General features: G+C 41.9%; 2 protein-coding genes across 10 annotated transcripts; both read right to left on the bottom strand.

The window, feature by feature from the left end:
- Positions 1 to 30,916: 30,916 nt before the first annotated feature.
- LOC118398957 (relaxin-3 receptor 1-like) lies at positions 30,917 to 32,152 on the bottom strand. Its single transcript, XM_035794726.1, has one exon. It carries the CDS (start codon positions 32,150 to 32,152, stop codon positions 30,917 to 30,919), a length of 1,236 nt encoding a protein of 411 aa, XP_035650619.1.
- Positions 32,153 to 43,597: 11,445 nt separating this feature from the next.
- Positions 43,598 to 139,444, bottom strand: LOC118399441 (ras/Rap GTPase-activating protein SynGAP-like). 9 transcript variants are annotated; one of them, XM_052472112.1, is made up of 23 exons: positions 139,047 to 139,443; positions 138,713 to 138,781; positions 122,462 to 122,595; positions 115,798 to 115,915; positions 71,849 to 71,943; positions 70,777 to 70,898; positions 70,104 to 70,257; positions 69,820 to 69,918; positions 69,452 to 69,691; positions 69,007 to 69,342; positions 68,711 to 68,855; positions 68,309 to 68,453; positions 67,911 to 68,147; positions 66,945 to 67,146; positions 64,530 to 64,720; positions 63,795 to 63,999; positions 62,429 to 63,046; positions 61,285 to 61,809; positions 60,418 to 60,585; positions 56,241 to 56,452; positions 55,939 to 56,011; positions 49,403 to 49,720; positions 43,598 to 48,578 (listed from the first exon to the last, which is right to left on the bottom strand). In XM_052472112.1, the coding sequence occupies exons 3-22, from the start codon at positions 122,501 to 122,503 to the stop codon at positions 49,412 to 49,414; spliced, it is 4,236 nt and encodes a 1,411-aa protein (XP_052328072.1). In that variant the 5' UTR covers positions 122,504 to 122,595; positions 138,713 to 138,781; positions 139,047 to 139,443; the 3' UTR covers positions 43,598 to 48,578; positions 49,403 to 49,411. The 9 variants fall into 9 exon arrangements, with proteins under 9 accessions (XP_052328072.1, XP_052328071.1, XP_052328069.1 ...); XM_052472111.1 differs by lacking the exon at positions 138,713 to 138,781 and having other exon boundaries at positions 63,795 to 63,924; positions 139,047 to 139,444; XM_052472109.1 differs by lacking the exon at positions 138,713 to 138,781.
- Positions 139,445 to 144,179: the final 4,735 nt, after the last annotated feature.

The following is a 144,179-nucleotide window of genomic DNA, read 5'->3' as shown; positions in this document are numbered from 1 at the left end:
AGCCAGAGCCCGGACTTGAACCCGATTAAGCGTCGCTGGAGAGACCTGAACATAGCTGTGCAGCGAAGCTCCTCATCCAACCTAACAGAGCTAGAGAAGAATGGGAGAAACTCCCTAAATGCAGATGTGCCAAGCTTGTAGCGTCATACCCAAGAAGACTCGAGACTGTAATCGCTGCCAAAGATGCATCAACAAAGTACTGAGTAAAGGGTCTGAACACTTATGTAAATGTGATATTTCAGTTTGTTATTTCTTATAAATTATCAAACATTTCTAAAACCAGTTTTTGCTTTGTCATTATGGGTGTGTAGATTGATGAGGGAATTTTAAAAATATATATATTTTAGAAAAAGGCTGTAACATAACAAAAGGTGGAAAAGGTCAAGGGGTCTGAATGCTTTTCGAATGCACTGCATAAGCCTAATGCTGAGACAATAAGAAGACACAGTGGCAGAATAAATTCAACCACACCTTAATTTCATCACAAAACCGGAGTGCAACCTCTTTCAGTCGACAAGGCCACTCTATAATGTGCAGTTTTATCACTAAACACAATGCCACAGATGTTTCAAGTTTTGAGGAAGCATGAAATTGGCATGCTGACTGCAGGAATGTCCTCCAGTCCTGTTGCCAAATAATTGATTGTTAATTTCTCCACCATAAGCCGCCTCCAACGTTGTTTTAGAGAATTTGGCACTACCTCCAACCGGCCTCACAACTGCAGACCACGTGTACGCACACCACCCCAGGACCTCCACATCTGGCCTCTTCACCTGCAGGATTGTCTGAGACTAGCCATCCGGACAGCTGATGAAACTGTGGGTTTGCACAACCAAATAATTTCTGCACAAACTTTCAGAAACAGTCTCAGGGAAGCTCATCTGCATGTTCATTGTCCTCACCAGTTTGGCATCATAACCGACTTCAGTGGGCAAATGCTCACCTTCGATGGCCACTGGAATGCTGCAGAAGTGTACTCTTCCCAGATGAATCCAGGCAGATGACAGACAGCGTGTGTGGTAGGGTTTCCCAAACTCGGTCCTCGGGACCACAGGTGGTGCACAGTTTGGTTTTTGCCCTACAAAGATGATTCAAATAATAAACTAATCATCAATATTTGATCATTTGGATCAGCTGTGTAGAGTTAGGGCAAAAACCAAAACGTGCACCCCCTTGGGGTCCAGACAACCGAGTTTGGGAACTGCTGGTGTATGGCGTCATGTGGGAGAGCGGTGTGCTGACGTCAACGTTGTGAGCAGAGTGATGGTGGGGTTATGGTATGGGCATGCATAAGCTACAGACAACGAACACAATTGCATTTTATCGATGGCAATTTGAATGCACAGAGATACTGTAACGAGATCCTGAGGCCCATTGTTGTGCCATTTATCCGCCGCCAACCCCTCATGTTTCAGCATGATAATGCACAGCCCCATGTCGCAAAGAGAGGAGGATGGCATTGGCATTCAACTAGTCTACAAATAGTCAGTCAACATTTTTGTTTTACTTGTGCACGCACAAACACACACAGACAGAGATCAATACCATGGCAACATTGATTGGACTAAATTGTTTTTGTTATCTTTAGGTTTGTTTCCAGTGTATTAAACTATGCATATAAAGTCTTGTTGATTTTATGATGTTTAAATGTTTAAGTTGAAATGGTGCTGGAATAGCAGAAGTAGAGCCATATCTCTACTGATAGAGCCCTATCTGTGCATGTGCCTGGGGTAGTACCAGCTTGTGTATATTCGGTTCTCAGTAACAATGCGCTGACTGAAATCTCTCCAGACAGTCATAGCCTATGTAATCATATACACTGCTCAAAAAGGGAACACTAAAATAACACATCCTAGATCTGAATGAATGAAATATTATTTTAAAATACTTTTTTCTTTACATAGTTGCTCAAAAGAATAAAGGAAACACTTAAACAACACAATGTAACTCCAAGTCAATCACACTTCTGTGAAATCAAACTGTCCACTTAGGAGGCAACACTGATTGACAATAAATTTCACATGCTTTCACGTGCAAATGGAATAGACGACAGGTGGAAATTATAGGCAATTATCAAGACACCCCCAATAAAGGAGTGGTTCTGCAGGTGGTGACCACAGACCACTTCTCAGTTCCTATGCTTCCTGGCTGATGTTTTGGTCACTTTTGAATGCTGGCGGTGCTTTCACTCTAGTGGTAGCATGAGATGGAGTCTACAACCCACACAAGTGGCTCAGGTAGTGCAGCTCATCCAGGATGGCCCATCAATGCAAGAAAGTTTGCTGTATCTGTCAGCGTAGTGTCCAGAGCATGGAGGCTCTACCAGGAGACAGGCCAGTACATCAGGAGACGTGGAGGAGGCCATAGGAGGGCAACAACCCAGCAGCAGGACGGCTACCTCTGCCTTTGTGCAAGGCGGAGCAGGAGGAGCACTGCCAGAGCCCTGCAAAATGACCTCCAGCAGGCCACAAATGTGCATGTGTCTGCTCAAACGGTCAGAAACAGACTCCATGAGGGTGGTATGAGGGCCCGACGTCCACAGGTGGGGGTTGTGCTTACAGCCCAACACCGTGCAGAACGTTTGGCATTTGCCAGAGAACACCAAGACTGGCAAATTCGCCACTGGCGCCCTGTGCTCTTCACAGATGAAAGCAGGTTCACACTGAGCACATATGACAGATGTGACAGAGTCTGGAGACGCCGTGGAGAATGTTCTGCTGCCTGCAACATCCTCCAGCATGACCGGTTTGGCGGTGGGTCAGTCATGGTGTGGGGTGGCATTTCTTTGGGGGGCCGCACAGCCCTCCATGTGCTTGCCAGAGGTAGCCTGACTGCCATTAGGTACCGAGATGAGATCCTCAGACCCCTTGTGAGACCATATGCTGGTGCGGTTGGCCCTGGGTTCCTCCTAATGAAAGACAATGCTAGACCTCATGTGGCTGGAGTGTGTCAGCAGTTCCTGCAAGAGGAAGGCATTGATGCTATGGATTGGCCCGCCCGTTCCCCAGACCTGAATCCAATTGAGCACATCTGGGACATCATGTCTCGCTCCATCCACCAACAGACTGTCCAGGAGTTGGCGGATGCTTTAGTCCAGGTCTGGGAGGAGATCCCGCAGGAGACCATCCGCCACCTCATCAGGAGCATGCCCAGGCATTGTAGGGAGGTCATACAGGCACGTGGAGGCCACACACTACTGAGCCTCATTTTGACTTGTTTCAAGGACACTACATCAAAGTTGGATCAGCCTGTAGTGTGGTTTTTCACTTTAATTTTGAGTGTGACTCCAAATACAGACCTTCATGGGTTGATAAGTTTGATTCTATTGATAATTTTTGTGTGATTTTGTTGTCAGCACATTCAACTATGTAAAGAAAAAACAATTTAATAAGAATATTTAATTCAGATCTAGGATGTGTTATTTTAGTGTTCCCTTTATTTTTTTGAGAAGTGTATATTTCTTTTTTCGGAAAAAATTATCAGAATATTAACCATGTGTGTTCGCTTGCTTTGTACTGTTCTGTGGTTTCGAACCAATGATTCTTCTGAGAAACAAAGAACTTTGCGTCCTGCAGGCACAGGCATCGATCAGCTGGCAAGACATTCAATAACGCCATCTTCACAGACGAATCAACCCTGGACCCTTGAGAAATTTGCTCAAAATTGCTTCAGAAAAAAGGAAGAAGATCATGAAGATTAACGAAAGCATAAAGATGTTTATGAAGAAATACTGTTTTGTGTTAGAAATGTAACACTTTAGAGTACCTAAAACTTGTTACGGCTTGACCTGCCACTAGCGGGATACCTCGACAACATCCGGTGAAATTGCAGAGCGCGAAATTCAAACTACAGAATTATAAATATTTAACATTCATGAAAATACAAATATAATTCATCAAAATAAAGCTTAATGTCTTTTTAATCCAACTGCTGTGTCAGATTTCAAAAAGGCTCTACGACGAAAGCACACCATGCGATTATCTGAGGACAGCGCCCTGCATACAAAAACACGGAAAACATTTTTCAACTAGGCAGGTGCGACATGAAAGTCAGAAATAGCGATATAATAAATGCCTTACCTTTGAAAATCTTCTTCTGTTGGCACTCCCAGTTACATCACAAATGGTCCTTTTGTTCAACAAAGTCCTTCTTTATATCCATAAAAAGTCAGGTTAGCTGTTCCGCTTCAGTCAATAATCCACCGGTTTCCTTCCTTTGTAATGCATACAAAATGAATCTCAAACGTTACCAATAAACTTATCCAATTAAGTCAAACAACATTTTTAATCAAACCTTAGGTACCCTAATACGTAAATAAATTATAACATTTAAGACGGAGAATAGTATGTTCATTACCGGAGATAAATAACAAAGAACACACTTTCATCCACGCGCATGGAAACACTACAGCCATAATGGGAGCCACTTTGAAAAACTACAACTTCTAGCTCATTTTTCCAAAAACCAGCCTGAAACTCTTTCTAAAGACTGTTGACATCTAGTGGAAGCCCTAGGAATTGCAATCTGGGAGGACTTTGCCTCATAATAAACATGAAAGCCATTGGAAACAGTGGTAGGCTGAAATTAATTTTGGGGGGTTGGTTTGTCCTTGGGGTTTTGCCTGCCATATCAGTTCTGTTATACTCACAGACATTATTGTATTAACAGTTTTAGAAACTTTAGAGTGTTTCTATCCAAATCTACCAATTATATGCATATCCTAGCTTCTGGGCCTGAGTAACAGGCAGTTTACTTTGGGCACGCTTTTCATCCGGACGTCAAAATACAGCCCCCTAGCCCTTAACCTCTAGCGTTGCGCAATCCCGTATCCGGGAGCGTAATTAAAGCCTCAAACTCATTACCATAACGCAACGTTAACTATTCATGAAAATCACAAATGAAATTAAATAAATATATTGGCTCACAAGCTTAGCCTTTTGTTAATTAACAACACTGTCATCTCGGATTTTCAAAATATGCTTTTCAACCATAGCTACACAATCATTTGTGTAAGAGTATTGATAGCTAGCATAGCATTAAGTCTAGCATTCAGCAGGCAACATTTTCACAAAAACAAGAAAAGCATTCAAATAAAATCATTAACCTTTGAAGAACTTCAGTTGTTTTCAATGAGGAGACTCTCAGTTAGATAGCAAATATTACGTTTTTCCAAAAAGATTACTTGTGTAGGAGAAATCGATCCGTTTTGTTCACGTTTGGCTAAGAAAAAAATCAGAAAATGCAGTCTCTACAACGCCGAACTTTTTACCAAATTAACTCCATAATATCGACAGAAACATGGCAAACGTTGTTTAGAATCAATCCTCAACGAGTTTTTGACATATCTATTCGATGATAAATCATTCGTGGCAGCTGTGTTTCTCCTCGAAGCAAACGAAAAATACACGCAGCTGGAGATTACGCAATAATTGCAACGGAGGACACCAAGCGGCCACCTGGTAGATGTAGTCTCTTAAGGTCAATCTTCCAATGATTTGCCTACAAATACGTCACAATGCTGTCGACACCTTGGGGAAACGACAGAAAGTCTAAGCTCATTCGTGACCCATACACAGCCATATAAGGAGACATTGGAACACAGCGCATTCAAAATCTGGGACACTTCCTGTATGAAATTTCATCTCGGTTTCGCCTGTAGCATTAGTTCTGTGGCACTCACAGACAATATCTTTGCAGTTTTGGAGATGTCAGAGTGTTTTCTTTCCAAAGTTGTGAATTATATGTATATTAGAGCATATTTTCGTGACAAAATATCTTGTTTAAAACGGGAACGTTTTTTATCCATAAATTAAAAGAGCGCCCCCTATATCCAAGAAGTTAAGCATCAGCTACATTGCAAATTGAGGGATTTTCACAACAGTAGCCGGGCTATAAAAAGTCTATTGTCCTACTAATAGGAATCATTTGCATGATGGGCTACATTCTTTATTGTAACCACAATGTAACACATAATTTGTATCTACCTTTCCAATTACTTTTAGAGTTTGGGAATTACAAATGTGCACTTTATTTTTACTTACATTGTTTTAGTTTGAACATGAAAACTTTTTTTCTTTAAATGATTGTTATATGTAGGATGCTAAATTTTTGATCAGTTGCAATTGTAAGTAGGCCTAATAATAACAATCTACTTCTATTAGGTTGTTAAGCCTCATAGCCTACCTCAGCCAGTAAGTTATTTTATATAGGTCTAGGCTCGGAAGAAATAGACTCCAATTAAGCCCTCTTGTTGTTTGTGAAGTCAATTTCAAAATTCAAAAGGCACTCGCACATCTGAGCTATCTATTTTGCAGGTGCATTGCAACAGCTGGATAAGATGAGGAAAAAGAAGAAGGAACCCGCACACTGCTCTTGATCGTATCACTGATCTTTAACAATAAGCTTTATGTATCTGCCTCACTGCCTTCGTCAGAGCTTTAGTGAGTTTTTGAAATTAGCACCCTTATGTAAACCTAGCCACACCCACATCCTTTCCATGCATCGAAAGGGTTTGGAGGCGAAGGAAAAACACATGTGCTACCAAATATAACAATATGTATTTCATAAATATTAAAATAAAGTGTGTACATAAAACGTATTAAACACGCATGTAAAACCACAATGAGGACATCGACCTACCAAGCAAGTTTTCATAAATCATTGGGTACAGTGTAAGAAAAACGTCAGAGTAATCTGAAATAGGGGCATAATTCATGTTCAAATTTACAACACAACATACATAGGCATTTCATCATTAAGAACTTTAGGAAATCATGTCTGGAGGATGAAAATCCAAAAACATATTTTACTTAAGAGTTTAACTTTCTCTATGCCACAAAATCTGAAGGTAGAAATGTTATGTTTTAGTCAGTAAAATGTACTGCAACTGGATGATCCCTGTCGTTTCTCCTAATTTACTTTTTATGTTCACTGCTTCTCTGTTTGAGAGAACGAGAGGTTTTACCTACATAGCACAGCCCACATGGACATTTAATAATGTAGATAACATGGGTGGTGGAGCATGTAATAATATCAGTTATTTGGAACCGTTTTCCTGTATGTGGGTGGCAGAAATATTCACACACATCATATTGTTGCACAGTGCGCAACCTCTGCACTTATAGCTACCATTTGGAGAGGGCGTAAAAGAGCCATTTGTTCACAGTCGATGCCATGCTGGTCTTCGGGCTAGAATGTTGAGGGTTCGAAACCTGCTCCCTGCTTGGTATAATGAATGAGTATGATACACCTGGTATTGGATATGGCTGGAAAAAAACATGCTAAATATTGATTTTCGTAAATTAACTTTATGACAAAAAAACTTTATGCACAATCGTTTGTCTCTACATTAACTAACATATTCCTCTCAATTGTATGTGTTAAGCCTGACTCGTTTTGACGTTATAACTACATACATTTGCTTCCCCGTAATGTTTTGTCAGCCATCTTTGCTGAAGTCACCAGGGACGGGTGGCCCTCGTTAAATTTGTCGTTGGATCCACTCGATATGATTGGTAAAAAAAAAAACTTAGGACCCAGATGGACAATGAGTGCTCTAACTCCCCCTTGTGGGGGTCTGGAGCAATGAAGCCGTGACGCTGGGTACCTCTAAGTCCCGCAGTGTAAGCTCGCAACTTTTAAAGGAGGAACCATCTGGTGGAATTTTCCGGGACAGCAGAAAAAAAATCTACAAAAAAATACATATATCTCGGAAACTGAGTGTCCTGGAAACATTATTTTTTGACTTCCCAGAAGACCAGGCCTTGGGGGGCAACCTGAGGCCGTTGGCCTATTTAAATAGCACCCACGGACGTCTAGTAAGCAACCGTCCATTTGCCCTATGAAAATCCTCATCAATCATAAGGGAGCTGCACATGGGTCCCTTGTGTAAGGCAATTCTATACCAGACAAAAACGTATCAATATCTATGGGGCTTGCTGAACAGGAGGATGTACAGTACCAGTCAAAAGTTTGTACACACCTACTCATTCAAGGGTTTTCCTTTATTTAGACTATTTTTCTACATTGTAGAATAATAGTGAAGACATCAAAACTATTTAATAGCACATATGGAATCACGTAGTAACCAAAAAGTGTTAAACAAATCAAAATATATTTTATATTTCAGATTCTTCAAAGTAGCCACCCTTTGCCTTGACGACAGCTTTGCACACTCTTGACATTCAATGACGGGTAGGCTGTCATTGGAAATAATAATTTGTTCTTAACTGATTTGCCTAGTTAAATAAAGGTTATGTAAAAAAACTAATGAAAACATTTTTCTCTCAACCAGCTTCACTTGGAATGCTTTTCCAACAGTCTTGAAGGACTTCCCACATATTCTGAGCACTTGTTGGCTGCTTTTCCTTCACTCTGTGGCCCAAGTCCAACTCATCCCAAACGATCTCACTTGGGTTGTGGTCGGGTAATTGTGGAGGCCAGGTCATCTGATGCAGCACTCCATCACTCTCCTTCTTGGTCAAATAGTCCTTACACAGCCTGGAGGTGTGTTGGGTCATTGTCCTGTTGAAAAACAAATCATAGTCCCACTAAGATGGGAATGGCGCAAACCAGATGGGATAGCATATCGGTGCAGAATGCTGTGGTAGCCATGGTGGTTAAGTGTGCCTTGAACTCCCATACAATCACACCTCCTCCTCCTCCTCCATGCTTCACGGTGGGAACCACACATCATCCTTTCACCTACTCTGCGTCGCACAAAGACACGGCGGTTGGAACCAAAAATCTCCTATTTGGACTCATCAGACCAAAGGACACATTTCCACCGGTCTAATGTCAATTTCTCGTGGTCAATTTCTCGTTTCTGTTTGCCCAAGCAAGTCTCTTATTCTTATTGGTGTCCTTTAGTAGTGTTCTTTGCAGCAATTCAACCATGAAGGCCTGATTCACACAGTCTCCTCTGAACAGTTGATGTTGAAATGTGTCTGTTAATTTTGCTCTAATGTATTTATTTGGGCTGCAATTTCTGAGACTGGTAACTCTAATGAGCTTATCCTCTGCAGCAGAGGTAACTCTTCCTTTCCTGTGGAGGTCTTCATGAGAGCTAGTTTCATCATAGTGCTTGATGGTTTTTGCAGCTGCACTTGAAGAAACTTTCAAAGTTCTTGACATTTTCCGGATTGGGATGAAGGACTGTCATTTCTCTTTGCCTATTTGAGCTGTTCTTGCCTTAATATGGACTTGGTTTATTACCAAATAAGGCTATCTTCTGAATACCAACCCTACCTTGTCAGAACACAACTGATTGGCTCAAATGTATTAAGAAGGAAAGAAATTCCACAAATGAACTTTTAACAAGGCACACCTGTACTGATTAATAAAAAAACATTGTTTAGGGATAAAAAATGTTTTTTAATTAAATGTATTAATTATATTATGAATAGAAACGGACGAGTTATGTCACATGCAGCTATCGAAAATATAAGGGAATATCTGCTCAATCCAAACTTAGAACCAACTGATTGCAGCGTTACCACAAAAATGGAGGAGGCAAGTGGAAAAGGGAGAAGATAGGAAACTTGTTTGCCTGCCATATATTAAGGATGAAAATTGGGTGAAAGGAACTTGCATAAATAGACAAAAATGTAAACAAGGCACACCTGTTAATGATATGCATTCCATGTGACTACTTCATGAAGCTGGTGGAGAGAATGCCAAGAGTGTGCAACGCAAAAGGTGGCTACTTTGAAGAATCTCAAATTTTAAATATATTTTGATTTGTTTAACGCTTTTATGGTTACAACATGATTCCATATGTGTTATTTCATAGTTTTGATGTCTTCACTATTATTCTACAATGTAGAAAATAGTAAAAAATAAAGAAAAACATTTGAGTAGGTGTGCCCAAACATTTGACTGGTACTAAACTCAACAAAAAAGAGACGTCCTCTCACTGTCAACTGCGTTTATTTTCCTCAAACTTAACGTGTGTAAATATTTGTATGAACAGAAGATTCAACAACTGAGACATAAACTGAACAAGTTCCACAGACATGTGACTAACAGCCTACCGTCTGTGAGCTGTTAGTGCTTAAACGTCGGTTCCACAGGTGCATGTTCAATAATTATGGGAAATAGTGTTTAAAACCTTTACAATGAAGATCTGTGTAGTTATTTAGATTAACAAAGTATGTTGGAAAGACAGCGTCCTGAAAAAAGGACATTTCGTTTTTTGCTGTGTCTATATATAAAACTTTCTAACTTTGAAACACACTGTTTATCTCTTTGGATGAGGTCACCATCTTATTGCCCTTCTTAATTGTTGGGATTAGTAGCCTGTCTTCCTAGTAGCCTGCCTGTCTTTCCACCTCTCTTATTAAAAGCCTAAACAGTGCATATTCTGCCATTTTGTTATACATTTCATGTAACTGAAATTTCAGTTTGCAGGCAGTTTGAAATGTGCTGTCTTTGAAATATCTTGCCATATCACTTTCCAAGACACATTTTGGTTTCTAATCTTTTTTGCTACTTCAACCCCTTCCCTCTTTTTGGATGCATGTGCTATAATTTTCCCTCTAAGTCTAATATATGCTTTAGAGTTTTCCCAAACTGTGGAAATCTTTTCAGTTGAGCCTGTTGATCTCAAGAAAAGGATCTAGGTATCATGACACAAGGCAAAACCCAGATGCAGACACAGGAGGCAGATGGTTGGAGTTCAAGATGTTTAATCAATCCAAAGGGAGTAGGCAAGAGAACGGTCGTGGACAGGCAAAAGGTCAAAACCAGGTCAGAGTTCAGGAGGTACCGAAGGGCAGGCCGGCAGAATGGTCAGGTAGGCGGGCTTGGAGTCCAGAAAACAAGCAAGATTCAGAACCGGGAGGACTAGCAAAAGCAGGAAACCGGGGAAACCGCTGGTAGGCTTGGACACACAAGACAAACTGGCACAGAGAGACAGGAAACACAGGGATAAATACACTGGGGAAAACAAGCGACACCTGGGGGGGGGTGGAGACAATAACGAGGAGAGGTGAAACATCAGGGTGTGACACTAAGATCATCTGCTAGTGATTAGCTATATATCTCATATATATCAAGAATACATCTATTATGGAGTCTTATGACAGTGGGAGAAAAAATGAGATTCTCTATCATTAGGATGGACTAATCTCCATATGTCTGAACGGCCCATATCTTCTGCTAGCATATGTATTTCAAGTCTGTCCTTTGGCATGGAGTTACCTGTAAATGTACTTATTTCAATCATATTGTCCATCACTTGGTTAAAGTCTCCAGCAAGGACGATCTGCCCCTCCATATTTCCCAGTATAACGTTGACCTCTTGAAAAAAATCAAGGTCCTCCTTGTTGGGAGCCTATATGTTGCATAACACTACCTTAATCCCATTTTTAAGAAAATGTAGATAATCCTGCCAAACTCATCAGAGTGTTGCTTCAACATTACAGAATTAAGCATTTTGCTTATCAGAATATTCACCCTATTTTGTTTGGCATTAAATGAAGTACGATAAACTTCTGCAAATTTCAGTGCCTCTGTATCTGTTAAATGTGATTCCGGTATGAACACAATATATATATATTTTTTTTTTTAATTGAACCTTTATTTAACAATATCCTCCTGTTTTGATTTTAAATATGCCAAAATCTTTTTCCTCTTCACTTGGTTACATGTTCCAAGAGATTATGTTTACATAACCATTAGCCATATTTGCTCTGAGTAGTTATAGCCTGTGAGCGTGAAGTGTCCCATTTAACACGTGACAACTCCAATGAACATCATTAAATAAAATGTCACAATATATGCTCCTGCTGTATAATAAAACAGAGTAAATAATTGTAGAAAACCAATCACAAAACAAAGCAACTAGGAACGTAACGTTGCTTCGCGATGAATCAATCATCACAGAACTGTCTTTGATGCTGCAGAAGATGACCTGCCGTCTCAATTTAACATTCCTTATGGTACGTGAGGCACTTGAAATGCTAAATTAGCAGCACTCCCCAGAGTCCTGCAAACACATTGGCTACCGTAATTTCTATTGTAAACGGCATACAATTCAACTTGTATTTTACCTTGTCCTGTCTTCTTTATATAGGCTAAACACCTTGCTCTCGCAAGAATCTCTCTGCCTCCACGTTGTCCTTGAAAATACTTTTCTTTCCCTTCCATGTAAAGAGAAGGGATGCTGGGAATGCCAGTCTGTGCTTGACGTTCATCTCGTGTAGTCGTTTCTTCACCTTTGTAAACTTCTTCCTCTTCATTCCTTTTATTTATTTTTAATTTTTTAATTTTACCTTTATTTAACCAGGCAAGTCAGTTAAGAACATATTCTTATTTTCAATGACGGCCTGGGAACAGTGGGTTAACTGCCTGTTCAGGGGCAGAATGACAGATTTGTACCTTGTCAGCTCAGGGGTTTGAACTCACAACCTTCCAGTTACTAGTCCAACGCTCTAACCACTAGGCTACGCTGCCGGGTCCAGGAAAAACAACAGCTGGCGGTCTTCCCACTGAACTCCACCCTTTTCTTTTGCCACTTTACATACCTTGTACCAGGCTGTAGATCGTAGGAAGCGGATGAGAACCGTTCTCGGGGCCCATTCTTTGTCAGGTATGTCTAAGCTGCGATGGTTTCATGTGCTTGTCGTCAAATCCGAATCCTTCTGGGATGATTTTCTGCAGACAAGAGATTAGTCTACCGCCAGCACTCTGCTCTTTCAGATGAACCAATCTAACCGTATTTCTCTTACGTCTGTTCCCAAGTTCTTCGACACGATTCCACAATATGTCCAGATTTTTCTTGTGATTCTCATCACCCTTTTCCAGATGGGAGACTGTATTCTGCACTGTCGAAATCCATCGCTCAGCTCCTTCCATATTTTCTTGTATCGCATCAGCTTTTTCATTTAGCTTGGTAGTTGTTGTTGATTTCATCATGGAGACATCGGATGCAACACCCAATAAAGTTGTATCCATCTTTCCCATTGGCTCAAATAGATCCTTCAGATTTACAGATTTCTATGGGCTTATGTGTTTATCCATGTCTTGGTGGAGGGATTCAGGAGGACTTGCTGTTTGTTTGGTAGTTGATGTGGCCTTCTGTGAATACCATGTGTTAGATTTGAAGATGTTTTTAGTGTGTGTCGACATTCCAATAACGCACTTTAGAGAGATGTTTCAAATGGTAAATTATCTTTATATTAAACTGTACTTCAAGTCAATATATTAAGACAAAAATGAAAGTGTATGCTGTTGAATTTCAATATTTTCATGCGGGTATCAGGGGATCTCTAAAGTGCTGCCATCTTTTTCAGCTGCCATTTTTTTTTTACCCCTTTTTCTCCCCAATTGGTAGTTACAGTCTTCTCCCATTGCTGCACCTCCTGTATGGACTTGGGAGAAGCAAAGGTTGAGAGCCATGTGTCCTCCGAAACACAACCCTGCCAAGCCACACTGCTTGCTTAACCCAGACGTCTACCGCACTAACGTATCGGAGGAAACACTGTACAACTGGTGACCGTGTCAGCGTATGTGCACCTGGCCCACCACAGCGCGATGGGACAGGGATATCCCTAATCTGGACGATGCTGGGCCAATTGTGCGTCACCTAATGGGTCTCACAGCCTGGGATCAAACCTGGATCTAATGTGAATCCTCAAGCACTGCAGTGCCTTATACCGCTGCACCATTCGGGAGGCCCCACTTAACCCTAACCCTAACCATTAGTCTAGTTAACGTGAGACAGTGTTAGCCAACGTTAGCCAGCTAAATAATGTTAGCTAACGTTAGCAACAACAAATTGGAATTCGTAACATGTAATACGTTTGCAAATTCGGAATATATTGTACATTTTTCAAATTCCTAACATATTGTACAATTTGAAAATTCGTAACATACCATACAAATTGTAAGTCGTACGAAATGGATGATGGATATCCACAAATGAATACATACCATACGAATTGTAACGTATCATACTAAACGGGGTGTTTATGATTTACGTACAGAATAATATGAAATGTTCTGAGACCCGGTTGGAACAATTGACATTGTGTTATACAGAAGGTAAAATGTTTGCAAAGATAATTTCCAGGCATCATGAAAACCAATGACAGATTATATATGCTTGTACATTCTACCTATTGATTACATACATTACTTACATACATAAACTCAGCAAAAAAAGAAACTTCTCTTTTTCAGGACCCTGTCTTTCAAAGATCATTTGTATTATAAAGGGTTTAAACACTGTTTCCCATGCTTGTTCAGTGAACCATAAATAATTAATGAACATGCACCTGTGGAATGGTCGTTAAGACACTAACAGCTTACAGACGATAGGCAATTAAGGTCACAGTCATGAAAACTTAGGACACTAAAGAGGCCTTTCTACTGACTCTGAAAACACCAAAATAAAGATGCCCAGGGTCCCTGCTCATCTGCGTGAACGTGCCTTAGGCATGCTGCAAGGAGACATGAGGACTGCAGATGTGGCCAGGGCAATAAATTGCAATGTCTGTACTGTGAGACGCCCAAGACAGGGCTACAGGGAAACAGGAAGGACAGCTGATCGTCTTCGCAGTGGCAGACCATGTGTAACAACACCTGCACAAGATCGGTATATCTGAACATCACACCTGCGGGACAGGTACAGGATGGCAACAACAACATCTCGAGTGACACCAGGAACGAACAATCCCTCCATCAGTGCTCAGGCTGTCCACAATAGGTTGAAAGAGGCTGGACTGAGTGCTTGTAGGCCTGTTGTAAGGCAGGTCCTCACCAGACATCACCAGGAACAACATTGCCTATAGGCACAAACCCACTGTCGCTGGACCAGACAGGACTGGCAAAAAGTGCTCTTCATTGACAAGTCGCGGTTTTGTCTCACCACGGGTGAAGGTCGGATACGCGTTCATTGTTGAAGCAGCAGGATCGATTTACAGGTGGAGTGTCCGTCATGGTCTGGGGCGGTGTGTCACAGCATCATCGGACTGAGCTTGTTGTCAATGCAGGTAATCTTAACACTGTGCGATACAGGGAAGACATCCTCCTCTCTCATGTGGTACCCTTCCTGCAGGCTCATCCTGACATGACCCACCAGCATGACAATGCCACCAGCCATACTGCTCGTTATGTGCATGATTTCCTGCAAGACAGGAATGTCAGTGTTCTGCCATGGCCAATGAAGAGCCCGGATCTCAATCCGTTTGAGCACGTCTGGGACCTGCTGGATCGGAGGGTGAGGACTAGGGCCATTCCCCCCAGAAATGTCCGGGATCTTGCAGGTGCCTTGGTGGAAGAGTGGGGTAACATCTCACATCAAGAACTGGCAAATCTGGTGTAGTCCATGAGGAGGAGATGCACTGCAGTACTTAATGCAGCTGGTGGCCACACCAGATACTGACTGTTACTTTTGATTTTGATCCCCCCTTTGTTCAGGGACACATTATTGCATTTCTGTTAGTCACATGTCAGTGGAACTTGTTCAATTTATGTCTCAGTTGTTGAATCTTGTTATGTTCACACACATATTTACACATGTTAAGTTTGCTGAAAATAAACGTAGTTGACAGTGATAGAACGTTTCTTTTTGTTCTGAGTTTATATATTTTATATCATCCATTGTGGGTGTGTGAATTTGTGTGATTTCCCACGTGTCTGTTTGAGAACATATGTACAGCAACTTCTTTCCATTGTTGGTGTAAATTGCATTTTTTTCTAAATCAGCTTTATAGTTCAAATACAATTTGACAAATCATTCACATTTGCACTGTTATATCTATCATATATAAAGCACGTGGAGGATACACAGAGAGCTTTCTGTGAGTATGAGGGGTTCAAATCCACTGTTACATTGTTGCTTGCCTGTAAGCGTTTATTGTCAGTAAACATTGAAGCCTATGTCTGACAGGAACAGGTCCGGCAGGACCTTGATAAGAATTATGAAGAAACACGTTGAAACTGTCATAAATCCAGATTGATAAGGAGTTCATTTGACAAGGACAAGGAGAGATGGCAACCTGTTTGTGTCAATTACTAGAACAGACAAGGGACTTTTTCTTGCAACCTAGCAACCAGATTCTTGTCAATGTCACATAAATCTCCTTCAGCAAAAGAGGTTCTTCAAAAAATGGCTTCTACATAGCACCTTAATGTTGCTACTTAGACACCTCTTATAAAGGTAGAATAATTTGTGGATGATACTATATTGAACCATTAAAAGAAATCCTCCAAAGGGTCCTCTACAGGGACAAACAAATATCCCTTCTTAGCACTACATTGTGTTGGTTTTGTAAGTATGGTCCCTTCTCCTGCATGGGATCGAATCCTAGCCTCACTGGCCATTTCAACTCTGTATTCTCTCTTTTTATTATGGCCAAACACAACCAGATACGTAACATAAGTGAAGTGCACCTGTACTGCCAGTTCATTTCAAGCATTTCACTTGTCCTTCTGAAGCCTTCTAATTGAGTGTCACATGCTGTTGATTGCTGCTTCAGTTGACTGCTTCTAGTGTAGCGTGCTGAAAGCAATGCAGTGCAGTTTAACAGTAAAGAAAAAAGAAAATGACCGCATTGAAAAATTGGCAAAATTGTCCACGTTAGAAACTTTCTCAGGGATGCTAGTGGTTCTCTGTGGGAACCACGAGCCCCCGAAAAGTATAAAATGGCCTTATCTCACAGTATGTGTTCAAAGCAGAGCTCTAATTACCATTTTATGCCACTGAGTTTCACCCTTCTCCCTTCCAGGTCTCGTGTTGGCAGGAAATGGACAAATAAATTAGATTACGGGTTGGGTTGATTAACCCTAGCGTCTAAGGGCCCGTGGCTGGGTTCCTACTAAGCTAAAATATGGAATTGTTTTAGGATGATCATATTTGAGCTATTTGAGTTAGAATTTTAAGATCCCTATAGGTATTAAACAAATAAAATAAACAAACATTTAATTTGGCCTTACTGCTATCAGCCCATTGATAAAGCATTGAATAACATATTCCTACATGGTAAAACAGATAGTAAAAAATAATATATGTTTTGGAGTGTCTGTCCTATATCTGAGAGATACTGTATTAGAAATCTCCGGAAGCTATATAATTATTTGGTGACCCATATTTTACCCTTTTTTATAGGCACTAAAGTACTTCTATACCTCCTTTTTTTCTTTTTGAAACTGGTACTGGTTTACCTTCAGATGAGTCTTGTGAGGCTTGTTGGCGTTGTAGAGCAAAAAATCAAGCATGTACCGTATGTATCGTAATTCAACGGCTCAGACACAAGGCGTATGTGGCAGGGTCTACAGGCAATTACGGACTACAAAAAGAAAACCAGCCACGTCACGGACACCGACGTCTTTCTTCCAGACAAACTAAAACAACTTTGAGGATAATACAGAGCCACTGACTCGGCCCGCTACCAAGGACTGTGCCCCCCTCTTTCTCCGTGGCCAACGTGAGTAAGACATTTAAATGTGTTAACCCTCGCAAGGCTGCCGGCCCAGAAGGCATCCCTAGCCGTGTCCTCAGACCATGCGCAGACCATCTGGCTGGTGTGTTTATGGACATATTCAATCTCTCCCTATCCCAGTATGCTGTCCCCACATGCTTCAAGATGACCACCATTGTTCCTGTACCCAAGAAGGCAAAGTGCTTTGAGAGGCTAGTTAAGGATCGTATCAACTCTACGGTTACCTGACAACTGAGACCCACTTCAATTTGCATTCCGCCCCAATAGATCCACAGACGATGCAATCGCCATCGCACTGCACAATCCCATCTGGACAAGAGGAATACCGATGTAAGAATGCTGTTCATTGACTATAGCTCAGCCTTCAACACCATAGTACCCTCCAAGCTCATCATTAAGCTCAGGGACCCTGGGTCTGAACACCACTCTGTTCAACTGGGTCCTAGACTTCCTGACGGACCGACCCCCAGGTGGTGAAGGTAGGAAACAACACCTACACTTTGCTGATCCTCAAAGCAGGGGCCTCAAAAGGGTGTCTGCTCAGCCCCCTCCTGTACACCCTGTTCACCCATGACTGCATGGCCAAGCAAGCCTCCAACTCAATCATCAAGTGTGCAGACGACACAACAGTAGTAGGCCTGACTACCAGCAATAATGAGACAGCTTTCTGGGAGGAGGTGAGGGCCCTGGTGGTGTGGTGCCAGGAAAAGACGTCAACAAAACAAAGGAGCTAATCATGGACTTCAGGAAACCGCAAAAGAAGCACAACCCTATCCACATCGACGGGACCGCAGTAGAGAAGGTGAAATGCTTCACGATCCTCACAGTACACATCACTGACAATCTGAAATGATCCACCCACACAGACAGTGTGGTGAAGAAGGCGCAACATTTCATATTTTTTATTTAACCTTTATTTAACTAGGCAAGCCAGTTAAGAACAAATTATTATTTACAATGACAGCCTACCCGAAGGCAGAAAGCCTCCTGCGGGGACAGGGGCTGGGATTAAACATTTAAAATAAAATAAAAATATAGGACAAAACACACTTCACAACAAGAGAGACACCATAACACAACATAACGAGAGACCTAAGACAACAACATAGCATGGCAGCAACACATGACAATACAGCATGGTAGCATTACAACATGACAACAACATGGTATCAACACGACTTGGCATCAGTACAACATGGTAGCAGCACAAAACATGGTCCAAACATTACTGGGCACAGACAACAGCACAAAGGGCAAGAAGGTAGAGACAACAATACATCACGCGAAGCAGCCACAACTGTCAGTAAGAGTGTCCATGATTGAGTCTTAGAATGAAGAGATGGAGATAAAACTGTCCAGTTTCAGTTTTTGCAACTACTTCCATTCGCTAGCTGCAGCGAACTGAAAAGAGGAGCGACCCAGGGATATGTGTGCTTTGGAGACCTTTATCAGAATGTGACTGGCAGAACAGGTGTTGTATGTGGAGGATGAGGGCTGCAGTAGGTATCTCAGATAGGTGGGAGTGAGGCCTAAGATCGTTTCATAAATAAGCATCAACCAGTGGGTCTTGCGATGTGTAAACAGAGATAACCAATTCACAGAGGAGTATATAGTGCAGTGATGTGTCCTATAAGGAGCATTGGTGGCAAATCTGATGGTTGAATGGTAAAGTACATCGAGCCACTCGAGAGCACCCTTACCTGCCAATCTATAAATTACGTCTCCGTAATCTAGCATGGGTAGGATGGTCATCTGAATCAGGGTTAGTTTGGCAGCTGTGGTGAAAGAGGAGTGATTACGGTAGAGGAAACCAAGTCTACATTTAACCTTAGCCTGCAGCTTTGATTTGTGCTGAGAGAAGGACAGTGTACCGTCTAACCATACTCCCAAGTACTTGTATGAGGTGACTACCTCAAGCTCTAAACCCTCAGAGGTAGTAATCACACCGGTGGGGAGAGGGCATTCTTCTTACCAAAACACATGACCTTTGTTTTGGAGGTGTTCAAAACAAGGTTAAGGGCAGAGAGAACTTATTGGACACTAAGAAAGCTTTGTTATAGAGTGTTTAACACAAAATCCTGGGAGGGGCCAGCTGAGTATAAAACGGTATAATCTGCAACTTGAGGAGGGCATATGAGGTATGCGGTCAGCTGTAGGGCTGGCTCAGGGAAGAGGACGCCCCTGCCTTGCATAGTCCTGTAGGAAATCTTAATTGGGCATGGGACACAAGCTAAGGCTTGATCACCCTTTAGCTGGCCACCTTTGATGAGGGTGTTTAGTGATTAAAGGCCCAAACACCCACTACTGAGGATGTGTCCCAAAATTGACATCTTAATCCAGTCTAAGAAATAAACCTCCCATGCCACTCTGTCAACATCACGGCAAATCTCATGTGAGTGCATACCATCTATTGGCACAATTGACAGTTTTTAACATATCGTCCCGTGTTTTATGATTCTGCATATAAATGGATGAGAGAGCTTCCTACTGCTTGAGCTATGTTGTTGATGTAAATTGAGAAGAGTGTGGGGCCTAGGATCGAGCATTGAGGTACTCCCTTGGTACTCCCTTGACAGGCAGTGGCTGAGACAGCATATTTTCTGACTTTATACACTACACTCTTTGAGAAAGGTAGTTAGCAAACCAGGCCAAAGACCCCTCAGAGACACTAATACTCCTTAGCCGGCCCACAAGAATGGAATGGTCTACCGTATTAAAAGCTTTGGCCAAGACAATAACAATAGCTGCACAACATAGCTTAAAATCAAGGGCAATTGGCATAATTTAGCACCTTTAAGGTTGCAGTGACACATCCATAATCTGAGCTGAAACCGGATTGCATACCCGAGGGAATACTATAGACATCAAGAAAGTCAGTCAGTTGATTATTGTGGGTTGGCGCCCCCCCTTGTGTTGGCGCCCCCCTTGGGTTGTGCCGTGGCGGAGATCTTTGTGGGCTATACTCGGCCTTGTCTCAGGATTGTAAGTTGGTGGTTGAAGATATCCCTCTAGTGGTGTGGGGGCTGTGCTTTGGCAAAGTGGGTGGGGTTATATCCTTCCTGTTTGGCCCTGTCCGGGGGTGTCATCGGATGGGGCCACAGTGTCTCCTGACACCTCATGTCTCAGCCTCCCGTATTTATGCTGCAGTAGTTTATGTGTCGGGGTCTAGGGTCAGTTGTTATATCTGGAGTACTTCTCCTGTCCTATCCGGTGGCCTGTGTGAATTTAAGTATGCTCTCTCTAATTCTCTCTTTCTTTCTCTCTCTCAGAGGACCTGAGCCCTAGGACCATGCCTCAGGACTACCTGACATGATGACTCCTTGCTGTCCCCAGTCCACCTGGCCGTGCTGCTGCTCCAATTTCAACTGTTCTGCCTTATTATTATTCGACCATGCTGGTCATTTATGAATATTTGAACATCTTGGCCATGTTCTGTTATAATCTCCACCCGGTACAGCCAGAAGAGGACTGGCCACCCCACATAGCCTGGTTCCTCTCTAGGTTTCTTCCTAGGTTTTGGCCTTTCTCGGGAGTTTTTCCTAGCCACCGTGCTTCTACACCTGCATTGCTTGCTGTTTGGGGTTTTAGGCTGGGTTTCTGTACAGCACTTTGAGATATCAGCTGATGTACGAAGGGCTATATAAATAAATTTGATTTGGTCAAGTTTTTCCAACACTTTTGATAAACAGGGCAAAATAGAAATGAGCCTTTAACAGTTAGGATCAGCTTTAATCTCCCCTTTTAAATAAAGAATGCACCATGGCTGCCTTCAAAGCAATGGAAACCTCCCAAGAGAGGAGAGACAGGTTAAAAAAGTCAGAGATGGGCTTGGCGATGGTATGGACAGCAATCTTAAAGAAGAAAGTGTCTAATTTATAAAACAGACTTACGATCAATTTTGAACTTAAGTATGACTTCCGCAGAAAACCTCATATAAGTAGTTATTCATAAAACCTTACTTTGACTTGGAAATGAGCTTATCTCTACGCAAAGTCTAGACTTGACGTAAGTGATTTCCTGCTGGTTATGTAGGGGTTTTGCCCGTTTGGGACCCATACGCGTCCACCCTGTGGTGAACATTACATTAGCTTTAGGAACAAGTTGTTAGTAATTATCCATTAAAGGTGTGAGGAATGAATTGCCACACTCAAGGTGTTTTGAATTAAAAACAGGATGCGATGTTCTATAAATAGTGTGTCAAATTAGAAAAAGTAGCCATGGCTGTTCCTGAGTTATTGGAAGACATTGAAAACCATGCTTTTAGAAGGGAGAGAGTTTTCAGAGACCAGAATTACTTTTTTTGCGCATGATGATCCATGGCTTTTAAGTCGCTATGGTCTCACAAGAAGTGGTCTGTCAGATTTTTGCACGGATTTAGCCCCTAATCTGAAAAGGAAGACATGCTGTATTCATGCCATACCTGTATCTGTCCAAGTGCTGTCCACTCTGGGATTCCTCACTACTGGTACATTCCAGAGGGAAATTTACAGAGGCCAGATAATGAAGGAAGGCTTGCTCATTAAAGTTTTTTAGCAAGTGTCTATGACAAGTCAGGAAAGGTTGTTTCACTGAGCAGCCATTACGAACACAGGCTGTAAAACAGTGATTTTAATTTTTTTCATCTTTATTTAACTAGGCAAGTCAGTTAAGAACAAATTCTTATTTTCAATGACGGCCTAGGAACAGTGGGTTAACTGCCTTGTTCAGGGGCAGATTGATTTTTACCCTGTCAGCTTGGTGATTCAAAACAGTGATCACTAAGGTCATTACAGAAAACACCCGACTGATTCCTATCAGGATTATTTGTGAGGATAACATCAAGGAAAGTAGCCTTTTCTGGCTGTTTGGAGTCATACCTTGTGGGATTGGTTATAATCTGAGAAAGATTTAGGGAGTCCCATTGCTTTAGGACTTGGTCAGATGGTTTAAGCATGTCCCAGTTTAGGTCACCTTGCAGGACAAATTCAGACTTAGTATAAGGAGCCAGGAGAGAGTTAGGTTATTTAGGGTACAGTCCGGTGCTTATGGTGGCCGATAACACCCAGCAACAGTCAACAAAGAGTTATTGGAAAGTTTGATGCGTAAAACCAGGGCATCAAATTGTTTGGGGACAGACTTGGTGGAGACAACCGAGCACTGAAGGTGATCCTTGGTAAAGATTGCCACTCCCCCACCTTTGGAAGATCTGTCTTGCCGAAAAAGGTTATAAACCAGAAAGGTAAACAATTAATCTTCTCCTTTCCTCCTTCTGATGACCAGGTGGTGAATCGCATCTCTGCATGTCTGGCAGACATATCAGTGTGGATGACGGATCACCACCTCAAGCTGAACCTCGGCAAGACGGAGCTGCTCTTCCTCCCGGGGAAGGACTGCCCGTTCCATGATCTCGCCATCACGGTTGACAACTCCATTGTGTCCTCCTCCCAGAGCGCTAAGAACCTTGGCGTGATCCTGGACAACACCCTGTCGTTCTCAACTAACATCAAGGCGGTAGCCCGTTCCTGTAGGTTCATGCTCTACAACATCCGCAGAGTACGACCCTGCCTCACACAGGAAGCGGCGCAGGTCCTAATCCAGGCACTTGTCATCTCCCGTCTGGATTACTGCAACTCGCTGTTGGCTGGGCTCCCTGCCTGTGCCATTAAACCCCTACAACTCATCCAGAACGCCGCAGCCCGTCTGGTGTTCAACCTTCCCAAGTTCTCTCACGTCACCCCGCTCCTCCGCTCTCTCCACTGGCTTCCAGTTGAAGCTCGCATCCGCTACAAGACCATGATGCTTGCCTACGGAGCTGTGAGGGGAACGGCACCTCAGTACCTCCAGGCTCTGATCAGTCCCTACACCCAAACAAGGGCACTGCGTTCATCCACCTCTGGCCTGCTCGCCTCCCTACCACTGAGGAAGTACAGTTCCCGCTCAGCCCAGTCAAAACTGTTCGCTGCTCTGGCTCCCCAATGGTGGAACACACTCCCTCACGACGCCAGGACAGCGGAGTCAATCACCACCTTCCGGAGACACCTGAAACCCCACCTCTTTAAGGAATACCTAGGATAGGATAAAGTAATCCCCCCCCCCCTTAAAAGATTTAGATGCACTATTGTAAAGTGGCTGTTCCACTGGATGTCATAAGGTGAATGCACCAATTTGTAAGTCGCTCTGGATAAGAGCGTCTGCTAAATGACTTAAATGTAATGTAAATGTAAACATCAGTGTTCCAAACACTCTTTCTTAACCACATCTCAGTAATGACCAACACATCTGGATTGGAATTGTTAACCCACACTTTCAATTTATAAATTTTAGGTATTAAGCTCTAGTGTTAATGTATAGAACACCTAGGTTTTTACGAGAGCAGAAATCAGTGAAGCAGATAACAGAGCACAAATCAGAATTGGGGCTAGCAACAGTAGATATGCCATGATGTACATGCACATCTCCAGATATAATCAGCAGTAATAACATCAGGGCACGGCAGAGGACAGGGAGAGCTCTGCAGTGTTAATTTATAACAGTTGCATGTGCATTAGATGGCAACAAGATCATATTGTACATCAATTTCTGTATGTATTGTTGTGAATTGTTAGATACTAATGCACTGTTGGGGCTAGGAACCCAAGCATTTCACTACACCCACAAATAAATATGTGTATGTGACCAATACAATTTGATTGATTTGAATGAAGGGAGTTATTGAGGAGAGAAGCATACTCCTCTGTTTGCCTATTAACGAATTGATACTCTCCTACGTATCAAATCAAATTGTATTTGTCACATGCGCCAGGTGTGGACCTGAAATGATTACTTACAAATCCATAACCAACAAAACAGTTCTAGAATGTCACTTATCGGTTTCCGGGTCACGGAGGACAGAGGAGTCAAGGAGAGGACAGACTTTATTCCCAATTGAGTATCTCCCTTAGGATTAAGTCACTTGTGCTGCTCGCACATTGAAATCCACAGGTTTTAATTAAAGGTTTGTTCACATTGGCAGTTTGAAGTGACTCAAATCACCTTCATAGGTGGTTTAAAGTCAGATACAAATCTAATTCCCGGCCATGCGGCACAATCAAATCTGATATATTTGCTATATCTGATATATTTGGAATATATTGTTGCTTGCTAGCTACTCTGTTGACAGTTTGACAAGAACATGTGGTAGCTTGTTAATTTTTTTATAAACAAATGAGTGAATGTGCTAGAAAGCTAATCAGCTACCTAGCTTGCTAGGTGACTTTAAGTGAGGTGAGGTGAGGCTTTAAAAGTGTTCTTACACTATGATTTTGAACATTCAAAGCAACTGGGAAACATCAATGACAGTCATTGTTTCTACCTTAGCTTGCTACATAACTTCTGAGTGATAGAAGCATGAGCACCACCACCAATAAACCTACCCCACAGCACACACACACGTAGTTCCTATGACAACTAGCATAGCATGTCAGCAAATGACGGCTGTCTGACCACACACAAATCCAATTTGGTCACTTGTAACTTGCTGTTTGGACAGTCAGTATTCCAAAACGGATTGATTTGAGCGTTAAGGTCTGCGGTATGAACAATGCTTAAGTGTTATGCTGGTGATGGACTGAGCGATCAGCCAACGAAAATCAAGTGGGGGTCTTCCCGTGACTGCCATACTGGGCATGTTATCTTATGTCCTGGGAATGTTCTTGGTTTGTTGGGAAGACACTTGTCTTCAACTGTAGGCATGATGTGAATATCGACAAGATGTCGTTTTTGGGCTGCCTAAATATTTTTTTTGCAGAAACCTTAAGTTTCACATCAGTAAAATCAGTGCGAACTTTAAATAAAAGTTCCAATCCAAATAATAGAATATCATGTTTAATGACAGAAAACAACTTTACAGATGAAAGACTACCTTGAGAAAGCACACACAGTACGTTCAATAAACAAATATGCAAAATGTAACAATCTTTATCAGATGTAACAATAGCATTTCATCCAAAAACTGACAACCATCATCAATTATGCTTTATTTAAGTTATAATGCTCGCGAAGCTGGGATTTGGAGGATATATTCGCCTGGGTGGTCGTCGAGGGCATGCAAAGCGTGCCAATATATCCTCCAAACATCGACTTTGAGGGCATTATTGCTTTTATTCAACAGGATACCAACATATTCAAATAATGATTAACATATTTGATGAATTTATTCATACTATTTCATCCTTCAGCAAGATGTAGTCCCGACAGATATATAGGGCTGCTAGCCAAGCTGGCTGGTCGTCTGTTCTATGGGTGTGGTTGCCAGAAACGCGACACATTCGTTCAGTCTTTTTGTTCTGTATATACGGACACGACCCAGTCGTTCGTTCTAAACGTACCATTGCCATACTGTCTGGCAATGTTCTTATGCCTTGCTTGCTAGCTAGCCAACTGCGGCTAATTTACAGTCACGTCCAACAGTGCAGCCAGAATAACAACAGAGTAGCTGTATTTGCATTTGTTTAAGCTGTTTTGTAGTGACATTTATTTGGTACGTCCATAACAATGAACTAATCATGCGCAATTCCACCTGGCATGAAATATGTGCTCTCTCGTCAAGATACTGTTGTTCGAGAGCTAGCCAACAACACAGCTAACACTAACACAGTTTAAAACTGGAAAGACTGCAAAATAGCTACAGTTAATTTTGTTTTACCTGTTTTCTATTGATAGTTCTTTGTATATATCCATAAAAATTATGCATATTCATGATTTCAACTGGCTGAGAAAAGTTGCCTGCCTGTCTGTCTCATCCCGACACATTCATTACTATGGGACAGCTGGAGATATTGAATATTGAAACAATTTTGCAAATGTCGGAACAGACAGACAGCAAGGTTATTACAATTTAGTTTAAAACTAAATGTTAGTTTAAAAGAAATGTGAGATAATGTCTAAATGCTATCCCCACTATGCTTTTTATAGTGGGGATAAAGTTTATACATTGACTGGCTGGGCTGATGAGACAGTGGATTGCGCAGTCAGGTGGAAAAGAGTAAATAGGCATTTTAACGTCATAGATTTAGCTGGTGCTAACTTGTGGAATAGTTTTAACCAGTTTTAACCAATCAGAATTCAGGATAAGACCTACCCGTTGTATAATTATTAATAACTACTTGAAATGTGAGAAATGTGAGATGTCCCAATACAATGACATTAAACTTGCTAAAGCAAAACAATCATTTGAAGCTCACTGGTCACACACTGGTTGAATCAATGTTGTTTCCACGTAATTTCAATGATATTACATTGAACCAACGTGGAATAGACATTGATTGACGTCTGCACCCGGTGGGTTGCATAGCCTTCACAACCAAAACATAAGTTACATTTCTTCTATTAGGAATAGCAAACTGACAACACAGGCATTTGTACAACATAATTATATATTGCATCTGTAACTTGGAGACATGCCACTGGTTAATTCAGCTCATCTGAAGTGGTTCATTGAGTACATTCTGTTGTACAACTGGTTCCCAACAGTTTAATCTGTAAATTATATCTCAATCATCTTTGAGTATATTTGAAATATGTCACTAAAAACAATTTCTTGCCAACAATGTTTGTCCCCGTTATTTAGTTTTACCTCTTGTGGAGACCACCAGATGCAGGATAATTTTAATACACTTGTCCATGATGAGGACATACACATTAGGATGATTAGAAATAATGCTAGAGGGCAATGCCAAGGTAACGGAATTACGCTTTAAAATATATTCCAAACAAAAACCATTGATTTTAAAGTTGAACAAACCATAAAACTCGATGCAGAAGGTCTCCTTTGAACAATTTAAACAGAGCATTTCACGAAAACACATTTACATGTACTTATGCGACCACGTTTTCCAGAAACTTTGTTAAATATCTGCACCAAATTAAGAGTCAAAAATGCGGATTAGGCCCTAATCTATCTCTTATTTTAACTCATGAAACATGGGACCAACACATGCATCTCCACATGTTGCATTTATATTTTTGTTCAGTATATAAATGCATAATTATGGAGATGAATATCATTCTCTTCATGATGATGTATCCTGAATAGGTACACAAAGGTAGAAATATGCATATTCTTATTTAGCATATTTGGGTATTGTTCTACACACTGGCTATTATTGTAATGAGCTCCGCCCCCAAACAAGACCACATTTGGTTTGTCCGGACCAGACCAAATCGGAAACAATCAAAGAAGTCTTTGTTTCACAAATTTGGGCATCACAGTACAGCACAGTAGAGCATAGTAGAGTACAGTACAATACAGTACATTATACTGTACTCTACTCTGGTGTGCTGTACTGTACTGCAGTAAACTCTACTCTAATTTTATTTACTGTACTGGGCTCTACTATGCTCTACTGTACTGCACTCTGATGTCCAAACTTGTGAAACATAGATGATTGGTTAAGGTTTGGTCCGGCCAGGGCGGACTGATCAAATTTCAACTCGCTTTCAACATCCATGGACATCCGGTGTCGGTCGGTGCTCATTGGGTGAGGATGCTTCTTACAGTAAGTGGAAAGAGGATAGGTGGTAGGTGTCATGGTAGGTGTCAATAAGAGCTGAGAGTATCAAGGCACAAGGCGAGACCCAGATGCAGACACAGGAGGCAGATGTTTGGAGTCTTACAATGTTTATTAATCCAAAGGGGTAGGCAAGAGAATGGTCGTGGACAGGAAAAAAGGTCAAAACCAGATCAGAGTCCAATAGGTACCAAAGAGCAGGCAGAATCAAGGTCAGGGCAGGCAGGATGAACAGGCAGGCAGGAAAGTAGTCCAGAGTCAAGCAGGGGTCAGAACCGGGAGGACTATAAAAAGAGAATAGAAAAGGAGTACGGAGAAAAACACGCTGGTTGACTTGACTAAACATACAAGACGATCTGGCACAGAGACAGGAACCACAGGGATAAATACACTGGGGAAAATATTGCGACATCTGGAGGGGGTGGAGACAATCACAGGAACAGTTGAAACAGATCAGGACATGACAGGGAGAGGTGACATTAAGTGTAGAAAGAGATAGAGAAAGTGGAAGAGAGATAGAGAGGGAGGGGTTGCCCAGACCGTTTTCACAGTCTTGCATTTACCATCAGACAACAGAAAGAGAAAAAACAGTTATGAGCTGAACATAAAATTATGCCAGTGGAAGGGTGGACAGTAGCAGGTGACCCAACTGTGGTTTGTGAGTTCTATGATTTCCCATTGTAGGCAATTCAATTGCAGTAATTCCATTACTGATTTTTCTGTAATTCTGTTACTGATTTGGTGACTGAACTACGAATTTGAATCACTTAATAATTCATAAACAAACTTGATATCAGTAAAAACAGTATAACAAATTGGTAGGTTTACCTTTACTTATTACCTCTGTGAACTTTCATTATCCTCACGAGGGAGAGAAATTACAAAATATCTTAAAGAGATGTGGGATTTTGGTAAAGGAATTACAGGGCCCAAGGCAATGTTTCTTAAACTTACAGAAGGTAAATAATTTCTCCAAAACAAAATATAAGTGTTAATATTAGTTGGCAGGGGTTTTGACTTCAACATTGTGTTTCTTGTCCCACTTTTCTTGTAAATGTAGTCTATGGCCCTTTTCCCATATTTTTAACCCCAAAAAGTATTTGCTTATTCCTAAGGAGCAATCAACTGTTGACTCAAAATGCCAGTCATATAGATCTAGCAAAGAAGTCTTAAAAATGCAACAAAAAAATGGTACCCCAACAATATCAATATACAGCATTAAAGGAAGTGGCCCACACTGGGTTTTAACTGCCAACCCCTCGTGTGTCTGACCATGCTCCTCTAACAGGACAAATAGCTTGCACCTCTTGAGCTGAGAGACATGGGTCATTTGCAATAAATATTATACAAAAAATTGTATGAGGACACCTGCTCATCGAACATCTCATTCCAAAATCATGGGAATTAATATGAAGTTGGTGCCCACTTTGCTGGTATGAAAGCCTCCACTCTTCTAGGAAGGCTTTCCACAAGATGTTGGAACATTGCTGAGGGGACTTGTTTCCATTCAGTCACAAGAGTATTAGTGAGGTCGAGCACTGACGTTGGGCGATTAGGCCCGGCTCATAGTCAGTGTTCCAATTCATCCCAAAGATCCTCGATGGGTTTGAGGTCAGGGCTCTGTGCAAGCCAGTCAAGTTCTTCCACATCAATTTCAACAAACCACTACTGTATGGACCTCACTTTGTGCACAGGGGCTTTGTCATAATGGAACAGGAAAGGGCCTTCCCCCGAACTGGTGCCACAAAGTTATCAGTGTATGCTGTAGTGTTAAGATTTCCCTTCACTGGAAGTAAGGGGCCTAGCCCGAATCATGAAAAACAGCACGAGACTATTATTCCTCCTCCACCAAACTTTACAGTTGGCACTAAGCATTCGGTCAGGTAGCGTTCTCCCGGCATCCACCAAACCCAGATTCGTCGGTCGGATTGCCAGATGGTCAAGGTTGATCCATAGCTAGTGAACGCATTTAAACTGCTCCAGAGTCGAATGGTGCGGACGCTTGGCATTGCGCATGGTGATCTTAGGCTTTGGTGCGGCTGCTCGGCCATGGAAACCCATTTCATGAAGCTCATGGCGAACAGTTATTGTACTGATGTTGCTTCCAGAGGCAGTTTGGAACTCTGTAGTGAGTGTTGCAACCGAGGTCAGACAATTTGTACACGCTATGCACCTCAGCACTCGGCTGTCCCATTCTGTGAGCTTGTGTGGCCAAGCACTTTGCGGCTGAGCCGGTGTTGCTCCTAGACGTTTCCACTTCACAATAATATCACTTACAGTTGACCAGGGCAGCTCTAGCAGGGCAGAAATTTGACGAACTGACTTGTTGGAAAGGTGGCATCCTATGAACAGTGCCACGTTAAAAGTCACTGAGCTCTTCAGTAAGGCCATTCCACAGCCAATGTTTGTCTATGGAGATTGCATGGCTGGGTGCTCGATTTTTATACAGCTGTCCTTAACAGGTGGGGCTGAAATAGCCGAATCCATTCATTTGAAGGGGTGTCCACATACTTTTATATAAATAGTGTCGTTTCTGTTTTTCTGGGGCTGAATACCTAAAGATTTTGTCTCAATAATTCATTTTACACTCCATCTCAAAATAAGATGCAATAACATGTTGTTAACTTGTTTCCTAATTTGATTTGAAATTTGATTTGCTTTCCCTTGCAATAATTAAGTTTAATTTAATAAATGATCCCACAAACTATAGAAAACAACACAATGCATAATTTGAATGGCAATAAGAAGGAATGTCCTGATGATGTTCACAAAACTTCACACCCTTGTCGTGTTCATGCAAAAGGCAACAAGGCATTTGTCTCATAATATAGATACAACTTTGTTTTTGGTAAAGGAAAAAAAGCTTTGTCATACCCATGCGAAAACACCAACACAATTGAATTGAAGCTTTAATTAATCTATGTCTGAGGTTCAGCGATATCCTCCTCAGGTGAGGTCATTGAGCGGACAGAGGCCCTTGGGACTGGGACCCAGCGATAGACTGGTAGAGGGTAGTGCTGACCTCTTGGTGTAAGACTGGGCCGTGTGGCTTTCCATATTGTTGAGCGGGATGCCCAGCTGTCCATCGCGGTTCTGGCCCTCATTGGAGTTGACTGCCGAGAGGCAGGCTTTGGAAGCGATTGCGAGACTTGACTTCAAGACCAGGGTGCGCAGGGCCTTGCGGTACTCCCTGCGAATGAGGCAGTAGATGACAGGGTTGAGACAGCAACTGGTGAAGGCCAGACAGTTGGCCAAGGGGAAGAGGTAGGTCTGGACAAAGTAGTAGGAGGGACTGATTTCTGTTAGATCTAGTTGGATCAGCGCACTCCAGAGAGTTAGCACGTTATACGGGAACCAGCAGGTGCAGAAGGAGAGCACCACAACTGCCACGGACTTGGAGACATGAGCCTGTCGCTGTGGGTTGACACCGTTCAGCTTGTGCCGGCAGAGGAAGCGCAGCAGGAGCAGGTAGGAGAGGATCATGATGAAGTAGGGCAACAGGAAGCCAAACAGAAGCCTCAGGAGTTGGTTGACAGCCAGCCAATTCGTACCTTTAGGGAAGCGGAGCAGACATGCAGTGTCATTGGCCATGCCTACTCTGTTGAGATCAGCGAACACGGCACGCGGTGCAGCAGCCACCAGTGCCCCGGCCCATATAAGTGCGGTAGTTACCCGGGAATCACAAAGCTTGTGACCGAGTGGTGCAGCGGGCTTGAGTGCAGTAGCCACTGAACAGTAGCGGGTCAAGCTCATGGCCATCAGGAAGAAGCAACTGGCATAGACGTTGAGGCCCGTCAGGAGGGACACGGCCTTGCACATGGCCAAACCAAAAGGCCAGTTGTAGTCCAGGGTGATGTCTACTGCCCAGAATGGCAGCGCCACGGAGAGTAGCAAGTCAGCCAGGGCCAGGTTGAACACAAAGAAGTTGATGGCACTCTTGACGATGGTCCGGGTGGAGCAGAGAAGGTACAGCACGAGAAGATTGCCCAGCAGTCCGCCGGTGGCCACGGCACAGTACACCACGGAGATGATGGCGCGCAGCCAGTGGGAGCCATCGCCAGGGAAGTCCAGATTGTATACCATGCTGGTGTTATGGAAGGTCAGGTGGGAATGGTTGCAGGAGGGGTCCTTGTGCAGGATCTGGTACAACATCTCAAGTCTCTGGAAGTCAGCCTCAGACATTTTGGATGTGGCCAGGAGAAAACCCACCCAAAAGAGCAGTTGAGAGAATTCTGAATTATGGCTGTGTAGAAGAAGCTGTCAAGAAGAAGCTTTTACAATGGTAAAAGACAGGTCATTCCTGGTTGGTCCGATGACAAGTTAATGTACATTTATTGATTGTCCTCCATTTCCTGCAAGAAAAGGAGATATGCATATTATTTGTCATGCCTAAAGCGACATTGCTCATCTGATTAAATGAAATGGTGTCACATATCAAAGCCATACTTGTTTGATCATTTCGGGGGATGTATTGTTATGAAAACATCCATCATAAGATTAATTTCAAAATGTATTTGAAAAACAACAAAATGGCAGCCTCACCACTGGGTTTGCCATAAATCTGAGGGATGGGGCTTGAGAAATATAACCACTCTCATATCAGTATTATCTGCGTGTGGCAAGAAGCAAGGACAATATTTAAGCTATACATGGTTATTAACAAACTATGAATTAAAACAACCTTATATTTTAGGTTATGATGGGTTATAGTTGAACTAAGCTCTTAAGGTATTTATAATTGGTATTCTTCAAAATTCTAAAAGTATTCAGACCCCTTGACTTTTCCCACATTTTACTACATTAGACTTATTCTAAAATGGATTAAATACATGTTTATCCTCATTAATCTACACACAGTACCCCATAATGACAAAGCAAAAACAGTTTTTTAAAAATGGTTTTCAAATTCAGAAATATCTCATTTACATAAGTATTCACACCCGAGTCAATACTTTGTTGAAGCACCTTTGACAGTGATTACAGCTGTGAGGTCCCATGTAGGTCAGTTGGTAGAGCATGGTGCTTGCAACACCAGGGTTGTGGGTTTGATTCACATGTGGGACCAGTCTGAAAATGTAAGCACTCACTAGTGTAAGTCACTCTGGATAAGAGTGTCTGCTAAAATGTAAATTAATATTTTTGGGTAAGTCTCTAAGAGCTTTCCACACCGAGATTGTGCAACATTTTCCCATAACTCCACAAGCTCTGTCAGATTGGTTGTTGATCATTGCTAGACAACCATTTCCAGGTCTTGCCATAGATTTCAAGTATATTTAAATCAAAACTGTAACTCGGCCACTCAGGTACATTTATTGTCTTCTTGGTAAGCAACTCCAGTGTAGATGTTTGCACTCACTGTATATAGACTTTTTGTTTTCTTTTGTACTACTGTATTATTGACTGTATGTTTTGTTTATTCCATGTGTAACTCTGTGTTGTTGTATGTGTCGCATTGCTCCGCTTTGTCTTGGCCAGGTCGCAGTTGCAAATGAGAACTTGTTCTCAACTAGCCTACCTGGTTAAATAAAGGTGAAATAAAAATAAAATAAAATCTGGCCTTGTGATTTAGGTTATTGCCATGCTGAAAGGTGAATTCATCTCCCAGTCCTTAATGATTACAAGCATACCGATAACTTGATGCAGCCACCCCTATGCTTGCAAATATGGAAACTGGTAATGTGTTGTATTGGATTCCCCCCAAACATAACACTTTGTAATAATGTTAGCACTGTTATTGCATGCAAAGTGAGTCCATGTGACTTCATGTGACTTGTTAAGCACATTTTTACTCCTGAACATATTTAGGCTTGCCATAACAAAGGGGTTGAATACATTGACTCAATATATGTGAGCTTTCATTTGTAAATTTAAAAAAATAGACCATTCCACTTTGACATTATGGGATATTGTTGGCCAGTGATAAAAACATCTACATTTAATACATTTTTAATTCAGGCTGTAACACAACAAAATGTGGAAAAAGTCAAGGGGTGTGAATACTTTCTGAAGACACTGTACTGATTTTGGAGGTTTACTACCATTGTCACACAGCGTTGCCATATGGTCTCATTGTAATTTTTTTCTCATTTTATTATGAAATTGATTTATGAAAACTTGCTTAAAATGAAGACTAACCATTCTTAACTAACCCTTGTAACGATTGCCACTCTTTCATTTAAGGAGAAATGTACACGTTTTAATCATAATCATGTATGGTATAGGAAGGAGTAGCAACGAAGTGATAGTATGGGCCATATGGAAACATCATGCAGTAAGGGAGTTTATTAACTAATTACACAATGTACATTGTAGATACAAATTCATGTTTTTAAACACCATCCATTATAACATAATGGCAAGTTGGCAAGTTGACAATTGGGTAACGTTATAATTTAATATTGAAAATGATACGCAATCATTCAAAATTAACTATGCTTATCTAGCCTATAATATTCAATTTTTATAGTTTGCATCAATGGACAGAAATAAGTACGCGGAGGCTGAAACATTGCAAACTTAGTATAGCCTACTTGCTCTGTAGGCGAAATACAATTAATTACATTTCAGCAAACAGAAAAGATCTAAGAACATTAGGCTATGCATGTTTTAGATGGATAAAATACATCTTATTTATTCAGATATTCTTTCAAATCATATCATATTCTCCGAAGTGTTATCAACAAAATATAATTGGGAAAACATATGTTTTATTGTCACATAAGTGCAGTGAAATGTGTTGTTTTACAGGTTCAGCCATAGTAGCACAGCGCCCATTGAGCAAATGAGTGTTAAGTGCCTTGCTTAAGCGCACATCGCCTCGGGAATAACGAGGCGTTATTCCTTGTTCCTGGGCCAACCGCATAACCGCTAGGCTACCTGCCGCCTGCTTTAGTTATTCAAACGAGACAGCTAATATTAGAAAAGATGCTTTATGGTCAAGCAATTTAACAAAATCAAGTAGCCTTGGTGATTCCGGAGACACGTATCCCTTTTCAGAATTGAAACAGACAAGTGCGCTTGTCATAAACATGAATTCGATCTATGTGCAATGGAAAGTTATCCAACTAACAATGACAGGAAATACATATCGGACGTGAATGTAAAAGTCTGCCTAACATTACAGATGAGCTCTCACCTGACTTGAATGGACGGTAATCAGTTCAGTGGGCTTCAGTTGCTCCGATGCCAATGTTCCACAGGTCCGCTTTTGGAGGTCCGCACCATCCGAAAAGACCACCTGCCTCCGCAGCGTTTGAATGTAGCAGTGGAACAGTTATGAACAGATGAACATAATGCAGACTGGACTGCAACCTTGCATCTGTCCCTCCCCGTTGGAGTTCCTAAATTCACACTGTCCCGCTGGTACGAAACACTTCGGAACAGTTCACTGGTGGGGACGCTCGTTTTGTAAACTACAAATAACCTGTGTGAATGACGTTTGAGAAGTGAATGCATTACTCATCGAAAGGGTTATATAACCCGATCCAATTAGCCTGGAATCCACTAACGTTGCGCGTTTAATATAGCAACTACACGTATTAAAAAATGGACTGGAATTAAGGCGACAAATTGTCGTTCTTAAATTGAACCAAGAGCCAAATAAAATGAAAACATACCCCCTGTTGCCCTTATCAAAAGTTCCACGATATCAACGAAGTCATAGCTTTACACAGTTCAAATGAACGGGGTATGCTTGGGAAAGTGAAAGGTGTGATGGCATAGTGGCCTAGAGAATATTAAACGAAAAAATGGTTCTGCCAGAACATGTAGCCAGAATTGCCTCCAACAATATCGGATTTACACTAAATAAGTGGTCTACCTTTTAATTCATGCATGTTGCCCAGTTGCAGTGAAAAACAATTTTTCAAATCAAGGCGAGGTCTACAGTGAGCTACAAAAGTATTTGGACAGTGACATATGTTGTTGTTTTCTCTGTTCTCTACCATTTAAAAAAATGATCTCCTCTAGACATAGGATCATCATTATTCACGATTCATTCAGGATTATCCTTAATCATGGTAGCATCCACATTAATTTAGACGTGTTTAGAAACATATTCTATTCTTATTTACGACAAAAGTGTCTAAAATGACACAATACATTATTTACCATTAATTTCTAATGGACACAAAATAATCTGAAATGCAACCAAAACAAACACAAATGCATCTAACAAATTGTGTTGTAATTTCTCAACAGTTCACCCGATATGGATGAAAATACCCTAAAATTAAAGCAAACAGTCTGCACTTTAACCTCATAGTCATTGTGTCATTTAAAATCCAAAGTATTGGACTACAGAGCCAAAATGACAAGAAAAATATCTATGTTCCAATACTTTTTGAGCTATGTCTGAAGGAGATTAGCATATTATTTGCTTTAAATATTATACATATAGCCTACAAACTAACTGCCTGTTTTATTCTACATTTCATATAGGCCTACACATTTGAGAAATAATCAAGCCATAGCCCACTGGGTAGGGAAGTCAATTCAACTTCTTTTCCAAGTTGATTCAACATCATTGATGTGACATGGAAACAACATTGATTCAACCATTCGTTGTATGCCCAGTGGGGAGGTTAAATTAGGCTATGTAGGCTACTCATAAAGCTATGTGTACTTAGATATCGATATTGATCAAGGTATATGACACGTTATAAATAGGCACTAGGTTATCTGTTTTCATCTATTTTTTTCAAATTGGTAATGACTTCTCTAAATTAGATTTTTCAAGAATGGGCTCTTTATTGCAGAGTCCACTGTTGATATTGGAAAGGTCATCAGCAATGAATGAGTTGATTAGATTAGCTGTGGAAAAGGCAGGGTGATACAGAGGGACTAACACAGATTATCTTATCTCTCTGCATTAAAGGCCCAGTGCCCATGTTTTATATATATTTCCACACATCGAGTTTGTAATAATATTGTGAAAATGATTATAATGCCCTCCTAGTGTAAGAGCTGTTTGGGAGGGAGTTTTGGCCTTCTGTGGTGACGTCAACATGCTTTAAATTTGTTAATAGACCAATAAGAAAAAGAGTTCCAAATCTCTTTGCCAATAAAAGAAAATCTTCATTTTCCCCCTCCCCACCCAAACCACTTCCAGACAGTCCTACAGTAGCAAAATTATTGTTTGAGAAATTGCTCTTTGCTAAGCAGCTATTTCAGTTTATTTTGTAATGTTTTAATTTAAAACAATACAATTTAGGGAATGAAATGTTATCCAGAAATGATTTGATAATGAGATAAAAACAGCTGCATTGGACCTTTAAGCCATCTCTCCCTGTCTTTAAGTAGCAGAACAAAACAAACATTTTCTCTGCATGTTTACCAGTCGATTAGGCCTACCGATGAACACGTTACGTGTGTTGACCCTACAGACTTGACCAGAGATCAGATTCCTGTCATGTAGAAGAAACAGTCACCATCTTCCTTTGAATGTAGGCATAGCCTTCATATCCATACAATAAAGTATTTAAAATACAGTAGCTGTGCGTATGTAAAATCAACGGGGAAGCCAATACACTGCTAAAGCTAACTCTCTCTCCTCTGCTCTCATCCTTCTAGACCTATCGGCTGCCTTCGATACTGTGAACCATCAGATCCTCCTCTCCACCCTCTCCGAGTTGGGCATCTCCGGTGCGGCCCACGCTTGGATTGCGTCCTACCTGACAGGTCGCTCCTACCAGGTGGCGTGGCGAGAATCTGTCTCCTCACCACGCGCTCTCACCACTGGTGTCCCCCAGGGCTCTGTTCTAGGCCCTCTCCTATTCTCGCTATACACCAAGTCACTTGGCTCTGTCATAACCTCACATGGTCTCTCCTATCATTGCTATGCAGACGACACACAATTAATCTTCTCCTTTCCCCCTTCTGATGACCAGGTGGCGAATCGCATCTCTGCATGTCTGGCAGACATATCAGTGTGGATGACGGATCACCACCTCAAGCTGAACCTCGGCAAGACGGAGCTGCTCTTCCTTCCGGGGAAGGACTGCCCGTTCCATGATCTCGCCATCACGGTTGACAACTCCATTGTGTCCTCCTCCCAGAGCGCTAAGAACCTTGGCGTGATCCTGGACAACACCCTGTCGTTCTCAACTAACATCAAGGCGGTGTCCCGTTCCTGTAGGTTCATGCTCTACAACATCCGCAGAGTACGACCCTGCCTCACACAGGAAGCGGCGCAGGTCCCAATCCAGGCACTTGTCATCTCCCGTCTTGATTACTGCAACTCGCTGTTGGCTGGGCTCCCTGCCTGTGCCATTAAACCCCTACAACTCATCCAGAACGCCGCAGCCCGTCTGGTGTTCAACCTTCCCAAGTTCTCTCACGTCACCCCGCTCCGCCGCTCTCTCCACTGGCTTCCAGTTGAAGCTCGCATCCGCTACAAGACCATGGTGCTTGCCTACGGAGCTGTGAGGGGAACGGCACCTCAGTACCTCCAGGCTCTGATCAGGCCCTACACCCAAACAAGGGCACTGCGTTCATCCACCTCTGGCCTGCTCGCCTCCCTACCACTGAGGAAGTACAGTTCCCGCTCAGCCCAGTCAAAACTGTTCGCTGCTCTGGCCCCCAATGGTGGAACAAACGTCCCTCACGACGCCAGGACAGCAGAGTCAATCACCACCTTCCGGAGACACCTGAAACCCCACCTCTTTAAGGAATACCTAGGATAGGATAAAGTAATCCTTCTCACCCCCCCCCTGCTTAAAAGATTTAGATGCACTATTGTAAAGTGGCTGTTCCACTGGATGTCATAAGGTGAATGCACCAATTTGTTAGTCGCTCTTGAGAAGAGCGTCTGCTAAATTACTTAAATGTAAATGTAAATACAGAACAAATGCCATATTACAACCTATGTGTTGTGATAATTGTGTTGCTTGCTCTTTAACCTGTTAGTTCATATGCCTTGGCCGATTTTGCAGGTTTTCCTACTTACAAAGCATGTAGAGGTCTGTAGTTTTTATCATAGGTACACTTCAACTGTGAGAGACGGAATCTAAAGTAAAAATCTAGAAAATCACATTGTATGATTTTTAACTAATTAATTTGCATTTTATTTCATGACATAAGTATTTGATCACCTACCAACCAGTAAGAACTCATTTTACTGAGGAGTGGTTTCCATCTGGCCACTCTACCATAAAGGCCTGATTGGCGGAGTGGGCAGAGATTGTGGTCCTTCTGGAAGTTTCTCCCATCTCCACATAGAAACTCTTGAGCTCTGTCAAATTGACCATTGGGTTCTTGGTCACCTCCCTGACCAAGGCCCTTCTCCCCCGATGGCTCAGTTTGGCTGGGCGGCCAGCTTGATGGAGGCCACTGTGTTCTTGGGGACTTTCAATGCTGCAGACATGTTTTGGTACCCTTCCCTATGTCTGTGTCTCTACACAAACCTGTCTCAGACTTCTAAGGACAATTCCTTCAACCTCATGGCTTGTTTTTTTTGCTCTGACATGCACTAACCGTGGGACCTTATATAGACAGGTGTGTTCCTTTCCAAATCATGTCCAATCAATTGAATTTACCACAGGTGGACTCCACTCAAGTTGTAGAAACATCTTAAGGATGATCAATGGAAACAGGATACAACTCAATTTGGAGTCTCAGAGCAAAGGGTCTGAATACATATGTAAATAAGGTTATTTCTGTTTTTATTCGTAATATATTTTCAAAAATGTCTAATAACTTGTTTTCACTTTGTCATTATGGGGTATTGTGTGTAGAGTGATGAGGAAAAACATGTATTTTATCAAACATTTATCAAATGTATGAATTTATGACTGGGTCAGAATTGCAGTTATAATCATTGGCCAGTACTGAGAATTAGGTAAAATCCCTATTTCCATGCATGGAAATAGGGATTTATGCCATACTCTTTCTGACCAGACTGCATCAGATAGATTTGCTTCACATGCTGAGACAGAGGGCCACTGTTTAGGTCGCTCAGATGCTTTCTCCAGTGAGATACAGTCAGCCTCTTGCGAATTGTAGGAAATGTATGAAACACAGAGAGACGAAAGATTCATTATTTTGTATGTTTTTTTAGGGGTGGTGGGGGTACATTTTTGACGGGAAGTTTGGCTTCCCTTGGCATCCATGAGATGATTGTGGACTACAGGAAAAGGAGGACTGAGCACCCCCTAATTTTCATCAAATGGGCTGTAGTGGAGCAGGTTGAGAGCTTCAAGTTCGTTGGTGTCCACATCACCAACAAACTATCATGGTCCAAACACACCAAGACAGTCGTGAAGAGGGCACGACAAAGCCTATTCCCCCTCAGATCCTCAAGAAATGTATACAGCTGCACCATCGAGAGCAACCTGACTGTTTGCATCACTGCCTGGTATGGGAACTGCTCGGCCTATGACCGCAAGGCACTACAGAGGGTAGTGCTTACGGCCAATACATAACTGGGACCAAGCTTCCTGCCATCCAGGATCTCTATAGCAGGCAGTGTCAGAGGAAGGCCCTAAACATTGTCAAAGACTCCAGCCACCCTAGTCATAGACTGTTCTCTCGTCTACAGCACGGCAAGTGGTACTGGAGCGCCAAGTCTAAGTTCAAAAGGCTTCTTCTTTATTAGCCTACAATAGCCTACAATCTCTGTGGGATGAAGACGCACTATATTATCCAAGGTGGACCACCAGTACTTCCCACTAAGACAGCGCACTGTCCAACCGATGCCCGGATGACCAGAGGAGGGTGACGTGTGGGCCCAATAGATCAAATGGTCGCGGACAGCAAACGTAACGTATAGACACCCAGCTGGGGGGAGTGGGCTCTGTACGTAACGCCCTCTCAATGTCCGAGTTCAGCTCCCACACTACCGGTGCCACCAGGCAGAGGCCGGGAGAATGGGAGTGGGATCCATGGACTGGTCCTCTCTGTCATACATCCGGGACAGTGCGGCTGCCTTCGCGTTCTGGGAACCTGGTCTGTAGGACAGGGTGAAAACAAAACGGGTAAAGAACATGGCCCACCTTGCCTGGCGAGGGTTCAGTCTCCTTGCCGCCTGGATGTACTCCAGATTGCAGTGGTCCGTCCAGATGAGAAAAGGGTGTTTAGCCCCCTCAAGCCAATGTCTCCACGCCTTCAAAGCCTTGACGACAGCCAACAGCTCCTGGTCCCCCATGTCATAGTTTCGCTCCCCCGGGCTGAGCTTCTTCGAAAAGAAGGCACAGGGCCGGAGCTTTGGTGGCGTACCCGACCACTGAGAGAGCATGGCTCCTATTCCAGCCTCGGACGCGTCTACCTCCACTATGAACGCCAAAGACGGATCCGGATGAGCCAGCATGAGAGCCGAGGTAAATAGAGCCCTCAGCTGACCAAAAGCCCTGTCCGACTCAGCCGACCACTGCAAACGCATCTGTCCCCCCTTCAACATTGAGGTAATGGGAGCCGCTACCTGACCAAAGCCCCAGATAAACCTCCGGTAGTAGTTGGCCAACCCTAGAAACCACTGCACCTCCTTTACCGTGGTGGGAGTCGGCCAATTACGTACGACTTATGTGGTGACTCTCCATCTACACCCCTGAAGTGGAAATGCGGTACCCTAGGAAGGAGACAGACTGTTGGAAGAACAGGCATTTCTCAGCCTTGGCGTACAGGTCATGCTCCAACAGTCGACCAAGCACCAAGCGCATCAGGGACACATGCTCGGCGCGTGTAGCGGAGTATATCAGAATATCATCGATATACACCACTACACCCTGCCCCCGCAGGTCTCTGAAGATCTCATCTACAAATGATTGGAATGGAGCATTCATGAATGGAGCATTCATCAACCCATATGGCATGACAAGGTACTCATAATGACCTGAGGTGGTGCTAAATGCAGTCTTCCACTCATCACCCTTCCGAATACGCACCAGATTGTACGCACTCCTGAGATCCAATTTTGTGAAGAAGGGTGCCCCCTGCATTGACTCAACCGTATTTAGAGGTAGCGGGTAACTATATTTCACTGTGATTTTATTTTTATTTATTTAGCCAGCATGTTGTCCAGCCTGATGGACATGTCCAGGCCAGCTCCCGACGGACGTCCTCGCGTAGACTACAACGGTAATGGTCGATCAGGGCCCTGTCACACCATCCAGCAACGGCAGTCAGGGTCCTAAACTCCAGAGCAAACTCCCGTGCACTCCTCGTCTCCTGCCTCAGATGATAGAGGCGCTCACCCGCCGCTCTGCCTTCGGGTGGATGGTCGAATACTGTCCTGAAATGGCGGGTGAACTCCTCAAAATGGTCCAACGCTGTATCCTCCTTTCTACACAGTGCTGGCCCACTCCAGGGCTTTCCCGGTGAGGCATGAGACGAGGGCGCAACTCTTCTCACGGTCCGATGGTACTGGGGAGACCGTGGCCAGATACTAGTTCAGTTTAACAAGAAAACCCTGGCAGCCGGCAGTATCTCCGTTGTATCCCGTGGGTAGGGATAAATGGATCTTATTAGGTTCAGGAGGGGGAAAAGCGTTCGAGGGAGATCCCGGTTGTGGTGGTGGAGGCGCTGGAGAAGCTCTCGGTCTCTCCCAGTGGTCCATATTATGGACAATGTGATCCATGGCGGTGCTCAGACAGTCAATCTCTTCTGCTTGTTCCTGGACGCATTCCTCCATCTCCATGAGCGAAGTGTCTTCTCCTGCTGACTTCATATTTTTGGTCAGAGATTCTGTCAGAGTCGTGTGTATAGGTAGCAGGGAAGTCAGGTGCAGGACAGTCAAACGGAGTGTAAATGGAGTCTTTTAATATAAGTCCACTTAACATGCTCCAAACACTAAATACATAAACGAACATGGGTATGACGACCCGTCGCGCACATAGACAACAAAAACAACACAAAAACAACACAACCTCTGACAAAGACATTGTTAAATACACAACAGGTAATGAATGGGATTGAAAACAGGTGTGTGGGAAGACAAGACAAAACCAATGTAAAATGAAAAATGCATCAATGATGGCGAGAAGGCCGGTGACATCGACCACCGAGCACCGCCCGAACAAGGAGAGGCAACGACTTCGGTAGAAGTCGTGACAACAATAGCTGAAATATCAGTTAAACAATTTTCATTGCTTACAATGTGCAAAAAAAAAGGTAGTTAGTGTGCTTGTGTCAGCTTGTGTCAATTATTCCCCATTAATTTACTATACCCAGGATTCTCTTCCAGACCTATTTTAAAGGGATAGTTCACGCTAATTATAAATGTACATATGTTTCCCATAGAGATAGAAGACTCATCTTTGTATCTGTGCCATTATGGCATCTCTGACAGGCAGTGCCATTGAGGCTATCTCCATTTTAAAGTAGTGAATTTTCTTATTTAGTGTTTGAATAAAACGTAAAGCTAATATTGGTGATTTATGAACAGTCCAGAACAAATCTTATTATTCATTTGTTATGGTCACGAGATGGCGGTAATATAGCTTAAAGCCATTTACAAATTATAATCAACCCAATTTGAAGACAATTCCCTGATTGTTGGCTGATCACTCCCAACCAATAGGAATCCCCACCCTGTTGAATAATTTGAAATAGCGGAAGCCCTCAATGGCAAAAGCAAAAGACTATAGTTAGATTAGATACAGCAACGTAATTGACAGAACACACAATGCAATGTGGGAGGATAGGGATATATCTATTTATTCATTTGTTTGCTTTATTTAAATCTCCAGAAATATAAACTTCACCCTTATTCACATAAAAGCAATTTCTGTTGAATAATTAAGTAAATATCAATAAAATCATTGTAATAGCAATAATAATTACAATAATCATCATACTAATTACAATAACCATTACCATCATGAGACTAACATTCATATGAAATCTCCATAACATTTCGTTAAATATGTTTTTCATTGATCTACAGTATACACACAAAATAATGTCTGCATACAAATGTCTGTGACATTCCCTAATGTCCATTCAAAGTTTGACAATAGGAGGGGGTGGGGTGTTCAGGGGTTATGGCTTGTCAAGGGGCATGGCTAACTTTAAGGGAAGGCCCCATCATAAGGGTAGCATCAAAGGGAAGGCTAAGAGAAAAGGCATTATATCACGTCACTCAATGTTATGAATAAATAGGTAGTTTCAATATGATCGATTAAGGGTTCAGTTGATTTGTATGACAATCTACTCGTGTCTAGGAGTATTATGCATGAAATGTTATAGCAAAGCAGCTGAGAATGATTTACATTTGAAACTTGAAAAAAATGCCTATATTGGCTAAATCAATATATGGCAATTAATTCCTTGTGGCTACAGCAAACATTTCTATGCTATTCACTTGTATTTTGGCCACTCGGTTATTGACGTGAGAAGATGTTGATCTGAGGCTTTTGTAGATGAAAAGAGAAATGGGGTTGTGGCATTGTTTTTTTTTTTTTTTTTAAATCTGATATTTGAACAGAGGCACAGTATATCATTTAAATATAGTGCACATGTATCTATGAAAAGCATGATCTTAAGTCTATCTAAATCCTTAACTATCTCAAACACTACAAAATCAACGTACCATAAGGTCTACTCATAAAACCAACAAAGATCTGTATGTAAATATATGTACCTTAATAGAACTATGAGAAAATAAAATATTAAAAAGAAAAGTGATTAAATGAATTAAATAGTTTCAAGCAGGAATTTGTAATATCCACTGCCCCAATTTATATACAGAAATTACCAACACACAAAATAATGTCAAAGTTCCATAGTTTGACTTGAAGGGAAAGATAAATCTACAGAAATCTCTGTGGGATTCATTTTGTTAGAGTTGGTATGTGAGTCTGTGTGAAAGGGTGTTCTTTTGTGTGTGTGAGGATTGAAATAGTTATTTTTGCGTATGCGTGTGCAGAACAGGGTGGTGTGTATATGCATGGGTGGAACACAAAATATTGATGTTTTGCTTTTCTTCGAGTGGGGGGAACCAAGAGAGGACAATACACAACTTAAATGAGAAGACATGGGATCTGCTCCTGTGTGTAGCCATGCTTGTGTACCCCCTCTCGTCCCTGCCATTGTGAGGTGTATTTTTATAGATTGTTTTGTCTTAGGGAACAATTCTTCACACACACTGCATATTCACACATACTGTACAAGCCAACCATATACACTGAGTGTACAAAACATTAAGGACACCTGGTCTTTCCATGACATAGACTGACCAGGTAAATCCAGGTTAAGGCTTTGATCCCATATTGATGTCACTTGTTAAATCCACTTCAATCAGGATAGATGACGGGGAGGAGACATGTTAAATAAGGACTTTTAAGCCTTGAGACAATTGAGACATGGATTGTGTATGTGTGCCATTCAGAGGGTGACCAAATATTTGAACACCTTTGAATGGGAAATGGTAGTAGATGCCAGGTACACTGATTGGTGTCAAAAACTGCAAAGCTGCTGGGTTTTTCATGCTCAACAGTTTCCTGTGTGTATCAAGAATGGTCCACCACCCAAAGGACATCCAGCCAATTTGACACAACTGTGGGAAGCATTTGAGTCAACATGGGGCAGCATCACTGTGCCCCGATGTATTGATGCTGTTCTGTTGGCAAAAAGCAGAGGGGCAACTCAATATCAGGAAGGTGTTCCTAATTTTTGATATACTCAGTGTACATGGAACCTTTTTCTTGTATATTCAACTATATATACACACACACACAGTACCAGTCAAAGTTTGGACACACCTACTCAATCTTTATTTTTACTATTTTCTACATTGTAGAATAATAGGGAAAACATCAAAACTATGAAATAACGCATATGGAATCATGTTGTAACCAGAAAAGTCAAGCAAATCAAAATATATTTTAGAATTGAGATTCTTCAAAGTAGCCACCCTTTGCCTTGTGACAAGGTAGGGTGGTATACAGAAGATAGCCCTATTTGGTATAAGACCAAGTCCATATTATGGCAAGAACAGCTCAAATAAGCAAAGATAAGTGACAGTCCATCATTACTTTAAGACATGTTCTACCAAGTGCAGTCACAAAAACCATCAAGCGCTATGATGAAACTGGCTCTCATGAAGATCGCCACAGGAAAGGAAGACCCAGAGATACTTCTGCTGCAGAGGATAAGCTCATTAGACTTACCAGAAATTGCAGCCCAAAAAAATGCCTCAGAGTTCAAGTAACAGACACATCAACATCAACTGTCCAGAGGAGACTGCGTGAATCTGGCCTCCATTGTCGAATTGTTGCAAAGAAACCACTACAAAAGGACACCAATAAGATGAAGAGACTTGCTTGGGCCAAGAAACACGAACAATGGACATTAGACCGGTGGAAATCTGCCCTTTGGTCTGATTAGTTCAAATTTGAGATCTTAGGTTCCAACTGCTGTGTCTTTGTGAGACGCAGAGTAGTTGAATGGATGATCTCTGCATGTGTGGTTCCCACTGAGAAGCATGGAGGAGGAGGAGGGGTAATGGTGTTGGGGTGCTTTGCTGGTGACACTGTCAGTGATTTATTTACAATTCAAGGCACACTTAACTACCATGGCTACCACAGCATTGTGCAGCGATACGCCATCCCACACGGTTTGCGCTTAGTGGAACTATCACTTGTTTTTCAACAGGACAATGACCCAGCACATCTCCAGGCTGTGTAAGGGTTATGTGACCAAGAAGGAGAGTGATGGAATGCTGCATCAGATGACCTGGCCTCCACAATCCCCTGACCTCAACCCAATTAAGATGGTTTGGGATGAGTTGGACTGCAGAGAGAAGAAAAAGCAGCCAACAAGTGCTCAGCATATGTGGGAACTCCTTCAAGACTGTTGGAAAAGCATTGCGGGTGAAGCTGGTTGAGAGAATGCCAAGAGTGCTCAAAGCTGTCATCAAGGAAAATGGTGTCTACTTTGAAGAATCTCAAATATACAATATATTTAGATTTGTTTAACACATTTTTGGTTATATCATGATCCCATATGTGTTATTTCATAGTTCTGATGTCTTCACTATTATTCTACAATGTATACATTTGTAAAAAATAAAGAAAAGACTTGAATGAGTAGGTGTGTCCGAACTTTTGACTGGTACTACATATATATATATATGCAAGGAACAGATACACCCATTCAATAATTGAGACATTAAGTAATTCCATCTGATGATTGTTCTGCCACACCCCTATGTGATGATAAGGGGAGGTGAGTACGACCTGAAGGTTGGAGTCCAGGCATCTGCACGAGTCCAAGGTGAAAGAGTGGCGTCAATTCAACTGGAACAGGTCACTCATGACAATTGCGGCATCCCTGATCCCCAGCCAAACACGAGCTCTGTAGCTGAGCACCACTTGAGGAAGTGTCCTTCCTCTGCTATCGAGTGCAGATTGATACTATGGTCACAAGAGGGCAGTGTGTCCCAGACTTTGATGGAGGCAGAGCAGGTCAAATCCACCTCTTTTCCATCTCAAAGAGAACCCATACATACAAAAGCGAAGTGGTCCAGAGGAATTGTCCACAATGTAAAGAAACCTTACTGGGATATCAATTTAAAGAAACAAACACCACACATGTCCAGGTGAGTAATTCATATCATTAAAACACATATGTAGGAAATGTAAAACAATGTCCATATGTCCCAGCTCCTTAGGTTTAAATTGTATCCAGATGACATAGATAATCGAAACCTTTTGTCCTTCTGTTGTGAAACATAGGGCTGTGCATATTTAGTTTGTTTACTCTCGGGTGGAGATAGAGAAGAGCAGTACAAGGGAAAAGGATGAAACAATTTGGCCAGAGAGATAGATATGTTTACGGCATTACAGAGATATATAGTCTGAGAACAGGGGCAGTATTGGCATTAGGCTTTCATTTCATTCACCGTCTGTAATATTAAGTATTAATCTACTCAGTTTAATACTAAGCACATTAAAAAAACATACATTGGAGCCATAGTGTTTGACAGCATAACTGGACACGTTACCCAGTAAAAGTATCCGATTGCTGCCATTGTTTTCAATAAAACATGGGCGTAGGCAGCATGTTTCTCCGACAGGCTCCCGGGTGCTGGTTCTGTTTTCAAGAATTCTACCCTCTGGCCGCGGGTTACGCGTTCAGCATAACAGTTAAAAAACCTACTGCTTTCGCGAAGGCCTCTGTGTAGTAGGTTTGTCACAGGGGAATTAATAAAGTGATGTGAATATTTGAGGTAGGGGGAGGAATCTTGGGATACCCCAAAGTCTCTTTCTCTCTCTTTCTCAGTATTGTGCTTTGTCATACCTATTTAATCAGAAACAACAGGTTCAATATTGCCATGTTTCATCACTCGTGAATGGGTCACTGCAACAAGCAGACAATGTAAACATCACCACTCATATTGAGCTGATTGTCACCAGGGTCAAAACATACAGTGGTATTGCAGAGAGAGGGAGAGAAAGAGCAAATGCAAGAAGGAGTGTGTTTGTGTGTGTGTGGCATGTGAAGACCCCCCTTGAATTATCCAAAAGTTCAGCTTATTGTGGGAAGTCAACAGATCTGGAGCAGCCATGTACTGCAGACCTCTTCTATGTTTTGCCAGCCAATAGAATTATGCCGGTACCCATATCACCTCTGCCAGTCAGGTTCCAGGGTGTCCTCCGTAAAACGGTTGGATTGGCTGCAGGAAGGGAGGGAGGGAAAGAAGAAGATGGTGAAAGGGCAATGGGTGAAATAACAATACGAATCTTTGAGTTATTCTAGACTGCAATACAGTTAAACATTTAGCAACCACTGCAATAGAACTATATGGTAAAACAAAATACCCTCTCCACCTGTCTCTCTCTCCACCACACACACACACACACACACACACACACACACACACACACACACACACACACACACACACACACACACACACACACACACACACACACACACACACACACACACACACACACACACACACACACACACACACACACACACACACACACACACACACACACAACATGAAACCCCGAGTAGGGAAATAAAAAATGAGGCAAATAAAGAGGTATAAAAAGCCTTCCCAATCCACACGTTATTAACTATGATTTACTAATTGTCAACCTGAAAACTGATAGAAGCCCATTTGACCATTGAATTAAAAACGACATAACCACCATCATTGGATCAGCCGTCAAACATCAGAGCATGGCTCCTTTAGTCTTTAAAACTAACATGTAATTGTATTATTATTCCTTTATTCAACAAGGTTTGTTAACTGAGAACCAATTCTCATTATTTCAAAGCCCATGTAGCGACTGATGCTGGAAATTAGCGCAAACTAAAGCAAGACGGTGCAATGCATCTGCCATCTGGTAAATCAATGTGTCAATGTCATTAAATCTGTCCCTATCAAGTAAATCTACTATTATTTGAAAAAAAGGGCAAAAGGAGAAACATAGCCAAGAGGATGTTCTGGGAGTGAAAGCTCGTCTCTCCACTTTCAGTAATCACATTTCGTTATTAGACTGCTCTCCCCCCGGTTAAACTCGGATTTGATGCTGCTGTTGCCGAGGTCCATGATGCCGTGCTCCTGGCTGGCGTAACCATGGTAGTAGTCGAGGGGTAGGCTCGGTTGCCATGGAGTTCCCCATTGTGGCTGACGTGTAGGCGGGGAGGTGGGAGGGGAGGGAGGGCTCCTTTCCAAGGGGAGTTGGCACAGGAGACACCTGAAAAGGAGACCCCGGGCCTGGCAGTGGCGGTGGCTGTCCCCCCCCCACCTCCGGGGAGACCATGGGGGTCTGCCGAACCCAGAGAGGAAGAGTCCTCTTCCTATCGATAGCAGGATAGAGGGGGGGTGGGAGAAAAGGCGGAATGGTGGGTGGGAAGGAGTCAGAAGAGAACGCATGGGGAGAGAACATCACACAGGAGGAGATAGAGGAAGGGGATGGGGGGAGTTTTGCAGAGAGGGAGAGAAGAAAAATGGGTTATAAAGTAGAGGAATGATAAATTCCTACAGAGATGAATGAAAAGAAAGAAAGAAGAGAAAGAAAGACCCCACAAGAAAGGGGGGTGGGGGGGGGGGGCACGGGGTCGGTCTAGGGTTCATTAGAAACCCAACTGAAGAAGACAGACTGATATACCTAAGAAAAGCTATTTTTCATTTTGCGTTGCAAAACATTTTTTGTTGTTGTATGCCTTAATAAACACAAACCAGGTGTAGTCCAACCATTTGTCTGAGGCAATACAGCTTCAGCTGGCAGTAGAAACCTTTCCCTTCATGTAATGGGATTGATAAAAAGTCAGTGTTTGTCATTAAAATTTGAGAAAATGTAGTTGTCAATGGGCTTCATATCAGTGACACCCTAACAGTGTTGGCTGCCTTAATTCACTGCAGACTGTGGCCTTATACACTCAATGAAGAAGTAAAGCTAGATATGGCCTGGTTGAGTGGGTAATGCTCTCGCCTTTGGATCCTGGTTCGATCATGAGCCCGACACATTTGTACTCCATTTATGCTGTCTCTCTGCTTCTGCTCCTATCCTTTCTCAAATAATAAAAGAAAAGTCTCATGTTTAACCTCTGTTCGGATCATCAAAAACTCATGCTCCTGATCAATCAAAACCACTGTTTCAGGCATCTGGCAGATGCCACAAACTCATCCTCAACACAGAGATGCATGGAAAACTAGCATTAGACATCCACTCTAAGACTTACAAAAATAAATAGCCTTTAATGTTTGTTTTATTAATAATTTCAGTACACAAACATAATTTCCTGTAAAGACGTATCAGTACACAAAGATGCTAATGTATCCACCCCACCACCCCAAAGGAACTGATGAACATAAACACAGAGGCAACCCAGTTTGAATAAAACAACAACCAAAATCACAGGTACCACGGTATGTGAGATCATGCTACATGAAAACATAAATTCACATTACCCACAACCCTCTAGCAAGAAGAAACCACTCTTTGCAACCATTAAGAAAGCGAAGAATCTAGTGAAGTTCCCTCTCAAAGAAAAGGGTTGTTTGAGTACAAAAAGTGCTACATCCACCTCTGGCCTGCTCGCCTCCCTACCACTGAGGAAGTACAGTTCCCGCTCAGCCCAGTCAAAACTGTTCGCTGCTCTGGCCCCCCAATGGTGGAACAAACTCCCTCACGACGCCAGGACAGCGGAGTCAATCACCACCTTCCGGAGACGCCTGAAACCCCACCTCTTTAAGGAATACCTAGGATAGGATAAGTAATCCTTCCCACCCCCCTTTAAGATTTAGATGCACTATTGTAAAGTGACTGTTCTACTGGATGTCATAAGGTGAATGCACTAATTTGTAAGTCGCTCTGGATAAGAGCGTCTGCTAAATGACTTAAATGTAAAAATGTAAATGTATAGAACCAATGCTGTTTGAAGCTTTAATATAGCAGATATTGTGAGTTTTATCAATGTCATTGTTTGCATCATTTCTAAATCCACTTATTTAAATGTTTTCTTTATTTCCTCAACCCTGTTTACTATCAGTGCAATCCCCAGCTTCTTTCTGATTCACACATTGAGCCTCTTGCTTTTGAGAAATTAAAACAATGTTTGAATATTTCAAATGATTAAATATAAGTTAATACAGTTGTACCATGTTAAGCTACTTAATTAAGGCATTTTGTTTTCAGAAATACAGGGGGTAAACTGTTTGTGCTTACATCTGTAATGAGGGAATTTTGCAAAACAAATTGGTCAGTGATTGGATCACCTTCAACCAATCAAATGTTGTCCAGTTGATAAAACTCCATTCTCTAGGACTCAGTAGAATATATTGCAATGCATAGCAACACCCCAAATATTTACTACACCATTCAACCTTCTACCAAGATGGTGTAGCAGTCACACGTCTTTGTCCTGTCTTGTCTTGTCCCGTCTCGTGTATATATTGTTTTCTTCGTATATCTTTTTAATCTCAATTTCAACATACTCTCCTACAATCCGCCTCACCCAATGTGGTATGGATCTACTATTTTTTATACTTTAGAACCGGAACCCCCATGAGGAGCTAGCCAGCTAACTAGCTACTAGCTAGTAGTCAGTTAGCCACTGCTAGCGGTCATCACCGTTAACTAGGACATCAGCCAGCCTCAACCCGGTCAATTCCTGACTGTCTGCGCAGCGTGATATCAACCAAGAGCATATCGGACTGCTTTTTCTCTACCACATCTCTGGATTCCTACCTTAAGCTCTGAACCTTTTCCTAACGCAAGCTCTGCACACCGGATCATCGCAGCTAGTTAGCTGCTATCCGAGTGGCAACTCCTGGCTAACGTCTCTGTCCCGAAGCAAGCAGCAGTTAGCCTGGAGTTAGCCTCGAGCTAGGCCCATCTCCCGGCTAGCCAAATAGATCCATCAGACAATTCCTGAGCTTCAATACCTATTTTGCCAATTGGCCTGGACCCTTTGCTGCCGACACGGAGCCCCGCCAATCCATCACGACTGGTTTGCCAACATAGCCGTTCGAGGGGGTTTCAACAGGCTCTCCAGTTGCGACGTCCCCCTGAGGCCCATCTGCTAGCCCCTGCCTGCTAGCTGTCTGAATCGCCGTGTCTCCAGCTCGCCCAGCTACTCACTGGACCCTATGATCATGCGGCTACACATGCTTTGTCTATTGCTGTTTTGGTTAGTGACTATTGTCTTATTTCACTGTAGAGCCTCCAGCCCTGCTCAATATAACTTAGCTAGCCCTTTTCTTCCACCCCCCACTCATGCTGTGACTTCACCAGGCTTAGATGGTGCCTCTAGAGACAAAACCTCTCTCATCGTCACTCAACGCCTAGGCTTACCTCCACTGTACTCACATCCTACCAAACCATTGTCTGTACATTATGCCTTGAATCTATTCTTTCGCGCCCAGAAATCTGCTCCTTTTACTCTGTTCCAAATGCACTAGACGACCAGTTCTTATAGCCTTTAGCAATACTTTTATCCTGTTCCTCCCTAACCATAACATTTTACGAAAAGATAGAACTGCCAAAAGGGGCGGAGTTGCAAACTACTGCAGAGTTCTGTCTTACTATCTAGGTCGGTGCCCAAACAATTCGAGCTTCTACTTTTAAAAATCCACCTTTCCAGAAACAAGTCTCCAACCGTTGCCACTTGCTATAGACTACCCTCAGCCCCCAGCTGTGCCCTGGACACGATATGTGAATTGATCGCCCCCCATCCATCTTCAGAGTTCGTACTGTTAGGTGACCTGCACTGGGACATGCTTAACACCCCGGCCTTCCAGCAATCGAAGCTAAATGCCCTCAATCTCACACAAATTATAAAGGAACCTACAGATACAACTCTAAATCCGTACCCAATGGCACCCTCTTAGATATCCTCCTGACCAACTTTCCCTCTAAATACACCTCTGCTGTCTTCAACCAGGATCTCAGCGATTACTGCCTTATTGCCTGCGTACGCAATGGGTCCACGGTCAAATGACCACCCCTCGTCACTGTCAAACGCTCCCTAAAACACTTCAGTGAGCAGGCCTGCCTCACCTGGTTCACCAACTACTTCTTAGATAGAGTCCATGCTCTTCAACCGATTGCTGCCCGCACCCTCCCGCCCGACTAGCATCACTACTCTGGACGGTTCTGACTTAGAATATGTGGACAACTACAAATACCTAGGTGGCTGGTTAGACTGTAAACTCTCCTTCCAGACTCACATCAAGCATCTCCAATCCTAAATGAAATTTAAAATCGGCTTCCTATTTCGCAACAAAGCCTCCTTCACTCATGCTGCCAAACATACCCTTGTAAAACTGACTATCCTACCCATCCTTGACTTTGGCTTTGTCATTTACAAAATAGCCTCCAACACTACTCAGAAAACTGGATGTAGTCCATCACAGTGCCATCCATTTTGTCACCAAATCCCCATATACTACCCACCACTGAGACCTGTAGGCTCTCGTTGGCTGGTGCTCACTACATATTCGTTGCCAAACCCACTGGCTCCAGGTCAAGTCTAAGTCTCTGCTAGGTAAAGCCCAGCCTTATCTCAGCTCACTGGTCATCATAGCAACACCCGTAGCACGTGCTCCAGCAGGTGTATTTCACTGGTCATCCCCAAAGCCAACACTTCCTTTGGCCGCCTTTTCTTCCAGTTTTCTGCTTCTAATGACTGGAACAAATTGCAAAAATCACTGAAGCTGGAGTCTTATATCTCCCTCTCTAACTTTAAGCATCAGCTGTCAGAGCAGCTTACCGATCACTGTACCCGTACATAGAACATCATATCATTACTTACCCTCTTGCTCTTTTTCACCCCAGTATCTCTACTTGCACATCATCATTTGCACATCTATCACTCCAGTGTTAATGCTAAATTCTAATTATTTCACCTCTATGGCCTATTTTTGCCTACCTCCCTATTCTTCTACATTTGCACAGACTGTACATAGATTTTTCTATTGTGTTATTGACTGTACGTTTGTTTATGTGTTACTCTGTGTTGTTGTTTTTGTCGCACTGCTTTGCTTTATCTTGGCCAGGTCGCAGTTGTAAATGAGAACTTGTTCTCAACTGGCCTACCTGGTGAAATGAAGGTGAAATAAAAAATAAATACATCCGGTCTACTCCATCATACAGTAGATGCCATTCACACCTACTTTGAGTTAGACATGCCTCAATATGAAACTTTTGTCTTTTGTCAGTGGTGGTAAAAATGTAAGAATGTAGGGACATTGTGCCTAGACAGACATTCAACAACTTACGTACGACGGAACAGACATGGTGCACATATATATATATATTTATATATAGTATGTTGTCAAGTAAACTAATTCATCAATGTAAAGTGAACACCATTGTAGATGTTTCGGCATGGGTTTTTTCAAGGGAAACTGATGTTGAGAAACTGGATTGGGTCCATGAGTTATCAAGGCCCTTTATGGGGTAAAGGACACGACCATTCAAAAGTTTGGGTTTACTTAGAAAGGCAGAGTTGCAAAGAAAAATACATATCTCAGACTGGCCAATAAAAATAAAAGATTAAGATGGCCAAAAGAACAAAGACACAGACATAGGAACCCTGCCTAGAAGACCAGCATCCCGGAGCTGCCTCTTCACGACAACTGGTGTTTTTGTGGGTACTATTTAATGAAGCTGCCAGTTGAGGACTTGTGAGGCGTCTGTTTCTCAAACTAGACACTCTAATGTACTCGTCCTCTTGCTCAGTTGCACACCGGGGCCTCCCACTCCTCTTTCTATTCTGGTTAGAGCCAGTTTGCTCTGTTCTGTGAAGGAAGTAGTACACAGCATTGTACAAGATCTTCAGTTTCTTTCCAATTTCTCACATGGAATAGCCTTCATTTCCCAGAACAAGAATAGACTGATGAGTTTCAGAAGAAAGTCCTTTGTTTCTGGCCATTTTGAGCCTGTAATCAAACACACAAATACTGATGCTCCAGATACTCAAAAAGTCTAAAGAAGGACCGTTTTATTTCTTCTTTAATAAGAACAACAGTTTTCAGCTGTGCTAACATAATTGCAAAAGAGTTTTCTAACGACCAATTAGCCTTTTTAAAATGATACGTGGATTAGCCAACACAACGTGCCATTGGAACATAGAAGTGATGGTTGCTGATAATGGGCTTCTGTACACCTATGAAGATATTCCATTTAAAAAATCTGCCGTTTCCAGCTACAATAGTAATTTACAACACTAACAATGTCTACGCTGTATTTCTGATCAATTTGATGTTATTTGAATAGACAAAAAAGTTGCCTTTCTTTCAAAAACAAGGACATTAACTTTTGAATGGTAGTGTATGTTACAGTCTTTTTTTGCCACAGTTACGGCATATCTGGGTAACCCAGTCATATCTGGGTAAGCATGTTGCAGAGTGGCAGGTTTCCAAATGCATTCCACTAGCTACATGTTGCCACTACTAATGTAAAAATGGCATGTATGACAGACCAGTGAATCCATAATAAACCATGTCGACGTACACGCCATAGACTCAGAGACTAGAAGACACTCTCAGCCATACAGACAAACGGACAGACCTGCTCTCTGAACATTCTGGGCTTGATTTCAGGAATGGCACTCACTCTCAACTCATCCTCCACAGCCATGAGCCTGGAAAAGAAGGAGACAATGTTTATTTTAGAGAAAGCTACAGAGCCATGATTCCTTTTATTTCTACTATTTTGGCTCCCAACATTAGCCTTTCCGTTTTTTGAAACAGATATGATGTTCAGGGAATTGAAATTATCTCTAAAGTAAATGCATTCAAAGTAAATGCTATCTAGGCAAGTGAGCAACCAGACATGAACCTTCTTTCTTGTCTTGTTTTGGTCGAGCTCACCTGTTGATAATGCCTTTGATTTGACTGTCCTTCTCCAGCTGCTGCTGCCTCAGCATGCGCTCGCTGTCGTCCAGCCGGCTCTGGTACTGTGATAGGATCTTGCTGGTCTGCTGCTCCTGTGAAAGCATCCTGCGCTCATACTCCTCCAGCTTCCGATGGGACATTATCAGACGCTCCTTCAGGGAATGGATCTCCTCCTCGTATTCCTTTACCTGGCAGAGAGACGACAGGAGAGGGAGATCAATGCTCTGGAATTCTGAATGCATTAGCATATACAGTTGAAGTCGAAAGTTTACATACACTTAGGTTGGAGTCATTAAAACTAGTTTTCAAATGTCTTGTTAACAAACTATAGTTTTGGCAAGTCGGTTAGGACAACTACTTTGTGCAAGTAATTTTTCCAACAATTGTTAACAGACAGAATATTTCAGTTATAATTCACTGTATCACAATTCCAATGGGTCAGAAGTATACATACACTAAGTTGACTGTGCCTTTAAACAGCTTGGAAAATTCCAGAAAAAGATGTCATGGCTTTAGAAGCTTCTGATCGGATAATTGACATAATTTGAGTCAATTGGAGGTATACATGTGGATGTATATTAAGGCCTACCTTCAAACTCAGTGCCTCGTTACTTACAGTGCCTTGCGAAAGTATTCAGCCCCCTTGAACTTTGCGACCTTTTGCCACATTTCAGGCTTCAAACATAAAGATATAAAACTGTATTTTTTTGTGAAGAATAAACAACAAGTGGGACACAATCATGAAGTGGAACAACATTTATTGGATATTTCAAACTTTTTTAACAAATCGAAAGCTGAAAAATTGGGCGTGCAAAATTATTCAGCCCCCTTAAGTTAATACTTTGTAGCTCCACCTTTTGCTGCGATTACAGCTGTAAGTCGCTTGGGGTATGTCTCTATCAGTTTTGCACATCGAGAGACTGACATTTTTTCCCATTCCTCCTTGCAAAACAGCTCGAGCTCAGTGAGGTTGGATGGAGAGCATTTGTGAACAGCAGTTTTCAGTTCTTTCCACAGATTCTCAATTGGATTCAGGTCTGGACTTTGACTTGGCCATTCTAACACCTGGATATGTTTATTTTTGAACCATTCCATTGTAGATTTTGCTTTATGTTTTGGATCATTGTCTTGTTGGAAGACAAATCTCCGTCCCAGTCTCAGGTCTTTTGCAGACTCCATCAGGTTTTCTTCCAGAATGGTCCTGTATTTGGCTCCATCCATCTTCTCATCAATTTTAACCATCTTATCTGTCCCTGCTGAAGAAAAGCAGGCCCAAAACATGATGCTGCCACTACCATGTTTGACAGTGGGGATGGTGTCTTCAGGGTGATGAGCTGTGTTGCTTTTACGCCAAACATAACGTTTTGCATTGTTGCCAAAAAGTTCAATTTTGGTTTCATCTGACCAGAGCACCTTCTTCTACATGTTTGGTGTGTCTCCCAGGTGGCTTGTGGCAAACTTTAAACAACACTTTTTATGGATATCTTTAAGAAATGGCTTTCTTCTTGCCACTCTTCCATAAAGGCCAGATTTGTGCAATATACGACTGATTGTTGTCCTATGGACAGAGTCTCCCACCTCAGCTGTAGATCTCTGCAGTTCATCCAGAGTGATCATGGGCCTCTTGGCTGCATCTCTGATCAGTCTTCTCCTTGTATGAGCTGAAAGTTTAGAGGGACGACCAGGTCTTGGTAGATTTGCAGTGGTCTGATACTCCTTCCATTTCAATAGTATCGCTTGCACAGTGCTCCTTGGGATGTTTAAAGCTTGGGAAATCTTTTTGTATCCAAATCCGGCTTTAAACTTCTTCACAACAGTATCTCGGACCTGCCTGGTGTGTTCCTTGTTCTTCATGATGCTCTCTGCGCTTTTAACGGACCTCTGAGACTATCACAGTGCAGGTGCATTTATACGGAGACTTGATTACATACAGGTGGATTGTATTTATCATCATTAGTCATTTAGGTCAACATTGGATCATTCAGAGATCCTCACTGAACTTCTGGAGAGAGTTTGCTGCACTGCAAGTAAAGGGGCTGAATAATTTTGCACACCCAATTTTTCAGTTTTTGATTTGTTAAAAAAGTTTGAAATATGCAATAAATGTTGTTCCACTTCATGATTGTGTCCCACTTGTTGTTGATTCTTCACAAAAAAATACAGTTTTATATCTTTATGTTTGAAGCCTGAAATGTGGCAAAAGGTCGCAAAGTTCAAGGGGGCCGAATACCTACGCAAGACACTGTAACATCATCGGAAAATCAAAAGAAATCAGCCAAGATCTCAGAAAATAAATTGTAGACCTCCACAAGTCTGGTTCATCCTTGGGAGCAATTTCTAAACGCCTGAAGGTACCACGTTCATCTGTACAAACAATAGTGCGCAAGTATAAACACCATTGGACCACGCAGCCGTCATACCGCTCAGGAAGGAGACCCATTCTGTCTCCTAGAGATGAACGTACTTTGGTGAGAAAAGTACAAATCAATCCCAGAACACCCCAAAGGACCTTGTGAAGATGCTGGAGGAAACAGGTACAAAAGTATATATATCCACAGTAAAACAAGTCCTATATCGACATAACCTGAAAGGACACTCAGCATGGAAGAAGCCACTGCTCAAAAACAGCCATAAAAAAGCCAGACTATGGTTTGCAACTGCACATGGGGACAAAGATCATACTTTTTGGAGAAATGTCCTCTGGTCTTATGAAACAAAAATAGACCTGTTTGGCCATAATGACCATCGTTATGTTTTGAGGAAAAAGGGGGAGGCTTGCACGCCGAAGAACACCGTCCCAACCATGAAGCACGGGGGTGGTAGCATCATGTTGTGGGGGTGCTTTGCTGCAGGAGGGACTGGTACACTTCACAAAATAGATGGCATCATGAGGAAAGAAAATGATATGGTTATATTGAAGCAACATCTCCAGACATCAGTCAGGTAAAGCTTGGTCGCAAATGGATCTTCCAAATGGACAATGATCCCAAGCATACTTCCAAAGTTGTGGCAAAATGGCTTAAGGACAACAAAGTCAAAGTATTGGAGTGGCCATCACAAAGCCCTGACCTCAATCCTATAGAAAATGTGTGGGTAGAAGGGGGCCTACAAACCTGACTCAGTTACACCAGCTCTGTCAGAAGCAATGGGCTAAAATTCACCCAACCTACTGTGAGAAGCTTGTGGAAGGCTACCCGAAACATTTGACCAAAGTTAAACAATTTAAAAGCAATGTTACCAAATACTAATTTGAGTGTATGTAAACTTCTGACCCACTGGGAATGTGATGAAAGAAATAAAATCTGAAATAAATCATTCTCACTACTATTATTCTGACATTTCACATTCTTAAAATAAAGTGGTGATCCTAACTGACCTAAGACAGGGAATTTTTACTTGGATTAAATGTCAGGAATTGTGACAAACGGAGTTTAAATGTATTTGGCTAAGGTGTATGTAAACTTCCGACTTCAACTGTATTAGGCATACCCGGCCCCAGGATAAAGTGACTAAGGGTGTAGTTGAAATCGGGGGGAATTATATTGAATTCTGCTTATATCACACTGTACCACAATAACCATTAAGCGCTGGTGTTTCAACGATGATGGTGATATTTACAAATTCACTGAGTTAACAAAACATTAAGAACACCTTCCTGATATTGAGTTGAACCCCCCTTTTTCCCTCAGAAAATCCTCAATTAGTCACGTCAACCCACCACTCAATCATTTGAACTTTTTTATATTTTTATTTAAGGCGATAAAACTAAAGCTAGCCCCGTCGTGGAGACGGGTATGGTATTAGGGCTGACCCCAATGTTTCAGAGCTTCTACACTACACTTTATTCCACACCTGTAGCACTTTATTGCCGACTTTTTCTCAGTGTGAAAAACATGCATGAAAAAATGTATGTACCATCTGGTAGGTGAGGAATTCAATTAATTAAAGCATTCCTTTCTTCAAGGAACAGTCTAGCAATATTCTCAGGTCCCAATCCTGGTGCATCAAACTATGACATAGAGTGAAGGTTTTCATGCTGGAGGTCAAATGTTACAATACAACAAAATGGAAATCAGATAAAGACATTCCCTTATAATCTAGAAACTTCTTTAATTTACCAGAGAGGCTGTCATCACCACCAAAATAGACTCACCCTATCCATGCGTGACTCATCCATGCTCTTGGAGTACTCCTTCAGCTTGAGGTCCTCAAGGTTCGATGAGCTACGCAATATTTCGATGTCGGCAGAGAGGTGTGGCATGTTGGACACCCAAGCCACAGTGCGCTCGTTGGGGGTCAGGGTGGAGGGGGACTGAGAACCCTGAAAGCAAAGAGGCAAGATGATACAGGAAGAGGCTCAGAAATCACATGATCATGCTATCAAGATTATTAAGACTAAAAGGTTAAAAGGTACTCCTATCTCAGAAAGTATTTAGGAAAGCTTGTGATGTTGTCTAAACTGTTAAGACAGATTACTTAAATGACTAGCTAAACCAGCAACACCTTTCTGTGCTTTTTGGTTGGCTATCCATCTTCTACATGTATCTCTATGGACTTACAAGTACTTGGATTTTTACAATATGCCCGTAATGTTCAAACAATAGCCTTCAATACATCATTGATTTTCTTTGATCTTACATCTACATTACATAATTTTTACATTATGGGAAACAAATATAGATTTGTTTAAAATCGAACAGAAATTACATGTTATCAACACTGAAGTTGTGACACAGGCTAAGCTATCTCAGTAATCCATCCCTCCTAAATCAGCGGAGACTCTGAGAATCGCAGAAGTGTGATTAATATTGGCACCGGTTATTAACAGGTTTGATTGTACATGTAGCCGAGGTGGTTTGTGACAAGTAACCTTGCCTGAGAACTCTAGACTCGTTTTAGCTCCCAGAGCTAATGCCAAGGCTTTAGCTCAGTGGACTAACACGATCTCAAGTCTCCTGGATTTCTCCAGCTGGATACCCAGGCATTCCAACACAGAGCCCATGGCGTTCCATTAATAGACCTGTTTATTGACTGTCGGCTTGAGCAGGTGCTGCTGTGGAGGATGCTGCTGCTGCTGGGACTGCGGCTGGGGCTGCTTGGTGTTCTTAGTTGGGGTGTCTGTGGTCTGAGGCTGCTTTGTGCTCTTAGTCGGGGTGTCTGTGGTCTCCCCGTTCCCCCCCTGTGGCACCCCCTGGCCATCCCTGGCAGAGCTCGACTGGTGCGGGAGACCAGGAGCTGGGCTGTCAGACTGTTTGCCGGACAACTGCTGCTGTTGTTGCTGTTGCGAGGGCTGCCTGCCGCCAAAGCTGGAGTCGGGCGACTGGAGAAGGAGGTTCCTGCTCTGGGGGCGGGCCTTGGGAGGGGTGGAGGTGGCCCCGGGGCTGATAGACAGCTGGGATTTGAGGCGCTGTGGGGGAGGCGGTGCTACGGAGCCATGACGGACAGGGTACACGGTGGAGGGAGGAGTGGCCAAGGAGGTGGGAGTGCCCGTGCCTGTGGCCGTCTGAGGGGTCATGCCCATAAGAATCTGCTGCTGAAGATTCTCCTGAGAGAGAGAGGGTGGGTGGGAAAAGGAAGAGAGGGAGAAAGAGGGAGGGGGGGCAGGAAATATTTAGAAAAAGAAGATACATTATTTGAGATCAAATACTATAGGAGAGGGAGAGAGAGGGAGAGAGTGTAAGAGGAAAGACAAGAAAGGAGATGAAGAATGGTTGTGAAGTCAATTTAATTGGACAACTCCTTTTAATTGGACAATCCCTTTTAATTGGACAATCCCTGTCTAACTTGTTTTCAAGCATCTACAGTAGTCATACAAACAATAGGCAGATACTGTACATTTCACTATCAATGCTTCTAAAAAGTGACTGCTGGGTGAATTCATCTTGTCAATTTATTTTGAAATTATATGAAATATCTATTTAAATCTATGATGGGGTTTATCAATGCAACAGATGCCTTGCCCATTCACCCTCAACAGTCTGCAACAGCCTGATTGCTAAATGTAATGTCTACAGGTGTTACATGCACTGTGTGGTGTATGTTTAGTATGAAGGAATGTAACATGCACTTAGGCTCTGCCAATGTCATCTTAAATGCTGCTACCGGAATGAATAAAGTTGAATTTAATTGAAATTGATTTCGTGATATTTTCCTGGAATACCAACCTGTACTTGCAGCGAAAGCTGGCGCCGGGCGTATTCAGCGTTCTGGTTTTGCCGCGTGTAGTCGTCACTGTAGCTGTGCGAGTGGACAACACTGGGCTGCACCAGACTGCTCTGTGGCCGCAGGGCTGAAAGGTCCTCGCTACGCGAGAAGCCGCCGTGGCCAAATGCCCGCACGTAGCCCTGTTGGTGGTGGGCATTGTCAAGCTCTGGGGCCAACAAGAGTGGAGGGGGAGGTGGCTGGGCCTGAGGACGACTGTGGGGCTGACCCCGAGGGCTGTCGGCAGCCAGATGGAAGAGGGGATTCTGGAAGGAGAGGGGGAAGTGCATGGCGGCTGCCGCATGTTGCTGCTGCTGGGAGAGAGAGTCAGTGGGACCCCCCATGTGGTGAAGGGGTCCCCCCATCTGGCTTAGCCTCAAGCCGGAGCTCCCAGTGCCACCGGCGGACATATGGCCTCCCATGCGAAGCGGGCCGCCCAGGTTCCCGAAACTGTGGCCCAAGCCTGCTATAGAGGCCTGGGAGGAGTTGAGCATATCGCCCACTGAATGGAGGTTGGAGATGCTATTCATGCGTGAGTCCTGCAGGTCCATCATGGACACGCTTTTGTTAACACTGAGGACCTAGGAGAGAGACAGATCATAACCTGTCAACTGGAATAACCTATTACAATGTCACTTATAACAATGTTCACTACTTAGTTATTCAGGAAATTCATAACTACATTTTGAGGTATACTACAAGTTGTAATATACACTGAGTATACCAAACATTAGGAACATCTTCCTAATTTTGAGTTGCACCCTCCCCGGTATTGGGTTCTGAAGAGCTTCAATCCGTCGGGGTATGGACTTCCACAGGGTAAGCCTTCCACAGGGATGCCGGCCCATGTTGACTCCAATGCTTCCCACAGTTGTGTCAAGTTGGCTGGATGTCTTTTGGGTGGTCGACCATTCTTGACACACACGGAAAACTGTTCAGCATAAAAAGCCAAGCAGCATTGCAGTTCTTGACACAAAACGATGCACCTGGCACCTATTACCATACCCTGTTCAAAGGCACTTGCATTTTTTGCCTTGCTCATTCACCCTCTGAATGGCAGACATACACAATCCACATCTCAATTGTCTCAAGGCTTAAAGATCCTTCTTTAACCTGTCGCCTCCTCTTCATCTACACTGATTGAAGTAGATTTAACAAGTGACATCAATAAGGTGTCTTTCACATGGATTCACCTGGTCAGTTTATGTCATGGAAAGAGCAGGTGTTCTTAATGTTTTGTATACACAGTGTATGTGTCCAACTCAAAGTTTTTGTTGGTCAATTTACTGATGTCTGCTAGTGGCGATAAATCGATGCATCAAAGTTTACCTTTGGGTCTGGGTCAGTGATATCAGAACTGCTGGTGCAGTATGCAGGGCTGGACCGAGCCAAGGGGGGACGGGTCACGTAGAAAACATCCTTTGAGCCGTGGGGGTCTCGTTCTGCAAAGCTTCCCATGCTTACATGAGACGAGAGGACACCACCCCCAGATAATCCCGCGGTTGGGGAGGGGAGACGGGAGATGTCTATTGAGCTGGAGATGATCATCATCATTATCTATCATCACTGCCATTGTCAGGGTCTGTATTTTAAAGCTATACTACTGTATATATTGTAGGGGACCCTCAAGGCTCACACCTCACCCCTCTTTGCATCGACATTATTTGTTTACAAAGACTACAAACGACAACCAAAAGCATCAACAATGAAATTGTACCACCCTAGCTGTTGGATTATATTAAAGGTGAAACAAGGCATTTATAACTTATGCTCTTCAATAATCAATGTATATATATATATTTTTAACCTTTATTTAACTAGGCAAGTCAGTTAAGAACAAATTCTTATTTTCAATGACGGCCTAGGAACAGTGGGTTAACTGCCTGTTCAGGTGTAGAACGACATATTTGTACCTTGTCAGCTCGGGGGTTTGAACTTGCAACCTTCCAGTTACTAGTCCAACACTCTAACCACTAGGCTACCCTGCCGCCCCAATCAATTGAAATGACTATTGAACCTGAAGAAATCTTACACAGATGGTGTGTTTAAGCCCCGAGCAGTTACCTGTTCAGGTCCCGCATCATGAGGCTCTGGAAATCGGATGATACCAGGCGATTGAAGGAGGGCCGTGTGATGAGCCTGTCCTGCTGCCTGTCTGGCTGGTGGCTGGCCTGCCGGTGGAGCTGGGGGTTCCTCAAAGCTACACTGATGTCATTCAGCAGACGTGGCAAGGGACCAAGCTTCAGAATAGCGTCCTGGGAGACAAAGCGTAAATGAAAAGATGTGACTGTTTATCCCAAATTCTGTCGTTTCTCCCAAAGAGTGCACTCATTCACTTCCATTAATGGATTCAAAAGGAAAATACTGTTATAAGAAATGTGTTGGAACCTCTATTTAGCGCAGGGCTGTTCATTTCCGGTCCTGGAGTGCCAAAACACTTCTGGTTTTCATTCTTTCCTTCTAACCAGGGACTGATTCAGACCTGGGATACGAGATGAGTGAAATGAACTACCAGTTAAAAACAGAAACGAGAAGTGTTTTGGCCCTTCAAAACCGGACTTGAACAGCTTTGATCACGCCCATGCCTCAGTGCTTATAAATGAGTGGGGAGGAGTGCATAAGTGTACACTTCTGGAGAAAGGACATGGAATTGGGATACAGGGATCATGGAGAGAATTTGGCTACATCTCAATAGTCTAGAATGGCTTCTTTTCCTCTCATTCATCGACACTGAGGTGAAGGAGTTGAGCAGGTGAAAGCAGATGTCAACCATATTGTTATCACCTGTTTTGTGTTCTCAGAACAGTGCACATGGAGGAAGGGAGACGAAGAGAGGAAGCCACTGTAGTCTATTGAGATGCAGCCACGGGCTCAATTAAAACAAACATGTTCAGTCGCTCACTCCACTCATTGATTACATGGGGAAACCCTAGAGTTGGAGGTGTCCAATATTTCAGTTGCGGTGTAGATTTTGCAGATGTTGTGTCATTTTACCCTATTGTTATGAATTTTGATCTCAGACAATAAAAAGTGATTTTCCCTTCCCCCTCGTTCACTCCCATTTCAGTTTCACTTAAGTGATATTTGCCAGTCCTCCAAAGCATTTGCATGCTCCCTTATAAAATGGATTTTGTCATTTTAAAGTGAACAGAGTGGAGGGAGCCAAAATAGAAATGGAATTCAGCCAAGTGAACAGCGGGAGTGGAGGGAGTGAAAATACAAATGGATTTTAGCCAAGAGGTGGTGAGAGAAGAGGTGTAAAGGGGTGGGGGAGAATAACTAGTAGCAGGAGTTATACCAGCAGAATAAAAGTGTGTTACAGCTGTATTACAGTCACTTTAGATGTATTGTTACACTTCAAAGACACAAATGCAAACATAGCAAATAGAAAAAGTTACTTTTGTACGATAAAAGGCATGTCTAATGCCTTGCTGCCTCACTAACACGCTCCGCCTCATGCGGACAGTGTTGCGGGCAGCATTGACAACAGCAGGAGTGTAATCAGTCGTGGCTCAAGCCGTGAAGAAAAAGGTGGCAGGTGTAGCATTGCTGTTACCTTGCTCAGCTGGAAATGGCAAAATATTCAGCAACTCTTGGAGGACAATGGAATTTGTCCTCACAAACACGTATTATCCAAACGAATGCATTTAGGATGGGATATCTCAAGGAAGCGTACAGTATACGCAAAAACATGTTGGTTTTAATAAGAAATAAGTCTTTTTAACTTCCTTTGTCCTCCAAGATTTGCTTTTCGGTTAATGAAAAGTGAGGGAGCGACAGTATTTTCTTCATGGGTGATGACTAACCTTACCTGAGACCTAAAGATTGTGACCAGGCTTTAGATTCTGCGGGTTTACGCATGTGTGTGGTGTTCAGACGACCAGGGTTTGAACCTAGACGGACACACTCCTCATAATCTCGTTCCCAGAGAATTCCGCCCAAATGCCTGAAGAGTCTGGTGGACCAACATGTACGCTCTCGTTGGCTGGCCCTCGCTTCATACTCGTCGCCAAACCCACTGGCTCCATGTCATCTACAAGACCCTGCTAGGTAAAGTCCCCCCTTATCTCAGCTCGCTGGTCACCATAGCATCTCCCACCTGTAGCACGCGCTCCAGCAGGTATATCTCTCTAGTCACCCCCAAAACCAATTCTTTCTTTGGCCGCCTCTCCTTCCAGTTCTCTGCTGCCAATGACTGGAACGAACTACAAAAATCTCTGAAACTGGAAACACTTATCTCCCTCACTAGCTTTAAGCACCAACTGTCAGAGCAGCTCACAGATTACTGCACCTGTAGCCCACCTATAATTTAGCCCAAACAACTACCTCTTTCCCAACTGTATTTAATTAGTTAATGTATTTTGCTCCTTTGCACCCCATTACCTCTCCAGGCTGTTGTGCATATAAGCCTGGGACATCAACGATTCAAAGTTGGCCTTTTTGGGAGTGACCATAGAATTCTATGGGATTCCCCATTACCTTGCTCAGTTGGGCCATGACTTCCCACAGCAGGCTGTGGAGCACTGACAGCTCCCTGCCCAGGTCGATGTAGCCCTCAAAGCCCCCGGCATTGCTCCCAGTGTCCATGTTGGAGATCTCGTACAGGAACTGCTGCATGGAGCCCCACTCCATCTCCAAAAACTCGTTCATGAAACACATGTGGTCCTCTTTGCCACTAAACCTGAGGGCAGAAGAGACAGCAGCGTGGGGGGAGCATAGAGAGAGTGGGGGGAAAGAGAGAAAGAAGTTCCCACAGACAGTGAAAGATTGAGGGAGAAAGGGACAAGATACATAGTATGGCGAAGTACAGAGAAATAGTGATAAGGGCGTACGGAGAGAAAACAAGAGAGGGGAGACAGACAGTGTGAGAATGCAAAGAATGAAAGAGCAGGTGAGGAAGATGGAAGGATACAGTATGAACAACAGGTGATGGTGAGGGGGAGAATTGAATTATTCGTACTGTAACCTTGTCTGCAATGTGCCAAGAACATCGCTAAAAGAAATAGTATCTGTGCACACAGACTTCTCCACCCTCTGAACATTTGTGCCATTGAAACCTGTTACGGTCATCATGTTTGTGGACAATCATGTTGGATGAATTCTTCATTCACTGTCACCAAAGGACAAGCTTATTTCAGAATAGTTTACTTCATGCTGACTGATATAATGTATTATGATACAGTTATAACGCATAGTAAGACTTAAGCAAGTCTTAAGCATGTATGACTCAATCGCAATGTCGTGGAAATAATTAATGGATTGGTTCCTGGAAGAGGAACTGGCTGAGGACATAGATCATGACTTAACAAGGCTTGGTTGGTAGTGGACATACTGGATCATTTTGGGAAAGGCAGGTTAATTGTTAGAGGACAGGTGAGGGGAGGCTAAATGTGAGGGAAGGCTAAAAAAAGGGAAGGCTACATAGGAGAGAAGGTGGTGACTGACTTGGAGAAGCTGGCCAGGTTCTGCACCACCTTGGCGATGAGGGTGAGTGTGCGGGAGGTCCGCTCTCCGGGGTACTCCTGGGTGAGGTTGAAGAGAGAGGGCGACATGATGGCGGGACACAGGAAGCGTAGGAAGAGGGAGGAGCTGATGAGGCGGTCTGCGATGTCCTCCCTTCCCCGCTCGGCACACCGGACCCTCCAGGAGGCAAATACGTCCTTCAGCTCCCGTGGAAACACACTAGAATAGAAGGGTAGGACAGAAGGATAGAATAGTACTTTATTTTTCATTGCAAACTTTTTTTTTGGGGGGGGGGGGACAAACAGCCCATCATACTAGAAAGGACACTGTGTTACTGACACATTTGTACAATGGCGTAGTCATGTGGAAGAAATTCTGACCAATGAGAGTTGACAATCTTGCAGAGTGCCAGCTCGCAGCACATGCGAAGATTGGCTTGGTGGTCAGCCAGGACAGACGGTGGAGTACGCATGGGATCCACTTCACAATTCTCCTCTGACTCGTATAAAGCTCGAATGAACTCCCCTGTCAACGAGACAACCGTCCATTAATCCTCATCAGTATCTTCTTCTTCATCATCATCACCATCATAGTCTTCTCATCAACATCATTGTCACTCATCATTTCAAATACTTTAGCAAAGCTCGCTCAGTGGGCAGTCCAGGCAGGCTAAAGCAAACGCTAAAAGTATTTGATTGATTTCAAATAGCATTTGAACCCAGGTCTGGATTTGGTCATTTTACACTGGTATTGGTATAAAATAAAATAATTTGCAGTTTTACCTATGGCATCCTTGAGGTACCGGTGCCCAATCAATTTGAGGTACTCCTCTATGGCTTTAGTAGCAAGGGTGTTCTCTCGAAAGATCAGATGCTCTCGTTCCATGAATCTATCCACCTCGCACATCGCCATGTCTGACAGGAAGTCCTGAAAAAAGAACATGCTCACACAAACACATTGTACAACAGACACAGGGGCCAGGAAAGATGCTAAAGGCCTCATTTACAATAACCTCAGAAAGAGGTTACTCTCTAACAGGAGTGCTTGGCCACCTCTGCTTTAGTGCCTTCCTTCCTACCTTCGCCTTGCCCGTGCTCTGGAGAATGTGCACCAGCGCGAACGCCACCTCCTCTTTGCTTTTGACACTGAGCAGAGGCTCCAGCACGGCACACAGCGTACGGTAGTTATTGGTGATGTACTCAGCGAACTCCTTGTACAGCTCCATGGGCAGGATACTCATGGTCTGGTAGCGGGACTTGAGGCGGATTGAGGCATTGATGACCTTGCCACCGCCTACACCGCCACCCTTAGCCAAAGCACTGGGCTGGATCACCGGATACCACTGCTCCACAAACTGCCTGCCTGTGATGCTCGATATGGGGATAGTGACCAGGCCGAGGTATGTGCTCTTCTCCTAGGTTAGAGAACAGAACGGAGAATAGAATAGAAGTAAATATTTGAGTAACTCTGCAAACACAAAAGATACACAAGGAGAAATACAACCGCCATAGACAGACACACACCTTGCGTCTCTTTTTGTCTGTCTCCTTGTAAAGGTGCAGGCGTAGGCTACGAATGGCAGGCAAGTTGTTGAACTCAAAGTGCTCGCCCCAGAAGACAGTGTCCGTGCGGGGCTTGCTGGTGGTGCGAGCGTACAGCATGTCATCCAGACACAGCTCACAATAGTACCGCTTCTTAGGAGGAAGGTCCCTGGCCTCAATGATCCACAGCTTAAGCACATTGTCCACCCTTCGACTATTGTCCTAAAATGGGAGCATTGGAGAGAGAGGGGTGAAGACTGCTGAAACTAATGGAGATGAAAGGCATTTTGATAAAAGGCATTTTGAGTGTGGACTGCAAGCAGGGTTCTTGTTCCTCTCTATTTTTTCACCTTGTTGGGCTTGACAGCTCTCTGTAGATTCTCAATCCATTTGTCTCTCTCTGCAGCCGAGCGGCAGGCAAAGCATTTTGTCCCTGAAATGGTGGTCACCTACAGTCAAACAGACACAGAAGTGAATTCATCAATGATATCGTTTGTTGCTTGTTAGTGTGTAACAGTTGATCCACTACTATCACCATGACACATCAACTTGGAAGACCGAGCTGTAATAACTGTTTTAGATTTAATATTAGGAGAGATACTATACACTATTCTTCTCTCAGAAGGGCACTCACCTCAAAGCAATACTCCTGGCCCAATATGCTGGAGTGGACAGGTTTGATGACAGCATCTTCATCCAGCGTGAGGTCCAGAGCCTCCGCTGCACTGCTAGGGGAGAGCAGGGACTCATGAGAGTGGGACTCCTTGAAGCTCTGCATTAGACGAGTCCTTGAGAGAGAGAGACAGACAGACAGACAGACAGACAGACAGACAGACAGACAGACAGACAGACAGACAGACAGACAGACAGACAGACAGACAGACAGACAGACAGACAGACAGACAGACAGACAGACAGACAGACAGACAGACAGACAGACAGACAGAGAGAGAGAGAGAGAGAGAGAGAGAGAGAGAGAGAGAGAGAGAGAGAGAGAGAGAGAGAGAGAGAGAGAGAGAGAGAGAGAGAGAGAGAGAGAGAGAGAGAGAGGTTAATTGAGACACACTGTGGTCCCATTACAATGTTAAGGGAAAAAGTGCATTGAAACAAACACTACTAAACATAAAATCTGGTACCAGGTAGGGTTAAAAATTGTGTTAAATTCTTGCAATAAGTACCCAAAAGTAACCACTGTTAACATAAACTGTACATATTGGAAAACACCAGGTAAATACACAAAAAAAGGAGTGTAAAATAAATATTTATAGAGTGTCACACATCCAATCGTTTGGGAAAGCGCTACCTACCTCTCCTGATCAGCACTACGGAAACGGGGTAGAATCATGTGGCGGAAGCTGCTGGTTCGATCCAGCTTGGGCTGGCTCTTTGCCCTTTTGATGGAGCCCTTCAACTTTCGACTGAGGAAGCTCTGTTGGGGACAAGAGTGGAGACCATTACACAGGTGGAGATGTCCATTTCATTTTTAAAAAATTGTCATTTAGCAGAAGCTCTTGTAATTCGCTCCAGACCGACTTACAATCACTGCATTAAACCCTTCTTTCAAAATAGGCGCTATCTGCGAAATCAGTGTTAGCATGAATCCATGTTATTTGTGGTGGTGATGGTTGTGGTACTGATGGAGGTTGAGGAGAGGAACCCACTTTGGAAGTGTTTGTGTTTTGCTTCCTTCAGATGACCACTGGAGGAGCCTATTGGGCTACAGATGAAGCAACAATGGCTAATTCAATATTGTTCTTTCAGTGGGCTATGCGAATTCAGCCACTAAGATGGATGGTGTAAGCCTATTTGAAGACTTGAAAACTCAACTGGCATGAGTATTCTTTTGGGGTTGAACTGGTGAAATGTACAGGTGTATCCCATACTGCTATAATGTACTTTTAATTTGGAATCGGTAAATTAGTAGCATTACAGTTAGCCTACTATCTACTACTAGCCTCCTGAGTGGCGCAGCAGTCTAAGGCACTGCATTGCAAGGCTAGAGGCGTCACTACAGACCCTGGTTTGTTCCCAGGCTGTGTCACAACCCGCAGTGATCGGGAGTCCCATAGGGCGGTGCACAATTGGCACAGCATGATCCGGGTTAGGGGTGTGTTTGGCCTGGGAGGGTAGATCGTCATTGTAAATAAGAATTTGTTCTTAAACTGACTTGCCTAGTTAAATAAAGGTTCAATAAAAAATGAAAGAATGACTATTATCAATTCTGCTCTGAATAAAAGAGAACCGGGTAATGAGGGAGAATAATGATAGAGAGCAGGAAGTGAAGCTAATAGTGGGTAGCACTTTACTGTATGCCCTAGAATAAGTGGAAATGACACTATAATAATGGAAAGAGGTAATATAGCATTTTCGAGTACTTACTTGTTGTCTGAAGGGTTGTTGGGGGGCAGTGGGAGGGATTTCCATGCTTGGCTGTCTCGCAGTGGCAATGCTCTTCCTGCGAGCGCGAGTGTGCTCTGTGAGAGAGAGAGAGAGAGTAAATCTCAGTAAGACAAAAATAATGGTGTTCCAAAAAAGGTCCAGTTGCCAGGACCACGAATACAAATTCCATCTAGACACCGTTGCCCTAGAGCACACAAAAAAACGATACATACCTCGGCCTAAACATCAGCGCCACAGGTAACTTCCACAAAGATGTGAACGATCTGAGAGACAAGGCAAGAAGGGCCTTCTATGCCATCAAAAGGAACATACCGTTTAAGTCAGAAGTTTACATACACATACATTTAAATACATTTCAACTCAGTTTTTCACAATTCCTGATATTTAATCATAGTAAAAATTATAGTCTGAGGTCAGTTAGGATCACAATTTTATTTGAAGAATGTGAAATACCAGAATAATAGCAGAGAATGATTTATTTCAGCTTTATTTCTTTCATCACATTCCCAGTGGGTCAGAAGTTTACATACACTCAATTAGTATTTGGTAGCATTGCCTTTACATTGTTTAACTTGGGTCAAACGTTTCCAGTAGCCTTTCACAACCTTCCCACAATAAGCTGGGTGAATTCTGGCCCATTCCTCCTGACAGAGCTGGTGTAACTGAGTCAGGTTTGGAGGCCTCCTTGCTCGCATACACTTGTTCAGTTCTGCCCACTAATTTTTAATTGGATTGCGGTCAGGGCTTTGTGATGGCCACTCCAATACCTTGACTTTGTTGTCCTTAAGCCATTTTGCCACAACTTTGGAAGTATGCTTGGGGTCATCGTCCATTTGGAAGACCCATTTGCGACCAAGCTTTAACGTTTTGGGTAGCTTTCCACAAGCTTCCCACAATAAGGGGTGAATTTTGGCCCATTCCTCCTGACAGAGCTGGTGTAACTGAGTCAGGTTTGTAGACCTCCTTGCTTGCACATACTTTTCTATAGGATTGAGGTCAGGGCTTTGTGATGGCCACTTTGGGTGATTGTCCATTTGGTAGACAGATTTGCGACCAAGTTTTAACTTCCTGACTGATGTCTTGAGATGCTGCTTCAATATATCCACATAATTTTACTTCCTCAAAATGCCAGCTATTTTGTGAAGTGCACCAGTCCCTCCTGCAGGAAAGCACCCGCACAACATGATGCTGCCACCATGGTTGGGATAGTGGTCTTCAGCTTGCAAGCCTCCCACTTTTTCCTCAAAACATAACGATGCTCATTATGGCCAAACAGTTCTATTTTTGTTTCATAAGACCAGAGGACATTTCTCCAAAAAGTACGATCTTTGTCCCCATGTGCAGTTGCAAACTGTAGTCTGGCTTTTTTATGGCTGTTTTGGAGCAGTGGCTTCCTCCTTGCTGAGCGGCCTTTCAGGTTATGTCGATATAGGACTCGTTTTACTGTGGATATAAATATTTTTGTACCCGTTTCCTCCAGCATCTCCACAAGGTCCTTTGGGGTGTTCTGGGATTGATTTGCACTTTTCGCACCAAAGTACGTTCATCTCTAGGAGACAGAATGCATCTCCTTCCTGAGCGGTATGACGGCTGCGTGGTCCCTTGGTGTTTATACTTGTGTACTATTGTTTGTACAGATGAACGTGGTACCTTCAAGTGTGTGGAAATTACTCCCAAGGATGAACCAGACTTGTGGAGGTCTATAATTTATTTTCTGAGATCTTGGCTGATTTCTTTTGATTTTCCATTGATGTCAAGCAAAGAGGAGTTTGAAGGTAGGCCTTGAAATACATCTACAGGTATACTTTCACTTGACTCAAATAATGTAAGTTAGCCTACCAGAAGCTTCTAAAGCCCTGACATCATTTTCTGGAATTTTCCCAGCTGTTTAAAGGCACAGTCAACTTAGTGTATGTAAACTTCTGACCCATTGGAATTGTGATACAGTGAGTTATAAGTGAAATAATTTGTCTGTAAACCATTTTTGGAAAAATGACTTGTGTCATGCACAAAGTTGATGTCCGAACCGACTTGCCAAAACTATAGTTTGTTAACAAGAAATTTGTGGAGTGGCTGAAAAACAAGTTTTAATGACTCTAACCTAAGTGTATGTAAACTTCCGACTTCAACTGTATGTAAAATTCGACATACCAATTAGGATCTGGCTTAAAATATTTGAATCAGTTATAGAACCCATTGCCCTTTATGGTTGTGAGTTCTGAGAAAGCCCAAATTGAGACTGCATGCAGAATTCTGCAAAAATATCCTCCATGTACAACGTAAAACACCAAATAATGCATGCAGAGCAGAATTAGGCCGATACCACTAATGATCAACATCCAGAAAAGAGACGTTAAGTTCTACAACCACCTAAAAGGAAGCGATTCCAAAAGCCATCAACAACAGAGAAATGAACCTGGAGAAGGGCCCCCTAAGCAAGCTGGTCCTGGGGCTCTGTTCACAAACACAAACACACCCTACAGAGCCACATGACAGTAACACAGTTAGACCCAACCAAATCACGAGAAAACAAAAAGATAATTACTTGAGACGTTGGAAAGAATTTACAAAAACAACAGAGCAAACTAGAATGCTATTTGGCCCTAAAGAAAGAGTACATGGTGGCAGAATACCTGACCATTGTGACTGACCCAAAATTAAGGAAATCTTTGATGACCATGTACAGACTCAGCAAGCAAAGACTTGCTATTGAGAAAGGCCGCCGAAGGCAGACCTGGCTCTCAAGAGAAGACAGACTATGTGCACACTGCCCACAAAATGAGGTGGAAACTGAGCTGCACTTCCTAACCTCCTGACAAATGTATGAACATGGAAAAGGGGCAATCTGTCACGTTCTGACCTTTATTTTCTGTGTTTTTGTATTTAGTTAGTATGGTCAGGGCGTGAGTTGGGTGGGCAGTCTATGTTTGTTTGTCTAGGTTTTGGGAATTTCTATGTTTCGGCCTAGTATGGTTCTCAATCAGAGACAGGTGTCATTAGTTGTCTCTGATTGAGAATCATACTTAGGTGGCCTGGGTTTCACTGTGTGTTTGTGGGTGATTGTTCCTGTCTCTGTGTGTGCACCAGATAGGACTGTTTTGAGTTTCACATTTCTTGTTTTGTTAGTTTGTTCATGTGTACCTTATAGCATTAAAAAGTACCATGGAAAATTACCACGCCGCGTATTGGTCCTCCGATCCGTTTCGCCTCTCCTCTTCGGAAGAAGAGGAGGAAACTCATTACAGAATCACCCACCAAAATCGGACCAAGCGGCGTGGTAAAGGACAGCGACGACAGCAGCAGCAGCATCAACAACAGAGGCCACCATCACAGGACTCCTGGACATGGGAGCAGATACTGAACGGAGAGGGACCCTGGGCACGGGCTGGGGAAAATCGCAGCCCCAAAGCAGAGCTGGAGGCAGCGAAAGCTGAGCGGCGGCAATATGAGGAGCCAGCACGGCAGTGCGACAGGTACGAGAGGCAGCCCCAAATTTTTTTGGGGGGGGGGCACACGAGGTGTGGTACTAAGCCAGGTAGCAGACCTGAGCTCACTCCTCGTGCTTATGATAAGCAGCGCATTACTGGTCAGGCACCGTGTTATGCGGTTGAGCGCACGGTGTCGCCAGTGCGTGTCCATAGCCCGGTGCGCTATAGGGCAGCCCCCCGAGAGTGCCATGCGAGTGTGGGCATTGAGCCAGGGCGTATGGTGCCTGCTCAGCGGGTCTGGTCGCCGGTACGCAGTCTTGGTCCAGGTTATCCTGCGCCGGCTCTGCGTGCTGTGTCTCCGGGCGCTGGGAGGGTGCAGTGCGTCCTCTGCCTGCGCTCCGCTCGTACCGGGCAACTGTGGGAGTGGAGCCTAGGGGAGAGGTGCGTGTAGTAAGCACTAGATCTCCCGTGCTTACCCACAGCCCGGTTCAACCTGTGCCTGCACTCTGGAGGGTCCGGGCTCGAGTAGTTGTCCAGCCTGGGGAAGTGGTGCCAAGGTTGCGCACCAGAGCTCCAGTGCTCCCCCACAGCCCGGTCTTTCAGGCTCCTCCTAACACCAAGCCTCCTGAAAGTCTCCCCAGCCTGGTAGTTCCTGTGGCAGCCCCACGCACCAGGCTGTCTCTCAGTCTCCTCCCTGCAGGTGCTCCCGCCTGTCCGGCGCCGCTGCCGGAGCCTCCCGCCTGTCCGGCGCCGCTGCCGGAGCCTCCCGCCTGTCCGGCGCCGCTGCCGGAGCCTCCCGCCTGTCCGGCGCCGCTGCCGGAGCCTCCCGCCTGTCCGGCGCCGCTGCCGGAGCGTCCCGCCTGTCCGGCGCCGCTGCCGGAGCCCCTCAGCCCAGAGGCGCCAGAGCCCCTCAGCCCAGAGGCGCCAGAGCCCCTCAGCCCAGAGGCGCCAGAGCCCCTCAGCCCAGAGGCGCCAGAGCCCCTCAGCCCAGAGGCGCCAGAGCCCCTCAGCCCAGAGGCGCCAGAGCCCCTGCCCCTCTGTCCAGAGCTTCTGCCCCTCTGTCCCGAGCTGCCCCTCTGTGAAGTGGGGTCATTGAGAGGGGTTGCCATGGTGAGAAAGCCACGGAGGCGGAAAATGAGGCGGACTAAAACAATGGTGAAGTGGGGTCCGCGTCCCGCGCCAGAACCGCCACCGCGGACAGACGCCCACCCAGACCCTCCCCTATAGGTCAAGGTTTTGCGGCCGGAGTCCGCACCTTTGGGGGGGGGTACTGTCACGTTCTGACCTTTATTTTCTGTGTTTTTGTATTTAGTTAGTATGGTCAGGGCGTGAGTTGGGTGGGCAGTCTATGTTTGTTTGTCTAGGTTTTGGGAATTTCTATGTTTTCGGCCTAGTATGGTTCTCAATCAGAGACAGGTGTCATTAGTTGTCTCTGATTGAGAATCATACTTAGGTGGCCTGGGTTTCACTGTGTGTTTGTGGGTGATTGTTCCTGTCTCTGTGTGTGCACCAGATAGGACTGTTTTGAGTTTCACATTTCTTGTTTTGTTAGTTTGTTCATGTGTACCTTATAGCATTAAAAAGTACCATGGAAAATTACCACGCCGCGTATTGGTCCTCTGATCCGTTTCGCCTCTCCTCTTCGGAAGAAGAGGAGGAAACTCATTACACAATCAGTGAAGAACAAACACCATTGTAAATACAACCTATATTTATGTTTATTTATTTTCCCTTTTGTACTTTAACTATTTGCACACAATTACAACACTGTATATAGATGTAATATGACATTTGAAATATCGGTATTCTTTTGGAATGTGTAACGAGTGTAACGTTTACTGTTAATTTGTTATTGTTTATTTCACTTTTGTTTATTATCTACAGTGCCTTGCGAAAGTATTCGGCCCCCTTGAACTTTGCGAAACTTTGCCACATTTCAGGCTTCAAACATAAAGATATAAAACTGTATTTTTTTGTGAAGAATCAACAACAAGTGGGACACAATCATGAAGTGGAACGACATTTATTGGATATTTCAAACTTTTTTAACAAATCAAAAACTGAAAAATTGGGCGTGGGAGAGAGGGTCAAAGAGAGAAAAGAGATAAGGAACCAGAACCTTAAAAAGTGCAACCTGAAACTGTAACCATGGGAGAAAGTACAAGATTAGTCCAAATTCTAACAAAAAAATACAAACACAAAGCAAAACTTTTGTTCTGAGAAGTTTGAAATGTTAGAGAGGCGTGTTTGTTCTATTTAAGTGATAATGAAGAAGAAGAAGAGAAGCCGCTGTTTGGAGCATGTATTGGCACGGGTGTTGTTAGGCCCGAGACGAAGTCGAGATAAAGGATGAAGAAATCACAAGTACAGTTTGTCAGCTACACAATAAATAAATGTTAGCCATATGTCCACGTCATGTGTGTCTACATTCAGAAGCAGATCAAGAAGTAGGCCACCAGCAAAATTACGTGAACATGGAAAATAACCACCAACTGTCGGGCAGACTATATTAAAATACTCCTTAGAATAAAGGGCAGATGAGAATTAGAATCTGCGTCAACACTTCTGTTCCCCCGACATCATCTCGCCAAGTGGCTGAGGGAGATTCAGTTGGCTAGTCAACAGGGGAAGTCAATTATATAAGAATAGGACTGCCTCTACTCTACTATTACACAACCTATAACACCAGGTCATCGACTTTGTTCCTTAAAGTAATGGTAACTTGAATATCTTAAACCATGCCACCAAGATGGTTGCCAGACTGTAAACAAGAGCTGCTCTTATGTTCAGCTACCAATTCTATTTCTATGGTTACACCCATGTTCACTCTAAGCTGCATGCACAGCTTCCCTCGAACTGCCGCCCAGAAGCCAACAGAGAGAACGAGACTGATTTTTACAAAACTTTCTAGAATGGTGGTCACCAAACAGTCGATCGCGATCCACTGGTCGATCTCCAAGGAATTAATTTCTGTAAAAACCCCAAAGATATTGTTTTTATTAGTCTCAGGCTGTTGCCGGTAGATGCACGCGATTCAGCTGCCCTGTGCTCCGGGTAGGTTTACTTTGGCCATTTTGTTCCAGTTCATGTGCCTGAAGGTACAAACTCTTCCTTCCCCGCGGGCCCAGAGAGCAAATCATGTGCACTATAAACTTACCAGATGGCTCAGATGACCGTGTCTGCAGCCATGTAGCAGCAATAAGATACGGCACAGCACAGTTGATACTGTGAGATTTCAAAACGTTTAAAACCATGACTAGAGAGAGGCTGTCAACGAATGCAGCAAATATATGCTGTTTTTAGGAGTGAGTTCACGTTTAAGTTCTTACTCAGCACTGTCAACACTTTGTGTTCAACACTTATATAAACTATAAAATGTGCATTCTTCCTATTTCGTCTCAGCACTACAACAAGCATTGCAGCAGTAATTAATGAGTAGGAAAGTGTATCTATAGGTTTGCGTTGTTGTTATTAGCGGCTTGGGGGTCTTTTTTAATAGCGAGGAATATTTAACTTTCTCTGTTCGTAGCAGTAACATAAATGTGTGCATGCGGCAGAAATGATGCGTTGCGACTCGAGTTTCACCATCAGTCAGTGTCAGCGGAGGAAAGGGAGAGCAGAGGGTTGAGAGGCGGACCCTCAGTCCCTCCACTGAGACTGACCATCAGATGCTGTCACCATCAGCACAATAAAATAAAAAATAATAGGCAAAAATGATTTAAATGCATGCTCACTCAGCTGTGCTTCACAAGTAATACAACAACGGATCTATCAGCGGTGTGATCATATAGCCTACCTTAAATGTAGAAATATAATGTAAAAAATGGCCCAAACAACAATACATTGGCTGGGCAATTCAAGAAAGTCAACATGCGGTGATAATGTACTGGGCCTATATTGTAGCTTACTGCATAAACCTCACTGCTACAGTACTGTTATTAATGAATTCATGTTACATAGGCTTACATTTTCTTAAAGTAATGTTAAAAAAAATTGGACCGGTAGATCTCGGCTTGCATTTTGACTCAAAGTGATCTTGACTCAGAAAAGGTTGGTGACCGTGTTAACACTATCAACTTTGACCCTTTACTGTGGCATTTGTGATTGAATCAACGCAATATTATCCACTTTCAATGCAACATACAGTAACAAAACAAGCTGTGCAAGATATTTTGTTGCAGGCAGAACACATTGGAGTAGGATTCTATTGCATTGACACGCACTACTCTACCCAGACCTGTGCGGCATAAACAATCAGAGCTGCAGTAGGCCTATATGCAAATAGACCATTGCCATATATGGATCTGTGTCATTTACATTCAACTGGACAGTGTTTACAGAATGAGTGGCCATGAGTAGATGCACTTGTTTTGAGATCAAAGCGAGAGCTGCATGTAGCCACGTGTGCACATTTTGTTCATATCCTTTGCTAGTTAGTGAGTTATTAGCCCCGTTATAGATCATTTAATAGTCAGCATTAGGGGGGTGATTACTTCCTACAAGAACACAAAACATGTACTTTTCTTAAAATCTTAGAAAATCAAGTCAGGTAAAGAGCTTTTTTGTATCAAAGGAGCAGTGAGCAGTGTTGTATTTTGAGACAGGCTTGAATAAGCTACGAAGCCAATAGGCAGAGGGTAGCATAATATGTCTGATTCTCTGTATTAATGGTATGGGAATAATAATGCATTTTATTTTGTAAAGTGGTTTCTTGCATAACACAACACAACAACATTTTCAGTCATCTCCTTGTCTGAGGTGGATAAACAGGTTAATGTCAAGCCCGGCCTACATTGAGCACCACACATTGGCTGCTACTGTGGGTTAATTTTTTTAAAACATTTTTTTTTTACCTTTATTTAACCAGGCAAGTCAGTTAAGAACATATTCTTATAATGATAGAAGAGCAAATTTGAGGGAACATTGACCCACACCCCCTTTATTTTTCCCTCAATATCTGACACTCCTGGCTACATTCTCCTCAGTTTCCCAGTAGAGCAATAATAACCTTTTAATACATATTAAGGCACCATAAATACTCACTCTCCTTCTATCTGTTCTTCTCTCCCACGCACTTTTTTTTACATAATTCCAGCTGTGTACTCCCCCTCCTCTCGTCTCTATCTTTCTGTCATCCATCATGTAGGTCTACATTCAGAAGCAGATCAAAAAGTAGGCCACCAGCAAAATTATGTTAACATGGAAAATAACCACCAACTGGCAAGCAGACTACATTAAAATACTCCTTGGAATATGGGCAGAATAGAATTATCATCTGCGTCAATACGTTTGTTCCCCCGACTCCATCGAGTCAAGTGGCTGAGGGAGCTTCAGTTGGCTAGCCAACAGGGGAAGTCAATTATATAAGAATAGGACTGCCTCTACTCTACTATTACACAACCTATAACACAAGGTCATCGACTTTGTTCCTTAAAGTAATGGTAACTTGAATATCTTAAACCATGCCACCAAGATGGTTGCCAGACTGTAAACAAGAGCTGCTCTTATGTTCACCAATGTTCACTCTAAGCTGCACACGTGCGTAGCCCCGAGACTGCCCGTGCAGCTCCCCCAGGACTGCCGCACAGATGCCTACTGAGAGAAGCCCGAGATTGAACTTCACTAAACTTTCTAGAGCAGTGGTCACTAAACGGTCGATATCGACCCACTGGTCGATCTTCAAGGCATTCCTAGTCGAGCACCAAACATTTCTGTAAAAAAAACAACGATAAAGCCTTGTGTTTTTCTATTGGTCTCGGGCTGTTGCCGGTAGGTGCATGCGATTCAGCTGCCCTACACGCCGGGTAGGCAAACTGTTGCCATTTTGTACCATTTCATGTGTCGGAAGGTACAAACTCTTCCTTCCCGGCAGGCCCAGAGATCAAATTAAGTGCAATATAAGCTAACCGCTGGCCAATCGGATGGCTCAGATGACCGTGTCTGCAGTAACAAAGCAGCCATACAAAAAAAGTCCAGCAAAGTTGATACTGTGAGATTTCAAAAATTAAAAAAAAGAAAATTACTAGAGAGAGACTGTCAACGAATACAGCAAATAGCTGCTGTTTTTATGAGTGAGTTCATGTTTAAGTTCTTACTCAACACTGTCAACACTTTGTGTTCAACACTTTTAAGAGGCCATAAAATGCACGTTTTTCCTATTTCCACCCAGCGCTACAACAAGCACTGCAGTAGTAATGAATGGGTAGGAGAGTGTATCTATAGGTTTGCGTTGTTATTATTAGTGGCTTTAGTCTTTTTTAAGAGCGAGGAATATTTAACTTTCTCTGTTCATAGCAGTAACAACATGAATTTGTGCTTTAGAGTGAAATAATGCAGTACAACTCGAGTTTCACCATCAGCTGGAAGATTGTGCCTTTTTTGGTTCAGTGTCAAATCAAATGTTATTGGTCACATACAAGTGTTTAGCAGACCGTCACCCTAACGTCCTCGGAATAGGAAGTTACATTTCCGTCAAGGGGCTTAAATAGGATTGGGAGAGAGGGCCGTGTTTCATAGTTTTACAACCACTGTCTGTTCACATGGGCGGGGCCACTGAGTTGGCAGAGTTTACTCTATGACAAACTGTTCTCTCATTAAGAAGCTAAATTACATTTAATCTTTTCACAAATAGTACATTTCTAGACATCTTAGAAGGTAAACAGCTTTTTTTTAACTTAAAAGAGTAGTATTTTAAGACAGGTATGAATAAGCTACGAAGCCAATAGGCAGAGGGTAGCATAATATGTCTGATTCTCTGTATTAATGGTATGGGAATAATAATTCATTTTATTTTGTAAAGTGGTTTCTTGCATCAAACAACACAACAACATTTTCAGTCATCTTCTTGTCTGAGGTGGATAAACAGGTTAATGTCAAGCCCTGCATGTTTTTTTTCTTCTCAAAAGTCTCATGGAATGTAGGCCTATATTGAACAACACACATTGGCTGCCACTATAGGCTAATGATATGAGCTATTTCCGTGTTAAAATGTTATAGGATTTTCTCCATTGTTTTGGATGGTAGGCCACTCTGGTAGACTTACATTATTAACAAATAGCCACAGTAGTCTACATGGCCACTGTTAAAACTGTAACTTAAAGCGGGTACAGCCTTTGTGTTCACAGTAAACACATGCTGGAAGTAGCACAGAATTTTCACAGCTTTCAAGTTCGCGCTCAGTAGACCTGAAATTTGCTCAGTGCCGAAACAAATTTGAGGGAACATTGACCCACACCCCTTTTATTTTCCCCTAAATATCTGACACTCCTGGCTAGACTCTCCTCAGTTTCCCAGTGGATACTTAAGGCACCATAAATACTCACTCTCCTTCTTTCTATCTGTTCTTCTCTCCCACGCACTTTTTTTTACATAATTCCAGTGGTGTACTCCCCCTCCTCTCGTCTCTATCTATCTGTCATCCTCCCCTCCCCTCAACTCTGCACGCTCTCTTCTCTCTCTTTTTTCATTCTATCCTGCTGTCTAACAAATTTCCCCTCCTAGTCATTTCTCTTAGAGGGGCAACATATTTTAATGTGAGTTGACACATATCAATTATTGAAGAAAAAATAACAGACCCTAAAAGCTGACCCTTATTTAGGTTGTATACATACATACATACATACATACATACATACATACATACATACATACATACATACATACATACATACATACATACATACATACAGTACATACAGTACATACAGTACATGCATGCACACAACCACCCACACAAATCCTAATGAAAGTCTTGACTAATTTTCATTTTTTTTTAAAGAACTGTTTATAACAGCTGTTGAAGTGCATTACTTCTTAGACCTATGCTGAATTGATTATGTATCAACTCACATTAAAATATGTATGTAATGGATGGTAGAATTCAATAGATTCCATGTATTTTACATCATGAGGTAATAAGTAATGTGGGTTCTCCAGATAGAACAAATAAAATAGGAAGAGTTTAAATGAATTTCGTCCCACAGTCTTAAATAATGTATATTATTCCATTATTCCAGGGTCATTGGAAAGATGTACAATCTGAGGTACCGTAGATTATCACCAAAATATAACTGCCCCAGTCATTGATGTGTAAACAGCTTTAAAAAAGTACTTATCTACCATGGACCTGAACAAGGAATCAACATAGATTTGTTTTAATATGTGTGCTGGCAATGTTTTACTGGATTCGGCTCTCAACATCAATATTCAGTCAGCCTTTTCCAGCATAAATCTGCTGATACACAACAAGGAAATCACATTTGATTTTGAAAGTTCGAACAAGAGTGAAATATGTCCTAATGGAATGCAAGCTTTGATCAATGCGATGGCATTACGAAAGCTAGTTTGCTCACTCTCATTGAACATGCATAATTCATCTTGCTGAGGGCAATCGGATGTTGTGAACTGTGAACACCCTGAAATAAGTGCCTATAATAATAAACTATTATATGGACTTATGTGTACTTCAATATGAGTTGGTAATACAAAAGGCATTCATGAGCACATTCTATGAGGGAGAAGAAAATAAAATCACCACATCGTCCTAGAAAAGGATTAAACTAGAACGTTCACATTGGTTTGCAGGTTTTTGTGGCAATGTTGCAAAACTATGTATGAAAAAAAGAGGAGAGATCAACTTTAATGCCAGCCAAGGTCGTGCGCCTGAGCACATAGGTGAGAATGCATCAAACTGCACAGGCCCCATTTAGAATAACCTTGAACATCCCTGCCACAGTGTGACTCAAAGCAGACAAAATCCGGACAAAATCCTGACTACCATAGAGCCATAGACCATTATTTCCATATTTATATCAGATAAAACCAGCATCACCAAAGATCCACCTTGTTTCCTATAAATTTGTATCTAAAAATGCAGGGGTTTTTCCTCAATCTCATTCACACAGCTGGAACGGTGGAAATGATATTTTCTAACAGCCAAGGATTTCACCCTGGTGAATATTTATACAGTGAAGATTCTTTGTAAACTTCATCACCTAGTGTCTGAAATGTCCTGGATAGAATACCCTCTATTTCATAACACATTCTTTGTCTTTTTGTGTCCTAATGACTCACATAGGAAGGGACTGAGTCACATACAGTCGATTCACATATGGATTTATATTGTTTACTAGCCTTTTCATTTCAGAGTAACTCTTTTTTTAAATTTAGTGTCACTTGGCTCTCCTAAATGCTACATTGTCCTGAGTAGCATATCTTGACAAAAAATAGCATCTTTCCAAAACATGGCCAAATGTGTCATTCAGTACAACCTATTACTTCAGGCTTTAGGTTCTTACGAGATCTTAAAGGTTGATGATACAATGCATTGGGAAAGTATTCAGACGCCTTCCCCTTTTCCACATTTTGTTACGTTACAGCCTTGGTCTAAAATAGATTGATATAAAAAAATTATATACATTTCTAAAAACCTGTTTTTGCTTTGTCATTATGTGGTTGATTGATGAGGGAAACAATTAATTCAATCAATCAAACCTTTTCTATGAGACTCGAAATTGAGCTCAGATGCATCCTGTTTCCATTGATCATCCTTGAGATGTTTCTACAAATTGATTGGAGTCTACCTGTGGTAAATTGATTGGACACGATTTGGAAAGGCACACACTTGTCTATAAGGTCTCACAGTTGACAATGCATGTCAGAGCAAAAACCAAGCCATGAGGTCAAAGTAATTGTCCATAAATCTCAGAGACAGGATTGTGTCAAGGTAGAGATCTGAGGAAGGGTACCAAAAAATGTCTGCAGCACTGAGGTCCTCAAGAACACAGTGGCCTCCATAATTCTTAAATGGAAGAATTTTGGAACCACCAAGAATCTTCCTAGAGCTGGCAGTCCGGCCAAACTGAACAATCAAGGAGAAGGGACTTGGACAGGGAGGTGACCAAGAACCTGCTAGTCACTCTGACAGAGCTCCAGAGTTCCTCTGTGGAGATGGGAGAACCTTCCACAAGGACAGCCATCTCTGCAGCGCTCCACCAATCAGGCCCTGATGGTAGAGTGGCCAGACGGAAGCTACTCCTCTGTGAAAGGCACATGACAGCCCACTTGGAGTTGGCCAAAAGGCACCTAAAGGACTCTTAGACCATGAGAAACAAGATTCTCTGGTCTGATGAAACCACGATTGAACTCTTTGACCTGAATGCCAAGCTTCACGTCTGGAGGAAACCAGACACCTCTTATTACCTGGCCAATACCATCCCTACAGTGAAGCATGGTGGTGACAGCATCATGATGTGGGGATGTTTTACAGCAGCAGGGAATGGGAGACTAGTTGGATCTTGGAAAAGATGAACGGACCAAAGTACAGAGAGATCCTTGATGAAAGCCTGCTCCAGAGCGCTCAGGACCTCAGACTTGTGCGAAGGTTCACCTTCCAACAGGACAATGACCCTAAGCACACTGCCAAGACAATGCAGGAGTGGCTTCGGGACAAGTCTCGGAATGTCCTTGAGTGACCGAGCCAGAGCCCGTGCAGCGACGCTCCCCATACAACCTGACAGAGCTTGAGAGGATCTGCAGAGAAGAATGGGAAAAACTCCTCAAATACAGGTGTGCCAAGCTTGTACCCAAGAAGACTTGAGGCTGCAATTACTGCCAAAGGTGCTTTAACAAAGTACTGGGTAAAGGGTCTGAATATTTATGTAAATGTAACTTCCATTTTTTTCTTAGTAATACATTTGCAACAATTTCATTTTTTTTTTTTTTTTTGTCATTATGGGTTATTGTGTGTAGATAGATCAGGATAAAACTATTTATTCAATTTTAGAATAAGGCTATAATGTAACAACATGTGGAAAAAGTTAAGGGGTCTGAATACTTTCCGAATGCACGAGAGAAGACCTGCTCACAAGACCAAGATACGCACCTCCAAGTTATCTCACTGAAAGATCTCAACTACCCAAACATACCTGCCAATATTGATGAGATGGAGAACCAGAGATTTGATCATTTAGCCAAAAACAAACATAGTTGACTGAGTAGAGGCTCCGTTTTACTGTACAGTTTAAGACCACTTTAAACCCAGGTCCAAAAAACGGAGTAACTGCGTACCATACGTTGAAAAAAAAAATATTCATACACCAAACACTGTATGTCATACACTCTTGCTCAAAAAGTGACTATGTTGAGTCCAGGCTATTTGATTACATTAGGGACATTATGTGCCGTCAGCCCGTCACTCAGTTTTCTTCAGACCGTACCTAACTGAGTGTTTAGTACCGTTCAATGAAGTCTGCTGATACAAGAGTAGAGAGAGTGCCACATTAAATTCAATTCATTTCCCTTTTAATGCACTGTTTAATTAGCAATACTATGAGTAATTATATCAACTTTTCTAAAATGGTTTTTACTGCCTGCTAGACTAATCTAACTGAGGATATTATTGAAAAGGTCTCTTACTGTTCAATAATGCACACATTTCTTTTTATCCGAGATTATTTTGTGTTTCTTAGGCCTCATACACATTTACTACAATGTTAACGATAACATTATGAATTGAAATGTTTGTGTTCCAGAGCTCATAACAATATTGAAAAGGGATAATGTTAGCTAACTTTACAAGGTAGCCAGCCCTATGTTGGTTGAAGAAAACAGTACATTAGTCAGCTGTACAACGTTTCTACCAGTAGCCTGCAAATGAGCCGTTCTGCTGCTTGACAGGCAGAGCCCACCAAGGATGGGAAATTCACCTAAACCACTCACACTTGTCAGGTATAGTTCACTTTTATTTGAAATCACTCATACATCCAATTAATGGTGGACAAAACTGAGCGATATCGTGAGTCTATCCTCACGTACCTGAAATGACATGATCAATTGATGTCATGAAAAGCATGCAGTTACTTGCTGTATAACTCTGATGACAGAGCTACATGTGCGCAATTGTTCTGACTAAGGTGATGATATTACAACCAAATAATTCAAATTAATTTAACAATCCCCTGAAAACGGATGTATTGTCTAACGTTTTACCAGAGCTGGTGTCTCCTTGCCGCCGGCAGGCAAATCAATCGCTCTGCACCTTATTGTGACGTTTTATTGATAATGACCTATATCGAACTGTCTCTCTCTCAAATTCACATTTAAATTCACACTGCTTTATTGACATGAAAAATATTGCGGCAATATTGCCAAAGCAACAATGTATACAATATGCATTGTAATAAAATTATAAAGAATGAAAAATAATAAGATAAAGGTAGTAAATAATAATACTAAAAAAAAACACAAAAATAACAACAATAAAATGGTAACAGTCAATAGTAGAAATATAAGAAATACCAAAGGCTAAACGTGGAAAATTAAACTATAACTAACTTAAAACTAACTAACTCTCAGTAATACAACTACCATCATTACTACTACTACCACCACCATCACTAAACTGCTATCATTTCCATCACCCCAACTACCCGTACGACAAATTTTTGGAATAATAATCACAACAACAATAATAATAAGAGTAATAAGAATAATAACACTAACAACAATAATAATATTAATAACAATAATACTAAAGTTATTGTTTACTATGCAGATCCTATTATCCAGATGTTATTAGGCTATGGCAGGCAAATATATATTTGTCTGGAAGAGGAGCCATTGCTCCTTCGCCCATGAGTATTTCGTGTTTTTTCTCTGGGTTTAATAAGTTAAAATTTGAAATAAATGTAGAATTTCTGTGAATAATGAATATCTTGGTGGGGAATATTTATCACACTAAAAGAGAAAGTGCATCCTCTGTTTCTACCTCCCCTGTTGTACAGTGACCATATACACACTCCTCTTTGGGTAGCCATGTCTTTTTATGTCTGCCGGTTTCTATTGCCAGCCTATACTTGGTAAGGATCTGTCTCTGCTTCGTATCTCTGACAGAGTAGAAATAATCAGCCAATTCATATTCTCTGTTTAGGGCCAGACAGCAATTTAGTCGGCTTTGGGATTTTGTTTAGTTTTTTCCAATGTTGTAAATATGAGTCCTTTGATTGTTCATGATTTTGTTATTTTTTTTATTTTTATTTTTTTAAACAGTGCTGGTGTCAGCTTGGTTGGTTCGGTTCAACACCAGATGACTGAGAGGGCTCGTTTCAGGGCTCAGCTCTTGGGTTTGATGTGTTTTAAATTGGAGACTTGAATTTGGACTTGAATTTAGATGTAGCCAAAATGTTCATGATCATTTCTGTATTTCCATTACCACTGGAAAGTGGCCCAATTCTACCCTACATGCAATAGTTGGTGTATTTCTTTGAACTTGTCAAATTTTCAGACAGAATTCTGCATGTAGGGCTTCAATTGAATGTTTGTCCCACATTTTAAAGTGCAGTTTATTGAGGGGCCCCCAAGCCTCAATTCCGTAAAGAGCTATTCGTTGGATTACGCTCTCAAATATTTTGGTCAAAATTCTAATTGGGGTGTTGATTTTGAATAATTTCATTTGTATTGTATACAATGCTCTGCTGGCATTTTCTTTGAGAGCATTCACTGCCATATTACACTTTCCTGCAGCTATGGTCAGACCAAGGTATGAGTAACTTTTTGGGTGTTCAATTAGGTTGTTGTTCAAGGTGAATTTATACATTTACTGCCAGCGCCCAATTATGGCAATATTGCTCTAGAATATTAAGGTTATGTTGAAGACCTCCTATGCTTTGTGATAGAAGAACCAAATAATCAGCATATAGCAGATATTTTAACTCTGTCAAATGGGGCTGCAGAATGGTCCAACCTGTCTGCTAATTCAGTGATATAAATGATGAAAAGGTTTGCACTCAAATCGTGGTCTTATCTCACACCTCAACGTCGCAAAAATGTTCTTTGGTTTTAGATTTTTATTGCACACTTGTTTTCTGTGTACATACATTTTATTAAGTCACACTAATTAATAAACACATCCACCTAAAAAAGAGGGTAAAATCTTTGCTTGCTATATTAACTTTAAAAACCTTACCACCAAGCACACTTTGGAGAATTTTGAAGAATAGACCTTCGTGCCAAATATAATCTAATGCTTGTGGAATTTATTTTCTTCTTAATGCATTTGAGCCAATCAGTTGTGTTGTGACAAGGTAGGGGCGGTATACAGAAGATAGCCCTATTTGGTAAAATACCAAGTCCATATTATGGCAAGAACAGCTCAAATAAGCAAAGAGAAACAACAGTCCATCATTACTTTAAGACCTGAAGGTCAGTCAATGCGGAAATTTTCAACAACTTTGAAAGTTTCTTCAAGTGCAGTCGCAAAAACCATCAAGAGCTATGATGAAACTGGCTCTCATGAGGACCGCCAGAGGAAAGAAAGACACAGTTACCTCTGCAGCAGAGGATAAGATCATTACAGTTACCAGCCTCAGAAATTGAAGCCCAAAGAAATGCTTCACAGAGTTCAAGTCTCAACATCAACTGCTCAGAGGAGACCGCGTGAATCAGGCTTTCATTGTCAAATTGTTGCAAATAAACCACTACTAAAGGACACCAATAAGAAGAGGTTTGGGCCAAGAAACATGAGCAATGGACATTAGACCGGTGGAAATCTGTCCGTTGGTCTGAGGAGTCCAAATTTTAGATTTTTGTTCCAACAGCCGTGTCTTTGTGAGATGCAGAGTAGTTCAAATCAAATCAAATGTATTTATATAGCCCTTCGTACATCAGCTGATATCTCAAAGTGCTGTACAGAAACCCAGCCTAAAACCCCAAACAGCAAGCAATGCAGGTGTAGAAGCACGGTGGCTAGGAAAAACTCCCTAGAAAGGCCAAAACCTAGGAAGAAACCGAGAGAGGAACCAGGCCATGTGGTGAATTTATAGTTGAACTGATGATCTCTGCATCTCTCCTACTTCGAAGCATGGAGGAGGAGGTGTGATGTGTGGGGGTACTTTGTTGGCGACACTGTCAGTGATTTATTTACAGCGATTCGCCATCCCATCTGGTTTGAGCTTAATGGGACTATAATTTGTTTAACAACAGGCCAATGACCTAACCCACCTCCGGGCTATGTTAGGGCTTTTTGACCAAGAAGGAGAGTGAAGGAGTGCTGCATCAGATGACCTGGCCTCCACAATCACCCGATCTCAACCCAACTGAGATGGTTAGGGATGAGTCGGACCGCAGAGTGAAGGAAAAACAAGTGCTCTGCATATGTGGGAACTCCTACAATACTGTTGGAAAAGCATGCCAGGTGAAGCTGGTTGAGAAAATGCCAAGAGTGTGCAAAGATGTCATCAAGGCAAAGGGTGGCTACTTTGAAGAATCTAAAATATATTTTGATTTGTTTTACACTATTTGGTTACTACATGATTCCATATGTGTTGATGTCTTCGCTATAATTTTACAATGCAGAAAATAATAAAAAATTAACAACGAGTAGGTGTGTCAAAACTTTTGACTGGGACTGTATAGACACATATACATATATACAGTGCCTTTGGAAAGTATTCAGACCTTTTGACTTTTTCAAAATGTTGTTTTGTTAGGTATAATTTTGTTAGGCCTTATTCTAAAATGTATAAAATAGTTTTTTTTTACCCTCATTAATCTATACACAATACCCCATAATGACAAAGCAAAAACAGGTTTTTAGAAATGTAGAAAAAACGGGAATATTACATTTAAATAAGTATTCAGACCTTTTACTCAGTACTTTGTTGAAGCTCCTTTGGCAGCGATTCCAGCCTTGAGTCTTCTTGTGTATGATTCTACAAGCTTGGCACACCTGTATTTGGGGAGTTTCTCCTGTTCTTCTCTGCAGGATCCTCTCAAGCTCTGCCAGGTTGGATGGGGAGAATTGGTGCACAGCTATTTTCAGGTCTCTCAGAGATGTTAGATCTGGTTCAAGTAAGGATTCTGGCTGAGCCCCTCAAGGACATTCAGAGGCTTGTCCCGAAGCCACTCCTGCGTTGTCTTGGCTGTGTGCTTAGGGTCATGGTCCTGTTGGAAGGTGAACCTTCACCACAGCCTGAGCGCTCTGAAGCAGGTTTTCATCAATGATCTCTCTATACTTTGCTCCGTTCATCTTTTCCTCTATACAGATTAGTTTCCCAGTCCCTGCCACTGAAAAACATCCCCACAGCATGATGCTGCCACCACCATGTTTCACCATAGGGATGGTACCAGGTTTCCTCCAGACGTTACGCTTGGAATTCAGGCCAAAGAGTTCAATCATGGTTTCTTCCCACTAGGAATGTGATGAAAAAAATAAAAGCTGAAATAAATCATTCTCTCTACTATTATTCTGACATTTCACATTCTTAAAATAAAGTGGGGATCCTAACTGACCTAAGACAGGGAATTTTTACTAGGATTACATGTCAGGAATTGTGACAAACTGAGTTTAAATGTAGTTGGCTAAGGTGTATGTAAAATTCCGACTTCAAGTGTATAAACAAATCAATAAGAATGGAATAAGATTGCATAAAAAATTGGTAGAATGCAATGCAATCTTCAACCTTTTGTATATATGTTTTTCTTGTGTGTGTGAGAGTGTGAGTGTGTGAATTAAAAGGTCTGTCTAGTCCAGTAGTCTGCATATTAATCTCTGATAGTTCTAGGTGTCTTTTGTGAGAGGATACCTCATTATATGTCGGCTGATACATTGTTATTTATTTTACCCTTACTGGCCCTACAAAACCACTTCTAGCAGCATCTGGTCTCCCATCCAGGACCAACCCTGCTTAGATTTAGAAACAAGACAGCAGTGGGATGCAGGGTGGTATGCTGCTGGAAAATTACACATGGTGTAGACTGCATCATGTGGTCCACTTCTCTGAAGGAAAGTATTCTGCCCAACCTTACAGTAGTGGTCAGTGCTATGCTGTGATGGGCCGGGTCTAGTAGAGCTGTGTTGTGATGGGACGGGTCTAGTAGAGCTGTGTTGTGGTGGGCCGGGTCTAGTAGAGCTGTGTTGTGGTGGGCCGGGTCTAGTAGAGCTGTGTTGTGGTGGGCCGGGTCTAATAGAGCTGTGTTGTGGTGGGCCGGGTCTAGTAGAGCTGTGTTGTGATGGGACGGGTCTAGTAGAGCTGTGTTGTGATGGGCCAGGTCTAGTAGAGCTGTGTTGTGGTGGGCCGGGTCTAGTAGAGCTGTGTTGTGGTGGGTCGGGTCTAATAGAGCTGTGCTGTGATGCGCCGGGTCTAGTAGAGCTGTGTTGTGATGGGCCGGGTCTAGTAGAGTTGTGTTGGGATGGGCCGGGTGTAGTAGTACTGTCCAGAGGCTGGTCTGGTAAATCTGTGCTGTGTTGGGCCCGGTCTTGTAGATCTCTGCTGTAACAAGCCATGTCTGGCGCTTCTGTCCTGGGGATGGTGGGGGTTGTATCAGATAGTGGAGTGGGGGGTCCCTGCTAAGTGTTGCATCCTTTAGGTGTTTAGCAAAGGTTATGACACTGTTCTGATCATGGTGTACATTATCGTATAAGTGTTCACATGTCAGAATGGGATGGTGAGCCATTCTGACATTGAGCAGTGAGTCACTCTCTCTCTCTCGTTCTTTCTCTCTCTATGTTCTATTCTGGATTCCAGCTCATTGTATTGCATCCATGGTAACAACTCTAAAAGCTTCCACTTGAACCATAAGACATTGGCACAACTAATAATTTGGAGCAAGAGACTTGAGAGTTAATCATCCAGGCCAAAACCACAGTCAATTCACACCAACATACATTACCACACACACTCTACACGTACAGTACACAAACACCACCCACACAATGTGCAAATCAGAGTGAATTTTTCACAATCATGTGTGAGGAACAAATAAAATAGTTTTGCATAGGACCTGGTACCAGAGCAATGGAACAGTAATAAGACACACAACTGGTATCCTAGTGCAAACACATGCCTTATGGCTCTTGCTGTGACATTATTACATATCACACAACAAAATATTTTAACATTGAAATATCATTATTTTCTTGTGTGTGTGATGACATCGTTGTGAAAATCTCTGTATTTGTGTGTGCCTGTTTATATTCTAAATGTAAATTTGATATCAGGCCAGAGTGTGTGTGGGTGGTAACAGCTTCCAGATAACTGAGAGAGAGAGAGAGAGAGAGAGAGAGAGAGAGAGAGAGAGAGAGAGAGAGAGAGAGAGGGGAGGGAAAGGGAGAGCAAAGAAGATTGAGAGTGGGTGTTTGAGAAGTACACAATAGCCCCAAGCCTTCCACATGTTTCTCTGTTCATGAGTTTGAGATATTTTTGTGGACTAAAACTTTAATCAGCCTACATCTCTACATTTTAAAGAAGTAATAGGAATAGATGGCCTATTCAAAAATAGTTCCGGCTTTTGTTGACCAGCGGAGGGCCAGTAACTGAAAGGTTGCTGGTTTGAATGCCCAAGCCGACAAGTTGAAAAATCTGTCACTCTGCCCTTGACCCCAATATGCTACAGGGGCGCCGTACTACTATCGCTGACTCTGTAAAACAACACATTTCACTGCACCTATTGACAACACATTTCACTGCACCTATCCGGTCCGTGACAATAAAACATATTTTAGTAAATGTATTTTTTTATATGAGAACATCTGTAAAGTCAGAACGAATTGGAACATGTCGTCCATTCTGTTCAACAACGCCCACAAGATTTACAGGACTCATCTAAAGTCGGTCCCGTCGACTTGCCAACTCAGCACAGGTCTTCTCAGGAAAACATCTGTAAAGTCTGAAGGGTTTGAGCCCATTATTTGGAACGAACGTGTCGTCCGTTTTGCTCTACGACACCCACAAACTTCACAGGTGAGAATAGGCTTATTTTGAAACCAGGGTTGCACATGTCACCTTTTTTCCATCCCTGATTCTTTCTGACATCTCTTAGATGCATTTCAGACATTTAAAATCATGCTTCCTTTTTATTTATTTTTGTACAATTTTATTTTGCCCTGTATCGAATGTGTTATTCAATGCGTTTCTATGGGCTAATAGCATTAAAGCCGAATTCAATGTTTCATCAAATATTTTTTTTAATATTTATTTTGGATACCTACAAGGGTCCTACAATTCCAAATCAAATAGCAATGGTCCGTCCATCTTATGACCATCTTAGAAAATGCTAAATATTAGTAGTTTAATAGATATTGCCAGAGCCTTACACTCTGGGTTTAATTAACATAATCTGTAGCTAACTACACTCAAGCACACTCGATTAGTGTTGGCTGAACAATTTGATGTGCATGAACAACAGGAACTATACTGCAAGAGTTTGCCACAGCATCTACGGTAGGTTTATATCTGCTTCAATGCTGTTCCCAGTGCTCCCCTTTTTCTATTGTTACCATGACAACTATTCATTTGAAGTTCTCACTGCACACACTAACTTCAGTTTCCAATCTGTTAGGTACAGTACAAAGCTAATACTATATAAGGGACTAAACTGAGTCAGAAAAAAAGGAGCTTCACATTTGGAAGCACGTCATCAATAGACATCTTGATGGCAAAAGTTCAGAGCTATGACTAGCATCCAAGAAGGTGTGGAGCTCATGTATTTGCCAGGTAGACTGAGCACAGAACAAGGGCTGGAACGCTATCAGGAGTGCCTTTGATTTTCATAGCAGCACATCTAGGGTCTAGTGAGTTTAGAAATTGTCTGTCCCATGGTGTGACCCATTCAGTGCGGGTGGCAAACCTGGATGGAATGTCAACCAGCTCACGGAATGAGACTGCTTATTGCTAAATCAAGTGTCGACTCTCTCCAATCCAGGACACACCAAGAATGTGCACGTCAAAAACTTCTGAAAACGATTTGTGGAAAATCCACCATCTGTAATTATTTAATTCTGGCTAAAATGTGGAAATGGCAAGACTAGCGTTTTAACAGGAACAAACTAAGGACCTAAGTATACTGTAGTGTTACAAGCAGGGATGTAGGGGTAAAAAAAGCAGACATAGACATTGGGGAATTGAAAGGGTGCAGAGTACCAAACACTAAAGCTAACACTAACAATGCTAATTTAGAATAATAGGTGCATAAGGGTATTCACCAAATATAAAAAGACTCCACTACATTATTGGTTACAATACATTAACCAGGAAGAAATACTGGTAAAAACAACATTGTGAGCCTCAGGTCCTCCATCAACAAATCAAGATGTGATGTGACTGTTCAGGTAGCCTCTGAACAGCACATGGCATGCATGGCCAATATTAATGTGACAATAACACTTTTGAGCAATCAGTAACATACAAGCCGACCAGTCCCATCCCTTGCCCCTTATTGGCTTGTGTTTATCCAGATTTCTATTCAGGATCCTTCTCTTTCCACAACAGCCCACGGCCCGGTCCAAAAACAATCCCTGGGCACTTCATGTAGATCTGAAGGAATTGGACAGGTAAAACCATATGGTAGGAGCTCCATCTAGCATACCAGAGGGCGAAGGAGCTACTACCATATCACGTATACCTATGGAATAAATTCAGATTCACATGGCCATAGGGGTTGTTTCTGGACAGGGCCCTTGTCGAGGCGGCTATATATTGGAACTTCAGTGCAATTTGCAGTTTACAGTTACAATTCAGTCTCAGTTAGACACTTCTGACATTCAACATGGGAGAGGATTACATGGACAAATCATCAAAGACGCTGATAGATTTACAGGCCTTACCCAAAAGTCAGGCTGTGAGTCGTTGATTTCCAAGTACTGCAGCTCGACAACTGAGTTATATCAGGGAGTCAGAGTCAGGGTTGGTTTCCAAGTAGCTTAAGCAGGGGGGGGGGTTAGTAGAAAGGTTCCAGGTTTTGTTGGTCCACAACACAGGGGGTGTAGGCTGAGATGTGTCCAGTAATAGGGTATAGGGTCCTCTCCTCTTTAAGTTAGCTTGTGCTTAACAGTATTCTCTGTGACCACATTTGAGACACTTAAAGTGGCCTGATATCCATGCTCCTTCATCACTACCAAATTGGTACTCTTCACATCACAATGGACAGGAATAGGAGTGTGTGCATCTCGTTATTTTAAGCTAAATTAGTATTAAATGTTCACCTTTACTGTAGATGTTCTTTGAATGTGTGCAATTGCATTTATGATAATACACTTTCAATAAATGAAGATAGCTCTCTGTGAAGTAAGCATATGTCATTTGCCAAAATGTTGTGCATTTTTGAGGACAATGAGTGATAAGGCTGTTCATCTTGCTGGCAGTTCTCATCAGTGTGCAGATTTTGGAGAAGCACATTAACAGGATACTGTTTTCAAATGAGTTTGTGTCGCTTGTGACATGGACTTAGCTTGTGTCTGTGGTAACGTCTTTCCAAACAACCCATTATTACAATACTATATGGTCAGTGCAACTAAGAATACAAGTAGGCTATTATTCAAATACACCTGCACACAGTCTTTAGATTATACATATTAGTAAATACAACATACACATTATAAATAGCCTTTGTTAAAATATGCTAATAATGACCAATATATATATTTTGTTGAAATGGCTACTTGCCACACCTCTTAACACAATCAAAAATGTGGTAGGCCTATTTCGTGATGTATATTGTTATAATGATCGTTATGTCTCAAGATTATTCGATTCTTTCTTCCACCAACCCCAAGCCATGCTTTTCAACGCTGGCAGCGGTAGCTCCTTGTCGTGCAGTCCCACAGAAGGCTCCTTGGCCGCAGCGGCTCCTTCTCTTCTGACTGTCTCACAACCCCAACGCTGAAATGTGACCCCTTTGCCGTTTTCTCGGTAACCTACAGAATCTCTTCTGAGGCTGATCTTTTTCATCTTTTTGTTGTGTTTATTTTTGCAGCCTATTACTCTTTCAATACGTAACTGGCGTTCTTTAAAAAAACACTCTCTGGTAGCCTAATGATGAATAAACAAGTAGGCGACTCTGTCAAATGTTTGTCAAATGCATTCAGTATTCTGTGAAATAAACTGCTGATTATTGCAAGCCATCGGAAATGTGGTTGAAATTCCCAGATGTGTCAGTATTGAGATAGGTGAAATGCGTACCATAAATCACCACTACTTTCATCGATATGACAAGGTCGGGGTTATCATACCTGCAGAAACGTGTGTAGAGATTTAGGGTGTATGCCAACAGCTAGGCTACGAATGCATCATCGTGCTTAGGCTATGTGCGCTTACACACCACGTCTGTCCATCAATAAAGAAAATATAGCCTATAGACTTATTATACCTTTCCAATGCGCGCATATGCCCAAAATCCAGAAGATACGTAAAACATGGACTATTTTACAATTCGTAGACTACATTCTGTTTGCTGATAGCAGCGGGGAAGCAGAGGACGCGTCCGTAGTCTGTCATCCTTCATTGAAGTAAAATAAACCGACATGTATTGTAAATGCATCACAATCCAAAGTAACTGGTTAATTAATTCAAAGGATTTGCAGCTTTGATGCTCCCTCTGTTCTATCGTCAAATATATTTCTCTATGGTGCTGCGTCAGACTTTATCGGTAGCTTGGAAAGATGGATTGATCGATGGCGTCGCACAGGTTGGTGATCTTGTATACATTGTCTCCCATCTCTCTTATCGCTGTTCCTCGAGCTCCGTCACTTGCAACGAGATGATTGAGACGCAAATAGTCAGAAAGAGGCGAAGGAGGTGTTGTAAAGTGATTGGTGAAAATCTCTCTCGATTATACTCTCTCTCCGTCTCTCGCTCTCGCGCACACACAAACACGCAGCGTAACAAGACGAGGTTACGAGAGAGGGGAAAGTGTGTGGGAAGGTTGTGCTCAATAACGGTATCGGTTTACAGGATGCTCGGTAGACTAAATGGTCACAAACGAACCAGACAACAGCCAGCTCTCCCAAGACTAAAACATTAAATTGTGTCTGAAAAATGCCCACATCTGAGAGAATAAAAATTATGCACCTCATTGCTGGTATTATCATTAGGCTACAATCAAAAGTGTAGCATATAACAGTTGGCTATATTCAGACCCCTTGACTTCTTCCACATTTTGTTATGTTACAGCCTTATTCTAAAAATGATTATCTTGTTTTTCCCCCCTCATCAATCTACACACAATAAATACCCCATAATGATGACGCAAAAACATTATTTTTTTTTGCAAATGTATAAAAAATAATAAAAAATTAAATATTACAATTACATAAGTATTCAGACCCATTACTCAGTACTTTGTCTAAGCGCCTTTGGCAGCGATTGCGGCCTCGAATCTTCTTGGTTCTAAGTCTACAAGCTTGGCACACCTGTATTTGGGGAGTGTCACGCATTCTTCTCTCCAGATCCTCTCAAGCTCTGTTAGGTTCGATGGGGAACGTTGCTGTACAGCCATTTTCAGGTCTCTCCAGAAATGTTCAATCTGGTTCAAGTCAGAACTCTGTCTGGGACACTCAGACATTCAGAGACTTGTCCCGAACCCAGTTCTGCGTTGTCTTGGCTTTGTGCTTATGGTCGTTGTTCTTTTGTAACGTGAACCTTTACCTCAGCCTGAGGTCCTGAGCGCTCTGGAGCAGGTTTTCATCAAGGATCTCTCTGTAATTTGCTCTGTACATATTTCCCTCGATTCTGACTAGTCTCCCAGTCCCTGCAACTGAAAAACATCCCCACAGCATGATGCTCCCACCACCATTCTTCACCGTAGGGATGGTGCCAGCCAGACATGACACTTGGCATTCAGGCCAAAGAGTTCAGTCTTGGTTTCATCATGGTCTGACAATACTTTAGGTGCCTTATTGCAAACTCCAAGCGGCTGTCATGTTGCTTTTACTTCCATCTGGACACTCTACCATAAAAGGCCTGATTGGTAGAGTGCTGCAGAGATGGTTGTCCTTCTGGAAGGTTCTCCCATCTCCACAGAGGAACACTGGAGCTCTGTCAGAGTGACCATCGGGTTCTTGGTCACCTCCCTGACCAAGGCTGTTCTCCCTGATTGCTTAGTTTGGCCGGCGGCCAGCTCCAGGAAGAGTCTTGGTGGTTACACACTTCTTCCATTTAAGATAATTGAAGGCCACTGTGTTCTTGGGGATATTTAATGCTGCAAATTGTTTTGAAAATTTTTGATTCCTTCGACCTCATGGCTTGGTTTTTGCTCTGTCATGCACTGTGGGACCTTATATAGAAAGGTGTGTGCCTTTCAAAATCATGTCCAATCAATTGAATTTACCACAGGAGGACTCCAATCGAGCCGTAGGGACATGTCAAGGATGATCAAAGGAAACAGGGTGCACTTGAGCTTATGTAAATAAGTATTTCTGTTTAAAACATTTTATAAATTTGCAAACCTGTTGTCCCTTTGTCATTATGGGGTATTATGCGTCGATTGATGAGGGAAAAAAACAAGTTAATCAATTTTAGAATAAGGCTAGAACGTAACAAAATGTGGAACACGGGAAGGGTTCTGAATACTTTCTGAATGCACTGTAATTACATTATTTAATAGTAGCCATGTCCTTGTTCCCTGGATAAACCAACTTCTGTTATTTCATGCAAGATTGATTGTGATGGGCTGTCTAACATCTGGAATCCATCTGATGGTTTCCCTCTGCTGTGTGGACACAGCACTCAAAATAATTAGTGTAGTATTCACACCCCTCAACTTCGTTTCACATTTTGATGTGTTACAGCCTGATTTTAAAATGGATTTTAAATTTAGATTTTTTTTTATCACTGACCTATACCCCGTAATGTCAAAGTTGAATTATGTTTTACCAAATGTTTACAAATTAATTAAATATGAAAAGCTGAAATGTCTTGAGTCAATAAGTATTCGACCTCTTTGTTATGTCAAGCCTAAATATATTCAAGCCTAAAGAATTGCTTAAGTCACATATTAAGTTGCATGGACTGACTCTGTGTGCAATAATAGTGTTTAATAACATGATTTTTTATGATCTGTAAGGTTCCTCAGTCGAGCAATGAATTTCAAACACTGATTTAACCACAAAGACCAGTGAGGTTTGCCAATGCCTCACAAAGAAGGGCATTGGAAGTTAAAAAAGCAGACATTGTCTATCCCTTTGAGCATGGTGAAGTTATTAATTGCACTTTGAATGGTGTATCAATACACCCAGTCACTACAAAGATACAGGCGTCGTTCCTAACTCAGTTGCCGGAAAGGAAGGAAACCGCTCAGGGATTTCACCACGAGGCCAATGGTGACTTTAAAGTAGATACAGAGTTTAATGGCTGTGATAGGAGAAAACTGGGGATGGATCACAACATTGTAGTTACTCCACAATACTAACCTAATTGACAGAGTGAAAAGAAGGAAGTCTGTACAGAATACAATCTTCCAAAACATGCTTCCTGTTTATAGCAAGGCACTAAAGTAATACTGTAAAGAATGTGGCAAAGCAATTCATTTTTTTCTCCTGAATACAAAGTGTTAAGTTTGGGGCAAATACAACACATTACTGAGTACCACTCTCCATATTTTCAAGCATTGATTTGATTTGATCATGTTATGGGTATGCTTGAAATCGTTATGGACTGAGTTTTTCAGGATAAGAAAGAAACAGAATGGTGTTAAGAACAGGCAAAATCCCAGAGGAAAACCTAGTTCAGTCTGCTTTCCACCACACATTGGGAGATGAATTCACCTTTCAGTAGGACAATAACCAAAAGCACAAAGCCAAATCTACACTGGAGTTGCTTACAAAGAAGACAGTGAACGTTCCTGAGTGGCCGAGTTGCAGTTTTCACTTCACTGTTTGACAATCCATGGCAAGACTTAAAAATGACAGAACTTAAAGCATTTTGAAAGGAATAATGGAGAACATATTGTACAATCCAGGTGTGGAAAGCTAGTTGAGACTTATCAGAAAGCCTCACAGCTGTAATCCCTGCCAAAGGTTATTCTAACATTAAGGGGTATTATGTACAGATGGGTAGAAAAATACAAAATTAATTCATTTAGAATTCTGGCCGTAACACAACAAAATGTGGAATAAGTCAAGGGGTGTGGATACTTTCTGAAGGCACTGCGTTTGAAAATATGTGCCTACAGGGTGATATTTTGGCAGCTATAGCATACTGTAAGTGGACCTTTCTATTTTAATCTTCAGTCATTTATATGTATTCCGTCTGGAGAATACTGACAGTTATACATTGTCATTGAGGCATTGGCGTAAGAAACCAACCAACAGGGTTGATACATCATATTTGACTTCATAGGAAATCTCCATCTGTTCAAAAGATGCTCCTCCAGCAGTAGCATGTGTACTTCATTTATTACACACAGACTGTGTTGCTCAACCCTGGTCCTGGCGATCAACTGGATGTGGAGCCCTTTGTTGAAGACCAATAATAACAAACATGATTTAACTAATCAAGGGCTTGATCAGTTGTGTTCGAGCTGGGCTAGAACAAACACCTACTGTAGACATCCTGGGTCTCAAAGGACCAGGACTGAAGACCACTTACGCACAAATGCTGTCTCTCTGAATCTAGTAGATCTGTAGCATCAGCACTTCAAGAAAAAAAATGCTAAGCATTTTTAGAGAGAGAATTTTCCTACAGGGTTACAGTGAAGTTTGCTTTCAATTCCTCCACCATTCCAAGCCCAAACTTCATGCCCTACATTTCTATCAACGTTTATTTGTCACGTGCGCTGAATACAACAGGTGCCGACCTTAGTGAAATGCTTACTTACAGGCTAGTGCAAAAAAGGTATTAGGTGAACAATAGGTAGGTAAAGAAATAAAAACAACAGTAAAAAGACAGGCTATATACAGTAGTGAGGCTGTATACAGTAGAGAGGTTATAAAAGTAGTGAGGCTACGTACAGACACCGGTTAGTCAGGCTGATTGAGGTAGTATGTACATGTAGATATGTTTAAAGTGGCTATGCAGCGTAAAAGAGGGGTTGGAGGGTGGTGGGTGGGACACAATGCAGATAGCCAGGTTAGCCACTGTGCGGGAGCACTGGTTGGTCGGCCCAATTGAGGTAGTATGTACATGAATGTGTAGTTAAAGTGACTAAGCATACATGATAAACAGAGAGCAGCAGCAGCGTAAAAGGAGGGGTTGGGGTGGGGGCACACAATGCAAATAGTCCGGGTAACCATTTGATTACCTGTTCAGGAGTCTTATGGCTTGGGGGTAAAAACTGTTGAGAAGCCTTTTTGTCCTAGACTTTGCACTCCGGTACCGCTTGCCATGCGGTAGTAGAGAGAACAGTACATGACTGGGGTGGCTGGGGTCTTAGACAATTTTTGGGTCCTTTCTCTGACACCGCCTGGTGTAGAGGTCCTGGATGGCAGGCAGCTTAGCCCCAGTGATGTACTGGGCCGTACGCACTACCCTCTGTAGTGCCTTGTGGTCAGAGGCCGAACAGTTGCTGTACCAGGCAGTGATGCAACCTGTCAGGATGCTCTCGATGTTGCAGCTGTAGAACCTTTTGAGGATCTCAGGACCCATGCCAAATCTTTAGTTTCCTGAGGGGGAATAGGCTTTGTCGTGCCCTCTTCACAACTGTCTTGGTGTGTTTGGACCATTTTAGTTTGTTGTTGATCAACAACGGGTAGAGTAGGTCTAAACGTATAACACTTAATTCAACCACTGATGCAGATGGCTTTCGTTAAACAAAATACCCTCACTAAACAGAAGGATTATTTTTACACACATCTTTGAATGAACACATAACTGCACAAATTGTATTCTGACAACCTGTTCCATGTTCTACAGTAGTTTAGTCCAGATGGGACGGTGTTAGCCAATCATGGTTCCTGGATCCAACCAAGCCAGACATGTGGGGGATAAATCAGTATTCCCAGTTTCCATGACAACTCTACTGTATGCCTATGAATATTCTCCTTTTTCCCTGCAGGCAGCACAAAAGGAGATTTTTACTTGAAGAGGAGGAAAATATAGAGGAACATGGAGAGAGAGGTCAAGGTGATGGTGGCGTAACAATAAACTGAACAGGTTACTATTTAACAGACTTCAGCCTGGTTATTACCATGGTTACCATCAGGAGAGAGATGTACTTTGACCTCGATAATGTTGCAGTCTCATTGTATTTCCCCCCACTATATTATTATAATTCCTTTATTTTAAACATACACACACAATGCCGATTATCATATCAAGGTTCATCTGTGCTCAGCTCCTGGACTATTAAAATACCTGATACGTAATTGCTACTAAAACTGGCTAGTTTGGGGCGGCAGGTAGCCTATTGGTTAGAGCGTTGGACTTGTAATCAAAAGGTTGCCAGATCAAACCCCAAGCTGACAAAGTAAACATCTGTCATTCTGCCCCTGAACAAGGAGGTTAACCCACTGTTCCTAGTCTGTCATTGAAAATAAGAATTTGTTCTAAACTCTTGCCTAGTTAAATAAAGGTAAAATAAATTAAGAAATGGCACAAAAATACACTTTTCAGCTGATGTCAAGATGAAAAAAAATCCCATTTGAATTGGGCATTACCCTATTTCATCAAAACTGGTTACTAGGAATATCTAGAAAAGTATAAAATTGTTCAGTGTAAAAGCATTCGTGCATTATGAAAGAGTGCATGTTTGAACTGATGTTTGGTTTGATATGTATGAATTTCATACAACCTATAGTTTCATACGGGCAGTGTAGGACCTCATTTGGCACAAGGGCTGCTTTTTTTACATAGACCAAATGGGGCCCAATGAATTGTAGTATATCGTTAAAGTACAGATTCAAACCAATCACAGGACACTGCTGATGTGTAAAACATCTGATGGTGTTCTTCCCTTGCGACTGCAAGAGCACCAATTGTATCACTCACGTTTTGTAAGTGAATACTTTCTGAGGGCACTGTATATATACAGTACCAGTCAAATGTTTGGACACACCTACTCATTCAAGGGTTTTTCTTTATTTTTACTATTTTCTACATTGTAGAATAATAGTGAAGACATCAAAACTATGAAATAACATAACATAATCATGTAGGAACCCCAAAAATGACTATTCAAAGTAGACACCCTGTGCCTCGATGACAGCTTTGCAAACTCTTGGCATTCTCTCAACCAGCATCACCTGGAATGCTTTTCCAACAGTCTTCAAGGAGTTCCCACATTCATATGCTGATAACTTGTTGCCTGCTTTTCCTTCACTCTGGGGTCCAACTCATCCCAAACCATCTCAATTGGTTTGAGGTCAGGTGATTGTGGAGGCCAGGTCATCTGATGCTGCACTCCATCACTCTCCTTCTTGGTCAAATAGTCCTTACACAGCCTGGAGGTGTGTTGAGTCATTGTCCTGTTGAAAAACAGATGATAGTCCCGCTAAGCACAAACCAGGTGGGATGGTGTAACGGTTGTCGTAGGCGGCTCCGACAGCTCCTGACTGACGGCTGCTCTGGCAGCTCCTGACTGATGGGCGGCGGACTCTGGCAGCTCCGGACAGGAGGAAGGCTCTGGCAGCTCCGGACAGGAGGGAGACTCTGGCAGCTCCGGACAGGAGGGAGACTCTGGCAGCTCCGGACAGGAGGGAGACTCTGGCAGCTCCGGACAGGAGGGAGACTCTGGCAGCTCCGGACAGGAGGGAGACTCTGGCAGCTCCGGACAGGAGGGAGACTCTGGCAGCTCCGGACAGGAGGGAGACTCTGGCAGCTCCGGACAGGAGGAGACTCTGGCAGCTCCGGACAGGAGGGAGACTCTGGCAGCTCCGGACAGGAGGGAGACTCTGGCAGCTCCGGACAGGAGGGAGACTCTGGCATCTCCGGACAGGAGGGAGACTCTGGCAGCTCCGGACAGGAGGGAGACTCTGGCAGCTCCGGACAGGAGGGAGACTCTGGCAGCTCCGGACAGGAGGGAGACTCTGGCAGCTCCGGACAGGAGGGAGACTCTGGCAGCTCCGGACAGGAGGGAGACTCTGGCAGCTCCGGACAGGAGGGAGACTCTGGCAGCTCCGGACAGGAGGGAGACTCTGGCAGCTCCGGACAGGAGGGAGACTCTGGCAGCTCCGGACAGGAGGGAGACTCTGGCAGCTCCGGACAGGAGGGAGACTCTGGCAGCTCCGGACAGGAGGGAGCACCTGGAGGGAGGAGATGGAGAGACAGCCTGGTGCGTGGGGCAGCCACAGGAGGCCTGGTGCGTGGAGGTGACACCGGATGACCGGACCGTGGAGGCACACTGGAGGTCTAGAGCACCGAGCCTGCACAACCTGTCCTGGCTGGGTAATCCCTGTAGCCCAGCAAGTGCAACGGGGTGGAACAGACCGCACTGGGCTGTGCTGGCGAACCGGGGACACTGTACGTAGGGCTGGTGCCATATAACCTGGGCCGAGGAGACGTACTGGAGACCAGATGCGCTGAGCCGGCTTCATTATTCCTGGCTCGATGCCCACTCTAGCCTGGCCGATACGAGGAGCTGCGATGAAGCGCACCGGGCTATGCCTGCGCACTGGGGACACCGTGCGCCTCACGGCATAACATGGTGCCTGCCCGGTCCACCTCTCGCCACGGTAAGCACGGGGAGTTGGCTCAGGTCTCCAACCTGACTTAGCCACAATCCCCGTGTGCTCCCCCCAATACATTTTTGGGGCTGCCTCTTGGGCTTCCTTGCCAGCCGTGTTCCCTCAAAGCGCTGGCTCCCTTTACCTGCTGCCTCCGCTCTCCTGGCTGTCACCACCTGTTGCCATGGGAGGAGATCCCTTCCAGCCAGGATCTCATCCCATGTGTATGAACCCTTCCCGTCCAGAATGTCCTCCCATGTCCATGAGTCCATTCCACGCTGCTCCAAGGTGCAGCGTGGTACGTGTTCATGGTAGATTTAATAAAGAAACTGAACACTAGAACAAAAAAACAACAAAGTGGAACAAACGAAACAGTTGTCTGGTGCAGACACACAAAGACAGAAAACAACTACCCACACCCATAGTGGGAAAATAGGCTGCCTAAGTATGGTTCTCAATCAGAGACAATGATTGCCAGCTGCCTCTGATTGGGAACCATTCCAGGCCAAACACATAGAAATACAAAACCTAAACTACAAAACATAGAATGCCCACCCCAACTCATGCCCTGACCAAACTAAAATGAGTGACCTTCATGTCTTGAAGTAATGAAGACTGTCCTTTCTCTTTGCTTATTTGAGCTATTCTTGCCATAATATGGACTTGGTCTTTTACCAAATAAGGCTATATTCTGTACCCCACCCCTACCTTGTCACAACACAACTGATTGGCTCAAACGCATTAAGAAGGAATTCAATTCCACAAATGTATGTTTAACAAGGCACACCTGTTAATTGAAATGCATTCCAGGTGACTACCTCATGAAGGTGGTTGAGAGAATGCCTAGAGTGTGCAAGACTGTCAGCAAGGCAAAGGGTGGCTACTTTGAAAAATATTAAATATATTTTGATTTGTTAAAAACAAAATTGGTTACTACATGATTCCATATGTGTTATTTCATAGTTTGATGGCTTCACTATTACTCTACAATGTAAAAATAAAGAAAAACCCTTGAATGAAATAGTGAGTGCCAACTTTTGACTAGTACTGTATATACAGTGGAATTCAGAAGTTTACATACACTTAGTTTGGAGTCATTAAAACTCATTTTTCAACCACTCCACAAATTTCTTCTTAACAAACTATAGCTTTGGCAAGTCGGTTAGGACATCTACTTTGTGCATGACACGAGTAATTTTTCCTGCAATTGTTTACAGACAGATTATTTCACTTATAATTCACTGTATCACAATTCCAGTGGGTCAGAAGTTTACATACACATTCACACTTCTTCAAAAACATTTATACCAATTTATTGAACTTACAGGCAACAATTGATCTAATCATTATGGTATGGTACACAGTGTTAAGTACCTCAATAGACCGTAAAGGTAATCCCTCTAAACACTATCATCACCGTGCTATTAAGGAAATCACACATATTATGGACACATTAGAAATAGTTGATATTTGGAGACTAACAAACCCTGACCTAGTGCAATATAGCTTAATCAATCTAGTCGTCTTGACTACTTTGTCTCTTGCATCAAAGGTTCAAAAAGTTTAAATAGGAGACAGAATGCGATCGGATCATCATCTAATTGGCATTCACATAACTCTTATAGATTTTCCACGTGGACGGGGGTATTGGAAATTTAATCAAAGTTTTACTGGACAACTTATTTTTGACTAAGACAAAATAACTTATAACATATTATTTCCAGTATAATATAGGTTCAGCAAATCCCCTTTTTGTTTGGGATACCTTTAAATGTACCTTCAATTCAATATTCATCAATAATAAAAAAGCCGTTTCTGGCTAAAGAAACAAGACAAACGAGGGAAATCCATGAACTAATAGTACAGGTAGATAGCAATAAAAACGATACTACAGAGATACAAAATAAGTACAAAATAAGTTAGAGGAAAAACAAAAAGGAACTAATTTAATCTATTACAAAAATAAAGCAAACTGGATGGTGAACTAGAAATACTTGGTATTCATTTCACAAAATATATAAATAAGCTCTCCACAATGAATTTCAATAGAAAACTTGTAAAAACCGACAAGATCCTGCAACCTGTCTATTTATGGAAAATTTTCCCTGATTAACTCCTTAGTCATATATCAGTTCTCTCACTTATGGCGCAGCCTAGTCCTGGTGTTTAGTTTTTCAAATCATATGATCAAAAAATATGTCGCTTTATCTGGGAAGCTAAACCAGACAAAATAAAACGAGCCTATCTATATAATGAATTGGGTGGGTTGAGATGATTAAATATAAAAGCACTAAACCTCTCTCTAAAAGCTTCACTCATTCAAAAGTTTTATTTGAACCCTAAATGGTTCTCAAGTAGTTTAATAAGAAAAGCACATCCATTGGTTAAAAATGGCCTTATTGCCTTTACGCACATTGCCATGTCTAATTTTTGATTAATCAAAAACGATACTTTTTTCAGAGTATCTGTCTTTTTCAAACAAGCATTGCAGATCTGGCTACAATTTCAATTTCATCCCCCTGAAAATATATATATTACAACATATATTATGGCTGAACTCAAATGTGCTGGTTGATAAAATACCTGTATTTATGGGAAAGATGTTAGAAAAGGGTATTTTGTGCTTAAATTATATTGTAACGGTAGAGTTATGTCCTTCATGGAGTTATCAGAATTGTATGGGAAGATCTGCTCAATCCAAGAGTACAACCAACTGATTACAGCATTGCCCCAAAAATGGAGGAGGCGGGTGGCAGCGGGAGGAGGTAGGGAACTGATCTGTCTGCCCAATATAAAGGATCCAAACTGGCAGAGGAATAAAAATAGCATAAATAGGAAAGTATACCAGTTTCATTTGAGGACCAGGATGTTGACAACTGTGCCATACAGATCGCAAAATAGTTGGGAAGAGATTATTGATGTACCGATTCCATGGTACAGGGTGTATGAGTTGATATATAAAACAATGCAAGATTCAAGACTTTGTGCTTTTCAGCTAAAAGTATTATATAGAATTCTTGCCACCAACAAAATGTTGAATATTTGGGGCATAAAATCATCGACGCTCTGCAGATTTTGTTGTGAGGATACAGAATCAATAGACCATGTATTTTGGTATTGTCCTCAGGTAGCCTGTTTCTGGTCTCAGACTCAGGAATGGCTGAAAATGCATAGCATTGATCTAAAATTGACCCTAGAAATAGTACTGTTAGGAGATCTGGAGAGACCAGGTCAGTCAATTACTAATATACTAAAACTCTTAGTAAAATATTTATCTTCAACACGCAATCTGTAGATTCTATTCGATTAGATAGATTCAAATTGTACGTTAAACATCATAGCATAGTTGAAAGATATGTGTTGCGTAGAAACACGAAGTGGGTGGCCAGCAGAGATGGAATGGTCTGAGGGTTAGTATGTGGTATTGGAGACAAGTGGGAGTGGAGTTGCTGTGTGAGAGAGAGAATGATGCTAAAAAGATAAAGGAGAAAAAAAAGTCAAAAGAAAACATAATAAAAGTACATTTGAATGACACTAAGTGGCAGTGTCTTCACAACTAATGCCGGTTTGCCTGAGGCTGATGCCGTGCAGGTGTTTGTACACATGCATATACACACACTCTCATTCAAATAAACACATACAAGAACACACACATACATGTAATAGTGCCAGACATGAACACAAACATATACAGTTGGCATTGCTGTTATGATTTCTGTTATGTTATGATGTCCTTTGTTTTAAATGCATTATTTTGTTCTATGTTTTTTGCTGTTTTCTCCTGTCTTTTCATTTTTTTCTCTTTAGTTCTCTTGGTAGTTGGTGCATTGGGGGCTTCTTGGGGGTGGGGAATTGAATAATTTGTATTGATTTTTTATTATTCTTCCAGGGGCGGGACTGTGAGAGGGGTCTCGAATGGTTGAGGGACAGCTATCGGGGAACTGTGGGGGGGATCTTGGAGGGTTCGGTTTTCACAAGATTGTGATCATGAAAAAGGAAACTATGACATATATTTTATATCACTATCATGCACACGCACCCTCACACATAAGGATGGCTCAGTTGTGGAAAGACTGATACATGTTTGATAGTGTCTTGATGCTGTATTGTTTGTCCTTCATGTTCTAATACTTTAATGTTACCCGTTCCTTGTGTTTTTTGTAATAAATAATAATAATAAAAAGTTTAAGTTGACTGTGCCTTTAAACAGCTTGGAAAATTCCAGAAAATTATGTCATGGCTTTAGAAGCTTCTGATTGACATCATTTGAGTCAGTTGGAGGTGTACCTGTAGATGTATTTCAAGGCCTATCTTCAAACTCAATGCCTCTTTGCATAACATAATGGGAAAATCAAAAGAAATCAGCCAAGACCTCAGAAAAAAATGTAGAAATGTAGAAATCCACAAATCTGGTTCATCCTTGAGAGCAATTTCCAAACGCCTGAAGGTCCCACGTTCATCTGTACAAATAGCGTGCAACTATAAAAACCATGGGACCACGCAGCCGTCATACCGCTCATCTCCTAGAAATAAACGTACTTTGGAGCAAAATATGCAAATCAATCCTAGAACAACAGCAAAGGACCCTGTGAAGATCCTGGAGGAAACAGGTAAAAAAGTATCTATATCCACAGTGAAATCCTATTAAAAAAAAATCCTAGTCCTATATCGACATAACCTGAAATGCCCCTCGGCAAGGAAGAAGCCACTGCTCCAAAACCGCCATAAAAAAGCCAGTCTATAGTTTGCAACTTCACCTGGGTTACAAAGATCGTACTTTTTCGGAGAAATGTCATCTGGTCTGATGAAACAAAAATAGAACTGTTTAGCCATAAAGACCATCGTTATGCTTGGAGGAAAAAGGGGGAGCTGAAACACACCATCCAACCGTGAAACAAAATCAAGGGATTGGAGTGGCCATCACAAAGCCCTGACCTCAATCCTATAGAAAAGTGTGTGCCAGCTCAGTTACACCAGCTCTGTCAGGAGGAATGGGCCAAAATTCACCCCTTATTGTGGGAAGCTTGTGGAAGGCTACCCGAAACGTTTGACCCAAGTTAAACAACGTAAAGGCAATGCTACCAAATACTAATTGAGTGTATGTAAACTTCTGACCCACTAGGAATGTGATGAAAGAAATAAAAGTTGAGATAAATAATTTTCTCTACTATTATTCTGACATGAAACATTCTTAAAATAAAGTGGTCATCCTAACTGACCTAAGACAGGGAATTTTTACTAGGACTAAATATCAGGAATTGTGAAAAACTGAGTTTAAATGTATTTGGCTAAGGTGTATGTAAACTTAAGACTTCAACTGTTTGGGGTAGAAATGTCCTTGTTATTGAAAGAAAAGCAAATTGTTTGTCCATTACCATCAAATTGGTCAGAAATACAGTGTAGACATTGTTAATGTTGTAAATGACTATTGTAGCTGGAAATGGTAGATTTTGAATGGAATATCTAGATAGGCGTACAGAGGTCCATTATCAGCAACCATCACTCCTGTGTTCCAATGGCACGTTGTGTTAGCTAATCCAAGTTTATCATTTTAAAAGGCAAATTGATCATAAGAAAACCCTTTTGCATTCATGTTAGCACAGCTGAAAACTGTTGTTCTGATTAAAGAAACCATAAATCTGTCCTTCTTTAGACTAGTTGAGTATCTGAAGCATCAGCATTTGTGGGTTCGATTATAGGCTCAAAATGAAACTTTCTTCTGAAACTCGTCAGGCTATTCTTGTTCTGAGAAATGAAGGCTATTCCATCCGAGAAATTGCCAAGAAACTGAAGATCTCATACAACGCTGTGTACTACTCCCTTCACAGAACAGTGCAAACTGGCTCTAACCAGAATAGAAAGAGGAGTGGGAGGCCCCGGTGCACAACTGAGGAAGAGGACAAGTACATTAGAGTGTCTAGTTTGAGAAACAGACGCCTCACAAGTCCTCAACTGACAGCTTCATTAAATAGTACCCGCAAAACACGTCTCAACATCAACAGTGAAGAGGCAACTCTGGGATGCTGGCCTTCTAGGCAGAGTTACTCTGTTCTGTGTCTGTGTTATTTTGCCCATCTTAATCTTTTCTTTCTATTGGCCAGTCTGAGATATGTCTTTTTCATTGCAACTCTGCCTAGAAGGCCAGCATCCTGGAGTCGCCTCTTCACGATTGACGTTGAGACTGGTGTTTTGCTTTGAACCTGTCTTTCAAAGTACATTTGTAAAAATCTAAATAACTTCACAGATCATTGTAAAGGGTTTAAACACTGTTTCCCATGCTTGTTCAATGAACAATAAACAATTAATGAACATGCACCTGTGGAACGGTCGTTAAGACACGAACAGCTTACAGACGGTAGGCAAATAAGGTCACAGTTATGAGAACTCAGGACACTAAAAGAGGCCTTTCGATTGACTCTGAAAAATACCAAAAGAAAGATGCCCAGGGTCCCTGCTCATCTGCGTGAATGTGCCTTAGGCATGCTTCAAGTAGGCATTAGGACCGCAAATGTGGTCCGGGCAATAAATAGCCATTTCTGTACTGTGAGACGCCTAAGACAGCACTACAGGGAGACAGGACGGACAGCTGACCGTCCTCGCAGTGGCAGACCATATGTAACTACACCTGCACAGGATCGGTACATCCGAACATCACACCTGCGGGACAGGTACAGGATGGCAACAACAACTGCCCGAGTTACACCAGGAACGCAAAACCACTCCATCAGTGCTCAGACTGTCCGCAATAGGCTGAGAGAGGCTAGACTGAGGGCTTGTAGGCCTGTTGTAAGGCAGGTCCTCACCAGACATCACCGGCAAAAACGGCGCCTATGGGTACAAACGAACCGTCGCTGGACCAGACAGGATTGGCAAAAAGTGCTCTTCACTAACGAGTCGCGGTTTTGTCTCACCAGGGATGATGGTCGGATTCGCGTTTATCGTCGAAGGAATGCGCGTTACACCGAGGCCTGTACTCAGGAGCGGGATCGATTTGGAGGTGGAGGGTCAGTCATGGTCTGGGGCAGTGTGTCACAGTATCATCGGACTGAGCTTGTTGTCATTGCAGGCAATCTCAACTCTGCGTTACAGGGAAGACATCCTCCTCCCTCATGTGGTACCCTTCCTGCAGGCTTATCCTGACATCACCCTCCAGCATGACAATGCCACCAGTCAAACTGCTCGTTCTGTGCGTGATTTCCTGCAAGACAGGAATGTCAGTGTTCTGAAAAGCCTGGATATCAATCCAATTGAGCACGTCTGGGACCTGTTGAATCGGAGGGTGAGGGCTAGGGCCATTCCCACCAGAAATGTCAGAGAACATGCAGGTGCCTTGGTGGAAGAGTGGGGTAACATCTCACAGCAAGAACTGGCATATCTGGTGCAGTCAATGAGGAGGAGATGCACTGCAGTACTTAACGCAGCTGGTGGCCACACCAGATAATGACTGTTACTTTTGATTTTGACCCCCCCTTTGTTCAGAGACACATTAATCCATTTCTGTTAGTCACATGTATGTGGAACTTGTTCCGTTTTTTTCTCAGTTATCAGTCAATATTTCTCAGTCAATATTACACATGTTTAAGTTTTCTGAAAATAAACACAGTTGACAGTGATAGGACGTTTCTTTTTTTGCTGAGTTTATCAGGGGACCAAATGTTCAAAGGCCTGAAGCAACAACTTCAAAGAATAACCGCGCTCTTAAATTAATATTGAATGGGTGGTTATGGTTTCATCCACTATATACCTGCAGCATCAACCTAGCAGTTAGTAGTCAGTACCCAGTTGGCAAAATGTGTCATTTGATGTCATAATTGTTGTAAACCTCTATTCTGGTGATCATAACCAGACAAAGATTTATTTTCTCTTTATAACATCAAGATGTCTTTGGAAAGACTTCTTATTTTGGTTATCTAGTCAGATACCAGATTATTGAACCAAATTACAACCAGATAAATACATGTATTGCTACATTGGCATTTACAAAACTTAAAGGTAACACACTTTACCACCTGACCATGAAGTCACAACATCATAATGCAAAATGTACACATTTCATCGACATAGAATAATAGGACAATTAAAAGTGAAGAATTTGTGAACCAATTTGTGAACCACTAATAAAGTAGCCAGCATTAAATGTTGATGTGGAAAAATGACTTATTCCCTTCATCTGTAATTATATGAATACATATTGCAGTCCCACTGTGAAATCCACTCGAAAGTACTGTTGAATTAGAAAAAGTGTTAATGATCATAATTGCACATTACCACCATCAGCCAATTCCATGGGGCACTATAGACAAATCTGAAAACCTTTTTAGAAATATCTCCAATTCAGAATATACAAATGTGCCAGTGTCGTTCCATGAAATGAGTGCCTTTGGTGTCCCTTTGATATTTTAAATAGAAATTGTGCAGCAATATTGCATTTGAAATGCCTTTATATTCAATAAAGTGCCCTTTTAATATGGACCACATGGATAATTAAATAAATCAGATTTGTTAAAGTGCAAAAATGTAGCATTTTTAAATGTGCCTCCATGCACCCTCTGTGACTGCCAGGAAGATTTAACATGCTTAATCCTGACATTTCTCCACGTTTTCACCATCATTGTAAAGCCTTAGTTATTTTATTGCTGAGACAAAGTCATTTCTGAAGATGATTATTTATTTCATGTGATTAGTGATTCATTGACGTCTGTCCCTCATTTTAAGGTCAACCCTGTTATGTGAACTGAACTCTCATTTTAATATGGTGAAACTATTCCTTTTTAATTATTACTATTCCTTTTAAAAAACATTTTTTTTTCAAAAGAAACATTGAACATCTCCTAGGCAAATCATAGCGTAAAAGCAGGTGAGCTGGTTCTACTCTTTTTTTTTTTGGCAGTTTTCTGGTGTTTTGTGGTGGAAAACTGAATGGGTTAAGCATAACATGTTAAACCATGTTTCCTGTAGATAGTCAGCATAGATAGACAGGCTAGAAATGTTTTAACAATAAAACACATGTTTAAACTTGCATTCAACTGCCCCTCCCTGTTGCATACAACAAGCGTCTTTTTTCCCTGTCACAAGGGAATTTATAGCTGATTTAAGATTAAATTGTCAACACAGCTACTTTATTTGGCACTTAATAGGCACTTAATAGGCACTTACTATCGTGATCTTTTTGAGATGGTAAACATGTTTTTTATGAACCTGAACATGTGCTCTTTTATGACAGAATGTTAAAATTAGATTATATTATTTTTAAGTTACACATCTCAAAAGGCACCTAATTGGTGCAACGACCCACCAACTAATGTACAGGTAACAGAGTATTTTATTTTTTTTTACCTTTATTTAACTAGGCAAGTCGGTTAAGAACAAATTCTTATTTTCAATGACGGCCTAGGAACAGTGGGTTAACTGTGGGTTAACTGCCTTGTATTAACAAATGTATCAACAAAGCCAATAGATATATTCTTAGAGACACAATCATAGTTACTTAATTCTGTTCATGAAAATCATTAAATGATTGTTATCAATACGCATGTCTTCATCTCTGTACATGAGTATGGTATACATGCCAGCCATCAGGGAACGCAGCCCCCTTAGCTTGTTTCATGGTGCAGTTTGAATACAAATGTATTCAAATAATTGAACTATTCTATGCTTCCAGCATAGTACTATAATGAAAAATACTTATCATTTTTTGAAGCTGACAAATACCAATACGGTCAAAGTGTTGTTTGACATAGTGCATCACGTCAATGCATCACTTAAACAACAAAAGACTACAGTACTTAAACTGCAAGTGGGCACTTCTTATTTACCATATTCAGCTACTGAGGGTTTATAATACACCATTTGATTTCACTGACACATAAAAAGGCACATAAAAAAGGCACAGAGAAGGAGTGCAGAAAAGAAGGGTAACCAACAGTATGCTTTCATAGTGGTGTATTTAAATAGTCTCCTACAAATACAATGGCTTGGGAAATGCAAGGATGCATGTACCAAACCAGAGCTTGCAGACATCCAGAAAAATAAAAAACTATGTATTTGAATTGGTTCTATTGAACTGCAATACACGTACATTGTTTGCACTTTGCAATCCAATACACATCTTTTTCGGTATGGCTTCTACATACCTATCTCGGGGTCCTGACTTCTCCCCTCCACCGGCACACTGACTGTCCTTCGGAGCAGCTTGGTGCGCTCACTGCGCTGAGAGCCTGGGCGACGCTCATGCATCAGTAAAGGGTGAACCTAAGGTAAGAACAGGAGGTCAGATGGGTTTTCAGCCTGACCTTGACCTATCTCTTAAAGGGAAGAAGTCAAGATTGTGCCTTGGTCACTCCACGCCTGACCATCGTCGCTCCTCCTAGCACTTCCACTACATACTGTATAAATCACTTGTGTTGGGCACAATAGCCTCACTTCGTTTAGCTGTTGTCCTGTAAGAACAAAGTGATGACACAAGATCTTAAACTATGGATCATTTCATTTATGCTAAATGATCATATCAAACCAGAGCATATACTGTATAAGAAAAAGTTAGTTGTGTAACACAGCTACATCTTTTTTTATTTGTATTTATTTCTGTCAATTTCACAGGTGTAAATGTTTCAGAGTTAGCTTCATATGACTTGATATTTATGTATTTAGCGTAATAAAGCAATAAACTGAAAAGCTCCCCTCCTGAAATCCAGACCGTTGAGAGTTGAGCGTCTCAAGGACCAGTGGCATTTTCCACCCACACTTAAAATAAAGGCTCGTACAACACATTCCCAATGTGCTTTACAGAGGTGAGAGGTCAAATTGCTTTTCAACACACAAAGCCTCACCCAGAAGCACTTTGTCTCTATGTGAAACAAATAGTTAACAAAGTGAATAGGTTGGCATTAAAGCTACATTCAGGTATTTAATAAAACAATAAACTGCCACTTGCATTGGTATACAGCTGAGGGATGGGGATAGGGAAATGTAACCCCTCTTATATTATTAAACAGCACAGACTGACATCCACATTATCGTTTTACACATTTAGAAAATATACATTGATTGTTTATATTTTTGTTGCTTGTAAACAATGTAACCTTATTTGGATTATAATATAGAATGGATGTTGTGCTAAGCTCATGATGCATTTAGAAGCTATATGCTTTAGGAATCAATTGGTAAATAAATATCCATTCATTTAAATTACCATTGTACAGATTTCCAAATCCTAGACTATACCTTTAATGTTTTGTAGGGGGTGTGTTCTGGCGGCAGAGAAGTCAGGCACAGGAGAGCCAAAACTGATTTACAATGGCACAGTTTAACAAACAAAACCACCGTAAACAGAACAATAAATCAATGGGTAAACAAAACCCGTTAAACACCAGTATAACGTGCACAAGCACTACAATAAACAATTCCGGACAAGGACATGGGGGGAACAGAGGGTTAAATACACAACATGTAATAATGGAATTGAAACCCGGTGTGTGGGAAGACAAGACAAAACAAATGGAAAATGAAAGGTGGATCGGCGATGGCTAAAAGACCGGTGATGTCGACTGCCGAACACCGCCCGAACAAGGAGAGGGACTGACTTCGGTGGAAGTCGTGACATGTTTGTATTGTGTTTAAAAAAAAAATTGTATTGTATTTAATGTTTTGTATTGTATTTCATCGTATTACTAACCATCAATCAGTCTTGTGTCATTTCCAATTGTGAAATCGTGAGACCGGAGGCAACTCAAGTCATTTTAACTATGTAAACTTCAGAGCTGCCATTATCTCTTCAAATTCAGGCTTCTTGACCTTGTCTCTGAAAATATGAATTTATCATATATTGTAGGTTACTGTGACCTCCAAAACCATGCCGCACATACTGTACTAAGTGTCATATATCATTTGTGAGCCATTCTTATGTCCCCTATGCTCTCTGTAAATGCTAGCTTTGTTGATCCTCTTATTCGTTGAAATTGTAACATTTTCCCAAATATTGCATTGAATTAAAATACTCCATCCCACATATTTCATTGAGTTCATTTGACTATATATAGTTGTTTGACATACCACAGAGAGAAAAGTAGATGGCTCAGTACAACCTCAATGAACTTGGAGAGCTACTGTACATTATATTTAGTGGGTTCTGCTGTTAGCTGTGGCAAAGAGCCCTTGGCTAAGGGACAGTGAAAGGACAAGAGTGTGTGGCCCGAAATAGCTTCTCCCACAGTTATTTCCCCAGACAGGTGACATGAGCCAGCACTGGTAACTGCATCACCAGAAAGTGCTGAAGTTCAGAGAGAGAGAAATTATATTCGCATTTGCCATAGATACTTTGCCATAGTAAATAGCAGAAAACACAAACAAATTGAGCTCAGGTAACGTTAACAATGACAAATTGCCATCCCAATTGACTTAAGATCTACTAAGTTGAATGTAAGTTGAATAGCATTTTCCTTTATTCAGTAATACAGTACTGCACATATTTTTTAAGTGCAGCGAGTAAAACACATATTGGGGATGTTTTGTATGACTAATTAATAATGAACTATATTAAATGCTTGTACAGTATGTTCTCAGATCAATATATTAATGTAATCCCCTATCCCACCCAGATACACACTAAAGGAAAAGGTTACATAAGTAGAGGAATTCCTCTCATTTTCATAGAAAACCCTAACCCTCAAACAATTCACATGAATCACCTGTGTATGATTACGATCATATCAGGTTAAATTTACAATAAAAAAAGTGTTTCCCTGAGTAGGGGGTCTTTGCAAGAGTACCTGCCATATCAATTTAAAAGAGGAACGATTATTTTGGGATACCACATTGTAAAGTTGAATAATGTCTCCCCCCAATGGCTTGTTTTGGGACTTCATCTCTCACATCTGGGCTGCCCTGTTATTGATGGGCCCGTGATGTATTCCACAAATCTGCCCAGTTCTACTTTCCTACTCAGAACTAACAAAACACTGATAAATTGCATTGCATCATCAATGCATTAGCTTGTGCTAATTTCCAGCATCTGTCCGTATATGGGTTGTAAAATAGGCGTATTCAAGTGGGGGATTAAAATAGAAAATACAACAAAATGGTATCCTACAATAACATGCTTGCAGTTCTTTATACTAGCTATTCCTTAAATCTGCTCTTACCCACTTGATGAGACACCTCTTATTAACTAAATAATTCAATACTCCCACTTGGACCTAATGGAAACATACAGAACTTAAAAGAAACATAATTGAGCTAGGGATATAATGTGGATGTACCGCTCTATGGCTGCGTTTACACAGGCAGACAATTCTGATCTTTTTTTCACTCAAAGGAATTTTGATCGATCAGACCAGCTCTGCATGAGATCTGATGTGATAGGTGAAAAGATGAAAGACAATTAGTGCTGTAAAAAAATCAGAATTGGACTGCCCATACGACACCACATTCAATACAACCTGTATTAGCTGCCCACTGCGGTACCTAGTTTGTCGCCCCTGTCTCTCAATCGGAGACTGATAAAGACCTAGGTAGCCTGGTGTACGGACTCTCTAATAGCGTTATAAAGTTTAAACACATCACCTTTAATAGGGTTTGGCCCTGAAAGTTCAGTAACAGAAAAAAGTAGGACCTTGCCTGGATACTCAAATTATCTAAATGGTACCTTTATTGGTTAAGGACAACACTCCAATCCAAACAGGGTTTAGGTGTGTTAACCTAGTGCACCATACCCATATACGGAAAGAATTCAGACCCTTTGACCTTTTCCACATTTTGTTACGTTACAGCCTTAATCTAAAATTGATTAAATTATTTTTTCCCTCATCAATCTACACACAATATCCCATAATGACAAAGCAAAAACAGGTTTTTACAAATGTTTGCAAATTTGTTATAAAAAAAAAACTGATATCACATTTACGTAAGTATTCAGACTCTTTACTCAGTACTTTGTTGAATCACCTTTGGCAGTGATTACAGCCTCGAGTCTTCTTGGGTATGACACTTCAAGCTTGGCATACATGTTGGGGAGTTTCTTCCATTCATCTCTGCAGATCCTCTCAAGCTCTGTCAGATTGCATGGGGAGCGTTGCTATACAGCTATTTTCAGTTCTCTCAAGTAGAGGTCGACTGATTATGATTTTTCAACGCCGATACCGATACCGATTATTGGAGGACCAAAAAAGCCGATACCGATTTATCGGACAATTTTTTAAATGTTATGTATTTGTAATAATGACAATTACCACAATACTGAATGAACACTTATTTTAACTTAATATAATACATCAATAAAATCAATTTAGCCTCAAGTAAATAATGAAACATGTTCAATTTGGTTTAAATAATGCAAAAACAAAGTGTTGGAGAAGAAAGTAAAAGTGCAATATGTGCTATGTAAGAAAGCTAACGTTTCAGTTCCTTGCTCAGAACATGAGAACATATGAAAGCTGGTGGTTCCTTTTAACATGAGTCGTCAATATTCCCAGGTAAGACGTTTTAGGTTGTAGTTATTATAGGAATTATAGGACTATTTCCCTCTATACCATTTGTATTTCATTAACCTTTGACTATTAGATGTTCTTATAGGCACTTTAGTATTGCCAGTGTAACAGTATAGCTTCCGTCCCTCTCCTCACTCCTCCCTGGGCTCGAACCAGCTACACAACGACAACAGCCACCATCGAAGCAGCGTTACCCATGCAGAGCAAGGGGAAGAACTACTAGAAGGCTCAGAGCGAGTGACGTTTGAAACGCTATTAGTGCGTGCTAACTAGCCAGCCATTTCACTTCGGTTAACCAGCCTCATCTCGGGAGTTGATAGGCTTGAAGTCATAAACAGCGCAATGCTTGACACACAACGAAGAGCTGCTGGCAAAATGCAAAGAAAGTGCTGTTTGAATGAATGTTAATGCGCCTGCTTCTGCCTACCACCGCTCAGCCAGATACTTAGATACTTGTATGCTCAGTCAGATTATATGCAACGCAGGACACGCTAGATAATATCTAGTAATATCATCAACCATGTGTAGTTAACTAGTGATTATGATTGATTGTTTTTTATAAGATAAGTTTAATGCTAGCTAGCAACTTACCTTGGTGTACTGTATTCGCGTAAAAGGCAGTCTCCTTGTGGAATGCAACTAGGGAGAGGCAGGTCGTTATTGCGTTGGACTAGTTAGCTGTAAGGTTGCAAGATTGGATCCCCGAGCCGACAAGGTGAAAATCTGTCATTCTGCCCCCGAACGAGGAAGTTAACCCACCGTTCCTAGGCTATCATTGAAAAAAAGAATGTGACTTGCCTAGTTAAATAAAGGTATAAAAAAATAATAATAAAAACGGTAAATCGGGGCCCAAAAATACAATTTCCGATAGTTATGAAAACTTGAACTCGGCCCTAATTAAATCGGCCATTCAGATTAATCGGTCGACCTCTACTCTCAAGAGATGTTAGATTGGGTTCACGTCCGGGCATTGGCTGGGCCACTCAAGGACATTCAGAGACTTGTCCCGAAGCCACTCCTGGGTTGTCTTGGCTGAGTGCTTTTTGTCATTGTCCTGTTGGAAGGTGAACCTTTGCCCCCATCTGAGGTCTGAGTGCTCTGGAACAGGCTTTCATCAAGGATCTATCTGTACTATACTCTGTTCATCTTTCCCTCGATCCTGACTAGTCTCCCAGTCCCTGCAGCTGAATAACATCCCCACAGCATGATGCTGCTACCACCACGCTTCACCGTAGGGATGGTGCCAGGTTTCCTCCAGATGTGATGCTTGGCATTCAGGCCAAAGAGTTCAATCTTGGTTTCATCAGAGCAGAGAATCTTGTTTCTCATGGTCTGAGAGTCCTTTAGGTGCCTTTTGGCAAACTCCAAGCGGGCTGTCATGACCCTCTTTCTGAGGAGTGGCTTCCGTCTGGCCACTCTACCACAAAGGCCTGATTGGTGGAGTGCTGCAGAGATGGTTTTCCTTCAGGAAAGTTCCTCCCATCTCCACAGAACAACTCTGGAGCCCTGTCAGAGTGACCATCGGGTTCTTGGTCACCTCCCTGACCAAGGCCCTTCTCCCCAAACTGCTCAGCCTGGCTGGTCGACCAGCTCTAGGAAGAGTCTTGGTGGTTCAAAACGTTGTCCATTTAAGATTGATGGAGGCCACTTTGTTCTTGGGGACCATCTAGGTACCCTTCCCAGATCTGTGCCTCGACACAATCCTATCTCAGAGCTCTACAGACAATTCCTTCGACCTCATGGCTTGGTTTTTGCTCTGACATGCACTGTCAACTGTGGGACCTTATATAGACTGGTGCGTACCTTTCCAAATCATGTCCACACAGGTGAACTTCATTCAAGTTCTAGAAACATCTCAAGGATGATCAATGGTAACAGGATGCACCTTAGCTCAATTTTGAGTATCATAGCAAAGTATTTGAATACTTATGTGAATAAGGCATTTTTGTTTTTAATTTTTCATAAATTTGAAAATGTTTCTTAAAATCCTGTTTTCGCTTTGTCATTATGGGGTATTGTGTGTAGATTGATGAGGAAAAACATTTTATTAATCCATTTTAGAATAAGGCTGTAAAAATAACAAAGTGTGGAAATATTCAAGGGGTCTGAATACTTTCTGAATATACTGTACCTGTAGGTAAATAAATCAGTGATCAATGTGGACTCTCAACCCATCAGGTAGACTCTAGTCAATCAAATACATTCACTGACCAATTAAGGGCTAGGGAGAAATGAAAATCAGCAGGACTGTGGTTGTCTGCCATGTTCTGCATGTGCTTGTCTCTGGTGAACAAGATGGAGGTATTCATCCTACCTCCTCCTGGTCAAACATGTAGCGCTGACTCCCGGTTCTCATCGAGCGGCGTAGGTTCCAACCGGGGGAATCATAAGCCAGGCCATTGGAAGGGGTCTGGGGCCGCGAAGATAACGGGGAGGCACACCTTCCATCTTAGCATGAGATAAAAAGGAATTAGTGAATTAACTTTGTATAGAAAAAAAAAACAGCACAGCAGCTGGGATCAATAGCACAATTGACAATGCCAGAAAAATAATACTTTATTTTTTCTCCAGGAGGTAGCAGCAGAGCTTCCATTTTGTACTTGTTATAAATAGAGTTGGCAATCAGGTCTACTGATTGTCCTAAAAATAAAATAGACCTGTCCTCAATTCAGAAATTTGTCAAAAGTAAGAGACCTGATATATATCTATGTGCTGCCTCATGATACAGAAACTTGCTCCTGACCATGAGGGCTGTTCTGGCTCGGACAAGGCTTACTTATAATATATACATTTTATATATCATAAGTTGCTTGTTTACTGGCAAGTTGCAGATACAAACAGCTAATCCTCTTTCACGATTAGTTGTCTTTCTCAGTAGATGAAAACAAACAATTTAACACCACCTCGCATCCCTGCCTCATTTATTTTGGGGTATTATAATAAAGTAAGGAAGTAGTACACGAAGCCGCATTCTTCAAATACTACAGATAAATAATGTTACCCAAGAAGTCTATATGTACCACAGCAGTGTGCCCAAATCTAGGAGACAGAGATGCATAACAAAAACTACAACATTGACATTAATAAAACGGACATACTCTTGCGTATTGTATTTGGCAATAAAGCAAACATAATGATGTTGATGGAAAAGTATGTGACATTTCAATTCTGTGTTAATTCTCCATTGGTGCAATGACAATGATAAAAAATAATAATAGAGAACCATTTCTCTAATTTGCCGTTGTGCTGGGAGGAAAGCCAAGCAACACAATTATTATCCACCTACTTGGAGGTATGGGGATTTTCATACAAGAATGCAATACTGTATATACAATTGGACTGTGTGTCATATTTTGTGCACTGTTAAAGATGTACATCCAGAAATAGAGAAGGAGTGCACAGGAAGCTAAAATTCTGCTCTGGCGAGGTCACTTCCGCAACGCCCACTCCTTCACTCGCTCTCACTCACACACACACCCCCAGCCCATCGCCATGGCAACTGAGAAAAGAATAGACTAAGGGACTGCTGGAGGGAAAGATGATCTGCAAAGGATAGAGCGAAAGATTCCAAGCAGGATGAAGAGAGAAATGGAAAGAGGAAAATGGGTTCGAGAGGATAGGGCTAGCGTTCCAAAGGAGAGGAAGAGAAGAGAACATCTGATAGAACTAACTACCTAAAGGGGAAATTGATGTTTGTGAACCATTGACAGTGGAAAAGGTGGAAGAGAGAGATAGTAGAAGGGGGAGGAACTAAAGGAAAGGAGGGCACAATGTTTTAAGTGACGCCCACACTTTGTCTCCATGGCAACCCTGATACACGTGAACAAGTGACTAGTCTCCTCCCTCTCTCGTCCTCTATAGTCTTTAAATGTACAATATCACATGTCATATGTAGGAGGCCCTGCAGATTCCAAAGGTAGAAACTAGATATTCCACCACTGTAGTTGTGTGTGGGATTGTGATAACCTTGACCAGTACACACTGGAAACATTAGTCTACTTCATAGTCACAATCACATTTTTCCTTATGGCTTACCCCTCCCCCTCTCTTTTTACCCATCTGTCCCTATTTCCTTCCCTTTCCTCCACTTCACTCCCTGCATTTCACTCTCTCCCACTCTCCCAATTTTTCTAAACTAACATATGGAATTGTTTTCAGCTGGTCATACCAAGGATCACTTAGCTATTTGAGTTTGAATTTTAAGACCCATTAAGGTATCAAAAAATATATATTTTAAAATGATTTGATAAAACATTGAATTTGGCATTACTGCTATTAGCCAATAGAAACACAGTGAATAACAGATTCTAAAGAAGTGTGTTGTGAAGTATCTGTCCTATATCTGAGAAGTATAAGAAATATTAGATTTTTTTTCTTATTTTTTTTTATCATGTAATTATCCCATTATTTTAGGCACTGAACCATGTCCATATATACTTCCATTCATTTTTTAAACTGGTACCGGGACCTTCAGAGGAGGCTTGTGTGTGTCCTTGAGCAAAACGGAGAACACCATCGTGTTTGTTAGTCTCATCTTTCAATGGAGTGGCCATGATAGTTTAGGTCAAACTGTTCGAACACTACAGATGTTTTCGTGAGAAGACCGATTTTCGGGATGGCTCGTGGTCTGATAAACACTGCTCTGGCTCTGCCACCTTTCACCACAGCTGTAGAAGGGCGATATCGGCAGATGCAGTGGATTGATGGGGATTTTTTTATTATGTAAATTGTTTTATTATGTTGTGCAATGTTGTTACTGTAGCTAAGTTCACTGCGTGAATCAGGCCTTCGTGCTCGAATTGCAAATAAACCACAGCATTCTGCAGCAATACACCATCACATCTGGTTTGCACTTAGTGGGACAATCATTTGTTTTTCAACAGGACAATGACACAACACACCTCCAGGCTATGTAAGGGCTATTTGACCAAGAAGAAGAGTGTTAGAGTGCTGCATCAGATGGCCTGGCCTCCAAAATCACCCGACCTCAACTCAGTTGAGATGGTTTGGGATGAGTTGGACCGCAGAGTGAAGGAAAAGCAGCCAACAAGTGCTCAGCATATGTGGGAACTTCTTCAAGACTGTTGGAAAAGCATTCCAGTTGAAGCTGGTTGAGAGAACGCCAAGAGTATGCAAAGGTGTCATCAAGGCAAAGGGTGGCTACTTTGATGAATCTCAAATATATTTTGAGTTGTTTAACACTTTTTTGGTTACAACATAATTCCATATGTGTTATTTCATAGTATTGATGTCTTCACTATTATTCTACAATATAGAAAAGAGTGAAAATAAAGAAAAATCCTTGAATGAGTAGGTGTGTCTAGATTTTTGACTGGTACTGTATACCTATGCACCACATCATTGTCCGCACTGCTCTCACAGACACACCCACACCTGTAAACAATTGATCTGATTCACATTAAGACCATGGTCACATCCATGCTAGCGCTAACGAGGTATGAAGTAGAAATGCTCCATTGATATCATCAATGGAAAATTGTGCCAAAACATATCAACTGACCAAGGCTTGAATTCTATCAAACCCGCCATAGCAATATGTATTCATGTGTTTGTTTACAAACATCACCACTTCACCTCATGCACACACACATACTTCTTATTCTGAACAATGATAGCATACCTGTGTGGTGAGTCTACCTGGTAATAGTTGTAGGTCTTTATATAGTAACTAAGACCAATGGCCAGGCCATATGAATCAGGTTTTATTGGGCAGCATTGGGAACCACAGCACTTGATTGTGTTCACTTAGTTGTTAATGAGTTGCAGCTAAGTATAGACTTTTGTCAATACATTAGCCTCAAAAGACCTACGTACATCTGACTACATCCATTGCTCTACTACATGACTGCTAGGGTGGAACAGACTGGGACAGAGTAATGTTTAAAAGTAGCGATCTGACATACTCACAAAAGGTTATAAGAAAGTGGCCAGATTAGCAACAGGAAAGAGCTTGTGTAAAACAATACAAGGCCAAGACAAAAGCCAATGCACACAATGGACTACTATGGAATATATTTTATTTAACCTTTATTAAACCGGAATGTTCCATTGCTGTTTGAATACTATTTGATCCATTTAAAACAACTACAGTGCTGCATAAAAACATAAATATCAAGAAATACCCACCATCATTGTAAAACTTGAAGGCTTTGTCATCCAGACCTGAAAGGGTAGCTTTAGCCTTGAACTCCTCTATCTGGATAAAGTACTCTAAATTGAACAAATTCTGGAGATTATTCCAAGACCAAGAAAACCAGAAAACTACATTTTTAAACTTTTGCATTTACAATCAACTCCAGCAGAGTACATTTCTCTTTCAGTTGTAGTCCTTTGAGTTATAAGGGTGTAAAGCTTTATTTAAATATTTCTTCATTTGTAACATTATAGTGGTTTGCAATGTAATATCCAATCTCTATTGGAATCCAACTTGCAGGAAGTTATCCAGCACTTTTACATTTCCCCAAATTTGCATTTAGCATACCTGTCATTGTAGGGAAGAAAATACAGTATTTGGAGACTACCTACACACCATGTAAATTTCATAGTTTTGATGTCTTAACTATTATTATACAATATAGAAAATAGTACAAAAATAAAGAAAAAACATTGAATGAGTAGGTGTGTCCAAACTTTTGACCGGTACTGTATGTGTGAGGGGCATCAAGTCTCAACAGGTCATGATACAAAGTGTCTGACAGGTGCAGTGCCAACTGATGCACGCATATAGATTATATCCCTAAAATCAGTTGTGGCAGACACTAGTCTTTTCTGTGGTCAAAAACTTTGCCTTAAAAAATAAATAGGATATAGGCTATGGAGAGCCACGGTCGGGTTCTCTTGGGTATATCAACTGTAGTTACATAGACCAGAGACCTGTGAAAGTCTCCTGTAGCACAGTTGGTAGAGCATGGCGCTTGTAATGCCAGGGTAGTGGGTTTGATTCCCGGGACCACCCATACGTAGAATGTATGCACACATGACTGTAAGTCGCTTTGGATAAAAGCGTCTGCTAAATGGCATATATTTATATATTATATATTATAAAGTCGAACAGGAACCAACTTGGACTGGAGGGACACGTTTGAATTTTGGGCCCAGACCGGTTTGGATCCCCGGTAGGGTCAGTATACAGGTTCTGAGGGACCTGTGAAGACCTTTACTGCATACTGTTTGTATGCGGGATGGATGACTGTGTGAGCTTTGGTGGAAACTATCACCCTCAGCACTTAAAGAGATCGCAAATATTGTGGATACATTAGAACTGGCTAATTTGGGTAGCTACCTTGAAGAACCTTGAAGAAATGTAAAATATTATCTTGATTTGTTTAACACTGCTTTTGGTTACTACATGATTCCATGTGTTATTTCATAGTTTTGATGTCTTCACTATTATTCTTCTATGTAGAAAATAGTAAATAATTTAGAAAAACCCTTGAATGAGTAGGTGTGTCCAAACTTTTGACTGGTACTGTATATGTAACAAAAAAGCTGAAAAACGAAAAATAATTGCTATTTTTTACATCGGAAGAGGGTGCATTCCAGTTGAAGCTGGTTGAGAGAATATGAAAGAATATGTTCTAAAAAATGATTAAAAACAACTACAGGTGACATTATAAACTATCACTCCAACACTAAACATGTCAAAATGGGTTGGTAGTGTACGAATGTAAAGATGTTTTTATATAGTTTAACATGGTTATTTTTTACAGCTATAAACCTTTATCTTGGCCAGGTCGCAGTTGTAAATGAGAACTTGTTCTCAACTAGCCTATCTGGTTAAATAAAGATGGGTTACACATACAGAGAGGCGCTGTTTGTTCGCTTGGATGCTTTCGCCGGTGAGATACATTCAACCTCTTGCGAATTGAAGGACATTTATGAAACACCGAGAGACAAAAGACAGATTATTTTGTATGTTTTATTCATTTTTTTCTTGGTCATTCTTGGGAGGGAAGGGTGGCTTCCCTTGGCATCCATGAATACATGCCCCTGCAAGTGGCCAATGGTGTCACACCCTGATCGGTTTGTCTTTGTACTTGTCTCCGCCCCCTTCCAGGTGTTGACCATCTTCCCCATTATCCCCTGAGCATTTATACCTGTGTTCTCTGTTTGCCTGTTGCCAGTTCGTCTTGTCAGGTCTTACCAGCGTACTTTCCTGGTTCTCAAAAGTCTTTGTTTCCTAGTTTTCCCGGTTCTGTCCATTCTGCCTGCCCTGACCAAGAGCCTGCCTGCCGTCATGTATCTATCTGCCTGACTCTGACCTGATTATGAACCTCTGCCTGTCTTCGACCTGCCTTTTGTCCCATGTTATAATAAATCATTGAGAACTGTACTATCCGCCTCCTGTGTCTGCATCTGTGTCATATCCTGAGTCGTGATAAATGGTGACTTTAAAATACACTGCTCAAAAAAAATAAAGGGAACACTTAAACAACACAATGTAACTCCAAGTCAATCACACTTCTGTGAAATCAAACTGTCCACTTAGGAAGCAACACTAATTGACAATACATTTCACATGCTGTTGTGCAAATGGAATAGACAACAGGTGGAAATTATAGGCAATTAGCAAGACACCCCCAATATAAGGAGTGGTTCTGCAGGTGATAACCACAGACCACTTCTCAGTTCCTATGCTTCCTGGCTGATGTTTTGGTTACTTTTGAATGCTGGCGGTGCTTTCACTCTAGTGGTAGCATGAGATGGAGTCTACAGCCCACACAAGTGACTCAGGTAGTGCATCTCATCCAGGATGGCACATCAATGCGAGCTGTGGCAAGAAGGTTTGCTGTGTCTGTCAGCATAGTGTCCAGAGCATGGAGGCGCTACCAGGAGACAGGCCAGTACATCAGGAGACGTGGAGGAGGCCGTAGGAGGGCAACAAACCAGCAGCAGGACCGTTACCTCCGCCTTTGTGCAAGGAGGAGCAGGAGGAGCACTGCCAGAGCCCTGCAAAATTACCCCCAGTAGGCCACAAATGTGCATGTGTCTGCTCAAACGGTCAGAAACAGACTCCACGAGGGTGTTATGAGGGCCCGACGTCCACAGGTGGGGGGTTGTACTTACAAAGCATTATATTTGGGGCAAATCCAACACAATACATAACTGAGTACCACTCTTCATATTTTCAAGCATGGCGGTGGCTGCATCATATTATGGGTATGCTTGTCATATTCAAGGACTAGAGAGTTTTCTAGGATAAACATTTATGGAATTAGAGCTAAGCATCCCAGAGGGAAATCGGGTTCAGTCTGCTTTCCAACAGACACTGGGAGACACGTTAACCTTTCAGCAGGACAATAACCAAAAACACAAGGCCAAATATTTGCTGGAGTTGCTTACCAAGATGATATTGAATGTTCCTTAGTGGCTTAGTTACAGTTGTTACATAAATCGGCTTGAAAATCTATGGCAATACATCAAAATGTATAGCTACAATCAACAACATACTTGACAGAGCTTGAAGAATTTTCTAAATAATAATGTTCAAATATTGTACAATCCAGGTGTGCAAAGTTCTTAGAGACTTACCCAGAAAGACTCAAACCTGTAATCACTGCTAAAGGTGATTCTAACATGCATTGACTAAGGGATGTGAATACTTGCATAAATTAGATATTTATTTCATTTTCAATACATTTGTAAATAAATGATCAATTTTAAATTCAGGTTGTAACACAACAAAATGTGAAATAAGTCAGGGGTATGAATACTTTCTGAAGGACCTGTACATAGGGAATTCATAACACCTTCATGACCAGGCATGATACTGCAATACTTAAAGGTATCTTTCATAACAACATTCCTAACACATTTATCAGTGAAAGGCAGTTCTCAAAATATAAGTCTTGTAGAACATTTTCTACAATGAAAACTGTCAATCTATCCAACCTCCTGACACACAACGGGCTGGGATCAGTCTCAGAGCACTACCCTTGTAGTAATTAGGGGTTAAACGCCTAGATGCCAATAGGTACTTATCACAGTAGGAGGCCATTCCTTCTCTTACTAGAACTAAATACGTACCCCCTGTGCACTGACATGGTAACGACAAACTTGTTGTTTCTACTTGTACAATCACAATAGTCGACAGTGGCCGACAACTTGACTTTGAGCCAATCAGAAGGCACAAACCTACATGTGGAGGACCGACAGGAGTGACAAGAAAAATTAAAAGGACAGGGCACTTTTTCCAGTCGAATCTACCTTCTTTTCATCAGAATTGTTCCAACTAAAACAATAGAGCTGCATAATAAGGCTTAAGTCTTTTTTTCTTGAGCAAGTTTTCTTGGCGTATTAAGTTAGCTAGCTAGCTGGCTAATGTTAGCTTGCTAACTGAGCGAGGCAGTCACGCAGACTTCATATGAAACAGATGGCGTAGTAAGTGCAGCACAATGCACACCACTAAATGCTTTACCAAGCCAGCTATCTGGCCACTGTAGCTAGTAACATTATAATTAAATCACAATGGCTGCCCATGAAGCAGCTGCCTGTAGCTGGCTGCCGAGAGCAAATGCAACGTCTTTACTTTACTTAGCTAGCACAACAGCTAGCCAGCGAATCATGCTAATCATTTAGCTAATGTAATCCCCCTACTGTAACTGAGCTTTGTAGGATGTAAAACAGGGGTGACCACATACTAAAAAATAACCAAAGGAAGGTAATTGTCGTATTTTGTATTTGGAAAATGTATATTTTTACAGTATAAATTACCTTCGGGCTTAATTCAGTAATGTACAGAAATATAACTCTTTAGACTGGAATCAAATGTAAGGCATATAACTCAGAATAAACCCAAATAGTATGGTGCAATACAATTCAGAAACAAAACCAATCAGTATGGCATCATGCAAGAGAAAGGGCTTCAATCAGAAACAAAACCAATCGGTATTTTATCATGCACGAGAACTAGAATTCATTAACTCATAGTTAACTCAGTAATCCAACATCAGAAAAAATATAAACATTCAATAAAGTATAACCTGGTTGCAACCTTTAAAAACCTGGAGTACCCCTCATTATTATTCAGCTCTGAAATGTAACAATTATCTTACTACGTTGCAGTGCTTCGTCCCTCAACGGGACTAGATGAACAAGAGCAAGTGCAGTCCTTGTGCTTCTCTCTGTGTGTGTGTGGGTGTGTGTGAGTTCTGGGAGCAGGAGTAAAAAATGCATCAAGAGCGGTCCGTATTCAGTGCAGTGATAGGAAACAGAGGGCAAGCCAGATGACGTTTCGTCACGAGACCAAAACTACTCTGACACACAATACAACTGTCTCAATAGCTACTCTGAACACACAGTAACTCTAGAATTGCTGGTATAGATGTCGTTATCTGGTCTCGTCACTTGATGATCAACTCTTCTTAGCCTCTCACACAGTTTATACTCTACACACACATTATTTACAGTCCAGCAAACGGTCACAGCTGTCCGCCATTCACTGGGGATGAAAGTCTTCTCAGAAACACACAGCCTGCTCTAACTTCAATACCAGACCAGTCCCCTCAGGCCCTCAGGCTTGCTATTGGTGGAAACGGAATGAACTTATGCTCTGCCCAATTTAACTGCCCCGTTTGTGCCATCTTCCCTGGCATTAATTGGTAGTAGTAGAGGGCATGGGCTACACTAATGTTAGCCAGCTAATTAACCTTTCTAGGGCAGGCGTTCCGCTAGCGGAACCCCTCGACAACATTCTGCTGAAAAGGCAGCGCGCGAAATTCAAAAATATTTTTTTTAAATATGTAACTTTCACACATTAACAAGTCCAATACAGAAAATGAAAGATGAACATCTTGTTAATCTACCCATTGTGTCCGATTTCAAAAATGCTTTACAGCGAAAGCACAACATATGATTATGTTAGGTCATAGCCAAGTCAAAAAAACACACAGCCATTTTTCCAGACAAAGATAGGAGTCACAAAAAGCAGAAATATAGATAAAATGAATCACTAACCTTTGATGATCGTCATCAGATGACACTCATAGGACATCATGTTACACAATACATGTATGTTTTGTTCGATAATGTGCATATTTATATCCAAAAATCTCAGTTTACATTGCGCGTTACGTGCAGTAATGTTTTGATTCCAAAACATCTGGTGATTTTGCAGAAATACTCATAATAAACATTGATAAAAGATACAAGTGTTTTCTCAGAATTAAAGATAGACTTCTCCGTAATGCAACCACTGTGTCAGATTTAAAAAAAACTTTAGGAAAAAGCATAATCTGAGAACGGCGCTCAGAGCCCAATCCAGCCAAAGAAATATCCACCATGTTGGAGTCAACAGAAGTTAGAAATAACATAAATAAATAATATAAATATTCACTTACCTCTGATGATCTTCATCAGAAGGCACTCGCAGGAATTCCAGTTCGACAATAAATTACTGATTTGTTCCATAAAGTTCCATAAAGTCCATCATTTATGTTCAAATAGCCACTTGTTGTTAGCGTGTTCAGCCCAGTAATCCATCTTCATGAGGCGCAAGACCTTCGTCCAGACAAAAACTCAAAAAGTTCCATAACAGGTCGTAGAAACAAGTCAAACGATGTATGGAATCAATCTTTAGGATGTTAACATAAAACATTAATAATGTTCCAACCGGAGAATTCCTATGTCTGAAGAAAAGCAATGGAACGAGAGCTAACTCTGTCGGGAGCGCGCGTCACGAGCCTGAAACACTCTGCCAGCCTACTGACTAATTCAGCTCCCATTCCCCCCTCCTTTATTGCAGAAGCCTGAAACAAGTTTCTAAAGACTGTAGACATCTAGTGGAAGCCGTAGGAAGTGCAACTTGACTCCATAAACACTGTGTATTCGGTAGGCCAAGCTTTGAAAAACTACAAACCTAAGATTTCCCACTTCCTGGTTGGATTTTTCTCAGGTTTTCACCTGCCATATGAGTTCTGTTAACTAAGAGTTCACAGACATCATTCAAACAGTTTTAGAAACTTAAGAGGGTTTTCTATCCAATAATACTAATAATATACATATATTAGCATCTGGGACAGAGTAGGAGGCAGTTCACTCGGGGCACGCTATTCATCCAAAGTGAAAATGCTGCCCCCTAAAGCAAAAAGGTTAAACATGTAGCTATGCGCTGTATTAATTTTTTGTGTCATCTTGCTAGCTAGTTATATAGCTGTGGCTATTTGGCTAATATCAACAAGGGATTTCTAGAACTATAGCAACATCAGCGGAGCTAGTTAGCTAGCTAGCATTGACTAGACCATAAAGCAACATGTCTTTTTTTTGTATCAGTAATGATAATTAACTTTTTTTATTTTTTATTTTATTTTTACACAATTATGTATTTACAACGCATACCACATATCACTCTCAATCAACAACAAAACACACCACATGGGGCTAGGGTAACCACATGTCCCAGTTTGAGCGGGACAGTCCCACGCATTTTGTCCCTTTGTTCCCTCAACCAAACAATCATGTCCCACATTTGATCAACAAAAATAAACACCACTCATTTAGAAAAAAGTTGATTTGTCTCATATTTGAGTGAGACATTCCAACCTGTCTCTTGGAGTTATGTTGGCTTATGACAAGATACTGTATATATATCTTAAGGATGTGGTACTGGTGATGCTAAACACTTCTTTCTCAGATGGTTGTTGAAATTTGAAATTCTGTGCAGCGCAAGATGAGTGGTTGGCCAATGTCATAGGCCTATTGTCAACTAATCACGTTTCTCAAATCCTTTTGGGTTAAATTCCAGTTAAACCTCAACAGGACAGTTAGGACTAACTACTTACAAAAAAACGTGCTTTGGATGAAGACCTACAGAAGTAGGCATAAGTAAATAGCCGTATTAGACAAAGAAATAAGGTAATTCTGTCAAACTTATGGGTCTCTTCATTCTCAATAGTTGCTCATTCAACACAATGCTACTTCTCTCAATCCCCGTTTTAAAACAAGTCACCCTTCCTAAATGTTTTACCATCCAGAAATGTTTCCTTTGCCAAATATTCCCAGATTTTGATAAAACATTCACACATGTGGTGTCTTATTTTCATCACAAAATGTTGAGCGAGGCAAAGAAATAGGATAGGTGCACTTCAATTAGCTTGTTTGGTGCAGTTGGAGCAGGGATTGTAGTGCTGCTGGAGAACACCGGAGTGTCGCTCCGCCACTTCTCACAATGGTGCTTTTTTAGTAGCTAGATCAAAGCTGAATCAGTGTCTTGGAAGATAACATAATGATGAATTGGTATTCTATATAACACAAACAAATATAACAGCATAGTATAACGTTACTGTTACATCAACAGGAATGTTTTTGTTCTCATGCGGCCACTATGCAAAATGTACTTGGATTTAAACAAAATACAGGAAGGCTGAAGGCTAAGGAATAGTTTGTTAACATCCTGCTCTAATTTGTTCACTAAACAGTAATTCAAGAAGATCTAAATGCATATTCCCATGAAACTGATTGAGATAAAATGACTGGTATGCTTAGGCGACACTGTCCTGCGAATGTCCCACAAAATCATACTGTTGTTCCAGATGGGTATTTTAAATGTGGTCACCCTAGATGGGGACCCGTGTCTGAACTCACTCAGTAACACTAGTATCTGTCCACCTCACACCTGCCAGATTCCTTCAGTCAGCCCTGGATTTACACTGGCAAACTTCTACTTACTCTGAGTGTATGCATGAAACTGTTTCTTTTTGTGTGCATGCTGCTGTATCAGTAAATGGGTGGGTGTGTTGGGGTGTGTGCCAGGGAAGTGATGATGCATTTCCTCGGGGCTATTACATTCCTTTCAGCCGATCTATGAATCAAGGACAGATTACTATATTCTGCATCTCACAGGACAAAAACTGCATTTCCATTTCTCTCTAGTTGAAATGGAACACACTAGGTTTGTTTCACAGGGTGAGTAACTAATTGTCTTAGAGTAATTCAGGGTCCACAGATGCTGAGAGTTGATAGTCCGACATCCCATTGTGACATAGCTACGAGGGTCTGAGACCACAGTCAAAATTCCCTCCCCAAAATGCCCAACCAAAGCCACTTCCTGTACACGTCCTCTATTCATTTTTATACAATGGGTAGGTCTAATCCTGAATGCTAATTGGTTAAAACCACAATCCAGCTGATGTCTATTTAAGCAATAAGGCACACAGGGGTGTGGTATATGGCCAATATACCACAGCTAAGGGCTGCTCTTAGACACGACACAACACAGAGTGCCTGAATACAGCCCTAAGCCATGGTATATTGGCCATATACCACAAACCCCCGAAGGTCCTTATTGCTATTAAAATCTGGTTATCAACGTAATTAGAGCAGTAAACAAAATGTGGGTCATACCTGTGGTATACGGTCTGATATACCACAGCTGTCAGCCAATCAGCATTCAGGGCTCGAGCAACCAGTTTATAATCCACAAGTCACCAACGGCTGAATCTATTAAAATGCCTATTTACTCTGTTCCATCTGACTGCACAATCCACTGTCTCACCAGCCCAGCCAAGCAATTTATAAACTTGATCTCCACTGTAAAAAGCATCTAGACATTATCTCACATTCTTTTAGACTAACATTTAGTTTTCAACAGCAAAGATTTGTATAGACTTAGCTGTCTCTCTCCAACGTTTGCAACATTGTTTCAAGATTCAAATTCGATCTCCAGCTGTCCTTTAGTAATGAATGTGTCGGGACGAAACAGACAGACAGGCAACGTTTCACAGCCATTCGAAATCATGAATCAGCTGGCATCATTTTTATGGATATATATTTGACAAAGAAATATACATTGAAAAAAGGTCAAATGAAACCAAGTGCAACTTGCTTGCAGTCTTTCCAGCTTCAGTTTGAAGTGATTGTGTTGGCTAGCTTCTCTGAACAACAGTGTCCTGACGAGTGAGCACATTTTCTATGCCAGGCGAAAACGCGCCTCGTTGGCTCATTGTTATGGATGCATCCAAATAAATGTCACTAGAAAACAGCTTAAACAAATTCAAATGCAGCGACTTTGCTGTTATTTTGGCTGCCCTTTTCGACGTGACTGTAAGTTAGCCGTAGTTGGCAAGCTAGCAAGCAAGGGATAAGAATGTTGCCAGCCATGAATGACTGGGGCGCATCCATAGATACAGAACAAAAAGACTGAATGACTGGGTCGTGTCTCTGGCAACCGAACCGATAGAAGGAACGACCAGCTGGCTTAGGTAGCAACCCTAGATTTATTTTTGGGCTACATCTTGTGGAAGGATAAAATCGTTTGAATAAATTCATCAAATAACGTTTAATGAAAATATGTCAATCATTGTTTGAATATGTTGGTAACCCGTTGCATAAAATTGAAAATGCCCTCGAAGCAGTGTTTTGAGGATACATTGGCACGGATTGCCGCCCTGAGATTGGGTATTTATTGGTTTCTTTTCATTTTGATAAGGTTATTGTAAAAAGGTGCACATCTAAGGTTAACGATTTTAAGGTTGGCACATTAGATTTGGGGTGGGGTCACAAGAAATTATTGGGGAATAAATGTGGTCCCTAGAAACTCTTGCTAAGCAATGGCGTCCCCGCTGAAAAGGTTTGAATAACATTGCTTTAAGATGTCCTTACATTAAGTACCCTTCAAATAAAGTGTTACACCCAATCAAAATGTAACACCTGATGAACTGTCAAACAGTTTCATAACATATTTCAACACCCGTCTCTTGAGTTAGGAGTGGTTTAGGACGAAAACCCTAAAAACACGTACCATAATTATGATATTTTCTGATACACTTTATGAGACACTTTAAAGGTCGAATTGACCTTCTCAAAGCTTAGCAAAATCGCAAGGAAGTACCTGTGTATTACAGCAACAAGCTCAATGATTGAGTTACAGCACATACAGTAATGTTAATGTCTCCAGTCATCTATAAATCCAGATAATGTCAAAATGTTTTGGGGAAAGAAAATCGAACATGTTTGACAATTCGGTTGATAAAACTGAGATCATTATATGTATATTCAGATGAATGTCTTCAGAATGTCAAAACATGTGTGTGTGAAGTTGCATGTTTGCTATTTGAAATATTAAGGAAACAAAACTATTATTTTTCAATTTACAAAAGCTAAGCTGGTAAATGTTTATTGTGCTTTATTTTGTGGAGGGGCGTACTCAGACTAAGATTGAGATGGACTTTGAGATTATTAATGTTATATTTGTTATGAACTAAACAAATGAGTTCTGACTGAGAAAGGCCTTTTGATTTCCTTATTATGGTATGAATTAAAGTTTTTTTTTTAACATAAGCCTTAAGGCAGCCCATTTCTGATATTTTGCAAAAATGTTAGAAAAACATCCTATCTGATTGGTCAAGAGACCAATTAGTGAAACAAATCAGAATTGGGCTGCCAGTGTAAAGGCAGCCTAAGTTGCTTCAAACATACACTGAGTGTAGAAAACATTAAGAACACCATTGTAATATTGAGTTGCACCCCCCCCCCTCATCTTTGGCCCTCAGAACAGCCTCAAGATGTCGAAAGCGTTCCACAGGGATGCTGGCCTATGTTGACTTCAATGCTTCCCACAGTTTTGTCAAGTCGGCTGGATGTCCTTTGGATGGTGGAACGTTCTTGATACACAAGGGAAACCAAGCAGCGTTGCAGTTCTTGACACACTCAAAACGGTGCGCCTGGCACCTGCTACAGTACCATATCCCGTTCAAAGGCACATAAATATTTTGTCTTGCCCATTCACCCTCTGAATGGCACACATGCACAATCCATGTCTCAATTGTCTCAAGCCTTGATACTTCTTTAACCTGTCTGCTCCCCTTCATCTACTCTGATTGAAGTGGATTTAACAAGTGACATCAATAAGGGGTCATATAGCTTCCATCTGGATTCAGCTGGTCAGACTATGTCATGGAAAGAGCAGGTGTTCATAATATTTTGTACCCTCAGTGTATATTCATGGTCCGTGTGAGTGTAGTTAACCCCTGACTGCATCACAGTATTAGCATGAGCCTTAAAACTATATATACAAGGTCTGTTAATTATATATTTGCTTAATAGGGTTATTAACCAATTAGTCTAGTAATATATTTACAACATGAAATTAATGCACACCAGATACACAGTTCCGATTAACAGTTCGACATTGAGACTTCCAAAGTTTTAAAGCTATAACACAAACCTGTATTAGTGTGTAACCTGTGTATATCCATATTTAAGAAATAATAAATGATTTCATGTTTTGGGGCTATGCACAACACAAATTCTCATGACCCTCAACTCATTGGTGTAATACTCCAACTCCCATGACCCCCTGCTCCAAATATTCTCACCTCAATTCCACAACTCTTCACCGTTAGGCTATTTCGAAATCTAAAAATACACTATGTGTGCAGTGCAGTGGCTGGTGTAGGATTTAGTAAAATACCCCGAGGCTAACACCTCCCCTCTACAAATGAGAAGTGCACTGTAGAAAGGGTCAGGTTGTGCATTGATAACAAAAATAAATGTCCTATCAATAATTGAATAGTGACTGAACTATACACACTATTGGAACATCAAGTACCTTTAATGCTGTATAATCATCTCAGAGTATTTCAGGACCAACCAGTCACGCATTCAGTGTTTCCGTCAACTGAAATAGTCAAGAAGACGTCCTTTTAAAAAAACATACAGCAACACTTCAGATACAGTGCATAAACGCACAACATTTGGCCACCACTGTTAACAGCAAATCCAATAGTCCAGTTGACAAAGCAACACGATTTCATACCTTACGAAATTATACAACCCGACACAATCTCACAACCTGCACTGTGCCACTTCCTCACTCTTTGTGGGTGATGAGGCAACCAGAGGAAGGGAGATGGTAAGAGCTGTTAAATATCTGGCTATCTTACCTTGCGAAGAGACATAGGACATGGTCTAAAGACATCCAGAGTCACCCAGAGCAAGCTCTCAGCACTTTCAATCTCGTCTGTAGAAATGCCATTAATAAAACGGCTACATAATGATTGGGCAAAGCCTAAGAACCGTTAACTGAGAAAATACAACGGCAATGCATACAAATGACTCAGTCCATCTCCGTTAGAGGCCATTTCCGACGACAGATTAAAGGACATAAATATAAATACATGTAAGTTGTTGTCTACATAGAAATATGGGTATATCACACGAGCCGAAGTGAGTGGGAGAGGGAGGCAAGAAGAGGTGGAGCGTTTGAGCGCTTGCGTGTGCAATGTATTAAGCTACCAAGTGCACGTATAGGCTATCTTAATCGTTATCTGCAAAATGATCATAAGGTCAAAGTCTATGCCCATTGAATTTAGTCCCATTGAATGAAAATCTTTTCCGCGTTCTAGTAGGCGCACGTTCATACACGTTGCTTACACACACACACTTTACAAATAGTGCACGGGAGGTGGGCGGGATAGTGTCCATTTATAGGATACTATAATATAGACTATAATAATATTTTTCACTCTATTTCCTCTGAGTTTTTGATCATTAGTTGAAACAATAACAAAGCGAATCCCCCGCCCCTGTTTCAGTAAAAAGCTTATGGATGGGGCTGGATAAATGTCTCAAATTCGCAGGCAGAGCTGTGTATGTAACTTACATTGCATCAAAAGTATAGTTTTAAACATGTTTTGAGGCTATATTATCTTTGTTTTCTACACTATAAAACAAGCTCATATTTTGAGTTCTGATGAGGTATGACAGTTGAACTAAGCTCACAATCAATCAATCAAATTCAGCAGATGTCACAAAGTGCTATACATTTATATTTATAAGTAATATATTGACTCATCAAAAAGTTATCTTAAGAATCACATTTCAGAACAATATTTGTAGCATGGATGTCTCCCAATGCTGGAAGGGAGGCCTGAGTATAAAAGTTTGGGAACCCTTGGTGTTAACTTGAATCGAGCGCACCCACTTTTTCTCCCTCGCACCAAAGCACAAATGGAACTGACAGTCTGTCAACAGATTTATCAACTTAGTGTAGCACTTGCTTATGAGTGCATGCAGGCTATAGTTTGTACATTGCAAGATATTACTACATGAACACCTTCACAATAAACCATTGCATTGTTTTATTGAGTCATTTAACAAAGTGAGACTTACATTTCATCCAAATCTAGTGATGGGACGATTGATACCAGAGCTCTGACGCTCCGATGTAGTTTTCAAAGCACTACAGATCTGACACAATGTACTGATGCTCATTTCAAAGAAACTTTATAATGTGATCAATGATGTCCAAAGCTTCGTTTGAGCACATCAAATCAAATCAAATTGTATTTGTCATATGCACGGAATACAACAGGTGAAATGTTTACTTTACAAGCCCTTAACCAACAATGCAGTTTTAAGAAAAATACCCCAAATAAATAAATAAAAGTAACAAATAATTAAAGAGCAGGAGTAAAATAACAGTAGCGAAGCTATATACAGAGGGTGCAGGTACAGAGTCAATGTGTGGGGGCACCGGTTAGTTGAGGTAATTGAGGTAATATATACGTACATGTGGGTAGTGTTATTAAAGTGACCTATGCATAGATAATAACAGAAAGTAGCATCAGCGTAAAGGGGGGGGGGACAACGGACCTAAACTTGGCACTCTGGTACCGCTTGCCGTGCCGTAGCAGAGAGAACAGTCTATGACTAGGTTGGCTGGAGTCATTGACAATTTTTAGGACCTTCCTCTGACACCGCCTGGTATAGAGTTCCTGGATGGCAGGAAAATTTGCCCCAGTGATGTACTGGGCCGTAGGCACTACCCTCTGTAGATTTATTTATTATTTTTCAATTTCACCTTTATTTTACCAGGGAGGCTAGTCGAGAACTAGTTCTCATTTACAACTGCGACCTGGCCAAGATAAAGCAAAGCAGTTCGACACATACAACAACGCAGAGTTACACATGGAATAAACAAACATACAGTCAATAATACAGTATAAAAGGTCTATATACAGATACAGCAAATTAGGTAAGATAAGGGTAAGATAAGGGAGGTAAGGCAATAAATAGGCAATGGTGACAAAGTAATTACAATATACCAATTTAACACATAGATGTGCAGAAGATGAATGTGCAAATAGAGATACTGGGGTGCAAAGGATCAAGATAAATACATGAATACAGTATGGGGATGAGGTAGTTGGATGGGCTATTTACAGATTGGCCATGTACAGGTGCAGTGATCTGTGAGCTGCTCTGACAGCTGGTGCTTAAAGCTAGTGAGGGAGATATGTGTCTCCAGCTTCAGTGATTTTTGCAGTTCGTTCCAGTCATTGTCAGCAGAGAACTGGAAGGAAAGGCGGCCAAAAGAGGAATTGGCTTTGGGGGTGAATAGTGAGAAATATCTGCTGGAGCACATGCTACGGGTGGGTGTTGCTATGGTGACCAGTGAGCTCAGATAAGACGGGGTTTTTACCTAGCAAAGACTTGTAGATGACCTGGAGCCAGTGGGTTTGGCGACGAGTATGAAGTGAGGGCCAACCAACGAGAGCGTACAGGTTGGAGTGGTTGGTAGTATATGGGGCTTTGGTGACAAAACGGATGGCACTGTGATAGACTGCATCCAATTTGTTGAGTAGAGTATTGGAGGCTATTTTGGAAATGACATCGCCGAAGTCAAGGATCGGTAGGATGGTCAGTTTTTCGAGGGTATGTTTGGCAGCATGAGTGAAATATGGTATGCTTTGTTGCGAAATAGGAAGCAGATTCTAGGTTATATTTTGGAATGGAGATGCTTAATGTGAGTTTGGAAGGAGAGTTTACAGTTTAGCCAGACACCTAGATATTTATAGTTGTCCACATATTCTAAGTCAGAACCGTCCAGAGTAGTGATGCTGGACGGGCGAGCAGGTGCAGGCAGCGATCAGTTGAAGAGCATGCATTTAGTGTTACTTGCATTTAAGAGCAGTTGGAGGCCACAGAAGGAGCGTTGTCTGGCATTGAAGCTCATCTGGAGGATAGTCAACAAACTGTCCAAAGAAGGGTCAGAAGTATACAGAATGGTGTCGTCTGCATAGAGGTGGATCAGAGAATCACCAGCAGCAAGAGCGACATCATTGATATATACAGAGAAGAAAGTTGGCCCAAGAATTGAACCCTGTGGCACCCCCATAGAGACTGCCAGAGGACAACAGACTCTCTGATTTGACAAACTGAACTGTATCAGAGAAGTAGTTGGTGAACCATGCGAGGCAGTCATTTGAGAAACCAAGGCTGTTCAGTCTGCCGATAAGAATGTGGTGATTGACAGAGTCGAAAGCCTTGGCCAGGTTGAGGAAGACGGCTGCACTGTAATGTCTCTTATCGATGGCAGTTATGATATCGTTTAGGACCTTGAGCGTGGCTGAGGTGCACCCATGACCAGCTCTGAAACCAGATTGCATACTGGAGAAGGTACGGTGGGATTTGAAATGGTCGGTAATCTGTTTGTTAACTTGGCTTTCGAAGACCTTAGAAGGGTAGGGTAGGATAGATATAGGTCTGTAGCATTTTGGGTCTAGAGTGTCTCCCCCTTTGAAGAGGGGGATGATCACGGCAGTTTTCCAATCTTTGGGAATCTCAGACGATATTAAATATAGGTTGAACAGACTTGTAATAGGGGTTGCAACAATTTCAGCAGATCATTTTAGAAAGAGAGGGTCCAGATTGTCCAGCCCAGCAGATTTGGATGGGTCCAGATTTTGCAGCTCTTTCAGACCATCAGCTGTCTCGATTTGGGTGAAGGAGAAATTGGGAATGCTTGGGCCAGTTGCTGTGGGGGGTGCAGGGCAGTTTACCGGGATAGGGGTAGCCAGTTGGAAAGCATGGCAAGCCGTAGAAAAATGCTTATTAAAATTCTCAATTATAGTGGATTTATCGGTGGTGACAGTGTTTCCTAGCCTCATTGCAGTGAACAGCTGGGAGCAGGTGCTCTTATTCTCCATGGACTTTATAGTGTCCCAGAACCTTTTGGAGTTGGTGCTGCAGGATGCAAATTTCTGTCTGTTTGAAAAAGCTAGCCTTTGCTTTCCTAACTACCTGTGTATATTGGTTCCTATCTTCCTTGAAAAGTTGCATATCAAGGGGCCTATTCGATGCTAATGCGGTACGCCACAGGATGTTTTTGTGCTGGTCAAGGGCAGGTCGATTAGAAAGGCCTGCCTGCTGAAGTATTTTAGGGAGCGTTTGACAGTGATGAGGGGTGGTCGTTTGGCTGCAGATCCATTACAGGCGCAGACAATGAGGCAGTGATCGCTGAGATCTTGGTTGAAAACAGCAGAGATGTATTTGGAGGGCAAGTTGGTTATGATGATATCTATCGGGGTGCCTGTGTTTACGGATTTGTGGTTGTACCTGGTAGGTTCATTGATAATTTGTGTGAGATTGAGGGCATCAAGCTCAGGTTGTAGGACGGCCAGCTTGTTAAGCATGTGCCAGTTTATGTCACCTAGCAGCACGAGCTCTGAAGATAGATGGGGGGCAATCAATTCACATATGGTGTCCAGGGCACAGCTGGGGGCAGAGGATGGTCTATAGCAAGCGGAAATGGTGAGAGACTTGTTTCTGGAAAGGTACATTATTAAAAGTAGAAGCTTGAATTGTTTGGCTACTGACCTGGATAGTAAGACAGAACTCTGCAGGCTATAACTGCAGCAGATTGCAACTCCGCCCTCTTCTGCAGTTCTATCTTGTCGTGCATTGTAGTGCATTGCGGCCGGAGGCTGAGCAGTTACCATACCAGTAGCCGCACGCTGCTCTGGTCTGGTGGAAGTTACGCCGCCGCTTCGACTCTCCACAGCTATCTGCCTGGTGATCGGTAGGGTTCCATCCCCGAAGGTGTCTCCCCCTTCCCTGGAGAACGGAGCTGTTCTAGACCCAACCAACCAGCCATGGAGGTACGTCACTCGCCGTGGAAGTCAAAGAAGGCGTCCTCTGGCAACGAGGGTCTCCATTGAGATGTTGAGTCCAGAACTGACACAGAAACAGCTTTGCCTCCCTGGATCCTGGATTCTTCCTTGGTGGCTTCCCAA

The sequence above is a fragment of the Oncorhynchus keta genome, chromosome 20, assembly GCF_023373465.1.
Source record: "Oncorhynchus keta strain PuntledgeMale-10-30-2019 chromosome 20, Oket_V2, whole genome shotgun sequence".
Lineage (NCBI taxonomy): Eukaryota > Metazoa > Chordata > Actinopteri > Salmoniformes > Salmonidae > Oncorhynchus > Oncorhynchus keta.
Note: the sequence above shows the minus strand (reverse complement) of the source record. Positions and strands in the feature narration are given on the sequence as shown.

What these genes read in the sequence shown, in the direction of transcription:
- LOC118398957 (XM_035794726.1), bottom strand. Translation starts at nt 32,152, where the DNA reads ATGTCTGAGGCTGACTTCCAGAGACTTGAGATGTTGTACCAGATCCTG.
- LOC118399441 (XM_052472109.1), bottom strand. Translation starts at nt 139,068, where the DNA reads ATGTCCTATGTCTCTTCGCAAG. An exon ending in GCCAGGAGTATTGCTTTGAG is followed by an intron (nt 69,919 to 70,103) that starts GTGAGTGCCCTT and finishes GTTTGACTGTAG; the next exon opens with GTGACCACCATTTCAGGGAC. An exon ending in AGAGCACGGGCAAGGCGAAG is followed by an intron (nt 68,856 to 69,006) that starts GTAGGAAGGAAG and finishes TTCTTTTTTCAG; the next exon opens with GACTTCCTGTCAGACATGGC.